The 144,179-nt window shown below is 40.9% G+C and overlaps 2 protein-coding genes and 1 pseudogene across 5 annotated transcripts; 1 reads left to right on the top strand and 2 right to left on the bottom strand.

The window, feature by feature from the left end:
- The first annotated feature begins 14,200 nt into the window (after window positions 1–14,200).
- Window positions 14,201–25,896, top strand: LOC132482988 (ubiquitin-like modifier-activating enzyme 1; annotated as a pseudogene).
- Window positions 25,897–36,011: 10,115 nt separating this feature from the next.
- On the bottom strand, window positions 36,012–109,488 carry LOC132482932 (probable helicase senataxin). Of its 3 annotated transcripts, none has more exons than XM_060088193.1 (26): window positions 109,383–109,488; window positions 108,464–108,580; window positions 99,778–99,961; window positions 98,317–98,527; window positions 96,242–96,351; window positions 92,497–92,716; window positions 91,605–91,724; window positions 88,767–88,938; window positions 88,546–88,633; window positions 84,890–88,048; window positions 75,081–75,180; window positions 68,179–68,352; window positions 65,628–65,860; window positions 64,400–64,567; window positions 63,570–63,720; window positions 58,305–58,406; window positions 57,999–58,114; window positions 56,726–56,797; window positions 54,890–55,039; window positions 53,610–53,717; window positions 50,174–50,361; window positions 49,463–49,555; window positions 47,615–47,779; window positions 44,080–44,178; window positions 43,389–43,476; window positions 36,012–39,389 (listed from the first exon to the last, which is right to left on the bottom strand). In XM_060088193.1, the coding sequence occupies exons 3-26, from the start codon at window positions 99,952–99,954 to the stop codon at window positions 38,637–38,639; spliced, it is 7,017 nt and encodes a 2,338-aa protein (XP_059944176.1). In that variant the 5' UTR covers window positions 99,955–99,961; window positions 108,464–108,580; window positions 109,383–109,488; the 3' UTR covers window positions 36,012–38,636. The 3 variants fall into 3 exon arrangements, with proteins under 3 accessions (XP_059944176.1, XP_059944177.1, XP_059944178.1); XM_060088194.1 differs by having other exon boundaries at window positions 109,418–109,452; XM_060088195.1 differs by lacking the exon at window positions 53,610–53,717.
- Window positions 109,489–115,795: 6,307 nt separating this feature from the next.
- Window positions 115,796–142,587, bottom strand: LOC132482949 (transcription termination factor 1-like). Of its 2 annotated transcripts, XM_060088206.1 has the most exons (10): window positions 142,544–142,587; window positions 137,932–138,950; window positions 136,376–136,602; window positions 134,831–135,016; window positions 133,817–133,895; window positions 130,190–130,320; window positions 126,887–127,121; window positions 124,102–124,191; window positions 122,449–122,514; window positions 115,796–118,279 (listed from the first exon to the last, which is right to left on the bottom strand). In XM_060088206.1, the coding sequence occupies exons 2-10, from the start codon at window positions 138,480–138,482 to the stop codon at window positions 118,165–118,167; spliced, it is 1,680 nt and encodes a 559-aa protein (XP_059944189.1). In that variant the 5' UTR covers window positions 138,483–138,950; window positions 142,544–142,587; the 3' UTR covers window positions 115,796–118,164. The 2 variants fall into 2 exon arrangements, with proteins under 2 accessions (XP_059944189.1, XP_059944190.1); XM_060088207.1 differs by lacking the exon at window positions 137,932–138,950 and having other exon boundaries at window positions 142,544–142,563.
- Window positions 142,588–144,179: the final 1,592 nt, after the last annotated feature.

Below are 144,179 nucleotides of genomic sequence, written 5' to 3'. Positions count from 1 at the left end.
CTGTTTTTATGCTGGTCTCACACTGTTTTGATTTCCGTAACTTTGTATTATGGTTTGAAACCACGAAGTGCATTTCATCCAGCTTTGTTTATCTTGCTTAAAATTGCTTTGTCTATTTTTAGGGTCCTTTCTTGTTTTGTACAATTTTTAGGATTGTTCTATTTCTAGGAAAATTGCCATTGAAAAGTTGATTGGGATTCCATTGAAACTATAGACAGCTTGAGGTAACATGAACATTTTAACAGTATTCATTCTTTCAATTTAGAAATATGGGATAGCTTTCTATTTACATGCTTCTTCAGTTTTTGAAAATGTCATATTTTTAGGTGAACAAATGTTTTCGTCTTCTTGCTTAAATGTATTCCTAAGATTTTATTGTTTTTGGTGCTGCTGTAAAAGGAAGTGTTTTCTTTATTTTTCTGTCAGCTATTTTCTAGTTAGTGTATAGAAATGCAGCTAATTTTGTATTTTTATTTCATATCCAACAATATTACTGAATTCATTTATTAGTTTTAACAGTTTCATGGGGTTTTTGGTGGAGTCTTTAGGATTTCCTGCATACAGAATATGTGATCTTCAAACAGAGACATTTCTAATTCTTCCATTCCAGTTTTGATCCCTTTTATTTGTTTTTCTTGCCAAATGGTTCTGGCTAGTGTTTCTAGTATTCTGTTGAATAGGGGTGGTGATAGTGGGCATTTTTTATTTGTTCCTGTCTTAGAGGAAAGGTTTTCAGCTTTTCACATGAATATGATGTTAGCTGGGGCCTTGATAATATATGAACTTTATTACATTTAAAATGTTTCTTCTCTCCCCAGGTAGTTGAAAGCTTTAATCACGAAAATTTAGAAAATTCTTTCAAACATTTCTTCTGCATGCTATTCGTGTCATAAATTAAAATTGTTGATTTAAAAATGTTAACTGCCTTTGCATCACCAGGAATTATCCGACCTTATCATGTTGAACATTTTAGTGTGCTATTGAATTTGGTTTGCTAGAATTGTGTTGAGAATTTTTGCCTCTATATGTAAAAGGATATTAGCCTGAAAGTTTTCTCATTTTCCTTTGTTTGTTTGTATGTTTGTTTTGTTTTGTTTTGTTTTGTGTTTCCCTTGTTATTTCCTTATCTGGCTTTGTTAATCAGGAAAATGCTGGTTTTATAAATTGAGTTTGGAAATGTTTCCTCTTTTGTAGTTATTTGGGAGAGTTTGGGAAGGACTGGCAATAAATCTTCATTAAATGTTCAGTAGAATTCACCAGTGAAACTAACTGATCCTGGGCTTCTCTTTATTGGGTGAGTTTTCAATACTGCTTCAATTTCCTAAGTCATTATTTGTATGATCATGATAATTTTTGTTTGTTTGTTTTTTGCTTCTTCGTGATTGTCTTGCTTCATTTTATATATGAGTTGTTGGAGATTTATCCATTTTTGTGACCCGGTTTTTTATCATTCTTTATAATGATTTGTGTGCTATGATGTCAGTTGCAATTTCTCCACTTTCAGTTAAAGTTTTATTTATTAAGCTCTTTTTTCTCTTTGTTAGTCTAGCTAAAGTTTGTCAATTTTATTATCCTTTCCAAATGCCATCACTTGGATTCAGTTTTTCCTAATTATCTGATATTCGTTTTATGCATTTCCATTTGAATCTTTCTTACTTTTTCCTTTTATTCCTGGTGCTTAATTTGTTCATTTTTCCTAGTCTTTCAGGCATAAGGTTAAGTCCCTTATTTTAAATCATTCCTTTCTCTTAATATAAGAATTTATGATTGCTAAAAATAATTCATTCTTTAGACTGATTTTTGTACATTCCTAAAGTTTGGGTATATTGTCATTTTTGTTTATCTGAAGGTAGTTTCAGAATTCCCTTTTGGGTTCTTTCTTGACCCTTAGATATCTCCAGTGTGTGCTGTATAATTCTACGTATTAGGTTTTTTGCACTTTTTCTATTGTTATTGATTTCTAGCTTCATAACATTATGATCAAAAAGGTTGCTTAATGTGGTTTTGATCTTCTTAAATTTGTTAACGCTTGCTTTATATTCCACGACAGGTTCTATCCTAGGGAATGCTCTGTCTGCAGTTAAGAATAATGTGGATTCTGGTTCTGTTGGATGGAACTTCTATATAATTTTATTGGGTACATTCAGTGTCTTTATCAATTTTCTAAGGTATACAGTCGGATAATATAGTCCCTTACCATTATTAGTTTTACTGTTGATATCTCCTATCAGATCTGTTAATGGGTGATTTATATATTTGTTTAATCCTACAACGTTCAGTACATATATATTTACAATTATTATAACCTCTTGATAAATTGATCTATTATCATTGTATACTGACCTTCTATATCAATTGTGAACTATTTTGACTGAAAGTCCGTATTACCTGAGATTGGGGGAGCCAGTCCTGCTCTTGTTTGGAAACTGTTTGGACTATCAGTTTCTATTCCCTCATCTTCAGCTTATGTGTGTCCTTAAAGTTAAAATTGCTCTTGTAGACAACATATTGTTTTTTTTATCATTCATATGGTAATATAAATGTTTTACAATGTTGTGTTAGTTTCTGCTGTATAACAAAATGAATCAGCTATAGGTATACATATATTCCCATATCCACTGCCTCTTGCATCTCCCTCCCACCCTCCCTATCCCACCAAGCTAGGTGGTCACAAAGCACTGAACGTATCTCCCTGTGCTATGCAGTTGCTTTCCACTAGCTATCCATTTTACATTTCATAGTGTATATATGTACATATGACTCTCTCACTTCGTGCCAGCTTACCCTTTCCACTCCCCATGTTCTTAAGTCGATACTCTACATCTGAATATTTTGTCCTGTGCTGCTCCTACCTTCATCAGAACCCTTTTTTTAGGTTCCATATATATGTGTTAGCAAAGTGTTTTTCTTTTTATCTTTCTGACTTCACACAGTACGACGGACTCTAAGTCTATCCACCTAACTGCAAATAGCTCAATTTAATTTCTATTTATCTCTGAGTAATATTCCATTGTATATATATGCCACACCTTCTTTATTAATTCATGTGTCGATTGACACTTAGCTTATTCCCTATCCTGGTGTTTGGAATTACACCTGTAATGAACTGTGTGGTCCATGACTCTTTTTGAATTGTGGCTTTCTCAGGGTATATGCAATGTTGTGGGATTGCGGGGTCATATATTAGTTCTAGTTTTAGTTCCTTAATGACCACCATACTGTTCTCTATAGTGGCTGTAACAATTTACATTCCCATTAACAGTGCCGGAGGGTTTCGTATTCCCTACACTCTCTCCAGAATGTATAGTATATTGATTTTTTGATGACGGCTCCTCTGACTAGTGTGAGGTGATACCTCATCATAGATTTGATTTATATTTCTATAATGATTCATGCTCAACATGAAACGTTGAGCAAACTTTCATGTGTTTTATTACAATCTGTGTATCATCTTTGGAGAAATGTCTATTTAGGTCTTCTGCCCATTTTTGGATTGTTGGTGTTTTTTGGTTTACAGCTGCATGAGCTGTTGGTAAATTTTGGAGATTAATCCTTTTTCAGTTGCTTCATTTGCAAATATTTTCTCCCATTCTGAGGGGTGTCTTTTGGTGTTGTTTATGGTTTCCTTTCCTGTGAAAAAATTTTAAGTTTCACTACATCCCATTACTTTAATTTTGTTTTTATTTCCATTTTTCTAGGAAGTGGGTCAAAAAGAATCTTGCTGTTATTTATGTCATAGAGTGTTCTGCCTATGTTTTCCTCTAAGTGTTTGATAGTGTCTCACCGTACATTTAGTCCTTTAATCGATTTGTGTTCATTTTTGTGTATGGGGTTAGGGAATGTTCTAATTTCATTCTTGTACATGTAGCCTTTCACTTTTCCCAGTACCTCTTGTTGAAGAGGATGTCTCATCTCCATTGTATATTCTTCCTTCCTTTATCAAAAATAAGGTGACCATATATCTGTGGGTTTACCCCTGGGCTTTCTACCGTGTTCCATTGATCTATATTTCTGTTTTTGTGCCAGTACCATACTGTCTTGATTACTGTTGTTTTAGTATAGTCTGAAGTCCAAGAGCCTGATTCATCCAACTCTGTTTTTCTTTCTCAAGCTTGCTTTGGCTATTCGGCGTGTTTTTTGTTTCCATACACACTGTGAATTTTTTTCTTCTAGTTCCCTCGCAAATGCCATCGGTACTTTGATAGGGATTGCATTGACTCTGTAGATTGTGTTTTGTCATACAGTCATTTTCACTATGTTGATTCTTCAAACCCAAGAACATGGTATATATCTCCATCTCTTTGTATCCTCCTTCATTTCTTTCATCAGCATCTTATAGGTTTCTGCATACAGGTCTTTTGTCTACCTGGGTATGTTTGTTCCTATTCTATTTGTTGCAATTGTAAATGAGAGTGTTTCCTTAATTTCTCTTTCAGGTTTTCCATCATTAGCCTATTGGAATCCCAGAGATTTCTGTGCATTAATTTTGTATTGTGCTACTTTACCAAATTCATTGGTTAGCTCTATTCATCTTCTGGTAGCATCCTTAGGATACTCTATGTGTAGTATCAAGTTATCTGCAAAGAGTGACAGCTTTACTTCTTCTTTTCTGATTTGGATTCCTTTTATTTCCTTTTCTTCTGTGATTGCTGTGGCTGAAACGCCCAAATCCATGTTGAAAAAGAGCTGTGAGTGTGGATAACCTTGTCTTGTTCCTGATCTTAATGAAAATACTTTCCGTTTTTCACCATTGAGGATGATGTTTGCTGTGGGTTTGTCATATATGGCCTTTATTATGTTGAGGAAACTCACCTCTATGCCTACTATGTGGAGGGTTTTTATCATATATTGGTGTTGAATTTTTTCGAAAGTTTCCTAGCATCTATTGAGATGATCATATTGTTTTTCTCCTTCAATTTGTTAATATGAAGTATCATGTTGATTGATTTGCATATATTGAAGAATCCTTGTATTCCTGGAATAAACTCCACTTGATCATGGTGTATTATCCTTTTAATGAGCTGTTGGATTCGGTTTCATATTATTTTGTTGAGGATTTTTGCATCTATATTCATCAGTAATATTGGCCTGAAGTTTTCTTTTTTTAATTATATCTTTGCCTGGTTTGGGTATCAGGGTGATGGTGGTGCCGTAGAATTAGTTTTGGAGTGTTCTTCCCTCTGCTGTATTTTGGAAGTGATTGTGAAGGACAGTTGTTAAACTCTCCAAGCGAGAAGGGACTGGCAGGATATATTTAAAGTAATGAAGGAGAAAAACCTGCAGCGAAGATTAATTTACTTTTCCTATAAGTGAGATTACACCATGTTTGTTTTTATATGTCTGACTTACTTCTTAAGTACTTCTTACTTCTTATTTCATCATACTTCTTCTCAACATCTCTTACTATTAGAGATGTTGACTTAACATAGTGCCCTTAAGGTGCACCCATTTTGTTACAAATGGCACCATTTTACTTCTACTATGCCTGAGTATATTTTTATTGTGACACTTCTTTTTCCTGCCACACAAAATAATTTACTGGGGCACATTTCCTTTATCCATCTCTTCAGGCTAAGTGTGTAGCTATACTGGTATGGCATTTGAGAATGATGGTGAATACCATGGTACATGGTATTCAGGTATTTTTTAGAGACAGCATTCTTCCTTCCATTTCATAAATAACCAAATATTTTTTTCTGGATGATTTGGTTGTTCTAATTTTTGGCTTTTTGAGGAACCTCCAAACTCTTTTCTAGAGTGGCTACACCAATCAGCATTCTCAACAAGAGTGTAAGGTGGTTCCCTTTTGTCATGCCTGCTGTCTCCTCTTTTTTGATAATAGCAAAGCTAATAGATATGAGGTGATATCCCACTACTGAGGTTATGCACTTTCCTAATGTATGTTGGATATTAACCATTTCTAAGGTACGTGTTTGTAAATATTTTATACTATTCTGTAGATTGCCTGTTAATTCTGTTGATTGTTTCCTTTATTATGTAGGAATGTTTCAGTTCAATTTCACTTCACTTAACTATTGATTTTGTAGCCTTCTCTACTGCTGTCATAGTCAAGAAATTATTGCCAAGACCTATCTTGAGAAGTTTGTTCCTTATCTTTTCTCAAGGGCTTTGAAACATTTCGGTCCTATCTTTAATACATTTTCCCCAGCATTATTGAGATATAATTGACATATAACCTTGGTAATTATAAGGTACACAGCATAATGATTAGACTTACATCTATGTTGTGACATAATGTGATAATGATGTTAGTTAATACTTCTATCACCTCACAAAGTTACCATATTTGTGTGTGTGCTGTAAGAACATTAAAGATCTACTTTCCTAGTAACCTTGAAATATGCAATAAACTGTTGGTAACTAAGTCACTATGCTGTAACATAGATCCCAAGAATTTACACATTTTATACCAGGAAATTTGTACTCTTTGACTATCATCTCCTTATTTCTCCCAACCCCACACCTATTAAATACATATCCACTCTCTGTTTTGATGAGCTCTGCCGTTGAGATTTAATAAATAAGTGGGACCACACAGTTTGTCTTTATGTCTCTGATTTTTTCATTAAGCATAATGCCCACAAGTTGATTTCATGTGGTCACAAATTGCAGAATTTTCTTTATATGGCTGTATAATATCCATTGTGTTAATATATACAGTTCTTAATCCGTTTATTCATTGATAAACAGTTAGTGTCTACGCCTTGCATATTTTGGTAAATATTAATACAGTGAACATGGGAGTTCAAATATCTCAGTAAAGTAACTGATTTCATTTCCTTGAAGTATGTATATTCAGAAATGGAATTGCTAGGTTCTATGGTGGTATTATTTTTAGTACTTTGAGGAACATCCTAATTATTTTATGTAGTGGTTGTACTAAGGTATATTCCCACCAACAGTCTGTAAGTTTTCCCTGTTTTCTACATGCTTGACTACACTTTTTTGTCTTTTCTTTTTCATAATAACCACTATGAAATGTGTGAGTTGACATCTCTTTGTGGTTTTATTTTGCATTTCTCTTACTATTACAGATGTTGACCAAATATTTGTGTGTCTCCTGGTCATTTGTAGGTCTCCTATGAAGGTAGTATATCTGATATGTTGTTCAGTCCACGTTTTAATTAGATTATTCAACTTTTTTTTAATTGAATCATTTAATGTTTGGACATTAGTCCCGTAGCTGGCATGTTGTTGGCAAATCTTTTCTCCCATTCCATAGGAGAATTCCTATACCTCCTGTTCAGTGCCTCTTCACTCTGTTCAAGTTTCTTTTTGTGCAGAGGCTTTTTAATTTGATGTTATCACACATGTTGAATTTTCTTTTTCTTCCTTCTACTTCTGGTATCATATCCAAAAGAATCATTGCTGAGACAAATGCTTTGGAGATTTTTTTTCTGTTTAATTCTAGGGATTTTGTGATTTCTGTTCGTGTTGTGTTAATTTTTGAATCGTCTAAGATGGGTGTTCAATTTTGTTCTTTTCCGTGTGGATATCCTGTTTTTCCAGCACCACTCAGGGTAAAGTCTATTTTTACTCCATTGTTTATTCTTGTCATCCTTGTCAAATGTTAGTTGACTGGACATGGCTGAGTTTATTTCTGGGCTCTCAGTCCTATTCTATTGGTCTATTGTCTGTTTTTATGCTAATTTCACACTATTTTGATTACCGTAACTTTGTATAATAGTTTGAAACCAGGAAGTGAGTTGCATCCAGCTTTGTTTAATTTGCTGAAAATTGCTTTGTCTATTTTCAGGGTCCTTTCTTGTTTTGTACAATTCTTTGGATTGATATTCTATTTCTAGGAAAATTACCATTGAAAATTTATTGGGTTTTAATTGAAACTATAGATGGCTTTAGGTAGCGTGAACATTTGAACAGTATTCATTCTTTCAATTCAGAAACATGGGATAGGTTTCTATTTACATGTGTCTTCTTCAGTTTTTGAAAATGCCATATTTTTAGGTGTAGAGATGTTTTTGTCTCCTTGCTTAAATGTAGTCCTAACATTTTATTGTTTTTGGTAATGCCGTAAATGGACGTGTTTTCTTTATTTTTCTGGCAGCTATTTTCTTGTTAGTGTATAGACATGCAACTAATTTTGTATTTTTGTTTCACATCCAACAACATTAGTGAATTTGTTTAACAGTTCTATCAATTTCATTTATGTCTGAGTAATATTCCACTGTATATATATGCCACACATTCTTTATCCATTCATCTGTCCATGGACAGTTAAGTTGCTTGCATGTCCTGGCTATTGTAAATAGACCTGTAATGAACTTTGTGTTCCATGACTCCTTTTGAATTATGGTTTTCTCAGGGTATAAGCACAGTAGTGGGATTGCTGGGTCATATGCCAGTTCTAGTAGTAGTTTCTTATGACCTCCATACTGTTCTCCATAGTGACTGTAACAATTTACATTCCAAACAACAGTGCCAGAAGTTTCCCTTTTCTTCACACCCTCTACAGAATTTATTGTTTGTACGGTTTTTGTTGATGGCCATTCTGACTAATGTGAGGTGATACCTCATTGTAGATTTGATTTACATTTCTTTAATGATTCATGATATTGAGCAACGTTTCATGTGTTTTATGGCAATCTGTATATCAAACTTGGAGAACTGTATAGTTAGATCTTCTGCCCATTTTTGGATTGTTGTTTGTGTTTTTGGTTTGGAGCTGCATGATCTGTTGGTAAAATTTGGAGATTAATCCTTTTTCAGTTGCATCATTTTCAAATATGTTCTCCTATTCTCAGGGTTGTCTTTTGGTCTTCTTTATGGTTTCCTTTGCTGTGCAAAAGCTTTTAAATTTCACTAGGTCCCATTTGTTTATGTTTGTTTTTACTTCCATTTCTCTAAGAGGTGGGTCAAAAAGAATCTTGCTGTGATTTATGTCATAGAGTGTTCCGCCTAAGTTTTCCTCTAATTGTTTGGTCATGTCTGACTTTACATTTAGGACTTTAATCCATTTGTGTTTATTTTTGTGTATGGTGTTAGTGAGTGTTTTAATTTCATTCTTGGACATGTATCCGTCCAGTTTTCCCAGCACCACTTGTTGAAAAGGATGTCTTATCTCCATTGTATATGCTTGCCTGCTTTGTCAAAATTAAGATGACTATATGTGAGTGGGTTTATCTCCTGGCTTTCTATACTGTTACATTGATGTATATTTCTGTTTTTGTGTCAGTGCCATACTGTGTTGAGGACTGTAGCTTTGTAGTATAGTCTGAAGTGCAGGAGCCTGATTCATCCAGCACCGTTTTTCTTTCTCAAGTTTGCTTTCGTTATTCGGTGTCTTTTTATTTCCATACACATTGTGCAATATTTTCTTCTGATTCCCTGGAAAATGCGATTGGTAGCTTGATAGGCATTGCATTGAATCTGTAGATTGATTTGGGTAATATAGTCATTTTTACAATGTTGATTCTTCCAACCCAAGGATATGTCATATCTCTCCATCTGTATCGTCTTTCATTTCTTTCATCAGCGTCTTATAGTGTTCTGCATACAACTCTTTTCTCTCCCTGGGTAGGTTTATTCCTATTCTTTTTGTTGCAATGGTAAATAAGAGTTTTTCCTGCTGACAGGGTGACACCATTAGCTACTGCTCAACTGCTCTGTCTTATCACCAACAGAAAGTTCACCTTCTGCTCTGTTCAACGAGTCAAGAGGAGTCCAAGGTGTCTAAAAGACTACACGTCATTTGTAGAAGGATCTAAACTTCAGGTATCCCCTGAGGTATGTCTTTGCATCTATGGCCCATGGTGCCATTTAGGGGATGTCTATTCTGGAGGGGACCTATAGGAGGTGGTGTTTAGGGACTGAGGGGAGGGATTTGGATGCCTCTTTGGGGGCATATCATTTTGCAACAGGGCTTAGGAATATTTGTCGGATGGTCATTGGTGGCCATGTTTCGATAGCACATGGTATTTGCAATGTTCTCCAAAGGGAGGTGGATTTGGGTAAAATTGGAGATTGCTAATCAAGGCAGGATTTGAGGAATATTGTTTAAGTAAGGGTCCTAGTACAAATGTTGGGATCTTGCCAGAATGGCCTTTGTGACCCAAGTTCCATTATAGGGTCCTCCAAGCATTTGGAGATCTGTGTCAATAAGATTCAATTCATCGGGGATCACTTTTTTCATAAAGATAGTCTTCAACTCAGGCTAAGAAAGGATACTGGAGCCTAGTCAACTAGGATCTGGGGAGGAACACGGTACCATTAGGACTTCATTTTCTATAGTTTTACTACCATTCATGAACATATGGCATCCTTCTTGTCAGGAATGGAGAAAGAACAGTTGTGCTGCTGGGACACAGATATTATCATGCAAAATTACATGAATTGGTTATTCATGAGGGAGAGTATAGCCCCATTTTAAAGAGGCTCTATTTAGGACAGTTGTACATCTATCATGAAGAGTATGGTCTTTGCTCATTCATGTACATAAACCATGTATAATTTTCCCTAATGGATTACAGAGTTGTGAGCCTTACGTCTAGCGAAGAAGTAGATACTTCTGTATATGAGGAAGGGAAAGCCTTCTGGTCCAGTATGTCAGATACCTGCAAAGTTTCTAAATGAATAATCCAGCATTGTTCTTTCCCAGCTGTGTGATCACAGGCAATTTTTTTTCAGCATCCATTGGTGGTATGAAGATGATGATAAGAAGAAGAGCAAATACTTACATGATCTTTACAGTGTGGGGAATGTAAGTCTTTATCAGGTGTCATAATACACCAGGTAATTTAATAGTACTCCAGCTACTAATAGTAATTAGGTAGTACTTACTGTGTGTCACACTCTTTTTAAAGCCCTTTATTCATATTTAGTCATTTAAACTCTACTAATGGCGTAAGTTACAATCATTATCCTCATTTTATAGATGGCCCAGAGAAGTGAGGTCCCTGTCTTCAGGTCACACAGCTGGTAATCATGGAAAGAATTACTGTGAGGGTCCAACACTTCTCTTGTGTCAACTGTGAGCTGAAACATGAAAGGATCATTGTTTCTTCCTCAGAAAGGACAGCTAATGAGTTATGTCAGAAGATGATAGAGTAAGGCCCTCCAAAAATTCTCTACATTACAAACCTACAAAGTTTTCAGACTCAACTTTTTCAGAATTCTGGAAATTGACAAAATTACACAGGAACTAGGGAAGTATTTACGTGTTTAAAAATGACTGAATCTTAGTAAGATCAGCAAGCTCTAGAGACTTTAATTGGTCAAACTCACACCCTCCTTTTTTCCAGCTTAATAATAGTACATATTGAAAGAGTATGCATTCCTTTTGCATCCGAGTAGCCACCAGAAGGAGAAGAACAAAGTGAGAATTCTTTCAGAACCTCATCTCCAAAGATTTATCATTATCTGATGTGACTGAGATGTTCCTTGGAAGACTGCATTTGCAAGACTGTCTATATTTGACATAATTTGGAGCTCACAAAGTGCAAATATACTTTAACCTGGGGAGTTGTCAAAATAATTATGGGGGCAGAAAGAAAGTTTTAAGAATTAATGCCAAGAAACATCCCAAATTTGATGCAAAACATCATTATACAGATTCGCCCAGCTAAACAAACTCAAAGCAGGGTAAACTCAAAGAGATCCATAGCAACACATATCATAATCAAACTACTGAAAGCCAAAAACCAAGAGAGAATTGTGAAAGCCCTGTGTAGCAACCCATGGCATGTAAGAGATTCTCAATTAAGCCAAAAACAAAGACTGCACATCAAAAAACATGCAGGGCAGAAGACACTTGGATACATTCACAGTGTTAAAAGAAAAAAAAAACAAATACTTTCAACCAAGAATTTTATATGCAGCAAAACCATCTTTTGAAACTGAGGACAAGATTAGGAAAATTCCAGATAAGCACAAAACGGAGAGGATTTATTGCTAACTATCTGCCCTACAAGATGAGATAATTCCTGGAGAGAGTCCAAACAAAAATAAAAGTCACTTTGATGATAACTCAAATCCAGAGAAAGAAAGAACATCAGTAAAAGTAATTATATAGGTAAATACAGAGGATAATTTAAACGAATTTTTTGTGTGTATGTTTGTAGTCTGAATAATAGTCCCCCAATGTGCCCACATTTTAATTCCCAGGGCATGTATGTTATTTTATGCAGAAAACTTTGCATATATAATTATATTAGAGTCTTCAGATGCGAAACTTTCTTGGGTTACCTTAGGTGCATCTAATCAAAATGTTTCTTATAAGAGGAATGAAGGAGATTTCAGTGACAGAGGATAAGTTAATGTGATGACAGAAGTAGAAAATGAACTGATGTATTTGAAGGTAGTAGAAGGGGTAACTAGCCTAGGAATACTGGCAACCACTAAGCAAAAAAAGGACAAGGAAATACATTCTCCCAGCAGAACCTCCAGATGGAACCAATCCTGCCAACATATTGACTTTAGCCCAGTAAAATGGATTTGGGGCTTGTAACATGTAGTATTTTGAAAGAACAATTTGTAAAGTTTTAAAAAATTGAATTCCTGAAAATGTGTTACAGCAACAATAGTAAACTAATGCAGTTACTTGTTTCTCTTACCCGATTTATAACATTACTCCATAGGAAAAAAAAAATTAATTGGTGCTGATGTATAAAGTGTATAAAGATGTAAGTTATGATAAGAACAGCACAAGAAAAAGGATAAACTAGATAAAAGCAAAAATTCATATTTTGAAATTAAGTTGGTATTAATGTGAACTAGGTTGTTAGAAACTGTCAGTTTACTTTATAACAACCTAACTCCAGAGCAACCACTAATAAAATGGCTCTAAAATGTATATAGTAAAAGAAATAACAAATAACCATAAAAGTGGTTCACTAGAAGATGTCCAATTAGAAAGCAGATTGTAAGTATGGATTTTTTAAAAATGTGACCACCTATATGTTGTTAAAGAGACAAATCTTAGAGTGAAACAAATAGATTTTAAGTAAAATGTTGCAAAGATAAGTTTCATGCCAACAAAAATCGAAAGAGAGCTATAGTGACTATACTAACAACAGACAAAACAAATTTTAAATAAAAAAAATTATGAGGCAAAGGACAGTATATATTACTATATTATTATATTAGATTAATAATATATTATTGATAAAAGGGTAAATCTGTTGAAATACACAAGAATTATAAACAAATGCTCACCTAACAAAAAAGTTCCAGATACCTGAATCAAAAACTTACAAAATTTGAGAGAGAGATAAATAGGTTCAACAGCATATCCAAATAAATGACAAAACATATGATCACCAAGGGAAGAGAAGACCTAAACAAAACTATGATATAAACCGAGTGCACTTAACAGACATGTACACAACATTCCTCCCAAGAACAGAAGAATACAATCTCCTTTCACTTGAACTAGGAATGTTCTCCAGGATAGACTTCACGTTAGGCCATAAAACAAGTGTCAATAATTTAAATCACACCGAATTGTTCTCTGACCACAAAGGAAAGAATAATGGGCATCAATAATAGGAGGAACTTGTGAAAACTTGTAAATATGTGGAAATTAAAGAACACATTCCAAAGTAATAAAAGAGTCAAACAGTGTCCAAGGCATATTAGAAAATACTCTGAAGTGAATGAAAATGAAAACACAACATACCAAAATATGGGATTCGGCAAAAGCAGAACCCAGAGGAATATAGACATACATATATATATATAATACATTATATACACTTGTATAGTTTTCTCCATGTCTATTTTGCAGTTTATTGAATATATATTAAATTTGGGTTTATAGTTTTATCAAATTGGGAAAATTTCTGCGCACATATTTTTTGAAAATATTACTTTCAGAGCTCACTGCCACCCCATTATCTCTTTCCAGAACTCCAAGTACATGTATATTAAGGCACTAGATTTGATTGACTTTCCCCCAACTTGTTGTATTTTGCATAGTTTCTTCTACTTTGTTAAATTTCCTAATTTTTTCTTGTGTGTTAATTTGTTAATCACATCTGTTATGTAAAATCACAGGTCAAGAACATTAAAACATCTATTATAAATATATTTCACATTTCAAAGAAATTCCCAAGAAAGGGGTGGGCCAAAAGAGTTTTTGAAGAAATAATTGCCAAATAATTACAAATTTAATGAAAACTAAAGCCACAGATGTTGCTGGTAAGTTTCTGGTAAGTGTTGATGGATGGAAGGTAATTGTGAATGTTAGCGTTTTGGAGTTGCGTTTTGTGTTCCTTTAATATTTTTGAGTCTGTTCTAGAGAAATTATGTAGTTGCCATCTGATCCTTTCAGGGCTTACTTCTTTTTCTCTAGAGTGGCATTTAGACATAGAATACCTGTGCTGTCTGAAGAAATCAGCATTGTGTTTTTGTTTTTGTTTTTGTTTTATGATGTATGATACATTATTTTCATTTCTTAATTGAAGGATAGTTGATTCAATATTTAGTTACTTTTTGCTTTACAGCAAAGTGACTCAGTTATCTATATATACATTCTTTTTCATATTCTATTCCATGATGGTTTATCTCAGGATACTGAATAGAGTTCTGTGTGCTCTACAGTAGGACCCTGTTGTTTACCTATTCTATATATAATAGCTTATATTTGTTAACTCCAAACTCCCACTGTATGGGGGAGGGTGTTAGGTGAGGAAGAAGGTGGGAGGTTTTCATATTCCTGTTTTGATAGTGCTGTTGATCTTGGGAGGGAATGAATTGACAGATAACCCTTCATTCTTTTCATCCCCCAGGTCCCTACACCTTTAGTATCTGTGATACCTCCAATTTCTCTGACTACATCTGTGGAGGCATTGTCAGTCAAGTGAAAGTAACTAAAAGGATAAGCTTTGTGAGTATGAGCAGGAGGGTGTGTTGTAGGGTTCCAGGCATCTCTGCGTTTTTTACTTTTTTGGTTCTGATATCTTGCTCTCCACAGAACACTTGCCGTCTTCACAGGCAGAGCCGGACTTTGTAATAACAGATTTTCCCAAGTATTCTCACTCTCCTCAGCTACACATTGGCTTCCAGGCCCTGCACCAGTTCTGTGCCCAGCATGACCAGACCCATCAGCCCCACAATGAGGTAGATGGGTGGGCAAGCAAGCCAGGACCATGAACCAAAGCTCCTCTATGCCTTTTCATCTATTTAGTTTTTCTACCTCTCCCTTTCCCCACAGTTGTGTGATTGTTCTTTTTCTCTTTCCAGGAGGATGCAACAGAACTGGTGACCCTAGCACAGGCTTGAATTCTCAAGCTCTGCCAGCAGTGCAGCAAAACAGTCTGGATGAAGACCTCGTCCGGAAGCCAGCTTATATGGCCCCTGGGGATCTGGCACCCATCAATTCCTTTACTGGTTGCGTAGCTGCCCAGGAGTTTATGAAGGTCAGCCCGAGTGGAGACGGACAGTGCTGGGCGTGAGCCAGTTTCCTTTCCGGCCCTGCTGCTTGCTGTCCAGCTCTGATTAACCAGTGATCACATCCTCTTTCTAACCGCCTCCTCAGGGCTGCTCTGGAAAGTTTATGCCTTTTATACAGTAGCTGTACTTTGATGCCATTGAGTGACTCCCTGAGGACAAAGAGGCCTTTACAGAGGACACGTGTCTTCCAGTATGTGATTTGGGCCCATGGAGAAGACATTATCGTGGATCTTTTTAAGGTGGCATTTCCCTAACCCTCTCTTCCCTTCACATGACTCAGTGCCAGAACCCTTAAGATGAGCAGGTGGCTGTATTTGGCTCTGGCCTGCAAAAGAAGCTGGGCAAGCAGAGATACTTCTTGGTGAGAGAACCCTGTGGTCAAAAGCTACCTTTAGGTCCCCTAGGCTCTGGCCACCTCTTCTGGAGTCTCCTCTTGGTGTACAAGGGATGGTGTTTGCTTGTACCCTCATCTCATCCCTCTTCCATTTTCTTCACACCAGGTCCTTTATATCCTGGTCTTGTGCCTCTTTCCTTAGAGAACCATGGATTTTTATGACACTGTGACTTAAATATGCAGTCGTAGATCCTCTTACCCTCTCTTGCCATCTCCAAGGGGAGAGAGGACTGAGGAGTGGGTTTGTTACCCAGTGACCCTAACCATCTTCTGTCTCTCTTCTTGGCCACCTCCCAGGTGGGTGCAGGGGCTGTTGGCTGTGAGCTGCTCAAGACCTTTGCCATGACTGGACTAGGCTGTGTGGAGAGTGGGGCAATCACCATTACAGACATGGACACCATAATAAAATCCAATCTGAATTGACAGTTTCTGTTCCGGCCTTTGGATATCAAGGTGAGTGGAATGGATATGGTAAGTAGTTGAGCTTTGTTTTTCACTTTTCTCCTGTCTTTTTCTGGTTATTTGTCTTATTGCCTTTGGACTTATTATTTTTTTTTTTGGTACATGGGCCTCTCACTGTTGTGGCCTCTGCCATAGAAGAGCTCAGGATCTGGAACTTCAGGTCCAGCGGCCATGGATCATGGGCACAGACGCTCCACGGCATGTGGGATCTTCCTGGACTGGGACAAAACCCATGTCCCCGAAAAACCAGGTGGACTCTCAACCACTGCGCCACCAGTGAAGCCCACCATAGGACTTTTTTGTTTGTCTCTTTCCTTCAGTTCTTACCTTATTTCTTTTTCTCTACCACTCAGTCTTTCTTCCAGCAGATATTTATTGAAAACTTGTTACATCTTTCCTTTGTGAGTTTAAACCTGTCCCCAGCCATCTTTTTTTTTCTTTGGTTTTTGGTTACGGCTAATGTGGAACTCTGGAAGCTAGATTATAGAAGGATCTATCTGGGGAGTCTCTGTAAAGTTCAGTGTTATTTTGCCTGCCCAGTGTTTATCTTTCCTTTCATTTTATCATGCAAATACTAGGTACTACATAAGTAGTTAGAATATATAAGATAGCAAATAAAAGGTTTCTGCTTTTGTCTAGTGAGAAGACATAGTAAACGAGAGATTCTCTAATGCAGTGGAGGTTGGCAGCACTCTTTCCTCAAGTCCAAAAGATCACAACTCTTTTAAGAATACTAAGACATTATGTCCTTTTTATCCTCATTTTATCAGGTGAAAGGGTAATTTTCCACTCTGTTCTAGGAGGCTGTCCGTAACCCAAAAACACAGTATTTTCCAAATGACCAGACCAATTCATGATGATACAGAACTGTGCATTAACTAAAGAGCCATTCAAAATACAGAGAAAGACAGTGGGTATTGATGTGGATCATCGTTTCACCTTCCAACTAAACTTTAAAGAAATATCACTTGTCAAATATTGATATATTTAAAAAAAATCAACAGTCATCTGAAAATGTTATTGAAATATTTTTTCTGTGAGGCTGGATATCACTTACATCTTTCAAGCAAAACATGTATAACATTAAAGTCAGTAGATAATGAAAATTCAGCTATCTTCTAAGACATTATATAAGTAAAATTTGCAAAACTATAAATACAGATTGATTCCTGTCATTAATGCTTTGTATTGGAGATTCTTTCATACTGTTTGTACTATATAATGGAATTATTCCATATTAATTAATTAATTTATTTATTTATTTTTGGCTGCGTTGGGCTTCCTTTCTGTGTGAGGTCTTTCTCTAGTTGTGGTAAGCGGGGACCATGCTTCATCGCGGTGCGTGGGCCTCTCACTAGTGCAGCCACTCTTGTTGTGGAGAACAGGCTCCAGATGCGCAGGCTCAGTAGTTGTGGCTCTGGCCTAGGTGTTCCTTTGCATGTGGGATCTCCGGAGACCAGGGCTCGAACCCATTTCCCCCGCATTAGCAGGGAGATTCTCAACCACTGCACCACCAGGGAAGCCCCTCCAATTTTAAATGGAGTAATAATGTTTTTAAATGTTCTCAGATTAAATGTCTAATGTAGGAAATCTTGATAGCTGTGCATCACATAAAAAAAACCCCACAAACTTTGTTTTAACATCATTTTGGACAACTGCTAGAGCAAATAATAAATACAATAGCACCGTATGTGGTTAGAACATAACAAGGTGAAAAATACTGTGTAGGGGCAAGAATGAAAATCAAGATATAGAACTGGAAGTGCTATGAGAGGGCGGTTTGCAGTGTGGTAAAGGAAATCCTCATTGGAAAGGTGGTATATCCACAGAGAATTAAAGATGATATACGAGAACAGGAAGAAATCTCAGGGAAGAGTATGGCAGGTGAAGTTAACAGTGTGAGAAAAACCCCGAGGTTGGAATATGACTGCTATGTTTAAGGAGTAGAGACAGAGACAGATCATGGTAAGAGAGAAGGTTGTCAAAGGAATAGGGACCAGCTCATTTCACCCTTAGTGAAAGTGGGAATCAATAGAGGGCTTTGAGGAGAGGAATGTGATCTGACTTGGACTTTCAGAGGATCCTTTTTGTTTTTGTAAGTTCAGAGGACCTTGGTTTTCTTTGCGTGAATGCACTCCAACTCGGGGTGCTAGTAACGAAAAACAGTGGATGTTCGGTAGACAAAAGAACAGATACTCAACCCATTGTCTCCTATTGTATCAATGTTCTCCTTTTTTATTCACCTCATTCCTCATTTGTCCCAGCCCAAGCTGTGTGGCATTTGTCATAGACCACAGAGCCTCCTGACCTCAGAGCCTAGGTCTTGTGCATCATTACTTAAATCAGTTTTCAGAACAGCTCTTTAAAGTTTTGTTGGGTGATTATGTGAATGACAGTTCTGTTTCTACATCACTACACAGAAATTGAAGTCTGATACAGACTGTAGCTGTGAACCAGATAAATGCACACATCCCTGTGATGAGCCATCAGAACTGTGTGGGCCCTCACACAGAGCATGTGTATGAATAATAAATTCCTCCAAAACCTGGATGGTGTGGACAATGCCTCGGACAATGTGGATGCCCATGAGTTTTGGGGGTGGGTGAGGACGAGGTGAGAGTAATGTGTGTGTTTTGGGGAGTGTGTGTCACCGTGTCTTATCCTGAGTTTATTTTCCCCACCCTCACCTGCTGCAACTTTCTCACAGGCACATATATGGACTGCTGCTGTGTGTTGTACCATAAGCCCCTTCAGGAGTCAGGCACACTGTGTACCAAGGGTAATGTGTAAGGGTTTATCCCCTTCCTGACAGAGTCATACAGCTCCAGCCAGGACCCTCCTGACAAGTCCATCCCCAGGTGCACACTGAAGAACTTCCCGAATGTCATCGAGCACACTTTGCAGGTGATCAGCCTTGCAGGGAGAAAGAGGTGGAACAGATATGTACTGGGACAGTGTCTCAGTTGCCAAACTCTTGTTATTCCGATGATGAAGCCTCAGTGTATGTAATATCTGCCCTTTCCTTAACTCTCCTTCACTCACTTTAAACCTAGGAGCCTAATGCTTTGCAAAATGATTGTTTTTAACTTGAAATTTTTATTTTGGAAACATACAGGGAAGTATTATTTATACCATGTGAAAAACTTTATGTAAGAAGTGTATATCTAAATGGTGAGGATATGTTTCTTTGTGTACAGGATACTATTTTGTTGTTGAACAAAATTAACTTAATATCATCCCTGCTAGTTATTTAAATATCTCCAATATTAAGTCCATATTTAGGAATAATTTTCTAATTGTTTCCCAAAATATGTTTAATAGCTTGTCAGCATAGTTCTGTTTATATAGTACACGTACATACAAAACAGCATACCTCTCATGTAGATTGACAAAGTAAAAGCTCCCCATTAACTGGCCCTCAGAACTTGGACCTAATTACAGTCCCCTTTCAAACCACAAATAACCATCCTTTTATCAAAATGATTCTTAACCCAGTCTTTGAGGCTATGTTTAGGAAGTATGGGAACAGGAAGAAAATGAGCAGTAACAGTTCAGTCTGTCACTTTTCCTTCCAGAAGGGATGAGTTTATACTTGTGGACTCAGTTCAGTATGTGTCTTTCTCCCTGTCCATGCATCCCATGTTGGTGTGTGTGTGTGTGTGTGTGTCTGTGTGTGTGTCTGTGTGAATGTGTAGATACAGAGAGACGGTGATGTGTTTGTGTGTGTGTGTTCATTTCTATACATATAAAACCTCTACTAGGTTATGGATCTATTATTGTGTTTCTCTCTACCCAGTACGCAGAACGCCCAATAAAAAGGATTTTAAAACTAATATACTATGAGCCCTTGGACTTAACCTCTTCATGCTTCAGATTCCTTATCTGTAAAATTGGAATGACAGTAGTAACTCTCACAGGAATTCTGAAAAGCATGTATACTTAATATGCCCTTGTGACTTTCAAACTAAGCTTTAAATGTGTACATGTTTGCTTATTTCTTATTAACTCCATGAGGTGTAGTTTTACTGTTCCAGTGTTTGTCTTTAAAATGAGGAAACACAAGTAAAGATATACCTGATTGTCACAAGACTGTGGCACAGCTGGCCTTTGAACCTGGATTTCGAGCATCAAGGTGCTCCAGGTCACTTCACCAGTGACTATTTATCGACCTCCGAATTCACAGGGGTCAAACCTCTATCTTACTTTCTTCCCAGTCCCCAGAACCTGCATAGAGATCGTTCACGTTTTATTCTTGGTGTGAACTTTTTCTTGAATTGATGCATGACATACGTAGGGTAATGTGTACATCATAATAAATTCTGCATGAATGTACACTTGTGTGTAAACCTCTTCCCAGATTAAGATCATTGTTTTTTACATTGAAGTGGTGAGGGCTTGACAAGTTTGAGGAGATACATTGGGAGGGTTTCCTTCCTCTGTTCTCCCATAACAGCCATGCTCTTCCTATTTGCTGTATTTCCTGATGGTGGTCCTAAGGCCTACAGAAACTTATTTGTTTCCCATAACCCACGTAGTGTTGATTTGCTCTGTCTGCAGTGGGCTCTGGATGAGTTTGAAGGTCTCTTCAAGCAGCCAGCAGAAAACGTCAACCAGTACCTAATGTGAGTAATTCTATCCATTCCTCGTTCACCATGTCCGCTGCGTGTCAGTCAAAGCATTCTGTAACCAGTGTAACACTTAGGACCCGGCCTACTTTTCAAATAATCTAATGATTCCTTGGGCCTTATACATTTGGGAGTCAGCACTGACTTTTCATGCTGTTAAGCTCCCTCTGGGATCACTGTGTAACTCTGAGTTTGTGTCCCCTCTAATTCTTGATAGGGATTCAAAGTTTGTGGAGCAAAAACTGCACCTGGCAGGCACCCAAACCCTAGAGGTGCTGGAGGCTGTGCAGCTCAGCCTGGTGCTTCAGCGGCCACATACATGGGCTGACTGTGTGACGTGGGCTTACTAGCACTGGCACACCCAGTGCTCCAACAGCATCAGACAGCTGCTGCACAGCTTTCCTCCGAAACAGGTATTACACTCTTGTGGGGTCCATTTGTCAGAATAGGCTTACTGGAAGCAGTTTGCTACACGCTTTTGACATGAATCATTGCAGTTAGTCCAGTTGTGGAAAGACCACCAAGTCCCAGAGATCTCATTAAATGATTAAGCAAGTGATTTTTGAAGTCAAACACCTGTTCCTCCTGACCTCTCTCCTCTACCTGCCCAGCCCTGTTCTCTCAAGCAAGATACTTGGTACCTATTTCCCTTAGATATGACATGAGTCATTCCAGATTCCCTGTCAGGGCTATAGAGATTGTAGAAGAGAAATTTTGGTGTTAAGAGCACAGGACCTATGTGGCTTCAAGACTCAACTGCATTTGATATTGGGACTAATCATGTATTTCCTCTCTGTGCCTTAGTAGCCTCATGTAGGAAGTTGGAATAATGGTGACCTAATTTCATGAGAGTTCTATGAGGGTTAATTTATATTTACTAAGTTAATAAATTAAGTATGTTAGTACACGACTGGCAATCCATAAAAGTTTCATAAATAGCTCTGTGTCTGGCACAAAGTGAATGCTCAGCGATATACCAATTTGGGACGTCCGGGCTTGTAAATGAGGAGTTACAATTATGAGAAACACCTCTCCTCTCAGGTCTCACTCTCCCACATCTTTCTGTTTTCCTAGCTTACAATCTCAGGAGCCCCTTTCTTGTCTGTGCACAGCCACTCATCTCTGATGTCAGCAATGAAGTCTCCTCCCTCACGTCTCCTACAGTTGGGTCAAATGTGGGTACGTGGATGGGAAGGAGGCTGCAGCTCCTTAGGTGAGTACTGATATGCTTACCCCTCCATACCTAGCCTTCTCTTAGCCCCTGTATCTGGACTACGTGATAATGGCTGCCACCCTATTTGTCCAGGCCTATGGGCTGAGGGGTTCTCAGGACCGAGCTTCTGTGACCATACTCATTCAGTCTGTGCAGGTCCTTGAGTTCACCCTGAAGTCTGGTGTCAAGATCCATGTTTCTGACCAGGAGCTGCAGACCACTACGTGTGTTGGTGAGGATGTTTATCTAGTTGGCCTAAGGTAGCATCCTACTTATCACCTACCTATGCAAGCCTCCCTTGTACTTGTGTTTTGCCACTGGCTCTGCTCTGAGATCTCAGGCCTGAGATTAATCCACACTGTCCTTTGGTCCTTGCTTCTTCCAATTTAAAATAAGGTTAGTTGGTTGAGGCAAGTTCTCTGATGTGCTACTACTTTGTTCTTCCCACTGTTTCTCCCTCAGCTGCACCAGTTGTCCATCTCTTTACTGTGTGTATGTTTGCTTTGTTTTGTTCTTTCTCTGTTTCTTTTTGTGTCCATTACAGGGACAAATGGATATGATCTTTACCAGTAGTCTCTCTGCCTTGATTTCTTCCCTGTTTCATTTCATTATAGATCTCCTCATCCACCTCCCCACCTTCTTTGGTATGCCTGTTTACCCTATTTTTATTTATTTATTCACTGATTTATTTATTTATTTAGGCTGTGTTGGTTCTTTGTTTCCGTGTGAGGGCTTCCTCTATTTGCGGTGAGTGGGTGCCTATCTTCTTCACGGTGCACAGGCCTCTCACTGTTGTGGCCTCTCTTGTTGCACAGCACAGGCCCCAGACACGCTGGCTCAGTAGTTGTGACTCATGGGCCTAGTTGCTCTGCGGCATGTAGGATCTTCCCAGACCAGGGCTCAAACCCGTGTCCCCTGCCCTGGCAGGCATATTATCACCCACTGGGCCACCAGGGAAGCCTCACCTATTTTTAACCTCCATATATCTTCCTCATCTCCCTCTCTAGACAGCCCTCCTCATCTCTCCATCTCTAACTACCCCCCAACTCAAATTTCCCTCCCTCTACCGTATTCTGTCTCATGCTCTGTAAGTCTTCCTCTACATTTCATTTTCTTTGTATATATCCTTCAGTTTCTTCGTCTGTATATCTCTCCCCTCCTGATGTATCTCCTGCATTTCCTTTCCGAAATAACTACTCTTTCATGTTCCTCTTTGTATATTTTCTTTATTTATCTCTCTACGTGTCTCCATTTCAGGTGTTTTGTACTTTCTCATTCTCTGAACATTCTCTTAATCTTCACATTTATTCTCCTTGGTCTCCCTCTTCAAAGTTTTTCAGGTCTATCCCATTTCATATTACTCTCTTCTTTGCTGTCTGTATACTTTCCCCCTATGCCCCTTTCTGTATCTCTTATCCCTCTGTCTTTTGTTTTCCCTCGTATCTTCCTTCATGTCTCCCCATCTCTCTCTATGTCTTTCTCTTGCAGTATTTTCTCATTGACTTCCTTTTTTTTTAATTGTGGTAAGAAACCAAAGGAGTTACCATCTTTAAATATAGTAGACTTCCAGTTTGGAAGTCTTAATATTTAATTGAATGGATTTTAAGGCTTAATATTTCATTGGATGGATAGATCACATTTTTCTGTCCACTCATTCAGCAGTGAACAACTTCTGTGCTTTCACCTCTTACCTGTGATGATTAGTGCTGCTGTCTATATCCTTTCTTAGTGGCTTTACCTGTTGCCCTCAGTGTCTCTACATATCTCCATGTCCCACACACCTATCTTTTACTTTTCTGACGTGTTTTCTGCCCTATCTTTCCCCCTTCTTTTCTCTTTCCCACGATGTCTCTCCTTTTCAAATCCTTTATCTGCCTGAACATCTCTGCCCCACCCTGGACTCCTGCTTGCACCTCAGACCGTGAACTGGGATTTAACATGTATCTAAGGACTAACGTGTACTTCCTCCCTTTCTGCAGTTGATAATTACCTGCAGGAGCTCAAGGACATGCTGCCCAACCAGAGAGCTTCCCTGGGTTCAAGATCTACCCCATCAGCTTTGAGAAGGTGCTGTGATGGGGACCTCAACCGTGTATGAGAAATGGTTGAGCCACCCTAAGCTTTTTTGGGGATTACAGGCCTGACTGTAATTATGTTATTTTTTATTTTTTTTAATTTTTTTTGTGGTACGTGGCTTTCTCTCTCTTGTGGGATCTCCCATTTTGGAGCACAGGCTCCTAATGTGAAGGCTCAGCAAACATGGCTCCTGTGCCCAGATGCTCCCTGGCAGGTGGGATCTTCCACGACCTGTGCACGGACCCGTTTCTCCTGCATGGAATGGCCCAAGTATCTTTTGTGGTCTGGGCTAGTATTTGGCTGGTCTCGCAGGTAATTGAGGTGAATATACCTCAGTTCCCAGTATCCAAGAAAACTTTTTCTCCTTAATTCTGTCTCTTCTGTTCTTCCTCTGTCTCCACTCACAATAGGATGATGACAGCAACTTTCATGTGCATTTCATTGTGGCTGTATTGAGTCTCCGGGCAGATAACTATAACATTCCCCCCACTGACGGGCATAAGGTAACAATAGTCTAAACCTAACCTTGCAACCTTTTCCAAGTTTGAGTCTGCCACGTTTGGCCTCTTCTGTACACCTTGAATGTCTCTAACCACTACATCTATGCCTCACCTTCTGTGTTACACAGCAAGTTGATTTCAGGGAAGATCATTCCAGCCATTGCCACAACCACAGCAGCTACATTTGGCCTTGCATGTCTGGAGCTTTACAAGGTAGTGCAGGGACACCAATAGCTTGAGTCCTATAAAAACAGATTCATCAACTTGGCCCTGCCTTTTTCAGCTTCTCTGAGCCCCTTGCCCCACACCGTCACCAGGTAAAGGCTTGCTGGTATAGAAATATTTTGTGTTGCCCATCAGTGAGTGATGCTTTGTGTATGTGTGTGTGCGTAGAGGTTGTGTGTATCTTATCTCTGTAGAACTGGCTCTGGTTTTCATCATACCAGGTGAGAGGCTTTGTTTAATTTTGCGTATCCTATGTTCATTGTTTGAACCTGTGCAAAGTAGGAATGGAACTGGCATGTTTGTGAAATAAAGAGGAGCATATGATTAGGGTTTGCTCCCGTTTTTCTCTTGGTGCTTTACTCTGTGCTTTGTCCCACAGTACTATAACCAGCAGTGGACATTGTGGGATTGCTTTGAGGTACAGGGGCTGCAGCCTAATGGTGAAGAGATGGCCCTCAAGCAATTCCTTGACTACTTTAAGGTAAGGGCCTTTCACTCACTGCACTTGTGGTGGTGGTTGCCCAGGTTACTGGTACTGTCCATCCCAGTGACCCTGTTGCCCCTCCTCTTTTCCACCCTCTTCAGCCAGAGCACAAGTTAGAGATCACCATGCTGTTCCAGGGTGTATCCATGCTCTACTCCTTTTGCATGACAGCAAGCAAGATCAAAGATCAACTCAAGCTTGAGTTGGGTCAGTGTGCAAACAGAAACAGGTCCTGCCTGAGGTGGGAAGCATCAGCTAGCTATGCAACACACCTTCACTGTTCCCCTAACATTGTCTCTGTAAGTCCTTTCCTCTCTTTCTTCTTCACAGACCCTCTTTTTCCTCACCCCAGGATAACAGCAATAGTGAGACGAGTATCAAAGCAAAAGCTGGGACACCTCATTCAAGCACTGTTTCTTGAGCCGTGCTGCAAAAACAAGAGCGGCAATGATTTGGATGTACCCTATGTACGATACACCATTCGCTGATCCCTCTACACCCATCTACCTCATTCTCAGTCAAGTCAATCTATTTCCATTTCTCTTATAGTCGTTGCAAATGTTGAGCCTTAAATTCTTCTGAGGACTTTTTGTTGTTGTTGCTGCTTTCTACTGTTTGGAGTTGGAATTCTTAATAAAGAGTTATTAATCCAAGTGTGTCATATCCTTCTTTTGTCAAAGGCCCGTACCTTGTTGTCTGTGGGAAAGACAAGCCTTTCTTTAGCTCTGTAGGTACAGGTGATAGTGCAAAAGGCTCAGCCCCTCCCACCAGCATGGAATTTGCCTTACATCCAAGCTTATGAGAAGAGATTAAATCCACCTCTTCTGGTAAATCATTGGTTTGCTATTTTTTCCTTTGTCCTCTCTGTTTAAAAAGAAATAGAGGGGGAGTTCAGGAAGATGGCAGAAGAGTATGTCACGGAGATCATCTTCCTCCTCACAGATACATCAGAAATACATCTACACATGGAGCAACTCCTACAGAAAACCACCTGAAAACTGGCATAAGGCCTCAGACCTCTCAAAAGGCAAGAAATTCCCCACGTACCTGTGTAGGGCAAAAGAAAAAAAAAAGAAAAATACAGAGACAAAAGAATAGGGATGGGACCTGCACCAGTGGGAGGGAGCTCTGAAGGAGGAAAGACTTCCACACACTAGGAGCCCCTTCGTGGGAGGAGACTGCTGGTGGTGGAGGGGTGTAGCTTTGCAACCACATAGGAGAGCACAGCAACGGGTGCAGAGGGCAAAGCAGAGAGGTTCCCACACAGAGTATCGGTGCCGACTGGCACTCACCAGACCAAGAGGCTGGTCTGCTCAACGGCTGGGGCATGAAGGGGCTGGGAGCTGAGACTCAGGCTTGGGTCAAAGCGCAAGGAGAGGACTGGAGTTGGCAGTGTGAACACAGCCTGAATGGGTTAGTGCAGCACGGCTAGCTGGGAGGGAGTCCGGGAAAAAGTCTGGAGCTTCCAGAGAGGCAAGAGACTTTTTCTTCCCTCTTTGATTCCTGGTGCAGGAGGAGAGGGAATTAGGAGTGCTACTTAAAGGAGCTCCAGAGAAGGGCACGAGCTGTGGCTATCAGCCTGACCCCAGAGACGGGCATGAGATGCTAAGACTGCTGCTGCCACCACCTAGAATCCTGTGTAGAAGCACAGGTCACTCCTCATACCTCCGTGACCAGGAAGCAGTGCAGTCCGCAAGTGTCAGGGTCCCAAGATTCAGGGACAACTTCCCCAGGAGAACTAATTGCGCACCTCAGGCTGCTGCAACATCACGTCAGCTTTGGACGCCGCAGACCAGACCTGCATCTATACCCCTCCATCCCCCCGGCCAGAGAGAGGCAGAGCCACTGAATTAGCGGCTCCTTTAACCCTGTCCTGTCTGAGCGAAGAACAGACACCCTCAGGCAAGCTACATGCAGAGGCAGGGCCAAATTCATAGCAGAAATAGAGGAGCTGTGCGAGCAAAGAAGAGAAAGGGGGCTTCTCTGGTGGCACAATCATTGAGAATCCGCCTGCTAATGCAGGTAACACGGGTTCGAACCCTGGTCTGGGAAGATCCCACATGTCGCATGGAGCAATAGGCCCATGAGCCACAACTACTGAGCCTGCACGTCTGGAGCCTATGCTCCACAACAAGAGAGGCCACGACAGTGAGAGGCTCGCACACTGTAATGAAGAGTGTCCCCAGCTTGCCAAAACTAGATAAAGCCCTCACACAGAAATGAAACCCAACACAGTTAAAAATAAACAAACAAACAAATAAATAAATGAAAGTACACTTAATTAAAAAAATATTTTTTAAAAGTATTTCACACCAGGGTCAAAAATTAAAACAAACAACAAAACACAGAAAACAAAAGCAAAAAAAAAAGATAAAGGGAGATCTCTCCCAGCAGCCTCAGGAGCAGCGGACTAATTCTCCACAATCAACTTGATGTACCCTGCATCAGTGGAATACCAGAATAGACAATGGTTCATCCCATATTGAGGGGTGGACTTTGTGAGGAAGATATATTATTTTTTTCCTCTTTTCCTCTTTTTATGAGTGTGTATGTGTATGCTTCTGTGTGAGATTTTGTTTGTATAGCTTTGCTTTCACAATTTGTCCTATGGTTCTGTCTGTCATTTTTTTTTTACTTATAAAATATTTCTTTCCTTAATAATTATTTTTTTATTTTTGTTTTAATAACATTTTAAATTTTATCTATCTTTTCTTTTTTCTTTATTTCTTTCCTTCCTTCCTTCTTTCTTTCCTTCTTTCTACTTTATCTCCCTTTTATTCTGAGCCATGTGGATGAAAGGCTATTGGTGCTCCAGCCAGGAGTCAGTGCTGTGCCTCTGAGGTGGGGGAGCCAAATTCAGGACACTAGCCCACAACAGACCTCCCAGCTGCACATAATATCAAATGGCGAAAATCTCCCAGAGATCTCCATCTCAATGTCAAGACCCAGCTTCACTCAACAACCAACAAGCTATGGTGCTGGACACCATATGCCAAACAACTAGCAAGACAGGAACCCACCCCACCCATTAGCAGAGAGGCTGCCTGAAATCATAATAAGGCCACAGACACCCCAAAACACACCACTAGACCTGGACCTTTTCACCAGAAAGACAAGATCCAAGCTCATCCACCAGAACATAGGCACTAGTCCCCTCCACCAGGAAGCCTACACAACACATTGAATGAACTTTAGCCACTGGAGACAGACACCAAAAACAACGGGAACTATGGACCTGCAACCTGCAAAAAGGAGACCCTAAACACAGAAAGATGAGCAAAATGAGAAGACAGAAAAACACACAGCAGATGAAGGAGCAAGGTAAAAACCCACCAGACCTAATAAATGAAGAGGAAATAGGCAGTCTACCTGAAAAAGAATTCAGAATAATGATAGAAAAGATGATCCAAAATCTGTGAAATAGAATAGAGAAAATGCAAGAAACATTTGACAAGACCTAGAACAAGTAAAGAACAAACAAGCAATGATGAACAGCACAATAAATGAAATTAAAAATACTGTAGAAGGGATCAGTAGCAGAATAACTGAGGCAGAAAAATGGATAAGTGACCTGGAAGTAAAATAATGGAAATAAAACTGCAGAGCAGAATAAAGAGAAAAGCATGAAAAGAACTGCAGACAGTCTCACAGACCTCTTGGACAATATTAAATGCACCACATTCGAATTATAGGGGTCCCAGAAAAAGAAGAGAAAATGAAAGGGACTGAGAAAATATTTGAAGAGATTATAGTTCAAAACTTCCGTAATATGGGAAAGGAAAAAGTTAATCAAATCCAGGAAGCACAGAGAGTCCCATGCAGGATAAATCCAAGGAGAAACATGCAAAGACACATATTATTCAAACTACCAAAAATTAAATACAAAGAAAACATATTAAAAGCAGCAGGGGAAAACAAACAAACAAACAACACAAAAGAGATTCCCCATAAGGTTAACAGTGGATCTTTCAGCAGAAATCCTGCAAGCCAGAAGGGAGTGGCAGGACATATTTAAAGTGATGAAGGAGAAAAATCTACAACCCAGATTACTCTACCCAACAAGGATCTCATTCACATTTGATGGGGAAATTAAAAACATAAATGACAAGCAAAAGCTGAGAGACTTCAGCACCACCAAACTAACTTTACAACAAATGCTAAAGGAACTTTTCTAGGCAAGAAACACAAGAGAAGAAAAAGATCTACAAAAACAAATACAAAATAATTAAGAAGTGGGAAGGGGAACATACATATTGATAATTACTTTAAAGGTAAATGGGTTAAATGCTCCGACCAAAAGACACAGACAAGCTGAAGGATACAAAACTAAGACCCATATAAATGCTGTCTACAAGAGACCCACTTCAGACCTAGGGACACATACAGAATGAAAGTGAGGGGATGGAAAATGATATTCCATGCAAATGGAATTCAAAAGAAAGCTGGGGTAGCAATTCTCATATCAGAAAAAAATAGAATTTAAAATAAAGACTAGTACAAGAGACAAAGAAGGACACTACATAATGATCAAGGGGTCTATCCAAGAGGAAGATATGACAATTGTAAATATTTATGCACCCAACATAGGGGCACCTCAGTACATAAAACAAATACAGCCATAAAAGGGGAAATCGACAATAACATATTCATAGTCGGGGACTTTAACACCCCACTTTCACCAATGGACAGATCATCCAAAATGAAAATAAATAAGGAAACACAAGCTTTATGTGATACATTAAAAAAGGTGGACCTAATTGATATTTATAGGGCATTCCATCCAAAAACAACAGAATACACATTTTTCTCAAATGCACATGGAACGTTCTCCAAGATAGATCATATCTTGGGTCACAAATCAAGCCTTGGTAAATTTAAGAAAATTGAAACTCTATCAAGTATCTTTTCCGACCACAATGCTATGAGACTAGATAGCAATTTCAGGAAAAGATCTGTAAAAAATACAAACGCATGGAGGCTAAACAATACACTACTTAATAACGAAGTGATCACTGAAGAAATCAAAGAGGAAATCAAAAAATACCTAGCAACACATGACAATGGAGATATGACGACCAAAAACCTATGGTATGTAGCAAAAGCAGTTCTAAGAGGGAAGTTTATAGCAATACAATCCTACCTTAAGGAACAGGAAACATCTCAAATAAACAACCTAACCTTGCACCTAAAGCAATGAGAAAGAAGAACAAAAAACCCCCAAGGTTCGCAGAAGGAAAGAAATCAAAAACATCAGATGAGTAATAAATGAAAAAGAAATGAAGGAAACAACAGCAAATATCAAGAAAACCAAAAGCTGGTTCTTTGGGAAGATAAACAAAATTGATAAACCATTAGCCAGATTCATCAAGAAAAAAAGGGAGAAGACTCAAATCAATAGAATTAGAAATGAAAAAGGAGAAGTAACAACTGACACTGCAGAAATACAAAAAAGATCATGAGAGATTGCTACAAGCAACTCTATGCCAACTCTAAAATGGACAATCTGGAAGAAATGGAAAAATTCTTAGAAATGCACAACCTGCCAAGACTGAATCAGGAAGAAATAGAAAATATGAACAGACCAATCACAAGCACTGAAATCGAAACTGTGATTAAACATCTTCCAACAAACAAAGCCCAAGACGAGATGGCTTCACAGGCGAACTCTATCAAACAATTAGTGAAGAGCTAACACCTATTCTTTTCAAAGTCTTCCAAAATATAGCAGAGGGAGGAACACTCCCAAACACATTTTAGGAGGCCAACATCACCGTGATACCAAAACCAGACAAGGATGTGACAAAGAAAGAAAACTACAGGCCAATGTCACTGATGAACATAGATGCAAAAATCCTCCACAAAATACTAGCAAAGAGAATGCAACAGCACATTAAAAGGATTCATTTAACCATTGATAAACAATGACATAGTTAATGACTATGCCTTGCATATTTTAGGTAAATATTAATACAGTGAACAAGAGAGTGCAAATATCTCAGTAAAGTAACTAATTTCATTTCCTTCAAATATGTATATTCAGAAATGGAATTGCTAGGTTATATGGTGGTACTGTTTTTAGTATTTTGAGGAACATCCGAATTAGTTTCCATAGTGGTTGTACTAAGTTACATTCCCACCAACAGTCTGTAAGTGTTCCCTTTTTTCTACATGCTTGACTACACTTTTATGTCTTGTCTTTTGCATAATAACCACTATGAAATGTGTGAGTTGGTATCTTTTTGTGGTTTTATGTTGCATTTCTCTTACTAGTACAGAACTTGAGCAAATTTTCATGTGTCTGTTGGTCATTTGTAGGTCTCCTATGAGAGGAATATATCTGCTAAAGTGTTCAGCCCACTTTTTAAATAGATTATTCAACTTTTGTTTTAATTGTGTCCTTTTATGTTTGGACATTAGTCCCTTAGCTGTCGTGTAGTTGGCAAATCTTTTCTCCCATTCCATAGGAGAATTCCTATGCTTACTGTTCCATTGCCTCTTCACTCTGTTCAAATATATGCACACACACACACACACACACACACACACACATACAAGTATACAGAATAAAACTATAACCCCCACCTAACCATAACATTGTGGACAGTTCCCAGCTACCGGGATCTATTTACATCTGGCGCTGACACTCTGCCCCAGAGAGGTGGGTGTAAGTCCAACATCGCTAGTACCACAGGATGTGTCTCTAGACCACTAACTACCTTAGATTGCTAGGTAAGGAGTACTCCAATCAAGGCACTTATGTTACAAAGAATGGAAACCACAAAGTCTGGCTCCTGTGACCAAGGGGTTTACTGGTGCGATAAGGGGATTATGATACAAAGGGCAGGGCTCCAATCAGTCCCCACCTGGCATGCTGTCCTCCTGGCTTGCTTCCATGGGAAGGGAGCATCTGACCGTGCTGCTGTCTGGAGCTCTGATGTCACAGCCTCAAGCCCAGAAACATCCACGTCCGGGTGCTCTGGAGTGCCTTCCTGTCCTGTGTCCCTACATGACAAAGGTCTGAACACTGCCTGGGAAAACTCTTCTACGTGGGTACCAGAGGAATGCGACAGGAAAAGCAGTAACAACACCAAAGTCCATCAGAGTAGAACGGGCTAACTGGGGCGTGTTCCTAAAATGGAATACTACCCTCCACCCAAAAAGAGTGGATAACGGCTAGTCATCTCAGAAATGTAAGGATGAGGGGGAGAAAAGTCAGCCCCAGAATACCCATTGTATATAACACATAAACTTCAAAATTAAGTAAATATAATTTGGGGGTGTGCAGTGAAACTTTATACAAACTACAGAATTCAGAATTCGGGTTACAACTAGGTGGAAGGGTGTGGTGGGGCGGAGTGTCTGGAAGAAACATGGAGTGACCTTTCCAGGCATCAGCAGTGACATTTCTTACGATGGGGTGGGGGGTACACGAGTGTCTATTTTATTACGTCTTTCCTTTTACATCACTCTTATATACACTCTGATGTGTATGATTTATTTCACAAAAGTTTTAAGAGCCAGGTCTGTGCCAATCAGTGGTCTGAGAATCACTGTGGACATACACCATTCCCAGGTCACATATTTGTTTTTTAACTTGCTTGGGATGCCAACCTTAATTCACACAGGAAGATAAAAACTTCCCTTAGTGGCTGCTTTCTAACTTTGTAAAGACTGAAAATTAAACCTGAGATGATGTAGTAAATTAAAACGATAGTGATGTTTTTAGATCAAATTGTATGTGTTAAAGTGTATTTGATGGCTCGTTTTTAACATTTAAGAGAATTTGGCATATTCATCTCAGATTAGTTTTGTTATTTCAATTAGAAACCTACTAAATAACTCAGTTTAGGATTAAATGGAAAATTCAAGAACATTGTATTAAATGGTATTTATTTGTTTTATTATTATTATTTTTTGATGTGAGGAAAAGAATCCTCAGGTTTTCTGGTTTCTTTTTTTTTAATATTTTGAATTTTATTTTACTTTTTTATACAACAGGTTCTTATTAGTTATCCATTTTATACATATTAGTGTACGTATGTAAATGGTATTTTTAAAAGAACTAGAGATTCACCGTGTTTATGAGTTTATTAGATGCAGTAGATCAGGTTAAATACTAGAAGAGGTGGCAATTAAAGGGCTTAAAAAGAAAATTAGGGAACAGTTCTCAGAGCTTTCTGAGATGCTCTTCCTGGGTTATAATCCTCAAATTCGGCTCAAATAAAATTTTCCAATTTTTTCTTTACAAAATTTAATTTAAAAAAAGAATAGATTTAATTTATAAATGCACTTTGAAAAAAAAACAGTGATGCCCTTATGCCTTTTTATGGCAGTAGACTATAAAAATAGATCAGAATTAACTATTTCAGATACTTGCAATGACCAGGGGGGTATTTGGTAAAGGAAGCAGCAGCAATGTTTTGTAGTTTTCTGGAGGACCAGGAAAAGAGGCCCCTGTGAGCGGGGACTGTGGGAAAATCCTCATAGAAAACCCATCCCTCTGACCAGAGGAACCCCAATAAGATGTCCCTGTGACCTGAATGGTGGCAGTGTGGTTTTTGTTTTGTGTTTTTTAAATAATTTTTATGGGAGTATAGTTGATTTTAAATGTTGTGTTAGTTTTTGCTGTACAGCAAAACAAATCAGTTATATATACACATATATCCATTCTTTTTTAGATTCTTTTCCCATAGAGGCCGTTACAGACTAATGAGAAGCGTTCCCTGTGCTATACAGTAGGTCCTTATTAGTTACCTATTTTATACATAGTAGTGTGTACATGTCAATCCCAATCTCCCAATTTATCCCTCACCCTCCCCTTCCCACCAGTAACCATGTTTGTTTTCTACATCTATGACTCTATTTCTGTTTTGTAAATAAGTTCATTTGTACCATTTTTTTAGATTCCACATATAAGCGACATCATATGATATTTGTCTCTGACTTACTTCACTCAGTATGACCATCTCTAGGTCCACGCATGTTGCTGCAAATGGCATTATTTCGTTCTTTTTTATGGCCGAGTAATATCCCATTGTATATATGTACCACATCTTCTTTATCCATTCCTCTGGGGATGGACATTTAGGTTGCTTGGCTAGTGTAAATAGTGCTGCAATAAACATCAGGGTGCACGTATCTTTTCAAATTATGGTTTTCTCTGGATATATTCCCAGACCTCCTTCCCCAGCCCCACTCTGCAGCCCTTGGGAATCTCCTTCTGAACAAAAGCAGAGATGGCCAGATGGCTTTTGGTGGTGGGCCTCACCCCACTCAGGACCCGTGGGGGGACCATTACTGAGGAAGGCAGATGTGACCCCGACGGGCCCCAGGGCTGCTCCCCCTTCCTCCTGAACCCTTAGGAGTCAGGCCGCAAGGCTGGCCACTCGACGGAAACACCTGAGAGTGAGTTTAAGCTTACGTTTAAAAAAGGAAAAGGCGACAAGTACTTGCCCCCAGACCCATGAAATCAGGAATTCTAGAGTAGGGCCCGGGAGTGGGAATTTTTCCGAAGTTCCCCCAGGTGACTCCAAAGTGCACCTCCCAGGCTGAGAACTACTAACAATTTGATTTGCAGCAATGCTCCTTAGACCAAAGGCAACAGTGTCCACCAGCACGGCTGGGCCCAAGCTCTAACGAAGAGAGCACAAAGGCAGCTCCTGTGGTTCCGAGCACCTTCCAACTGCAGACACCATTTACGCCATTTGACTTGGCAAATGCCTTCTGTACAGCAGGACGGGGCGACGATAACTCAGGTCCTTTCAGAGTTATGGAGGGATCCCCTGTGTACAGAACCGGCCTTCACGGTGCTGCAGAACATTGGAAATTCTATTTAAGCTGAAGCTAAATTTTAGTTTCCTCCCTGAATTATTTATTCCTCAAAAAATAAATGGTGAACCCCAGGAGATGGTGGTGACAGTGCGTGTTGGTCAGGAGGGACTTTAAAAATCACTGCTCCAGCTGCTGCAGTAACAAATTCCACAAATAAAATGGCCATCGCAGAGCGCTCACCTCCCATCAGGTCACTTGGCAAGCTTATCTCACCCCAGAACATGTATGTCACTTTACGCTCGTGGGTGGTTGGTGCCTCCATCCGGAATGAGTGGGAGGCGCAGCAAAGCTGATGGTGCCCATGTCCTGGCAGAGCACAGCACATCTGACTGTGCCCCCTGAAGCCACTGCTTTTATAAAACGAGTTGTACTTTTGTAACCAGCAGTGGTGACCCCCAACTTGGCCATCTATTCCCTGCGCCCCCATTGGCGCCCCGGGAGCTCCTTTCGTGGGTCACTGTTCATCCATCCCTCCTCTCTCACCCGCTCCCCAATCTTAGCCTGGAGGTGAGCGTGCGTTTCTGGACCAAACGCCAACGTGTAACTGACACCACAACTAGCCACAGTGCACCCTGCAACCTTACGGGTAAGATTCCAAGAACAGCTGAGAAGCAAGGAGAGCTGGGATTGTGGACTGGATGAGAAACCTGAATAAAACAAATCCCCACCAGATAATTTTGGCATAAAATACATCTAATGGCAGACTAAATGGAGTATCTGGGAAGTACCTTGAACCTTCATTCAAAAACACATAACTCCTAAACCACGTCAGTTTTCTTCTTTCCACTTTTAATTCTGCCATTTTCCCTTAATGTTCAGGTTTTAACAAAGACAACAGGGCTATTGCTTGCCAAATCCCAGCTAGGAATTCAGAGCATAGAACGAATCAAAACTACAGCAAAAAAATTATCAATCTGCACAACTAACTTTAGAAAATAGTTTAGTACAATTTTGTTGTAAAACTCATTTATGGGAGATTAATCACATGTACTTATCAAATTTCCTCCTGATAATACATGAAAACAAAGAACTAAATAAACTGTGCATAGTAAATCCAAGGCAAGTTATATACAAAGAAGCAAAACACATTTTTAAGTAGAATATATGCATGTTCAAAGAACTAAGACTGAAAGAAGGCCACTTTCTTATAATGCCAGGGCAAGGACGAAACTAACAGCCATATTTTTCACCTGCAGTAAGGTTAACCACCAATCAACAACAGTGCTATGACAGCCACATCAAGGACACACTGTACATATGAAATGCTTCATGCAAATACATACATCAACAGGAACCACAACTCGATTCCAATGCAATGTCAGGTTTGACTGTTTCCTGCTGGGAGAGGCTGTCAGGACACAGGCTTGCTCAATACCAGGGATGATGCACTAATTCTCACGTTGCCAGACCAGGTGGAAGGTGGACCAAAAGTGAACACAACGTGGGAGAACAGGCACCAAACTTAACTGGAAATAACATCGTTTGGGTGGGGCAGCAAAGTACGTATGATGGGGAGCAATTACTTCACGTGTTGTGTGAGCGGAGTGGGAGAAGTTCCTGACCCCAGCTCTTTCCAGCATGCCTCTTCTCTAAGCTTACAGGTTTTAGATTCTCTACATTGTCACAACAAGTGTCTGCTAAATGAAGCATTTTACCAAGATAGCAGGAAAGTAAACTTAAAGAAACAATGAGCTTTCTTGCCAAAGGCCAGGCAGGAAGCTTACGAAGCCCCTACCCAGAGTGGGGCTCAGCCCGCCTCTGTCAACGGGGAGCAGGGGTTAACTGTGGGGACAGAGCACGTGCTCCCTGAGTGACAGGAGTGTTCAATCCCATCATCAGAGGTCTGGAAACCAGAGGGAGGGACAAGGGTAACAAAGAAGTAGCATGCTTAAACCTTTGGCAACCAAACGTTTTTTTTTTTTTTTTTGAAAGCTCTTAATAACCTGCTTCAGTAGAATTCCTGATGAACACAAAGCCCTTTTTGCTTAAAAAGAAGATGACTGAAGAAGTTTCAAATGGTGCACATTCATCTTCAGGAATGCATGCTTTCTCCCCCAAATTAACTAGGGCTGCAAAACATTCACTACAAACCGCTAGTTCAAACAATGGTCAACTGTTACTAACACAGATTCTCAGTCTGTGATACCTCAACATCAGTGTGTGTGCGCTTGGAAAACTGGACTTTGACATTAGGCAGCCCTGCTCTCCATCAAGTCTCTCAAATCGCCACCCACCGTGGCCACTTCCTTTCACAGAAGCACAACCCCTCTAACCAGATCTTCCACCACAGCGGTGTATTTGCGTCACTTACGATGGTTTCCAAAGATGACAGGCAATCTGTCAACTCTCTCCCTGTTCTCAACTCCCAAGTATTTGCACTCCTCTCCCATCCTTCACTTTTTAGAGGATGTTTCTCTCCTGCCTAAAATATTTTATCTGCTCTGCCCTACCTGGTTCCCAAGCTGCCTGGTGACCAGTATCCCTTGGGAAGATGTTAAACATCCAGCTTTTCATGAGTTGGATTCTCTTGGCGATCCACAGGCTTCCACAAGCCACCCCAGCACTGCTCCAATACTTGGCAACCACTGGATTTGTAACCCACCAGTTGCAGGAAATTCACAATATGCTGGGGGCATCTGAATGACATTTCAAGAATTATTCTTTCATTTCACATTCTTCTATCTCATGAAGAATGAGAATTTTAGCTAGAGAACTACGTGCTGACTACAATGGGCAGATGAACTCGTCACAGAAATGTAACATCCTGTGCCAAGGTGCCTCGTCTAAAAAGGTGCAGGAGTGGAACTTCACCTAACAGAGCTCTGCTTCCCAGGGTCTTGCCCAGGACACTCCAGTTGGTTTAACAGGACTCTGACCCAACGCATTGACTCACTTCTCTCAGGCCACCTGGGCTGTTAAAGACGTCTGTTTGCTACAACAATCTCTGAAAGGACCTGCCCTCCTCCCATCTTTTTTTTTAAAATATAAGGTTTGTTCCGTTGAAAATGATTAACATTTTAAGCAGGGGAAAGAAAAGCTGTCTACCAAATTTTAAGAGGATTCTGTTATTTGCTATACAAATATACATTCCAACTTTTACAGCATCCTCTTAAAATCCTCCAGTCTGACCTTTCCTACAGAAGAACAAGAGATCAACATTTTAAGTCTTCGACTTCGAGGACATTATTACTGATACACAAATGCCTTCTGAAAGCTTTTGAAACTGACAAAATGTACTGAAGATGACCAAGAGGCCCATGTGTTAGGATACATTTTCTGTTTTCCAACAGCACACAAACTCCTTTAAGGAAAAAAGTAATCTTATCTGGACAGTCCTACTAGCTGGTCATCTGAAGTTTGCAGTAATGCTTGTGACTGACAGTCTCATTTGGCTCCACTATAAAAGCTTCCTCTTCTTCAATCTACTGTCCTCCTCCTCCAGTCCCCTCTCGTCCCAGCCTGAGTTCCTCTTTGTGTGGTGGCTCAGAGAGCCACGCCTCTCCTGATTCCCCTTGGTGAAGGCACTGGTCTCCCTCCTGTGGCTGAGTGCCTCCCCTTCCTGGGCACATCTTCTCTCACTCGTGGAAGTACTGGTACTAGCAGCTGGAGGATCACACTGCATGTGAGGTCTCTGGTTGTTCACAGCAGCTCCCTTGGTGGGGGCCTGCTGCCCAATACTGGTCGGATCCTGGTGACTTCCGGGGGAGCCTTGCTCTCCAGAGGGAGGCGTTGCTCCAGGATACCAGGGGCTCAAGGGCTGCAGCTCAAAGAGGCTCTTCCCTTTGGCTTCACAGCCCAAGCCCATCCTCCTAAGCAGTCGTGGGTCCCGAGGCCAGTCCTGAAGGGGTGGCCTTTCAGGGTCCTTTGCAGTAACAGTGACAGTGGCTTCTTTGGACTCAGAGGGTGAGGGGTACAGGGAAGAAGCAAGAGACATCTCGGCAAATTCACTGTCTAGCTTGTTGCTGGGCACTCTGCCCTGGGGTCTGGAAACCTCTGGCGTGATAGCAGGAGGGTGAGTCAGACTTCTCTGCAGTATGGGCCTGTGTTTCAGAATCTTCATTGCATCGTATCTATAGTATTTGTTGCAAGTCTTAATAATGGCACCACGCTTCTGCGCATCCTGAATCAGGTGGTTCCAATGCTGGTTTTCCTTGAAACAAAGAGAAGGAAGTAAATTACATCCCAAAGAAACACTCATATGCATGGGAAGCAGAGGTTCCAGCTTTCACTTCTGAACAAATAGTAAGTATACTTTCGTGAACAGATTCTCAAGAATCCATTACTTGTTAGACAAGGCTGAAAGGAAAAATAAGGTGGAATACAGAACTATAAAGCCATGCTGCTAGAAAAGAACACTGGGAACCACCTCTAAGAAAGTACTTCCATCATTTTACCACTGATACTCAGGCCACGTGGTGAATTAGCTGTCATGCAAATCTGTACCAACTGCCGGTAGCCTCATGTAGCTCTTTCATCTTCAATTAAATAAAATTAAAAATTCATTTCCTCAGTTGCACCAGCCACATTTCAAGTGCTCAGCAGACACATGTGACTAGGGTTAGTATCCTGGACAACACAGACACAGAAGGGCTCCGTCATCCCACCAAGTTCCCTTTGACACTGCTGACCCTAGAGTCTTGCCTGTCTCTGGCCAAGGCTAACATTCTGGAAGAGGAAGGCTTGGTTTCAGAAAGCTCCAACTCTTGAGTGCATGCTGACTGTTCTAGAAAGAGGACCACAGCTTGCATCAAATTCCCAAAGGCTTCCCAAACTCCCAAGGGCTAAAACATCTTAATCTGCTGAGATAACTATTCCAAAGATGTTGTCTCACTTGTGTCTCTTTTCTAGAAGAGCTTAAATTATGAAAAGCACATCTAAACGGAAAAACAAAACAAAAACCCAACTCACGCATCTCTCCTCTCTTCCTTTTAGTTTCCTCAACAATAAATTGCTTCTTTACAACCATCAGAACTTGGGCCTCTTTAGACAGAAGAAAGAGAGAGTATGAGGGAGGAAAAAAGACAGAGACTGAAGGAAAGAGAAGGAAAGGATAGCTCCCCTCATGGGGGCTCCTGCACTATTCATGAAGGTGGGTAAGGGTATAGCAGTGAAGCTGCATACATAGTACTGACCTGCTGTGTGACCTTGGTCAAGTCACTTGACCTCTCTGAGCCTGTTTCCTCACTGTAAGGTATGAATAGTATTTTATTTAAATGACTCTAAAATGTGCGTTGAAATAAAATAAAATAAATAAAATGCGCTTTATTTTCACATTTTACCATTTCTGACTTTAGGGTGCCTCTAGGCCAGACAGCAGTTTCCATGTATGTAATCCTGGAGGAATTCATGGCTGGGCAGCTACAACCTCTTGACTTTTAGTCAACAAACCACTTCTAAAAAGAATGAGTCCTGGCTCTTGCCTGAAAAATCTTTCCACAGACATCTTCTGATAAGACAAGAAAGTACCAGCACTACAACTTGGAGAATGGAGATCAGAAGTTGGAAAAAAACCCGGGACCACAGTGGGGCCCTCTCATGACACACCTCTGACTGCACAGGGAATGGTTCGAGCATCAGTAAGGGTACATGGGATGGTGAATGGGGACGCCCAGAGTGTTAGTCTGAGAGTGAGATGCTTTCAGGGGTATCTTAGTCTACCTATTTTGCTGTTTTTCCTAGGTATGAACAAGAGTGGTATGACACTGGGTTGGCCAAAATGTTCATTCAGATGTTACAGAAAAAAACAAATGAACCTTCTGGCCAACCCAATAAAAATCTGTCTAAAGTCTAAAAGAGTTCTTTCAGTCACTATAAGACAAAAATTCTAAGTGAAAATAAAGTGTCACAGTTCAATAGTAGAGCATAAAATAATGACGCACATTATATAACTATTGGCTTCTTGGATTTGATAAATTATGGTGGCAATGCAGACCTCACAGGGCCTTTTAAAGTAAGTCGCATAAATCAAGTGCACGGTACGGTGACCGCATGCACCAGGAGGTGCATGTAAGAGGTACCAGTCTCAGATCTCCCTGACTCAGGAGAGCTCTTGAGAGTCCTACCCTGTGGCTGGAAAGCAGATGTAAAGCAGATGGCCTTGCTGCTATTTCTGCCAATTCTACTGCACCTAAACTTGCTGTTTAATCCAATCCCTAGATCACAAAAACAGTTCTGAGAAGGGGCTATTAGTCTTGATTTCTCAGAGGAAACCAAGTGCCTTAATCACTGATTCTATCTCCATAAGGGAAACTGGGCTGAAGAACTAAAAAAAAAAAAAAAAAAAAAAGAGGCTCGGGAAGGGGGAAGCCCAAGGATAAATACGCAAGTTGGATTGCAAAGTCCAAATGATAAACTGGAAGTTTTTCTATTCTGTTCTGCCGGTCTCTTTTTGTCACACTGGCTTCCCAGAGTGAAGATAATAACGTCTATACTGCACCTAGACGTCAGTGGTCTTCAAATCTGCGTGACGGTGACTCTGGGGCTCACAGAGACTTCCTCAGGGGGATGTGAGCACGTTTTCTGGGAATCAATTTCCAAACCTCAGCTTCCAAACCCCAGTTCCCTATGTCCTCCTGGGGCTTTTCTGCCCTTCCACTCCACCTTCACAACCACAAGTCTCACCTGTCCCAAATCTGACCACAGGACACACAGCTAGGGGAGGTAAACATGCCTGGGTGTCAAATAGAGGGGCTGGTAAACAGAGGGCTGCCCATGAAGGCTCCTGCAATCAGGTCATCTAAGAGACACAGCTCTATAAACATTTTACTTTTCGGGTTTGAACATTATCAAAATTCAACTGTGTGAAAAGAGTAATTGTTAATACGTTACTCAACTGACAAGATATCGTTCGTTAATACTCAGATCCTTATGGTCACAGGAAAAATAATTTTTTTAAAAAAAACTCTTTGAGGTAACTATAGAATCATAGGAAGTTACCAAAACAGTTCAGAGGTTCCACACACCCTTCACACAGTTTCCCCAAATCGTTATGAAAACCAATTCTTTAAATTTTCAAATTTACATGTAAAGTTTTTGTGGCAGAAAAGCCTAATAGTCATATTAACAGAAAGGCTTTTAATTATGAAAATATATAAACTACCCCCACTGAATTTTATCCTAAACAGTATAAATGGCAATTCAATTTTAAAGAGCAGAAAGAATAACACTGCTCTCTATTCCACTGGATATATTTAAGAGTGGCAAAATGGATTTATTTTTAATAGCTTTCTTTTAAAATGTCAAATATTTACAATATATTAGAAACAAAATCTTTATCAACACTTAACGATGAAACATTTTCAATATAATCTTAAAAGCGGAGGATACACAGCTTTTAAACATTCTTTCAAGGGGGTACACAAACAACAAAGGTTGAAGACCACAAATCTAGATAAGAGCTGAATGAGAAAGACTGTATTTGGGCGCCCTCTGGTGGAACTAACCAAAACGGAGGAAAATCCTACTGAGTTGGCACCTCTCCTGAGATAAAACAATGACTCTGTTAAATACAGAAATTAGAGAAACTGAGTTATTACACCTAATGAGGCAGGCAGCAAATACATGTTTTATCTAGCTGTGGTTCACCAAATTAAGCTGTACTATTACTATCTGTCGACTACAGATGTAAACTTGCCCCTCCTTCTACAGGAGTATCTGTACGGATGGATGAGCTCTGATGCCACTCACCCCTCAAGGGAAACAGCAAGCAGTGCTGCTCTAAGTGCCAAGACAGAAATGAAGATCCAAGCACTTTCCTGCAAATTCCCCCTCTCTGGCATTAAGCTAGGCTAATAGCCACATTTACTGAGTGTTTACTAAGTGCTAACCAATCTTCTAGCACTTTACATATATGGGTTTACATGTCTTCTTAACAATTCTACGATGTAGATACAATTTTTTTAAAGCTCATCTTGAGAGTACACTACGGATACCTGGGTCTTGGGCTAAGAAAGGGTGAGCAGTTTAGGCATTATAAAAGCTCCCAGGAAGAAGCTGCTGGAGGACAAAACAACCAGTGGGAAGAGGCTCATTATTGTTTGTAGCTTCGAAATCATTTCCACTTTGATGAAAAATAAAAATAAAACCTCAACCCGGTATCAGTCATCATGAGCAAACTCTGGAGTTCCCCGGTCCTTGAGAATGTACCTACCATCAGGGTCCTCAAATGTCCCAGGATGAAGAGGCTATACTTGGCTCGTGTGATGGTGACATTCAATCTCTGCAAACTTGCCAGAAACCTAAGCAATAGAAGGAAAAAAAAGAGTTACTTCCTTCTTCAGAAAGACTCGGCATGTCAGCGTAGGTGAGACACAGGCATTTCAGACAGCTTTTCTTGGGCTCCTGCTTTAAGCTCGTGGTGCAGGACCCGGCACAGAAGCAATTCCCATTAAGGACAGCAAACAAACAAGAGGCCCAGTGCTTTCCTTCAAAGTGATGCATCTGTCTGTCAATTTCCTATTTTGACTTGGATGAGATATTGGAAAGTTTAATGGTATGATTTTTAAGCCTTCAAAGATCCTAAAAATATGATAGGAGATCAATTATGACACATACCATGGAGAGGAGCATGCCCCTGCAAAATATACTGGATTCGATAATCTGTTTCACTCTTATCAGGTGAAACAACAGATTCACACTGTGACATGGGTTAATAAACAAGGTACCAAGAGAAGCAGACCTAACAGTGGATCACCTTCACAACTTAAAAAAGAAACCTTCATGATATTACTCAATTTTTTATATAAGAAAATAGAGCAAATGATGGTATTCTCTAACAGTGATTAAAAAGATCTAACTCTGGATCATAAACAAGCAAAGAATCAATGATGACAGTTACCCACCCAATTGAGCCTTGCATGGCATTTGCTCTGACACATGTAACAATAATACAGTCTTTCTCACGACCCTGGAAGGCATCCACGGTATCTACTTCTGCTGGCCTATTTACGAAGAGAGAAACATATTTGCTGAAAAAAGATAATTATTAAATATACATATTTACACAGTAGTATTTCTTACTTTTTTAGTGCTATCTTTTTAAACTGGAGTAGAATTCACATAACACAGAATTCACCATTTTAAAGCACACTATTTGGTGGTGTTGAGTCCATTCACTACAGTGTGCAGTCATCACCGCTATCTAATTTCATAGCATGTCCATCATCCAGGAGAGAAGCCCTGTGCCTATCAGCCATCAGTCTCTATCTCCCCCTCCCCAGGCCCTGGCAACCACTAATCTACTGTCTGTCTCTATGGACTTTTCTACATGGGAAATTTCATATAAATGGAATCATAAAATATGGGACCTTTTGTGTTGGGCTTCCTTCACCTAGCATAATGTTTTCAAGGTTCATCCGTGTCGTAGACTGGTAACAGTACTTCATTCCTTCCACGACTGACTATTCGCTTGTACAGATACACAATTTACTTCTTACCTATGTACCATTTTGGAACATTTGGGTTGTTTCCACTTTTTGACTATCATGAATAATGCTGCTATGAACATTCATGTACTAGATTTTGTGTGAACCCTTTCTCAATTCTTTCAGGTATGTACCTAGGAGTGGAATTGCTGGGTCACGTGGTAATTCTATGTTCAACTTTAGGAGGAACTGCCAAACTGTTTTCTGCAGTTTCTCATCAGCAATGTGTAAGTATTCTAATTTCTCCACATCCTTTCAAAAACTTGTTATTGTTTTTTTTTTTTTTTTGTAATGCTAGTCATCTTGGTGGGTGTGAAATGATATCTCCTCATTGTGGTTTTGATCTGCATTTCCCTAATGACAAATGATGTGGAACAGCTTTTCATGTGCCTGTTGGATTTTTGTTTATCTTCTTTTGAGAAATGCTATTCACATCCTTTGCCCGCTTAAAAAGTTAGATTATCATTTTATTAAGTTGTATGAGTTCTTTATATATTCTGGATATGACTTGTCAGATAAATATTTTGCAAGTATTTTCTCCCACTCTGTGTGTTGTCTTTTCACTCTTTTGATAGTGTGTCCTTTGAAACACATAAGTTTTTAATTTTTATGAAGGCCAATTTACTTCTCCTTTGGTTACTGGTGCCTGGGTATCATATCTAAGAATCTGTTGCCTAATCTGAGGTCATATAAATTTACCTTTGTTTCCTTGTAAGTTTTATAGTTTTGTCTCTTAGACTCAGAGCACTCATTCATTTTGAGTTAATTACTCTATACAGTGTGAGACAGGGGTCTAAATTCATTCTTTTGCAGGTGGATATCCAGTTATTCCAGCACCGTATGTTGAAAAACTATTATTTCCCCAATGAGTAGGCTTGGCACCCTTGTTGAAAATCAACTGGCCATGAATGTATGGATTGATTTCTGGAATCTCAGTTCTATTCTATTGGTCTATATATGTCTACCCTTATGACAGTACCAGTGTTGATAGCTTTGTAGTAAATTTTGAAAGAGGGAAGTGTGAGCCCTCCAACATTGTTCTCTGTCAAGCTATTTAGGGTCTCTTGCACTTCCATGTGAATTTTAGAATAAGCTTGTCCATTTCTGTAAAAAAAAAGGTAGCTGGAATTTTGACAGAGATAACAATGAATCTGTAGATCAACCTGGGGAATGGTGCCATCTTAACAATATTAAGTCTTCCGATCCATGGACATGAAATGTCTTTACATTTATCTAGTACTTTAAATTCTTTCAACAACGTTTTGTCCTTCTGTGTATGAGCTCACACTTCTTTGGTTACATTTACTCCGAAGTACTTTGTTCTTTATGATGCTACTGTAAATGGAATTTTAAGAAATTTTCCTTTTCAGACTTCTCTAGAGTGTACAGAAATACAACTGATTTTTGTATACTGATCTTGTACCTTACAACTCTGCTGAACTTGTTTATAAGGACCAGTAGTTTGCAAAGATTTTTTTAGGTTTTTCTAGATGTAAGAGTATGCCATTTGTTTTTTTTTTGTTGTTGTTGTTAGTTTTGGGGTTTTTTTTGGTTTTTGGATTTTTTTGTGGCCACACGGCATGCAGGATCTTAGTTCCCTGACCAGGGACCAAACCCATGCCCCCTGCGGTGGAAGCATGGTGTCTTAACCACTGGACCACCAGGCAAGTCCCAGATTATGCCATTTGTGAAGAGACACTTTTACTTCTTCTTTTCCAATATGGATGCCATTTATTTCCTTTTCTTGCTTAATTGCTCTGCATAGAACTTCTAATACAGTGCTGCACACAAGTAGTGCAAGTAGAGAGAGTAGAGAGAGGCATCCTTCCTCATCATAGGGGGAAAGCTTTCAATCTTAGCATCAAGTATGATGTGTTAGCTGTGGGTTTTTCATAGATGCTCTTTATTAGGTTGAGGAAGTTCCCTTCTCTTCCTAGTTTGTTGAGTATCTTTATCATGAAAGGTTGCTGCATTCAGTCACATGTCTTTTCCACATTTATTCAGATGATCACCGTCATGTGGGGTTTCCCCCTTTAATATGGTATATCACACTGACTGATTTTCATATGTTGAACCAACCTTGCATTCCTGAGATAAATTCCACTTGACTGTGGTAAATAATCCTTTTAATATGCTGTTGAGTTCAGTTGCCATTATTTTGTTGAGAATTTCTGCATCCATATCCATAAAGGATATTGGTCCATAGTTTTCTTTTCTGGTGATGTCTCCATGGCTTTGCTATCAGGGTAATAATGGCCCCATAAAATGAGTTAGAAAGTCTTCCCTTCTATTTTTTGGAAGCATTTGCAAAGGACTGGTGTTAATTCTTAATGTTGGACAGAATTCACCTGTGAAGCCTGATCCTCTGTTTTTCTCTGTTGGAAAGTGATTACTAACTCACTCTTTTTCATTTAATAGGTCTATCCAAAGTTTCTGTTTTTTCCTAGAGTCAATTTTGGTACTTTGTGGGTTTCTAGGTGCAGAAACATTTGAGTTAATGGATTTCCAATATTTAATTTTTTATTTTACTGTTGAGGTATAAAGGAGACAAAAACATGACCCTATACATGAAGGCACTAAAAGGGTTAAATAATTTATTGTAAGTGAAAATGTGAATACATGATTCTCAGTAGAGTTAGAATTCAGATAACAAGTCATCCAACTAAAGGTAAAGGCCTGAAGAATTTCTCAGTCACTTCCATTGTCAAGTGTAACGGTGATGACATTTGAACTGACAGGAGGTACTCCATCTGCAGGGGCTACACGTGTAACCACACTCCCTCCCAGCACAAGTCTATGGAGCCAGGGTCCTAGTCTCCTTGTTCTATACTACCAGGGTCTAAGACCACTCCCTAGAGTTAAGTTTCATTTTCTTCTTTCCTTCTATCCCCTCTTTCTTCTTTTTAATTCAACAGAAAAACTCAAAATATCTGTAAAAATAGAGATGCCTCACCCTTTTCTATCAAACTCTTTGTCCAAATCCTTCTGAATCATCATCTTCTGAGCCTTGTAATGGGTTATTATGCCAACGTTTCGGAAAGTAACATCCCTTCTTCTGTCTTTCATAAGTTTAATTATTTCCATTACCAGTTTTATTTCTTGAACATTTACATATGAGCTAAATAAGATGAAAACAAAAAATACAACACATCAAAACTAATAGCAGTCCAATTGCTAAGTTAAGTTCCACTTTGTTTTCCACTACAGTAAAGAGTACATAGGTAGGTTTCATCTTTATTCAGTCAGCAGTGATTCAAAGAGGCTGTTATAATGACCATTAATATTGTACATATGAATAAATATAAAAATAACTGCCCAGTGAAACACAAAGTTGTAGGAGAGAAAAGTGGTTCGAGTTACGTGATGTTAAGGCACCAGTTTCTTCACTTATTAAAACAGGGATAGCCACAGTGAGAACGAAAGTATTCATAATAATAATGAAGATATGACTAATGAATAGCTAACGTAAGGATTGACTATCTTCCCAACACTGAGAAAAGTGCTTCAGATGTACTACCTTCCTGCATTCCCCACCACAGGCCATGCAGATCATGCACCACATGACCGAGAGGATGGCAGCCACACAGACTAAATGTGACCCGGCTCCCAGAGATGAACAAACACGGGGCCCTACAGCAGGATCACGTCCTCTGTCCTTGCTGGCCTCATCCTGCACTCCCAACTCATCTCCTGAACTACAATGCGATCCCTCATCACCATACCAAATGCAACATGTGTGCACACTGGGGGATGCCCTGCACGCACAACTTTATTCCCGAGGCTACCTTATCTGTCTCACTTTAAAGCCTTAAATATTCACTATTCTAATTTCAAGACTTACTATACAGACAAGCCAGTCAGCTAGCTTTCTTTTCCATACCTGAAAGCTTTATTTGGTCACCTCTCAGGCCAACACTCTTCCCGTGACCATCCATCTCCATAATACTTATGCGGTAAACTCTCAATCCTCTGCTCCATTCCAACAGACCCCACTACAACCTCCACAATCCCTCTGGAATAGCAACCCCCCAGCCAACTGCTCCGTATTTCTAACTTCTTCACTGAAGGGCCCCTCCTTCCACCACTATTAACTAATATCTTATTCTCATGGAGGACACCACTTGCTCTGCAGCTCTCTCTTGACACAGAGGTGGAATTTCTATTTCTTCATACGTCATGATGCAGGGGTGGCATTTCTATCTGTGCTAACAAATACAGCCTCCGGGCTCCTCCTCCTTTATTCTCACACAAGAAGCCCCGGCTCCTCTGAGGTGCTTCCTAATTAGCAACCACTGCTCCTTTTGTGCTGTCATTCACAAACCACCTGATTCACAATCCAACATGCTGAAAGTATTGTCCACCCTCTGCCTCACACCTTGATTCAACTGTATCTGTACTTATCCGTCACAATACTTAACCCAACTGGAACCATTAATCACCACGGTGATGGCCTGGTTAATGTCTGTCTCGCCTGTTAGACCACAGCAGCCTTACACTGGGGCCACGTCTGTTTTACTCACAGCTGGGATCTCAGCATGGATCTACTGAAGTGCTGACCGCATGTTAGGTAACATAACCCCCATTACCCAGTTAAGAAAAAAATTCAAGACTGAAATATATAAAGACATCAGTAATTTATGATTGAAAAGGTGAAGTTATCAACCCAGCTAAAAGAAAATGATTGTGCACTGGCACTAGGCAGAGAGATTTATATGGAAAGTATTTTGAATTTAAATATGAACAGAAACAATACAAAAATTCTGGGACCATCAGTGCGGACTGAAGAAAAAGGAGAACTTACTCATTATCCCGCTTTTCTGAACCATCTTCAACATCAAACACGAGGTAGGGTTGAAATGGCCAGTCAGATGAACACCGAATGGTCTCTGTCATTCTACAAAAGAGCAGCCACCATTTAGAATGCAAGTCAAATTACAAGAGAAAATGTTTTAGAATTATTATTACTATTTGTTCTTTCTGTGGAAGAGAGCAAGGGAAAGTTAAGAGGACAAGAGGACCTTCTTTTTAAATAAAATTAAATACTTTTAAATAACATATTTTAGTGAAAGGTAGCAAGTTAATTTCATTTCTATTCTAGTACTAGGGAGAATGACCCATGTAAATTAAAATATAACAATCATGATTGGAAAATTACTCATAATACAGTAAGTGAAAAAAGCATGCTACAGTATACTATGTAGAGCATGGTGTGCTTTCCCACCCCCCCAAAAAAGGAGAAAAAGTAAAAAAAGATGTGCATAGTACAAGGACTGGAAGTAGATATAACAAAATGTTACCAGCGATTACTTCTGGGTAGTATCAATAGGGGTTGGGTTTATCCCTTTCTTTTCATTTATCTGCATTTGCTACAATCAATAGGACTTTTGTAATTAAAATTATTAAACCTTTGTGTTTTTAATAACAAGACCTAAAAGCACAACAAAAGAGCTATTCTTCCTAAGCAGCCAAACCTACAAATAAAACAGGTGAACATGAAATGAACAGAGCTCACCTATTTGTTTTCAAGTTCCTGTTATAAATGTAATTAGAAGGGAAGAGACATATGTCTGGGTGCATCCTGTACTGAATGGTGAGCTGTAAGACAGGCAGCCTGCCAATCACATTGTGCTCCACGTTCTCTTCCAGAAGGTTGTAGAAGCGGGCCATCATCGACTGGTCATAGCCATACTCCTGGGCCTTCTGAAAGGAGGAAAACAAAGCAATAATCTGCAAGAATTCATGTGTACTTTTCCCACTATTAAAAAAAAAACAATCACTGAGCTCTAAAATGTACAAGGTATTACCAACAACCAAAGATTCAGAGAGAGAAGATGTTTCCGACTCCAGCCCTAGAAAAGCCATGTAGCTTGACTACAAAAGTTAAGGTATTTTCCCCTTATTTAGAAAACCCACATACTGCTTATGAACGAGATGTGATCTTGTGAATGACCACAGCTGTCGCTATTTTGGTGCTAACAGAGGTCACCTGAAAGAACCGATGATAAAAGCAGCAAAGAACTGTAACACAGATTTTAACAATTATTTCTGGGCTATGCTCTCACAACTAGAAATAATGAATGCCATTGTAAATAAGCCTCTGAAAGACCAATTTCTTTATCCATCCATCATATACCGAGCAGCTAAAATTTGGGGTGCTGACAGTCTACAGTGAAGATCAAATGTCACAGAGCTTACATTCTAGTAGAGGACACAGGCAACTAAGTTGATTTCATAAATCCAAGAAAGGGTTACAAACCTGTGATCTGAAACACAGTGACTTAATTGACAAACGAAGAAAACTGTCTTAATGTTATCACGGTCGTGCCTTGGGATATACTTTTCAATGGTAGCTTCACATCAAGATTCAAAAAGTATTACGTCTTAAATAATCTAGAAGCAAAAAATGTGCTCTGGAAAACCCACTAGGATGATGCAATCTTTATGAGTGACGTTGACAATATGAGCGTTGAAGATGTATGTGCACAGTTTTAATAAACTTGTTTCACAAACTATCAGAGTGGAGAAAACAGGTGTTACTTCTTATTTATATTAGTTATATATGTGATTATTTACATATGTGATATTAAATAAGTTTGTATAATTAAAGAGAATATTTTTAGTAGACATTTGGCAATTTCATCTATACCCCCCAAAGTTTATCTATTCAAGTTAGCTAAAAAACCTCATTTATTTCACTCTGGGGAAAAAGAAAATGGTTTATATGAGGTAACACATCTACTTCCAGAAAAAAAAACTGAGTCCATCCTACAAAATGATGGAGATTTTTATGTTTTGACATGAACATATATCCCTGATCTATTTACTGACTGGAAAAAAGGGTAATTTGGTACAGACTGATTCTTCCACCTTTAAACAAGGTCAAAACCTACATACAGGGCTTCCTTGGTGGCGCAGTGGTTGAGAGTCCTCCTGCCAATGCAGGACCCAAGGGCTCGAGCCCTGGTCTTGGAAGATCCCACATGCCATGGAGCAGCTGGCCCCGTGAGCCACAATTACTGAGCCTGTGCGTCTGGAGCCTGTGCTCCGCAACAAGAGAGGCCGCGACAGTGAGAGGCCCGCGCACTGCGATGAGGAGTGGCCCCCAATTGCCACAACTAGAGAAATCCCTAACACAGAAACAAAGATCCAACACAGCCATAAATTTAAAAAAACCCTACATACATATACACAAATTTATACGTTCCCTATAGCCATCTGACATTCTGAATCTAGTAACTTATTTACTGTCTGTTACCCACTAGGAATGTCAGCTTCATGAGGGCAAGGATTTTTTTTTTCTTTGTGGTATGCGGGCCTCTCACTGTTGTGGCCTCTCCCGCTGCAGAGCACAGGCTCCGGACGCACAGGCTCATCAGTCATGGCTCAGCCGCTCCGTGGCTTGTGGGATCTTCCCGGACTGGGACACGAACCCGTGTCCCCTGCATCGGCAGGTGGACTCTCAACCACTGTGCCACCAGGGAAGCCCAAGGGCAGGGATTTTCGTCTATTTTCATCACTGTCATGACGCCAAAACTTAAAAACAGTGCCTGAATTAGCCTGGCACTCAATGAACACAGACTGAAAAAAGTCAACACACACATGCCCACAAACTGTTCAAATACTCACTAAACTGTTCATAGTACTTATCCCTAGGGTTAGAAAAGCATGCTGAGAAAATTAACTTTGTAATTATTTTCTGAATCTTCTCAATAAGCCTCTATTATTTTTGCAACAATAAGAAAAGCCTAAATGGATTTTTCTCATTTCTGCTGTTTTTAATCAATCACCAAAGGAGACAGTCAAGTTGAGGCCTATCGACAACCCTTTTCACTAACCACATGCTAAGGCCCTTCAGGAAGTTAAATCAGTAGGTTTCTGAAATACTGCAACTAGTCAAAGAATGCAGGGCAGAGCTGGCTCCTCCTAGGTCTCCACAAGCAGAACCCCCCACAGCAGCTCTGTCCTATGGACAAGGTTTTCACTCAGGGACACGGGCGCTCCTAGGCTACTCCCTTGAACAGTCACGCACGAGTGTTCAGACGTCAAAGAACTGCACTATCCTTTTGATGATTCCAAAGTCAAAAACAATACTAACCAAAAAAACCTGCTTTGTTTCCATAACGTAACAGAAATGCTGTGAAAATGGTCTGTTCTCTGGGACAGTTTATGCAGCCACTACTCTATATTTGTACAAATAATCTATGTATCAGTAAAATGCTGAAATTTCATTAAACTTCAAAACCGTCATCTAGACCTATGAAGATTACCCAAAACATCTGAATCCTGATTCTGCTGTGCATTTCTAGGAGCCACCTTTAGTGAGATTTAAGAAACGAAGTGAACGGAACCACAACTTTGGTGCTCATCTTCCCACAAGCACAGCCCACAACCTCTTTCCTTTCCCACCTTCCCTTTCAGAGGATATGAGGGACACCGGCATTTTCCTGTGCTATAGGATACAGAGTTCTAAAATTGAAAACGTTACTGTAAGAATAATTTCTCTTTATACTGTTTTCCTCAAATTTTCACATATTGAAAGATAAATCAGGAGGTTGGATTCTATTCCCTGCTTTTAAAGGTTTTCTTTTATTATTGTTTTGGTGTTTATGTTACTAAAATAAATCAGACACAGCCCTTAGAACAGCTGCACACTGCCTTTCTCAAAGGAACAGCCCACTGCACATGGGACATCCTCCTCCTAAACTTCTGGTCTGTGACACTCACACTGCTCCTGTCACACACACATAAGCACATTATGAACAAAGGAACATTTCGGGAGACTTTCACTATGAAGGCTCTCAACAGTGGTTCTCTTTTCTCAGCCATTCCCTATTTATCCTTGCAAATAAGAGATGATGATCCAAGAAAGACCGCCGCACCGCCCAAAACAAAAAAACCCAAACAAGCCCCTTCCACTTTAAAGCAACACGAATGTGAAAAAAACGTACCATGGAAATGACTGTGGGAGGGAGCTGCTTAGGATCTCCTACAAGGATGAGCTTGTTGCAACGATGTATGAGGGGAGTAAGAGTTTCAACTTCACAAGACTGTCCAGCCTTGGTAAGAGAGTACAGAATGGAGACATAATCAGAATTATATCTATTATTTATTTATCCATATACAGTCTATCCAATTCATAAGAGTCCTAACCATTCAGAAACATACACTTTCTCCTTCTGCACCAAAGATCAAAAATAAGAACTTTCTTTGGTTAGAAAACAAAACAACAAAAACATTCTAAACACCGAAGTGGGGGAAAAAAGCCCACACACGTTTTGAAGTCAGCCACCACTCAGGTGCCACTACCACCTGGGAAGCAGCCCATAAGCTAGAAGGGCCATGTCATGCCCCCGGTTTGTCTTCTTTGTCCCTGCTGGGCACATGCCTGGGGGGACTGTGTGTCTGTGTGTCCCACCCCCTCTCACTCTCTTCCTTGCTCCTCAGTAGGCCGCTTCAGACGCAAGAGTCAAGCTTCTTTTCAAGTCAATGGCATTTCCTTCAATTATTTCATCACTTCCATCTTTTCTATTCCTTCGTTTTGATGAATACTGGATCTTGGATCTCCTGGATGGGTTCTCTGTACCTCATTTTCCATCTCTTTTGTCTTCTGGCTCTACATTCTGGCAAACAGTAGGTACCCAATAAATGTTTGCTCAATGAATGAAGTAGAAATAAAGATGTTAGCTGAAAATACAGTGGCTCAGAGCTGCCCAGAGTTATATTAAAAATGCTTCAAAAGGTCACCAGAGGGCTTCCCTGGTGGCGCAGTGGTTGAGAGTCTGCCTGCCCATGCAGGGGACACGGGTTCATGCCCCGGTCCAGGAAGATCCCACATGCCACGGAGTGGCTGGGCCCATGTGCCATGGCCGCTGAGCCTGTGCGTCCGGAGCCTGTGCACCACAACGGGAGAGGCCACAACAGTGAGAGGTCCACGTACCACAAAAAAAATAAAGGTAACCAGAGATATCCAAAGCAGGAGCTAGAATAATCCTTGGGAGGGATTTTATGAAGAACAATCAGGAATCTCTAAGACTACAGTCCCGATACTGAAAAAGCAATTTTCATTGTGGTGGGTCATTAGCAGCATATTTCAACATAAGAGAATACACATGTAATGGCAGGTCAAAATCAGATGCAAAGACCACTCTGTCAACATCTCGGCAGCCACTCTTCATCTAAGACTTACGCCTTACTCCTAGCAAAGCTGTATGGCCGACTGCTTACTGACCTCATCAACAATGACACAACTAAAGGGGACAGCCCCTTGCCCACGGAAAGCAGCCTCGAGCAGCAAACCACCACTCGTGCTCAGTGTGCAGCAGATGATGTGGGACTCTAAGATGATGATGTTCTGTGTCTTTTGTGGGCATCCTTGAACCTAAGAGAATAAAACTTCATCAACATTCAGTTGTATATAAATTCTTAACTACACTTATTATGTGGCAAAATAATGTCTAGTAAATGTTAGGTAGGAACCTCAAACCTAGAAAACAGCAGAAACATTCAAGATAATCAGAAGCCACCAGAAAGAACACTTTGCAGTGGAGTCTAATCTCAGAACATGAGTTAATAATAAGCACATTAAGAAAAATTTATTCAGGTTTAATTTGGTCGAAGTGGATTACAATTCTTACAGCCTGACGTATGAGGGAAGCTATCAGAATAAGCAAAGATTAAGTAATTCTACTGAGTTGTGAAGCAATTATCTGAGTAAAACCAGGATCAGAACTAAGCCTGAACATACACTTTGCTGTTAGTTTTTAAGTATGTAATATTGTTCTTTTATAAGGGATAGTACCAACAAAAACGCCTGTGAAACTGACAAGCATTCTAGTTCCACAGTGGAATCCAACAACCTTGGTCCAGACTATAATGGAATAAGCTGTGATGGAGACTAACAGTATGAATGACACCTCACAACGCATATCATTCAGTGTTCAAATTAATAAACTGGTACTCTCATCATAGATTCAGGTAGCCTATCTCCCCTCCTGAAAAAGCTGTCGTGAATCATCCCTGAACATGTGATAGATTCAACCATGGTTGCCAAGGCATGTATGTGAAGAGAGGGCGGCAACTGTGGCCTTCTGGTGCTCACATGTTAACTGTCACATACCTCTCCTCTCAGCCATCTAATGAGTAAAACTGCCAAGTACAATTGTTTTAATGGCCCACAGAACAATGTGATCAGCGGCAAAAACCATAGTACTGGTAAACATGGACTTCATCCTTAAATGTGGGAAGATTAATTTTGGGCTCAGCTTAAAGTTTTAATAAAAAGCTTTCCACATAACAAACTGCTAGTGGAAATACACATTAAGTTCAATTATATTTATTTAGCCACACAGAGAAGGTCAATAATACATTCAAGAGGAAAACCTCAGCTCAAAAATACAAATACCATTACCGGTTGAGTATTACCCTCTCTTTCCCTGACCGCCAATTCATTTCATTAAGGGCTGCATTCTGGTGATGGGGTACACACCTGGCTCATCCTAGCTTTGACCAATATAAATGTTAGTTGATATTTTTATATCCAAAGAAAACTGGGAAAAGTTATACATGTTATAGAAGGATTTTTTGTGATCAAACACAAGTAAAAGGAGTATATGCTTTCAGCCAAAAACTGAGAAAAAAGGTGCTTATATTTCTTGGGCCACATCCCAGCCACTGTCACTCTACCTGAATTCAGACGTGTAATTTTTTTCCTGTATCTTCAAATAGTTATTTATTTATTTATTTATTTATTTATTTGGCTACGCTGGGTCTTAGTTGTGGCATGTGGGATCTTCCCTGCAGCGTGTGGGATCTTTTAGTTGCAGCATGAGGGATCTTTTAGTTGTAGCATGCAGGCTCTTAGTTGCAGCACATGGGATCTAGTTCCCTGACCAGGAATCACACCTACACCCCCTGCAATGGAAGCAGAGTCCTAACCACTGGACAGCCAGGGAATTCCCCCCAATTTTTAAATGTAATTGAGAAAAGACCACAGGTTGTCTGAACTATTTCATAATTAAAAAAAGAAAAAGTAATACCAGTAAAGTGCTACAGGTGAACTACTTACCTCTTTAATTTTAGAAGAAAGCTCCTGCCTTTCTTGTGAAACTTTGGCCATTTTTTCATCTAATTCTTGCCTCTGGAAAAAAATCAGAATGCCATCATTAAAATTAAATTAAGCATTTTAAAATGCTTTCCAATGGACTGTCTCACATTTCAAAAGGGTGAGCCAGTACTTTACCAATGAAAAACTGATTCACCCAGTGTGTTTTCTCTATATCAGTCTTTCTGTATTGCTGGGGGTCAGAGTTTAGCTAAGCTACTCCATGGTACTGATGCCCTGGCATCCATTTTGTTTGGCCAAGCAGCCTGCAGAGACCCCAAACTAACACTAGGCCCCTTCACACACATGCACGCCCTAGATGGCAGCCCGTGGAGTCACCGGCCCACCAGCCAACATCAGCTCTTGTGATCAACAGTCTCCTCTGCCATCCAGTGCCTTCCCCTTATATGCCCTTTAGATAAGAGACCCTCCAAGCTACTTACCAAAACCCTGCTCTTTTGGTTAAAATTGGCCAATCCAGCCCTAGCCTGGGAAACCCAAAGTACTCCACCCATGGACTCTGATAATGACATGTGCGCCAGGGCCTGCCTCTCTCTGTCTGCACTCTCCCTTGACCTGCCTGTCATGCCCCATGAGACATGCCTTATACCTTCTTCAAGACCTGTGAAAATAAACTTCTCTATTTCGCTTTCTCTTGTGGTCTGTTTTTAAACATCAGCTCATTATCCAGCAACCCAACAACCAGCACCCCATGCTTCAATCAGTAGGTCTTAATTTGATAAATTCTTTTCTTTTTTGGTGGCCACACTGTGCAGCATGAGGGATGCTCATGAGGAACTAGGGTTCCCTGAGCAGGGATCGAACCTGAGCTCCCTTCAGTGTAAGTGCAGATTCTTAACCACTGGACCACCAGGGAAGTCCAATAAATTCTTAATAGTGTGTATGATTCAGTTCTGTTCAGAGTACTGCAGGTACGCTCTTTCTGCTTAAGCAGGCCAACTTGGGGCATCACTTACGTGTTATCTACTCTGCTTTCATGCTATTAACAGTGGCGTTCAGTGGCTAAAACAGACTGCACATGGCCTGCAAAGTCTAAAATATTTACTATCTTGTTCTTTTAAAAAAAAGTTTAACCCCTAATATAAGGCATACCATTTCTCTGTACATTTTTATACACAAATTATGCTATTCCACAATGAAAGAATGGCATCAAATACTCACCAACTAGTTTTTCTATGAGCTATTAAAAAACACTGATCAAGACATGTTTAGATACCTGTAGTTCCCTTCCACCTCGGCATAAAGCACGCTGGCGAGAAAGTTCATCTAGTTGATGACCTAGAAATTCCTTTCTTCTGTGCATCTCATGAATATGAGAAGGTAAGTCTTTTTCTTTAAAAAAAAGATAAAAAGCTGTTAATTCTAACAAATACACACATATGCATACACAATGAGAAGAAAAACTAGCTTTCAAAACTAGACTACTTCTAGGATCTCCAAATTACCTTTAATGCCCATGCCATTTTCTACCATACAAAAAGAAACAGAAATCAATTAATATATACCTTTATTCAGTACTTACTCATTCTGTGGTTAACTTGGCTGTCCAAACTGAATTTTAGGACCTCAGTATTAATAGACTTTTCTGGACCTAGACGTACTAAATTTATATCTCCACAGTTTCCTGTTGATACAAGTCACACTTAGAGGTTAATAAGAATGCTGTCAATTTCTGTACATAATAATTATTTCTAAGCAAATATATTAACAATCAGAGAAAAGAGCTAACATGAACTATTAATCAACCAAATACCTGGAACTGCGCTAGAGGTTCCACACACATTCTTTTAGATTTGCTTCATAAGAATCCTATAAGGCAAGGATTTATTTCCACCTAGTAAAAGCTACTGAGGTGGCACAAGCAGTACACTGCAGAGTTGAGATTCTATTACACTAATGCTTCTCAAACTATGTTCTATACATCACTCCATGGTAAAATGTATTTGGGAAATGGCGAGTGAAAATAAAACAAATTTCTTGACCATAGGATATTTCGAAGATGAAGACTTTTCTCTATTAATGCATGTCTGAATTCCCCAAACAGAATCTTACAGGACCATCAAATGCTTTTCTGCAGAATACTGAGAACCACGGTTTTGAAACTCTGTTCCACATCACAATGCCACTCCAGGATCTAAGGGACACAAGATGCTGGAAATTCTGGAATATGGTAATTCCAAAAACTGTCAGCATCATTTAACTGGTTTATTAACCACATTTTAATTTTAGGTTAGCACATTTCAGATATTATTTAATCGAAAAGTCTCCCACTGCTTCACTGAACTACTAAACTATAGCAATCATGCAGCGTTTATTAGCACTTATCCCAATCTGACACATCACATACTTGTTTGCTATCTCCTTCCACTGAATCCAAGTCCCATAAGAACCAGGTTTTGTTTTGGTCACTGCCTAGAACCGCAGCTGGCACGTAAGTACAATAAACATACACTGAATGAATAAATGAACTCATTATACAGCTGTTTACACATATTTTTGTTCCTAGTTCAGCTCATTCTTCTAAAATTTGAAGCCATCTTCTTGGACCAACATTTACTTGAAGGTGTCAAAATTGCTAACTTGTGTTTCTACCAGAAAGGTGGATGAGATTTATACCCACTATAAGCATCTAAAAATGCTCCAGAAATTAAAACAGACATCCTTTAAATTGCAGGGTGAGCTCAGAAGGATGTAAGAGAAATTCCTAGGGGCCAAAAACAAAGAGAAAGGTGAAAACCAGAGGTGAAAGCCCCTGAGATGCTGTGGCTTCCCTGGAGGGAAAAGGGTGAGGGCTGGTCACTCTCTAGACGCTTAGGTGTTTGTTTTTTCATTTACATACAATCAAATGAAGAGATTTAAAAATCCTTAGTTCTACAGAGTTTGACAAATATCTACATCAGCAAAACTACCATTCCAATCAACATATAGAAATTTTATAATGGGGTCTTGGATTTTAATGTCCACTAGAAAGTAAGAGGGCATGGAAGAGGTGGAGGGATGAAAAAGACATGAATCTATCTTGGCCTGGGCTTAGCTGGGAAAAAAAACTCTCTTCTTGGACTTTCCAACTATAGGCCCATGCCACATGTAGACTTAGAGCCTAAACACATAATACAGAGAATGACAAAGGTGACCCAACCAAAATACGGTTGAGATTTTAAAAATGAGAATACAGTGACCAATGTTATGCCAATATATTTGAAAACCTAAGGTGAAGTGGAAATTTTTCTTGAATAATATGAATTAGCAAAACTCACTCAAATGTAGAAAACTTGAATAAACCAACAATTAAAGACATTCAGCAGACAGAAACTTACCCATCTGTCAAAAAACAGACAAAAAACAAACAAACAAGAAGTCCCCCCAAAAAACAACATTAAAAACAAATTAACCTTCAAGTAACAGGTAATTCTCTGTCATATATGAAACATCCCAAATAAATGTCTGTATAACTTCTTTTTTTGTGTGTGTGTGTGGTATGCGGGCCTCTCACTGCTCTGGCCTCTCCCATTGCGGAGCACAGGCTCCAGACGCACAGGCTCAGTGGCCATGGCTCATGGGCCCAGCCTCTCCGTGGCACGTGGGATCCTCCAGGACCGGGGCACGAACCCATGTCCTCTGCATCGGCAGGCAGACTCTCAACCACTACGGCACCAGGGAAGCCCTGTATAACTTCATTTTTAAAGTCTGTATAACGTCAATACTAAAACCAAAGATATGACAAAGAAAAATTATAGGCTGCCCTCATTTAAAAAAATCAATAGCAATCCAGCAATGTGGTAAAAAATAATAGTACACAACCAAGCAGACCTTATTCTAGGAATCAAAGATATTTTCACATTAGAAAAGCATTGTAGGGAATTCCCTGGCAGTCCAGTGGTTAGGACTCGGCACTTTCACTGCCATGGGCCTGGTTTCAAACCCTGGTAGGGGAACTCAGATCCCTTAAGCCTCGGGGTATGGAAAGAAAGAAGAAAAGAAAGAAAAGAAAAGGGGCTTCCCTGTTTGCGCAGTGGTTGAGAGTCCGCCTGCCGATGCAGGGGACACAGGTTCGTGCCCCAGTCCGGGAAGATCCCACATGCCGCGGAGCGGCTAGGCCCGGGAGCCATGGCCACTGAGCCTGTGCTTCCGGACCCTGTGCTCCGCAACGGGAGAGGCCACAACAGTGAGAGGCCAGCGTACCGCACAAAAAAAAAAAAAAAAAAAAGGAAAGGAAAAGAAAGGAAAGAAAAGAAAGAATGAAAGAAAGAAAGAAAAGCAGAATTCCCTGGTTAGGACTCTGTGCTTGCACTGCCATACGGTGAGGGGGAGGGGTATATGAATGAAAAAAAAAAACTGCATGCAGTAAAATTCAACACCCATTCATTAAAAAACTCTAATTAGACGGGGACTTTTTTAACCTGATAAAAGCGTATATACCAAACCCCAGGAACAAACATCACACATAATGGTGAGATGTCCAAGGTATTTCCGTAAAGGACACCCAGGACCACTGGACATAGTGAAAAGAAGCAAAAATGAAAGTACTGAATAAGAAGAAAAAAGCTGTCTTTACTGACAAGAGATGTCATTTTCTCTCTAACAAAAATATTAAAAATCCAACCTAGACACTACACTTGTGCCACCTTCATCCCAGCCTTCTCGTGTTGTCAGCCCACACCTGAAAAGGGGCTTATTACCCTCCCTCAGGGAAAGGAAAGTGAAAACCACGTGGGAACTGTTCTCGGTTGTATAATTTGATACAACCACTTTGGAGCAGAACCGGGCACTATCTAGAATCTTCACAAATCCTTCAACCCAGCATTTTCATTTCTAGGTATATATACACTAGACCAGTGTTTTTATAAACTCTTTTGACCGTGATCTATAGTATGAGGTACACTTCACATTGAAAGCCAGTACACTCATACCTCACCAATAAAACAGGTTTCACAAAACAATACTTTACCCCTCACTACCTACACTCTAATCTTTTCTGTTCTCTTCTGTTCTATCTTATCTTGTCTAAGTATGCTGGGTCTGATCTCCCTAAACTGATTTCACAATCCACTAACTGGTCACAAGCCACAGTGTGAAAGCACTGCCCTAGCAGCCTGTATGAATACTCAGGAGACGTGAGTAAGAACACAGTACTCCAGTGTACTCCCTTCAGCTGCTGTACAGTACAACACAATACAACTCAGTCACTGCAGTAAACGTTTTCATCCTGCACTGGAGAAACAGGCACAAGTACAGGAATAAAGTTTGAAATAACAAAAAAAAAAAGGGAAAGAACTTACATTTCTATCAATGGATAACGAATGAACTGTGCACTCACAGATGAAACACCCTATAGCAGTTAACATGAATGACCGTATCCATATACAGCGATACATAAAGTCATAGTTCTCACAAACATAATGGTGAGTAGAAAAGTTTCCGTTGACAATGCATTTTCAGTTTTAAAAGCAAATGACCTCTACATGTAGCTAATACATGTGCAATAAAAGGGGAAATGTGCGTGATCCCTGCGAAGACAGACGACACATCCTGGCTGCTCCTGCAGCTGGTGTGGCCACGGGACTAAGTTCTGGCCAAAAGGAAATAAGCAGAGGTGCTACTGGCAGCGTCTCACAACTTTCCTTAAAGCACAGCTAGTATATCTGTCCCTTTTTCCTTGCACTTGCTAGATGGGACTACTGGTGCTGGAGCAGCCGTTTCTGACCATGAGGTGCACTAAGGAGTGGGGGGTCCCATGTAGTGCAGCAACAAGGTAGAAAGACCCTAGGTCTCTGAAGACTCGGAAGCAGAGTCATCACGCCAGTATCATCCCTCAGCTGCCCATCTCTGGGCTTCTGAGTAAGAAGGAAATAAACTTCTATCATAGTTAAGCCACTGTATTTGGAGTGTCTATTATTTGCAGCCCAATTGAATCTTAACTGATTTAGGTCACTGCCAGGTAACCTCAAGGAAAATAAAATTTGCTTAGGGAAGACGAGATACATGTGCTTAGAAGAACAGCCCAACCCAGAGCCATAACCACGCCACTCAGGATGGCTGGTGTGAGAGGAGGTGTTAAGGTTAAGTGCACAGAAATGACTTTACACATTCGCTCAAGCATCCCGAATCCTCGGTGGCAATGCTCTTCAATCTGTCAACTGTAAAGACTTATCCCTGTGGTATACTTTACATCTCAACTCCTCAGCTTCTCCGCCTATAAAATGTAGATAGGTTATTTATTGCATGGTTCAGAGGATTACTCTGAGTGCTAACACATAGTGAGCACTCGGTAACCATAAGTGATGACTGCTCTAGCTTTTGTGTCACTAAACATCTACTAAGTCCCAACTGAGTGCCAGGCACTGTTCCAGGCACGGGGGTTACTACAATGAACATATTTTTAAAACCCCTTGCCTTGGTGGAGCTCGTTATATTCTAGCTAGACTGAACCATCCACGGTTCTCTGGCTTCTGGTCCTTTTTATGTACAGTAAGTTCCACCAGAGTCCTCTCCCCACTTCACTTCCTCATTGCTCTTCCAAGTTTCATCTTAGATATCATTTCCTCTAAAAGTCTTCCGTAACCCCTACACAACTGAATCAAGGGCTGCTCTAAGGTGTTTCAAACAGCACAGGGCCTGGCACAGAATAAATGCTCCAAAATATTCAGTAAACAAAGCAGTAAGTACACATGGGCCACAGCCTCAAGTAGAAAAAATGACCAGAACTGGCTTGCTCTTTGTCATTCAAAGTTACCCACACTAAACACTGAAAACAAAAACAAATGAAAAGCCCACATAAGTATCATACCTAAAGGATTCTTCTTGTCTTTACACTTCTCGTTGAATTCAAGCATAATTTTTTTTGTAAGTTCATCAACAGCTGTATTGGAAGGTGCACACACAAGGACACGGTTTTGTTTGATTTTGGCATTGGAGTTCTCATCTGAATGCCCCCTCCTCTGGTTCGACAATTTGCACCAAACAAACAAACCAAAAAACAAACAAACAATACTGATAAGCTCTATTATGCAGTGTTATAGTTCTTCTCTACTGTCACATATATTTGAAAGTTCCCCTAATAAATAGTTAAAAGTAAATAAAAGCACCTACATCTTACACTGATGTTAAAAAATTACTCTGGCTGGGAATTCCCTGGCAAACGAGTGGTTAGGACGCAGTGCTCTTACTGCCAAGGGCCCAGGTTCGATCCCCGGTCGGGGAACTAAGATCCCACATGCCGCATGGTGTGCCCAAAAAATAAAAATTAATCTGGCATAAAATTTTATCTAACTTCTCTGAGCCTTACCTTACTATCCACTTATTTTATTCAATGTTCAATCCAAAATGTAACCCAGGAATACATTCAAGATTGTCTCCTGGGATTAGCCGTGACCTATAATAAAGCCCGAAGAACACTCTTCTAGCCCTTAGTTTCACACAAGATAACATTTTCTGTTCCTTTTATTTCTTATAACCTTCTCTACCTCTGCTACCGCTTTATCTGATATAGTTCCACACAGTATCAAAAAGATACACAGAAGTGAAGGGAAAAAACGCACTTTAGTACTTATTTACACGTTAGTTAAAGTAAAACAACATACTCAATTAAGGGCACAGATGCCCTTGTGCACACTCTACCTCTGTCAGTAGGTGGTACAGGAGGCCCACAATGGTTTTTGATTTTCCTGTCCCGGGTGGTCCATGAATCAGACAGATCTTGGCAACTGCTGGGGAGTGTTTCACCATGGCATATGCAGTTTCTATCGCTTTCTTTTGGTCTTCATTGAAATCTTTTAGGTAGGCAATCTATACAAAAGACACTAGTGAGAACGAGTGGTTCTTCCTGGGATGGCACAAGAGAGCGAGAGAGTGGAAGACATCTGTTTGAACTGCTGCTGACCTTTGTCAGACAGATGCTTTGGTGATGATCAGGCAAAACCCCAAAATGACCCTTAATCTAAGAACCACTTTCACTACTGGAAAGAGCTACTGATGAGTCTACAGGCCTCAGTCCACCTACAACCACAACAACTATATTTTTATTTGTGATTCTTATAAAGATGATCACAATAAACTGTTTTGTACTTTTCTTCTTTTTATTCCGTGGTTCTTCCCATTTTAGTCAATTCTCTCTTTAGACAGTAAAAACATTCCAAGACTTCCTTTCCTAACACAAGTGATACAGTCAAAACAACATGGATTTGGGGTCAGATCTGAGTCTACAACTCAGTTTCACTCAAAAGCTAGGTCTCTAAACTCCTAACCTCTCTGGGCTTCAGGCTTTGACAATCATTAAATCTGGGATTCCTTAGAGGGTGAGAACTCACTGAGAAAATGCATATGAAAGTCCTAACACAAGACAGGGGTTCAAATAGCATTCCTTTCCCTCCGCCTGTCTCTGTGTTAATTTCCTGGAACTTACACACAACTCTTACAACAATGAGAAATATGTGTTCACACAAAAATCACAACTTCGTCGTCACACTGACAACAGTACCAGTCAATGCTCCACTGATCATTCAAATGCAAAAGTCATTCCATTAAACCTCCTCTTACTCCTGTATTTAATTACCTAACAAACCGTTAAGTACGATGTTCACCTCACATTTTAATGCTGCTCTGCAAGCATATTTTCAATTCCTTTTTGGACTCTACCTTTTTTCCTGAGGTAAGCTGACTAACTTAACACAAAGAACTACTTTGTAATATTAAAGAAAACTAAGCACTAAAAACGTCACTGGGCACACATGGTGACTATGTCTTTGTTGTAGACAACAGGGAATGTGTGACAGATAAAAATAACATGCTTTAACATCTTGACATGAAATGTTCTGACTTCCCCTGTTATCAAATGACTGTCACTCACAATTCTCTCAGATGCTGTAGTTAGTAAATCTTTTGTACAGAAGTCCATGGGGTTTGGATTCAGAATGGCTCTGGCCAGTTGGTTCCGACCACTCAGCAAAGACATGGCTTTCAACTTCCTCTGTGTAGTCACCAGAGAGCTGATTACAAGACATTTCACGAATTCATTTAAATTGACTGGTAAATTATGTTGAGTCTGGATGGAAAGGGAACACTCAGATTTCCCATTACGCACTATTATCAAGAAGGAGAAAAAGCAATTTCAGTTACCAGTGAATATCAGTGTCCAGTTAAAAAGGTTATTCAGAACAAGGTGTTTTGTTAACTTTTTTTTTTGTGGTATGCAGCCCTCTCTCAATGTTGTGGCCTCTCCCGTTGCAGAGCACAGGCTCCAGACACGCAGGCTCAGTGGCCATGGCTCACGGGCCTAGCCGCTCTGTGGCACATGGGGTCTTCCCAGACCGGGGCATGAACCCATGTCCCCTGCATCGGCAGGCGGACTCTCAACCACTGTGCCACCAGGGAAGCCCTGTAACATGTTTTTTATGCATCATTTAAATAATTTTCTCAGTAAGTATCTACTGACTGCCTCCTAAGAACCAGGCAACGTTCTTGTCCTCTGGAGGCTTATTTTTTAGAAGAAGGGGGCAGAAAAGCAAATAAACATGTCAGGTGATGGTAAGTGCTAGGAAGAAAGCCGAGAAGGGGGATGAGGAAGTGATGAGGGTTGTGAGGGAGTGTTGTTGTAGACAGGAGAGTCAGGGGAGGTTTTCCTGATATGATATTTGAGCAGAGCCATGGCATTAAGTGAGTGAGCCATGCCCGTAACCGGGGAAAGTGGGTTACAGGCAGAGAATCAGCAACTGCAAAGACAATGGGGCAGCGAGGTGCCTGGATTATTTTCACAACAGGGAGAAGGCCAGAATGGCTAGAAGGAAAAGCAGGGAGAAGCAAGCTAGAAGACCAAGACAGTAAATGCAGCTACACTTCAGAGGGCTCTGCAGTTAACCACTCTGAACATGACTCTGAGTCAGGTCAAGAGCACAGGACAGCTCCGTGCAGGTAAGTGACACGCGCTAAGTCACACATTAAAAGAATCACTTATCATGAAAGAAGAATAAACTGCAATGGAAAAAGCACAAGAAGACAACTTAAGAGGCTAAAATCTAGGTAAAAGTGAATGGTCACGTGGGCCAGGAGGCAGCAGGAGAGGTGGTGCTTGGATGTAGAATATATGGCCAAGGAAGATCCGACAGGACTTCCTGATGCATTAGATGGAGCGTGCGAGGGAAAGCAGGACTCAAGGATGACTCTGAGGTTTTCGGCTGAGCAACTGGAAGAATGCGATGGAGGTCCCACATGCTGAGTTGGGAAAAACCGGAGCAACAGCAGATGTCAGGCAGTAAATCAAGTGCTTCCTTTTGGAGTAGGTTTGAAATGTCTAATAATCTCCAAATGGAGACGTCAGGTAGTTGGATGCATGAGGAGTTCCGGGAAGGAGACAGAAACCATTGCTAAATCTTAGAAACAGAACTTTGGCAAATGTAACCACTTGTAAGAGTTGAAAGCACAGATGAAGCTAGATATCCCTGGTGCTCAACGCATCTTGCACAAAGAACTGAGCTCCGATCACACAATAGTGGACATGGCACACCAGTTATGATGCGGCACAATGTTAAACTCTAAGAGCTTTGTTGCTATTTTTAAGATATGATACAAAAAGGTGAAGGAATAATGATCACATATTCTCTTCCCATAACAGAGACTAAGAGAGCAGCAATGTCAAAAAGGCAGCTTGGCATATATCAAGCATGTGGACTTCGTAGTCAAACAAAATTATGTTTCAATTCTGGACCGAGTGTTTAATACTAAGGATGTCTTTGGATATGTTACTTAACATCCCTGAACTCTGATTTCCCAATGAGCAGGGAACAAACCATTCTGTTTTGCAGGGCTCTGGGAAAAGATGATAAATGTGTACAGGAAGGACAGGGCACACTGGCTGGCACACAGTCAGTAGTCCTTAAATTCAAGCTAACATTATTTTTGTTATGCTACCTTAGGGAGAGAAGTCCCTACACCACAATGGATGGGAGTGATGAAACAGTAAACCCCTCCAGTTGCCTTACAATTAGTTCTGTGTTTGGTCTGCTCATCAATAATTAGCCCCCAAACCAAGGCTGGAATGTGATTTAACAAACAGATGGTTTGCAAACTGTCTGTTTTATAACAAACACACTGACAGATGAAGGAATTTACTAGAAGGAGAAGACATTACAAAAGAAAGCTTTAAAATCCTAAGTCTAAAGCAATACATGCTGGGCCTTTTCCAGCTGAGTCTAGAAAAACTAAAAGAGGACTCTGAATGGTAAGTAATCAACCTAGCAAATACAGTCTGGTAAACATAGAGCAAATATACATCTGGTAAATGTACAGCAAATAGAGGGCTGGTAAATGTATAGCAAATACATGGCTAGTAAAGCCTAATTTAGAGGGAGATTAAAAGATGAGCTGCTGACAGATTTCTCTTCCATGTCTCATTAGGTACTTACTGACTGAAGTGCGGCGGAACGTATGAACATAGCCACAGTAATGTTCACGGGGTACTTGCAGGCGATTTCTCTCTATATCCTTCTTCTCTCCATTTAGTCTTTCAGGGACCAAAAACACCAAATCACTTTCCTTTGGATGAAGCTGTTTAGCTAGTTCACATTCCTCAAGATAAACTATAACACAAGAAGAAGCCAGCATTTATTCTAACAGAATTATTTTACATGAGATTAAAGGATATTAAACGCTTGTACCAAGTTCAAGCAAGTATACAGCACTAGCGGACTTTGTACATACTTCAAAATGATAGTCTAAGCTAGTCAGCATTGACAAATATTGATCACACAGCATTATAAAAGTCTTCTTAAAACCTGCTACAAAGCCAAAATAGATGAAGTCATAATATTCAAAAGTAGCTAATAAATTTCTTTTCCTTGAAGTTTACCTTAGTTTTTAATCAAGGAATTTTCACTTTTGTGCCCTACTTTCAAAATCCCAAGAGAAAATCTGGAAACAGATCCATGTACACGTAAGAATTTTGAGCCTACTAGTGGCATTTCAAACAAGGGGGAAAGGACAGTCGTAAAATAAATGGGGCTGGGAAAACAGAGCAAGCTCTAAAATTAAAAAGTTCAGTACCAACTGCCAAATCCAGCAACAACATACTGAACCAAAGCACGAAGTACTAGGATTAAGTAGACTGAACTACTAAGTCAAAAAAGAATTTAAAAAATGCATCATGTAAGAAATGTCTATTTGAAGGCATCAGAGAGCAAATACAACAATGAAGAATCACTCTGTTGAGATCCAGAACAAGGTGGAGATCCGCAAGGGCCAGCCCAGTATTTTCCCTAGAAACATCTGAACTCTTCAGGGAGTGGCAGCCAGGAATTTGAGCAGTACCTGGGATAGCCTTGTACAAAAAATGAGACAAAAACTGGAGTCCAGGGCCTGCATAGATAAAGTAGGCATACTGGTAGCCCTCAAGCTTCAGGTAGGGACCATGAAGGACTACACCCAACAATGAAGGCAGCTTCAATTCACCCGAGTACTTCAGGAAAGCTCAATCCTTTAAACCGGATTAAGATGATCCCACATTGCTAGTACTCCCAGAATCCTGGCAGAAGCAAAGAAAAATCCTCTCTGGAAGAGGACATCGTATCATCCTAGGCCCCTGATTATTTTTTAAATAACTTTCCAAAGACAATGACCAACATATTAGAAATAAGCAAAGCACCAGGAGAGAATACATGAACTAGTAGAATCAACAAACAAACAAAAAAGGGCTGCACAAGGCACTACACAGAGTACAGTCCTTGAATTGGTTCTAGGACTCCCGCAGGCACCAAAATCCTCAGATGCTCATGTCCCTTATGTAAAATGGCGTAGTATTTGCATATAACCCACGCACATCCTCCAGTACACTTTAAATCATCTCTAGATTACTTATACTACCTAATACAATGCAAACGCTATGGACATAGTTGTAAATCCAACATAAATGGTATGTAAATAGGTGCTGGTGCATAGCAAACATGTTTTTCTGGAATTTTTTTCCATGAATATTTTCAATCCACGCTTGAATCTGATGATGCAAATCCCGCAAATACAGAGGACCAACTGTATGTCTTACACAGTTTAAAATATAGAGTTAAAATACGTAACAATAATAATATACAAAGTGGAACACATAAACAGGGTTAAAGTTTTTAAGATTTTGCCTTATCTATGGAGACACTTAAAGTATCGATGAAATCTGTAAAGTTTGAATCATGTACACTCTAAGTTTTCACCTGAACTACTAAATGGCAAAAGAGGTAAAAGTTGATGTATAATTTCCAAACTAAAAGAAAAGAAAAAAATGAATGGTTCAAAGGTCTCACATATATGTAAAGAGTACACTCTAGTTCTATCAGTTTTTTCTTTATATATTTTATTAGGTATTCAAAATGGTCCTATCTTCTGTTCACTGAACTTGCTATCATTGTGAAATACTCGCTTTTAATCTCAAATAATGCTCTTCTGCCGTAAAGTCTATTTAGTCTGGTATTAACAGAGCAAAACAAGTTTCTTTTAGTTGGGTTTGCATGAGTAGCTTTCTCCAATCTTCCTCTTCTAACCTTTCTGTATCCTTATGTTTACATGTATTACTTGTAAACAGCATATAACATGCCAATACTGATCTTGAAATAACTTTTTCTACCCAAAGATACTAAGGCTACTTAGAAAATTGAAAGCTCACATACAGGATAAAACATATAGATGGTATCGGTTGTATCAGGTAGCAAGAAAGCTCTCAAAGACTAGTAGGGTCCTGTCTAAAGGGCTCAGGAGCCAACTTGAAGAAACCAATTACAAAGACTTGAAACAAGTGTATTTAAGTCCATGTGTTCATAACGAAAAAACATTTTTTTTAAAGTTCACTGGTCAACCCAGCACTTGCAGAGAATTAAGTCATTATTTTGAAAACTGGTCAGGAGTCAAGTATCAATACTTATTCTACCCTTCTTTATAAAGTATACTACTGAGTAATCAAATAAAATGGAGCACTTTTTCTTTATAGAACTACAATAGCAAATACATGAAGAAATGATCAAATAAAAATATCACCATTTTGTATCCTTTAGTAAGATAATTAATCAAGGCATTAAGGATCAATGGTTATAAGTATTACAAAAAGAGAAATTAGAGATCAAGCACCTCCTGATAAAGGAACACACCAACCTCAGCTATGAACTAGTTTTGCCAAAAATATTAGGTCAAATGAAACTGATCAAGCCTCTAGATCCAACTATCAATTTACAAAAAGTACAAAGGACTGAAAAACATACTAAACACCACCAGGGGGATGCTATCAGCAAGACACAGACACAGACCCTGTAATTCTACAGTGTCAACAACACAATTTCTTCAACAAATAAATTACAAAGGAGGGGGGAAATCCATGAAGGAGACAATTATAATTGAAGAAGACATATTAACAATGTCAATGAGTGGACCTAACTTGGATCTTAATTCAAGCAGGCTGAAATAAATTGTTCTTTATGAGGAAACTGAAAACTTGAACACTGTCTAGCTATCTAATATTAAGAAATCATGGTTAATACTTTAGCAACAAAATAATGTTTTACTATGAATTTTTAGGTCCATCTCTATTAGAGATAGTCACTTAAATAATTACAAATGACACCAAAAGAAAAAAATCTAACCAATGATGATCTGCAAAACCTCTCCCTAGAAAACTGTAAAACATTACTGAAAGTAAACCTAAATAACTGACAGTATGTATTGTATTCAAATCAGTATTAGAAAGATGCCAATTCCTAACAAATGTCCACATCTTTTTTTCTCTAAAACTTACATGGTAATGCAAAGGGACAAGAATAGCCAACGTACTCTTAAGGCCAAACAAGGTAAGCAGACTTGCTCATTAATGTTTATAATAAAGCTTAATTAAGTAAAATTAAGCAACGTGATATGGGCAGAAAGGTAGGCAAATGATCCAACAAAGAAGAAAGGAGCCCAGAAAAAGGTCAGTGCATTAAATGGACATTAGATTTGTAACAAATATGACACTGCAGACCATGGAGAAAGGATAATCTTTTCAATAAATACTACTGCGGTAATTACATCTCCATTAGGGAAAAAAATGAAACATGGCCCCTACATCTTACTCGTGTACAAAATCCATTCCTGGTCGGCAAAACAGCGAAGCCTCTAGAAAAGGGATTGGCAAACTTTCTGTAAAGAGCCAGATTTTTCTTTGCCGGCTACACATGATGTCTGTTGCATATTCATCATCATCTTTTTTTCAAAACCTTAAAAAAATGTAAGAACCTTACTCTTGGGCAGTATAAAAACAGGATACAGGGTAGATCTGCAAGCTGTGGTTTGCTGACACCTGTTCTAGATGTTAAGATAATATATTTATGACCTGCAGCAGGGAAAGGTTTCTTAAATGAGGCACAGACCATTAACCATAAAAAAATACACAGATGCATTTGTTATGTTAAAAAATAAAGTCTAAACAAGAATAAAATAAGAATTTTAAAGACATCACTAAGAGAGTCATAATGCATGCCAAAGTGGGAGAATGGTTTATATCCAGATTACATAAAGAACTTGCTACAAATCAGTAAGGAAAAGACAACTAACAGAAAATGAACAAGAGTCTTTAATTTAATAGGTGCTTCCCCAGAGAGGTTACTTGAGCATCTACTAAATATATGAGAAGGTGCTCAATCTCACTGATAGCCAGGATATTACAAAATAAAACCACAAATGGCCATCAGTACACGCACACTACAACGGCTAAAATGAACAGCACAATCAACACAAATGTGTTGGCAGAGACATGGAGCAACGTGACTTCCATACGCTGGTGGGGCATGTCATTCTGCATGACTAGCTTGGCATTATCTACTCATGTTAAGCTCACGTATAATACCCTGAGACTCTGAGACCCACTTCAGGAGACAGACTCCACAAAAATGCCCTCACATAACACGAAGGGACACATGAATGATCATAGTAGCATTATTCATAAAATGTTGTGTGTAGAAGAAGGCCTGAGGCTGCTATCATTAGAAAGGCCTGCTTACAAGGTTGGCCCCCCTTGGAATCTGGGAACTTGGTTTTCCAGACAGCTCTCATCATTTGCTGATGACAATGGCTCACTGTACCTTACCTGTTTGCCAAATTTTTTCTCTACAGCTTATGTCAAACACCCACTTTACTTGTGAAAATCATGAATGTGGGCTAGGCAGAGGGTGTTTTAGGCACTGGGTCTCTAAGCTTCCCCGGCAGATAATGTGTCACATGGGTTGTTGCAGCCCACTACTGGGAAAATTAAGTGTGTCCTGTGTGACTTCGCTGGGAAATGACTCTTGGAATCTTGCTCCTGGTTTCCTTTTTCCCTTTGCTGATTTTGCTTTGTATCCTCTTGCCATAGTAAGTCACAGCCATGAGCATGAATATAATTCCTGTGAGTCCTCCTAGTGAATCACTGAACGTGGGCATGGGCTTGGGGAGCCCTGACACACAGGCCTAAACTGCTGAAAAAAATGTCCATTAACGGGAGTTCTCTGGCGATCCAGTGGTTAGGACTCGGCGCTTTCACTGCTGTGGCCCGGGTTCAATCCCTGGTCGGGGAACTAAGATCCCACAAGCCGCATGGCACTGCCAAAAATACTTCTTTAAAATAATAATAATAAAAATGTCCATCAACAGTAAAATGGTGACACAGTCACATATTGAAATACCACCACAGCAATGAAAAAATACCAAAGATGCACACAAAATTGATGAATTACGAAGACATGTTACATGAAAGAAGTCAGACACAAGAGTAAATGCTATGTGATTCTATCATACCATCAAGATAAATGGCTGATAAATCAGTGATTTAAATATTAGAAAGAAATATAAAACTACTACAAGAAAATATGGAAGTATTTATCTGATTTCTAAAACCAACTGAACAGTAAAGAAATAAATACGGTATTTTTGAACATGTGAAGATAAAAATTGTCTGCCTCAAAAACTGCATGTGAAACTGAACAGCAAATAATGAAATTGAAAAAAAAATAACAATGCATACAAGTAAGAAAATAACCTCCTTAAGAGAAAAAAAAGGACAAAAGGCATGAACAGACAATTATCCATCCACCCCGCAAGAATACAAAAGACCAATAAAGATTTGAGGACAAAAACTACAACTTCAAATGAGATACATGTTCCATATAAAACTGGGGGATAAGTTTAAACTAGCAAATGAGAAGAGATGCATTCTTACATTCTTATGTCAGAAGTGAAAATGGTATTCTTTTTGGTAGACAGAGGCAATATGAACCGAAAGTCTTAAAATGCACACACTGTTTGATCTAGCAAAGGGATTTTTTCAGTGTAACAGTAAAAAACCGTAAGTAATGTACATGTCTAACTAGAAATTACTGGTTAAATAGAACTATGGAATACGCTTACAATGGAATAACTACAAACACTGAACATGCTATTATTATTTATCTCTGAAAAGACATTTATAATAGACTAAATGAAAATAAGTCAAATGTAAGCTTCACGAAGGTGGAATTTTATGTTTTCATCACAGCTACATACCTAGCATCTAGAATCATACACTATCAGGTAGTATAAAGTCAGTAAATATTTGCTGAATAAATACATGAAAGAAGTCACTTAGGTAAAATAACCCTACCCACCCCGCCTTCACTCAGATGAATAGGAAGTCTAGCAGTAAGATATACACTACTATGTTCATAAGATGATCTCTGAATGATGGGAACTGTGAGTGATGTTTATTTTACTATTGGCTAATGTTATCTGAATATTCTACAGTGAACATATAATACCTTTCCCCCCAAATATATGTACACGCTTTTTTTCTTATGTGAATTTATGGAGTGGGATGGACTGCAAGGGGGAAGGAGGCAGATGGATAATTTATATTTTTTATTTTAAAGGGTTCTAAATGCTTGGTTTATTTATAACTAAGATATAACTGTGACACATGCTCCAGACAACTCATGAAGTGAGAGCAGAGACGGCAGAGAGATTTACTCAGAATCTGTACGCACGATCATGTCAACATCCCCTCCACCCCCGCCAGTCAAACTCCCTCACTCACCTTCTCTCTCCCTTGCCCAGCATCTAGGGACACTTTGGCCTGTGGTATTCTGCTAGCACAATGGTTAAAACCATGAATTTTATAACTGTCCCAGTAATTATCCTCATTAAGTAAAGACTTTAAACATATTCTTTGTAAGAGCTTACAAATTTACCTTAGGAAACCTATATCCCAGAAACTTCAAGCAATTATTATGTTCCCTCAAATAGCAATCTCCAATTATTATATGATAGAGCCCAAGTTACGTAAGGAAGAACTTACCCACAAACTCCCAGTATTTTTTATAATCAGCAGGAAATTTTCGTAAATGCAACTGATGGAATTTCTCTTTGTTTGGAGAGCTGATCCATTCCTGTGCCACCTACGCAAAGCAAAAAAAAGCAACTTAAGAAAGCAAAAACATCTGAAAAGCCAATGTTAAACAGCAAAATTTTCCAAAGTAAGCAACCATAAAATCCAGAACCTAGAACTCCTGTGTGACACAAACATTAAAAATTAATTTGGGACTTCTGGTTTCCAGCTTGGCATGTAAGGAACTTAGAAGTCACCACTCCATCCTAACAAGTAAAAAGAGACAAAAAGGTGGATACAGACAATCACAACTTGCCAGCGCAGAAAACTCTTAAGTAGAAACCTCCATGCCAGGAGGAAATCCTGAACTGGATGCGACAAACTGTTGGAGGCTCAGCATGACCTCTCTTAAAAACTCTAGGGGGACCCAGTCATAAGTGGGACTCCACACTTTGGTGAGTCTTACCTCTAGGAGCTCGAACAGGCCCTCACAGTGAACACTGGAGAAAATTCCCTGTGTGCTTCCAGCGGGGGTGGGGGGTTGGTGGGGACTGGGGTAAAGGAACCATTGTGAAATACACCAGAACATTCTTGACCTTCTTAACAAGGCCTGATCTATGAGAAGCTATTTTACCGGAGTCAAACTTGCTGGGATTTCATCAGAGCTTAACCTACTTGAGGGAAGAAAACCAGCTCCAGCCCATTCTAACCATCCTGTCTCACCCAAGGAGGTGGGGGGAAACTAAGAAGCATGTGGTGTAAAGTTCTTAGTCCAGAGGCAAAGGCTCACTAAAAGAGTGACACCTTATCACAGGACTATGGAATGGTCTTCCTTCCCCCATACCTCATTTCTATATCACTAAAAGCCTATTTACTGCTGTTCCTTTTATTTAGTAGATTACGTCTGCCTTGCAACAAAGAATTACAAGGCATACTCAAAGGCAAAAAAAAAAAAACACAGTTTGCACAGAATAAAGAAGCACTAAAACCCGTCAGATATGGCAGGAATACTGGAATTATCAGACCAGGATTTTTTTTAAACTATAGTTAATATACTAAGAGTTTAATGAAAAAAGGAGGCCATGAAATAATAGATGGGTAATGTAATGAATGAGATGTAAAGTAGAAAGAATCAAAAGGTAATGCCAGAGATCAAAAACACTGTAACAGAAATGAAGGATGCCTCTGATGGCCTCATTAGTACACTGGACATTGCTGAGGAAACAATCTCTGAGCTTGAGGCTACAGCAATAGAAGCTACCAAAGCTGAAAAGCAAGGAGAAAAAAAATGGGTTAAAAAAAACACACCCCAGGGGCCTCCCTGGTGGCGCAGTGGTTGAGAGTCCGCCTGCCGATGCAGGGGACACGGGTTCGTGCCCCGATCCCGGAGGATCCCACATGCCGCGGAGCGGCTGGGCCCGCGAGCCATGGCCGCGGAGCCTGTGTGTCCGGAGCCTGTGCTCCGCAACGGGAGAGGCCACAGCAGTGAGAGGCCCGCGTACAGCAAAAAAACACACCCCAGAATATCCAAGACTGTGAGATAATGACAAAAGATGCAGCATACACATAATGGAGATACAAGAAGAAGAGAGAGAGAAAAAGAAGCAGTATTTGAGGTATAATGACTCAGTTTTCGAAAATTAACATCAGACACCAAACCACAGATCCAGGAAGCTCCAAGACCAAGCAGAATAAATGCCAGAAACTACACCTAGGCATATCATATTCAACCTTCAGGAATATGAAATATCAAAGATAAAGGAAAAAATCATGAAAGAAGCGTGTGGGAAAAAACACCTTATCTATAGAGGAGGAAGGATAAGAATTACATCTAACTTCTCCTCAGAAACCATGCAAGCAAGGAGAGAGTAGTGAAATATTTAGACTGCTGAGAGAAAAAATCCTACCAACCTAGAATTCGGAATCCTGAAAAATTATCCTTTAAAAGTGAAGGAGAAGGGCTTCCCTAGTGGCACAGTGGTTAAGAATCTGCCTGCCAACACAAGGGACACAGGTTTGATCCCTGGTCCAGGAAGATCTCACATGCCACGGAGCAACTAAGCCCGTGAGACACAACTACTGAGCCCGCATGCCACAACTACTGAAGCCCACATGCCTAGAGCCCGTGCTCCATAACAAGAGAAGCCACTGCAATGAGAAGCCCGCACACCGCAAAGAGTAGCCCCTGCTTGCTGCAACTAGAGGAAGCCTGTGCAAAGCAATGAAGACCCAATGCAGCCAAAAATAAATAAACTAAATTTATTTAAAAAAGAAAAAAATAACTCAACAGTAAGAAAACAGACAACCTGATGAAAAAGATGTGCAAAGGCCTGGACAGACACCTCACCAAAGTAGATATACAGACCGTAAATTAGTATATGAAAAAATGCTCCGTATCTTATGTCATCAAAGGAATGAAAATTAAAACAACAAGAAACTATTACACACGTATTAGAATGGCCAAAATCTGGGGCACTGACAGGACCAAATGCTGACGGGGATGTGGAACAGTAGGAACTCTCATTTATTGCTCCTGGGAATGTAAAATGGAACCATCACCTTTTTTTTTCTTTTTTTTTTGCTGAGCCACGTGGCTTGTGGGATTTAGTTCCCTGATCAGGGATCGAACCTGTGCCCCCTGCAAGTGGAAGTGCAGAGTCCTAACCACTGGACCACCAGGAAATTCCCAAGATGGTACCACCACTTTGGAAGACTGTTCGGTGGTTTCCTATGAAACTAAACATATTCTTACTGTAGGATCCAGCAATAGTGCCCTCACTATTTATCCAAATGAACTGAAAACTTATATTTACATTAAAAACCTGCACATGGATATTTATAGCAGCTTTATTCATAACTGCCTAAACTTGGAAGCAACCAAGATGCCCTTCAGTGGGTGAACGGATAAACCAACTATGGTACAACCAGACAGTGGAATATTATTTAGTGCTAAAAAGAAATGAGCTATGAAGCCATGGAAAGACACAGAAGGACCTGAAATGCACATTACTAAGTGAAAGAAGCCAATCTGGAAAGGCTACATACTGTGTGATTCCAACTATTTGACATGCTTGGGAAAGCAAACTATGGAGACAGTAAAAGGATGAGTGATTGCCAGGGTTGAGACTGTGAAGGGGTGAACAGGCAGAGCAGAGAGGATTTTTAGGGCAGTGAAAGTACTCTGATATTAAAGGACTGATACATGTCATTATACGTTTGTCCGAACCCTTAGAATATACAAATCAAGAGTGAACCCTAATGAAAACTATGGACTCTGGGTGGTAATGACGTGTCAATGTACGTTCATCAGTTGTACAAATGTACTACACTGGTAGGGGATGTTGACAATGGGGGATGCTATGCAGAGTTTCTCTAGCTCGCTGCAACTAGAGAAAGCCTGTGTGCATCAACCAAGACCCAACCCAGCCAAAAATGAATAACATAAATTTCTATATATATTAAAAAAAGATAAGTACTGAGTACTATCTCCAAAATTTACGCCCAATGAATTCACTTCTCTTTATTTCCATAGCTACCACCTAGATCAAGCTACCATCATCTTTCTCCTGGGCTATTATAATAGCCCCCGACAGGTCTACTGCATCTATGCTTACCTTTCTACAGTTATTCTCTAATGAGCAACTAAGAATGTTTTCTTTAAAACAAAAAAGTAAACTACTACATATTGCTACTCCCCCAGCCTAAACACCAACCAACTAAAAATCCTCCAACATCTTCTCACTGTACTGAGAATGAAACCCCGACCTGCACTTACAGGGTTGTATACCATCCAGCTCTTGACTGATTTCTGCAATCTTACTTCATTTCCCTTTACCTCTAAGTTACCTCACTCCAGTCACATCAGTCTAATCTCTTTGCTCACATATGCTCAGTTAGGCCTACCTCAAAGCATTATAGTCTTGACCCTCCCCCCTCCTCTGCACAAAACCCTCCTCTCCTGGCTCTCAGCCCGATCTCAAAAGCAGCCTCCCAATGTCGCTCATCATATCAACCTGTTTTGTTTCCTTCACAGAACAAAGTATAACTGGAAATTAGCTAAAAAACGGTGCACTCTCCCTATAAGGGGTGTGGGCACTAAGAATCACAGCTGGTACTCCAGAAGGGCCCCCTTTCTGCCTGCTCCTTGTCTACACAACCTAAAAAGCTCCTGCCAATTACACTCTGCATATACGTGCATGCACACACAGGTAACCGAAGGGGACTGCAGACAGAGCCAGCAAACCAAAACTTTAAGACAATAAAGTATTTGCCAAAACTGACCAAAAAAATTGGTCCCTGTCAAAATAGTGCACATTATCTAATACTTTTGTGTGTTAAACGTAAGGATTAAAAACTAATATATCCTCTATCAGTCACATCAGTACACAAAAGACTCATATTTCTTTTTTTTCCCCACACACACTGTATTTTGTTTTTACAAGAGATAAACTGACACCAAGCATTGCAAATGGATGACCACAACAACAGCAACAACGATTGCAACTACCAAACACGAAACAGACTCATACTATGTCATAATATTGACATTCAGTCCAGGAATCCTCCACTGTAACAGCTCCTTTACTTTGCTGTGAAAATTGATTTGTATACTTTTTGCCTCTGAATCCTGTGGGATTTTTTTTTTATTCAAGAGACTCATATTTCTAAAAGTTGAATTTGCTCGTTTGCCCTTTGGGGCAAGGGATAATTCTACGCAATGTCATTGCATTCCACCTGCAATAAGACATAAGAACTGGATAACCAAACACTGTGTTTCATGTCCTAAATAGGATACCAACCACATTTCTGTCAAAGGACTCTAAACACACTTCAGCATTCCATTAACAAACAATATTATGAAGTCAAATTACATCCAAATAAGGATAAGAAGCCTTGGACCAAGACTGTGGTTGATGCCACAGTCTCTGGCTTATAAGAAAGAATAAACATTAAAAGTAATCAAGGTATCTGAGAATTATCTGGCAGTTCAGTTGTTAGTGCTTTCACTGCTGAGGGCCCAGGTTCAATCCCTGGTCAGGGAACTAAGATCCCACAAGCCACACGTTACAGTGGGGAAAAAAAAAAGGAATCAAGGTATATTAATAATACCATTAATAAATGTTGGACTATATAAACTAGAAATGCTAAAACAATGCTGTTTCACTACATGGTTAAAGAAAAAGAACAAGATTGCAAAAATAAGAAAAAAAGAACAAGATAAAACTTCATGGTAAAGATGACAGATTGAACACAGGCATTTCCTTTCATTCCCCTGAAACCCCACTAAAACACCCAAGGGATTTTTCACAACAGGATTAGTTCATTAGGATGAAGAGAACAGAAGACGAGGCAAGAGTATCAAAATCTGGGAAGCTGGTAAGCAGATGGATGAATGGTTAACTAACTCAGCAAGTCCAAGAAGCTGAACTCTAAGAAGGAAGCATCTGACATACACCTCTAGAAGGAGGAGGGCTGAAGGGAGACTGCCCATCCCTGTTCCTAGCAAAAAGCTAGAGTGGTTTCACTTCTATGAAGTGTGACCGTCTCTGCCTGTGGGGCAGCAGAGAGAGAGGGGATGCTGTACTTAAAAAAAAAGGTGGGGGGGCGTCCCTGGTGGTACAGTGTTTAGGCATCTGCCTGCCAATGCAGGGGACACGGGTTTGATCCCTGGTCCGGGAAGATCCCACGTGCCACGGAGCAACTAAACCCGTGCGCTAAAACCACTGAGCCTGCGCTCTGGAGTCTGTGAGCCACAACTACTGAAGCCCTCGCCACAACTAGAGAAAAGCCCACGTGCAGCAACGAAGACCCAACGCAGCCAAAAATAAATAAAATAATTTAAAAAATAAAATAAAATAATTTTTAAACAGGGAATTAAGCAAATGTTTAGATTCTGAATGCCTGGACCTTTCCCTCTGCCCCCACCCTCACCCCACAGTCAGCTCCCCATCAAGCCTATGCTTTCCAGGCAATCGATCTGAAGATTCTTCTTGGGGACATCTGACCTCACTAAGAAGGGGAAAAAAAAGACTAAAAACAGTGACATGAGGGTGGGGATGAGGCTTCCCAATAAAATGCCAAATGGTCAACAAGCCTATCCCTTTCACTCAGAGCTTCTAATCTGTTTTAAAATCTTACATGTAACAAAATATAGATTATAACTATACCTAAGCATATTATCTTAATATAAAGAATGAAACTAATTTGGATTTCACCATGTGATGGTGTCCTTCAGATCACATTTGACTTCCACAGTGCAAATAATAAAGGACCATTTTAGTAAAAGTATCTCTTTTCCTAAGCATCTCTTTTGACCTGTCATTATTTAAATGCATCCTCTTTTCTTATAGCATTAAAAAGTTGAGATATATTTCACAATATAAAATTCACCACTTTAAAGTGTGCACACTACAGTGTGTTTTTAGTACATTCACTATTTTGTGTAACCATCACCATTATCTAATTCCAGAACATTCCCACCATCCCAAAACAAGCCTTATACCTATTAGCAGTCAGTCCTAATTCCCACACCCCTCCCTCACCCATCCCCTGGCGACTACTAATCCACTTTCTGTCTCTACGGATGTGCCTATTCTGGAAAATTCATATAAATGGAATTACACAATGTGTGGCCTTCTGTACCTGGCTTCTTTCACTTAGCATACTATTTTCCAGGTTCATCAAAGAACAGGTAAAAGTACATGTAACGGGTCATTCCTTTTAATAGTAGACTAATATTCCATTGTAGGCATATACCATGTTTTGTTTACCCATTCATCTCCTGATGGACATCTCGGCTGTTTACAACTTTTGGCTATTATGAACAATGCTCCAATCTGCTTGTTAGTATCCTGTTCTTAAATGTGAGTAAACCACCAAAAATCATTAGACGTGTGAAGAAAGGAGTTAACATGAAAGGTCTGTAGACAGTAAAATGAATAGGAAAAAAGCAACTGGGAAAACAGGGACAATGAAAAGAGAAGAAAACTCTCAACTAACTTTAAACTTATCATTAATTAACTTCAGGTAGTAAAAAATACTGTGCACATGAAGAAAGCACACAATCCTATATAAAGGAATAATGAGAGGACAAGAGTACTGTGAAACTAAAAATATGCTCAAAAAATTTTTCAATAGACTTGGACGCTGAGAAAGTCTCGAAGGAAGGAGAATGACGATGACAACAACAAAGACAGAGATGGCAAAATAGAAAGAAATTTTAAGACATGCAAAGTTTCAAAATTTATCTCCTACACATTCTTTTCTCAGGAAGCTTGAAGGATGTGCCTTACTAAAATGAGAGGGTGACAAAAACAGACAACCCTGGGTACAGGAGACAAAGATCCAACACAGGAAAGAAGGAAATGCAAGCCCTAGGATGAGGATGGTGAGCATTTCAGGTTAACCATCCTAAACCAAGAAGACGAAATTTATCAACTATCTGATGTGCCTGATCATACTGAGAGACCTAAACATCCAAGAGACAGCCTGAAGCTAAATCAGTAATAAGTACATAGAAAATTAAGTAAACAATAAATCCAAAGAAAGAGAAAGCAAAGCGTCGGAAATGAAAAGTAGTTACAGCTACCACATGACTTAGTCATGGAAACTTTTTTTTTCAATTCAAAGACCTTATTCTCTTTTGTTTAAATTATTTTTGCTGTGTTGGGTCTTCGTTTCTGTGCGAGGGCTTTCTCTAGTTGTAGCAAGTGGGGGCTACTCTTCATCGCAGTGTGCAGGCCTCTCACTATCGCATCCTCTGTTGTTGGGGAGCTCAGGTTCCAGACATGCAGGCTCAGTACTTGTGGCTCACGGGCATAGCTGCTCCACGGCACGTGGGATCCTCCCAGACCAGGGCTCGAACCTGTGACCCCTGCATTAGCAGGCAGATTCTCAACCACTGAGCCACCAGGGAAGCCCAGTGGACACCTTTTATATCGTCAAATTAATAACCAATACTGACCTAAAAATTACAAAACTACTCCATAGTGAGGATGGGGAAACAGGAGAGGTGTGTGTGAACACAGGGCTGGGAAGAGAGGGTACTTCCTGTAGTGGGTAATTACAGAAAATGTCTAGTACTGAAAAATTAACAAGTCAAAATAGTGGCATGTTACTTAGAAATATGGAAGTAAATAACAAAAGGATCCCTCAAGGATCAAAAATAATTACTTGGGGAGGTGAGAGTGGCTGATGTTTTTTTTATAATGGGCCTTCCACAAGTATTTGACTATCTTAAACTTTGTGTATGTACAAATGGAACTTGCACTCATTCTGTTTTGAAAAGGTTCTGGCTACAGAAATGTCCTGAAGGAAGAAATCTTAAAGATAAACATATAAATACTTCTGAACTAAGGGAAAAATAAAATCACAATTGTGTCCTAAATTTAAGGGCTATGAATGGCCTCTAAGCAATTTAGTGTTTTCTGGAAAGGATAAACGTTCAAGAAAAAAATAAGCTCCAAGATGAAGAAAATCTCTGTATATTCTGCAGGTTATTTAACTGTATACACTGTTCACTGAACTAACAATTTTGTAAGGTAAGAAAATCATTCTTGTAATACTATTTCACATTGTTCTTAAGGAGAGAGACTGAAGAGCCTTTATCAGTTAGTTGTTTCTAATGGTTCTGAAACACTAGTAAAATAATTCTTACGACAATGGCTGAAATTTAGGGCATAAATTGACACCAACTTGCCTCTTTGTGCAGTACATCTCCTTTGACTTTAACAATTCTAACCTGGATCTTTGCAGTCTCTCTGCCTGTGAATACTTCCTATGGCCAACTCCTTCTGCTCACCCTGGTCTCGGTGTGAATACCATCGCTCACAGAGGCCGTCTCACCTTTCAGTCTAAAGTGCCGACTCCCTTTTGCTCTAGATCATTCTAGAGCACTCTAGAGCCTTTTGTCCTGATCTGAAATGATCATTCCCAGAAGGCAGAGGCCTTGTCTGTCGTGTTAACCACTTTACCCCCGCCAGGTCTGTGATAGTACTGGGCAAGTATCAGGCACCCAAGGATCTGCTGACTGAATACGAGGGTATTCACCTCAGTGCTCTTTGTTTTGAAGCACCTTATTGCACACTCACGTTTTGGGTTTTTGTTTTTTCATCAATTTGAAAAAAAGTAAAAATCGACCTGCTGTGAGAACACCAAAAACATCCTTCAAAGTGCAGGTGGATGTTTACACTAAAGAATTACTAGCTGTTTTTCTGAGGTTCAAATTTAACTGGGAATCCTATATTTTACTTGGCAATCCCAGTCAGGCAGTAAGAAAGAGAAAAGAACCAGAATGGGATGTGTTGGGGTAGGGGGGCAGCTAAAGGCTGCTATGAGGCATAAGAAGTTGGGAAGACAGATGAGAAATTTGGGATTTACTGCTTTGTGCTGACCAGTGTAACTTGCCCTTTGCTACCTCCTCAAGAAAACTTCAGTAAAGGTTTACTCTACTTTTCAAAAAAATAAACGCAGATGAGAGACTATGTCCTCTGAGAAGTCTTCCCTTATTTTACACCGAAAAACATTTCCTCCTCCTGTGCCACCTCTGGACTTGGTAAACTAGCACTCTGAATTGTGTCTGTAAGCTCCAGAAGGGCAGAGTTTAAGTGTTTCCTCTGTATCACCAGCATCTAGAACAGTGTCGGGCACAATGTCTGTTCAACATGAAATCTACAAGCTACATCTAAATCAAAATGCGATCAGTTATTTTAGCCCTACACAACATGGTAAAGAAAGGTAATTTCAAAGTCTGAACGTATACGATTAGAACATATACTTACTGTTTCAAAAGTATTCAGGATCATCAAAGGGAAAAACACATTAAAATAATCTCTACCATCTTGAAATCTCACAGGCACAGGTCTTGTGATGGACTGACAAAGAGTTGAAGGGGGTCCGCACTGATCAAAGTCCACAAACATTGCGTATTTCCATTTTAAGACCTCTTTAACGAAGGTGTCAGAGATGGACTGTGCTGACAAGAAAATGTTTACCGGAGAGGAAGGCAAAAAAGATCTGTTTTCACAAAATGGAACTTCGTAGCCTTGCCTGTTGGAATTATTTGGAGTATGAGACTGGAGAACGTTGCACAAACCCTTCATTTCAGCCACTGGCTTCTGAGACACCAGAGAGACTGGCTGTGGTACTTTCAAAGCAGATTGTACCCCACTTGACTTATTTTGCAGAGTTGGTAAGAGCGCTGACGTATTTACCAAAGACTTGTAAAGACCAGCAATTCGTGAAGTACTACTGGAGGTAAATATCTTAACAGTGGGAGGTCTTGAAGGTTTAGATGCAGAGAGAGGCAAGCCAGGTCTATGAAATATATCTTCATCTACTGCTTTAGCTTCAGAGTGTTTGGAACAGTATTCACCCTGGTTTTTCAGTGTTTCCACACAATCTTTGTATTTACATTTTGTGCTACTCAAAGGTTCCAACTGAGGCCGAATCACAGAATCTTCTACCTGAACTGTATCTTTTCCATGAACTACTTCAATGAGTTCATCATTCTCTTTCTCCATTTGTGAACATAAATCCATATCTTCTGGATCACATTGTGTTAAAAATATATTATCTTCCTCTATGTCACTGTTGGATTCAGGTTCTGCTTCTTTCAAAGCTGCCTCTGCTGCACTTTTAATGACCTCTTCAGGTACATAATCTGTACCATAACCCCAATCATTTGTGATATCACCTACATGAGTCAAGCACGAATTCTCTTCATTCTCTTGAACTGAATTCTTGTTGTCTGGTTTCTGATCTTGCCAAACTGAAAACACTTCACATGGACTTTCAAACTCAAAAAAATGAGAATCCGATTCCTCAAACCACAAAAGGGACCTTGTATTTTCTTCCTTTATTACATTCTGTTCCACATTTGTGTTAGCTATTGAAGTATGATGCTCTGGACATTCTTTCTCAATGCATGTCTTACCCTGTTTAATGTGTTTCTTAAAACCCACAATTCTTTCATCATCATCATCTTCTTCATCAGAATCTGAAATAATAATGATGTGTCCACAGCAGGTTTCCCTGACACTATTTTGGTTGGCTGTCAAACATCTTCTATCATCTTTAACTTTTCTTTGTAGCTGGGATAAACTTCTTTGGGTTGAACCTGATGGGAACTTAATAACACTGGCTTGAGCTATTAAAGATATGTGGAGGTCTCTGTCTATCTGAGAATCTGTTAAGGGGTCAGACTTAGGACTGATGCTAAGGACCTGTTCTCTTAAATCAAAAGAAAACTCAACAGTACTCTTGCTAATTCCCATATCTCTTGATTCAAGTCCAGTCACAGGATCTTTAAAGGGAGGTGTTTTCTCCACAAAAATATTGGTCATTTCTGTGAATGAGACCAAATCTTTATTACCAACATGACATTCTAGTATTTGACAACTGATATCAGGGGTGGAGAAAATGCCCAACTCTTCTTCCTTTACTTGTTTCTTTTTCAGCAATAAACTGTTTTCAGGTTTTTGTTGTCCATTTTTATCATCCAGAACACCACTAGGGCCTAAAGAGAGATTGTGTATGAAGCCATCTCCTTTCTGACCTCCTGCATCTTTCTTTGAACAGAAACTTTCAATGCTAGATACAGTCAGGTTTTCCTCTAAAGTGGTACTTTTCCTGTCTTGCTTTTTCATTACATGCGATAATTTAGCACAGATTTCATCTTTATGTGCCTTAGTTTTTGCTTTTGAGGTTTTGCCAAGAGCATCATCCTTTAAAGAGAAATCCTCATCTGATGTGGACACCTTTTCCAGAGAGTCATTGCTAGAATCAGTCAACAAACCTGTCGATGTGATTATTCCTCTGTCAAATACCTTTTCTGGACCATTTCTTGAAGTACAATTCTGTGGGGTATATGAGGAATTCTCTTTTACAGACTTATGCTTCCCTGTACTTATTTTAACTTGGCCTCGAGCTCTTTCATTAACAAGCCTTTTACTACTGGGCTTCAAGCACAACTCAGCTGAGAGATGGTCTCTGAGTTTCAAATCTTTTATATAAGTTTGCTCATTATCCTCTTCTATGGCATTATGTGCCTTGCTGAAAATACTCTCTTTCACTTGACAGGCATCAGCTTTCATCGGTTCTTTAGAGAATGTTGGGCTGGAGTTTTCCAGACAGTGCCTGTGTTTTTTAGACTTCATCCCTGTTTGTTCACTTTCGTCTTTATTGTAAGATGCAGGAGGCATTTTACATGGAGGAGTCAGATCCACAGAAGTGCTACACTGAGGCACTTTGAATTTTATGTTTCTAATAATTTGCTTTAAACAAGTTTGTAACTCATGGGTTTCCTGACTAGTCAACTGCCAACCTAAAGATATATTTCCTCGTAGGAATAAGTTGAGCTTATCCCAGAATCGCTTACAAAGAGTCTGCTGCCCAAGCTGATAGCCTTCTTTAAGGAGACTTCTGATCAGCTGCAGACAAGCAAGTTGTACAGAGTTAGATGGCACTGAATGCAGTGACAGAGATATCATTGTTGTGCCTTTGGAGCAGTTTCCAGATGACTTCTCAGAACTCCGAGCAAACGCGGTGGTGGGAAGCTTGGCACATTTTACGATGGCTTCCACCCAGTGCTGGGAACTAACCCACAGCAAATGCAAACACTTTTTATTTCTATGCAGTTCAATCACTGACACCAAAATCAGAAGGAAAAACTCAGTGACTGTGTCACACACGGCGTCCGTCTGGTTGAGGACGTCTTTGACTTCAGAATGCAGATGATGAATAACCTCCACTATATAAGCTACACCCAGATCCTTAAGATCCATGAGGGACTGCACAAAGGGAATGAACCACAGAAACGTGCTGTTATGAACACGCATGTCTTGACCGATATCTGACTGAAGCACATTAGCTAATGTTTCCATTTCTTCATACATGTTAGGACAATAATCTGGGCAAATGGCTGATCTCCACCCTGAATCCTAAAATGAAAGAGATACTGACATTCAGATAAACAAGCACCATTCATGACAGGTTTAACACAAAAGTTGCCAACAAGAAAATACACTGCTCAACTTTCCTGTGTTGATGTACATATACGGACCCCCAAGAAATTGAAAACAGTCCAATTTTGAGGTGAAGCTTTCATGAAAAGGTTAAATTTACAAAACCTCCATGTACTCTGGACCTCTTTCCTTCAGTTGGTTTTGATTTCTAGTCATGTGATTTATCTCCCTCAAGCCATAAATGTTCTACCCTTCCAAAATGTACTTAAAAATTAATCTCTCAAAGTGTGCATGCTCTCATTACAGCCCATTTTTCCTCATGAGCTACTGTTCAATCAGAAACTGTTTTATGCAACAGTTGATTCAGAATAGCTACATATCATAAAATCAGCAATGCAACTAACCACATAAAACACTGGCTATACAATATAAAGGCAATACAATATCATCTGAATTCTCAAAATGTTTGATACCTTTTTGGTCTTTTCAGGGTTATAATTGTATACCATCTGGCTGCAAGTCACCATATCATCTAAATATGACTCGGATTCTGACTTGGTCCTTAAATATTAAGAACAAATAGAAATTACTGAAAGGAAGGGTAAAAAGAAGAGAAAAATCCTACTGTTAAGTCAATTATAGTAGACTTCCTCATACAGATTGTTGGAAATCCTGACACAGGAACTGAACGAACCTCACAGAGCTGCTCCGTATGTTCTGGATCTCTTTCCTGTAGCTCACGTTGTTGATAATGGTTTGAAATGCCTCAATAGGATCAATCAGTTGACCCCAGACCTTAGATCCAAGACGATCCAGAATCACCATGAAACAGTGTAACGCTGGCCAGAAAGGATCCACACTATCATCTGAAACACAATGGAGTAATTTGCCAAATTACAACACAACTAGAGAAAGGTACTAAAATATATTGAGAATTAAGCATTCTTTACCTGGGTAGCAACAAAACTGAAAGCAAAGCAGGAAATAATTTAAAGTAAAGCATTGTCAACTACAGGTTTTAGAAAGCTGGGAAACTTTTAAATAGTGTCTGCATTTTTTTTAAAGCAATACACCTCTGTTAAGAAATCTTGTTGTGTGGAACAAACTGAGATAGTCCAGATAAACTCAACTTTCTCACCCTATTTGCCAACCTGAAAGAATCGTTCCTCCTCTGCTTCTTCCAGACCTTTATACTCCCATCCTTCAATAAATAACAGAGGTAAAGTAGAAAAAAAAGGGAGAGAAAGAAAAACTTGGTATTTTCAGATCTAAACAAAGTCCATGATATGAGAAATCCTGAATTGTGTGTGTCATTCGGTTGGAATAAAGGACTGAACCCCTCATCCACTGGATAAGCAGAGATACATAATCTTCATCCACCCATGTCTCAACATGGCTTTGTTGTTATCTCCATTCCATCCAACTGGCAGGAATTCCCATTACTCAACACACTCTTATGCCTGGTCCTTCCCCTCTTCTCTACATGCAGGGGCAAAACACTGCCCTGCTCAAAGACCTTCACTTTCTCCTTAATGTCTTCTAAGGAAATTAGAAGCCCTCAGTCAAGCATCTGTAAGATCTTACTCTATTCTTTCTTTCCAGAATTATTTTTGACACTCACATAAAGATACACCACCTACAGAATAAAACAGATAGCTGGCTTTTTCCAAGAAAGAACCAGAATGGCTTCACTGTTAGTACCACCTGTCATCTTCCGCAGTATTCTTAGGAGGCAAGTGCTCTAACTCACCCAATTACTGTCAACTTTAGAACTTTCTGCTTTATTTCCCTCAGGGCTCTTAGAGTCTACTTTTTTTTTTTTATCATAGTCGTTCGTGTAGAACTGCTCATATACTTTTTTATCTTCTACTGAAGCTGTCTTATGTCTAGGAAGCTCTCAAATAAGGAAGAAAGTCATTAGTTAAGTGAAGACAATTATGGAATGTTTCTTAAAGAGGGGACTTCCCTGGTGGTGAAGTGGTAAAGAATCTGCCTGCCAAAACATTGGCAGAACACTCTATGACATAAAAGACCATTTTTGACCCACCGCCTAGAGACATGGAAATAAAACCAAACAAATGGGACCTAATGAAACTTCAAAGCTTTTGCACAGCAATGGAAAACATAAACAAGATGAAAAGACAACACTCAGAATGGGAGAAAATATTTGCAAATGAAGCAACAGACAAATGATTAGTCTCCAAAATTTACAAGCAGCTCACGCAGCTCAATATCAAAAAAACAAACAACCCCATCCAAAAATGGGCAGAAGCCCTAAATAGACATTTCTCCAAAGAAGATATACAGCTTGCCAACAAACACCTGAAAGGATGCTCAACACCACTAATCATTAGAGCAGTGCAAATCAAAACTACAGTGAGGTGTCACCTCACACCAGTCAGAATGGCCATCATCAAAAAATCTACAAACAACAAATGCTGGTGACGGTGTGGAGAAAAGGGAGCCCTCTTGCACTATTGGTAGGAATATAAATTGATACAGCCACTATGGAGAACAGTATGGAGGTTCCTGAAAAAACTAAAAATAGAACTACCATATGACCCAGAAATTCCACTCCTGGGAATATACCCTGAGAAAACCATAATCCAAAAACAGCCATGTACCACAATGTTCACTGCAGCTTTATTTACAAGAGCCAGGACATGGAAGCAACCCAAGTGTCCATCGACAGATGAATAGATAAAGATGTGGCTATACATACAATGGAATATGACTCAGCCATAAAAAAGAAACGAAATCGAGTTATTTGTAGTGAGGTGGATGGACCTAGAGTCTGTGGTACAGAGTGAAGTAAGTCAGAAAGAGAAAAACAAATACTGTATGCTAACACTTACATATGGAATCTAAAAAAAAAAAAGGTTCTGAAGAACCTAGGGGCAGGACAGGAATAAAGACGCAGACATAGAGAATGGACGTGAGGACACGGGGAGAGGGAAGGGTAAGCTGGGATGAAGTGAGAGAGTGGCATGGACTACCACATGTAAAATAGCTAGTGGGAAGAAGCCACAGAGCACAGGGAGATCCGCTTGGTGCTCTGTGACCACCTAGATGGGTGGGATGGGGGTGTGGAAGGGAGACGCAAGAGGGAGGGGACATGGGGATATATGTATATGTGTAGCTGATTCACTTTGTTATACAGCAGAAACTAGCACACCATTGTAAAGCAATTATACTCCAATAAAGATGTTAAAGAAAGAATCTGTAGCCCCCGCTCGCTGCAACTAGAGAAAGCCCATGCACAGCAACAAAGACACAACACAGCCAAAAATAAATTAATTATTTTTTTCAAAAGTAAGTTAACTTCCTTGGGCTTCAGTTTCTTCTTTTATGAAAGTAACGTGCTGAGTTAAACTCTGAAGGTCCTTTCCAATTAAAAATTCTGACTCTATGACCAAAACCATAAAATGTTCATTCTTTCTTTCCTCCACATCATACACCCAAATTCTTACAGTGACACTAGTATTTTCAAAGTGCACCATCATAACAATAGTCAGCAAATAAAGTTTATTACCATCTGATTGTCTCTCCATGGCGTGAAGTATTGATTGCATAAAATCATTCTGTTTGTTTGAGCCCAACAACAGTGAATCCATGGTTTGCTCCTCAAGAATGGTCAGCAACATGCAAATACCTGTAAGATCACGTATAGTTTTCTTGAATTGATTAAATGAAACTGTTCTAATGTCTTCTCCAGTTTAGTTGGCAAAAGAATAACAAGGCAGTAAGATGAAACCAAACAGTATCCAGTGCCTCAGACATTGAAGTCTGAGATATTCATATACAACTCCTCCTCCTAAGAACAGAACTTTAGACTGAATAAAAAGGGAAAATGGCACGAACCTGGTTAGAAAACCATTTCCAAAATGCCTACCACACAATTTGCATCTCATAATATCAAAGACCCCTTAAATTTTAAGATCACTATATTTCAAGTACCAATCACTGCCAAATATACACATGACTGTAAGACTCTGAATCAATGAAGTAGGACAGAACTACTTTAAGTCAATATACAACTTGATGAAAACCAAAGTTAGTATCGCTTTCTCCCAGGAAATATTTTACAGATGGGAAAAGAGGTATTAAACCTCTGTTTCAAGAGATCAAAACCCTATTAAGTTCAGCTGCTGTGCTAATACGGTAACATCTAATACTGCCTCAAATAAAAGATCTATTTGCCATACTTGAAAATGTACCTCTTACACAGATGATTTCCAGGATAAGAAATGTTTAAAGACAAGATGTTGTAATAGTCAATTTAATGACAGAACAAGAATTGTGAACTATGAAATCCTTTATTTAGCAATTTTCATCAGATTACCAGAAGAGATCCCTTCCCTTGCAGGATAATCATAAGAAATATTGGAAAATACTAATTATATGTGTGTAGGAACAATACTCACCTAACCAATAGTTTTTGTAGTTGGCAGTATCATACATGTGTGAAAGCAGAAGAATCAGTTTACCCTTCTCAAGGACAGAAGAAGTATCAATGTCTGGACTTTCTAAAAGCCCCAACTCAGTAACTTTAAAAAGGCAAGTCAAAACCTCCTGTAAGTCATAATAATCATCTCTGTCCACTTTCCCCAAGTTTCTTGCTGTCAGGATAGCCCAACGCGAAACCTAAAAGTGTAACACATTCATTACTTCATTTAACACACTATTGTCTACAGAAAGAATACAGTTAAAATAAGATTCTCTACAGACTACAGAGGACACAAGATACATCAAATACTTTAAAAAGATCATTACACCGTATATCTTAAACTTATACAGTGCTGTATGTCAATTATACCTCAATAAAACTGGAAGACAGAAACTATCATATAGAATAAAGTACTTTAGGAAAAATACATGATTTTCAGACATTTAAAGGAAATAAACCAAAAGGTCCATGATGACAGAAAAAAAAAATACGGAAGATATTAATTACAATTGAACTTTGAACAACACACAAGGGTTAGGGGCACCTACCCTCTGCGTAGTTGAATACACTAATATAATTTGAATATAACATAGTTGGCAGCCCTCCATATCCTGGTTCTGCATCATGGACTCAACTAACCTCGAACTGTGTAGTACTATACTACATGCTATTAAAAAGAATCTGTTTATAAGGGGACCCATGCAGTTCAAACCCATGTTGATCAAGGGTCAACTGGAATGCGACGTGTGAACCTTACTTGATCCTGATTTGATCTAACCCTAATAAAGCATTTTTGAGATAATAACTTCCACTCAAACACTGACTAGAAATATATTATTATTATTCTAAGTGTGTTGATGTAATTGTTCTTTTTAAAGAGCACTTAACTTTTTGATACATGTACTAAAGTATTTTATGGATGAAATGCTCTGATGTCTAAGATTTGCGTTAACTAAACTGAACAGGAGTAGAATATTGACCACATATTGATAACAGATGAAGCACAGTGATGGATATATGGGGGTTCACTACACCAATCTATTTTTGTATGTTTGTAAAGTTAAAAAAGGAAAGAAAAATGAAAAGAGAAAACTCAGAAGAAATCAAAGGTCACCTCTACATGGCGATATAGCATAGGGAAGTGATTTTAAATTTATTCTGCGCTACAAACTGAATTTAGTGATCACAACCAACCTTAAATACTAAATAAAATTTTTAAAAAAATCAGTGGGCTTCCTTCATAGTAACAGTAAGTATTGTTTTGTGAAATGTTTAGGTCGCACATGTCTATATATGTGTGTGAACTCGATAAAGAATATTTTTACTATTTTACTATTTATATTTTAGGTTATGGGCAGAAAAGTTTGCAACACATAGAACTAGTGGACAAAACAATGGGCTCTATGCCAACATAATTAAGTAATGGATTTTAAGCTATCGAAAAAAAAATACAAAGGAATCAATGAGTCTATAACTTATGATAAACAGATGAATAAATGAAGAGCAGGGAAAATGGCTCTTGATTATAGTATAATCAATGTCAAGTGCTGACTGGTAAACGTGTAAAGTGCTGGGGTTGAAACTATTTTGCAATCTTAGAAAAACTGGCTCAGGGAAGAACCATTAGGTAATGCTAAATTTAGGAGAACATTTTGGTGAGGAGTAAGGTATTTATGTGATCTTACAGTACTTAAGAAATAGACATTGTACAATGAAGAAACTGGACAACACCTCAACTAGATGATCAAAATTAACATCACCATGAGAGGCCGAATGATATGGCATGCCTGTATATCTGACACCCTGAGAAGGACATAACATCCTTCACTTATGTAGTATTCCAGTTGGAACGTATAACCGAAGCCTAACCATGCGCAAGCATCAGGCAAACCCAAAATGATAAGCATTCTATTTTTTGTAAATGGGAGGGAGGCAGAAATGACTATTCTTCAGAAATGTAATTGTCATAAAAGACAAAGATAGGCTGCGGAAATGTTACAGATTAAGGGAGACTAATGTAACACAACTACATGTAAATCCTGATCCTGGTCTGGATACTGGAGTACAGGGGGAAAATGCTACCAAGTACACTGGATCACACGACACAACTGGAAAACAGACCTTACTGTGTCAATGTTGAAGTCACTGAAGTTTGTAATATTGTGAGAATATTCTTATTATTAGGAAATATACACTGAAGTATTTACGGGCAAAAGGCTATGATACATGCAACCTACTCTCAAATGGTTCAGAAAACAAACAGCTTTGTAGTTAACTGAAAGCAAATGACAGAACAAATGGAGTGAAACATTAGTAACTGGTGAATACAGCTAAAGAATATACAGGTGTTTTCTACTTTTTTATTTTTGAGAATTTTCTGAAAATTTTAAAGTATTTTCAAATAAAAACTTTAAAAAAAAGCATTAGGGCTCTGGATCAGGCTGCCTATATACAAATCCCAGTCACCATACTAGCCTGTGAAACTGTGGTTAAGTCTCCTGTCTCAGTTTCCTCACCTAAAAAACACATATATAATGAAGAATACAGTCATTCCTGGCCCTGCAGACCCAGCCACCAAGTCTGCAAGTGCTTGGCCCAGGTCCTGGTTGCTCAGCTGGACCTGCTTCCTCTACTGCTTTGCAGCTTTAAGAAAGCCAGTCCCAGAGAGCAGCTGGCTGTACTTTCTGTCAGTCTTCTTTCACAGGCAGGAAAGCCCCACCCTTATTTTAAGCACAGGCCTCGACTCTGGTTCTACCCTTGCCTGGAGTAGACTTGTAATTCTTATTATCATGCACAAACTCAGTCCCCTGCTACCTACAGCCACCCAGGCCGACATACAGGTTTCCACCATGTATCACTTTGTATTTCTGTTCCATTACTGGTCCAAAGAAACATTTATCCTTTGAAAAGTGTGATTATACGTTTTAGAATTCCACTTTTTGAATTTTTTTCTATCATTGTTTGGGTTTGGCACAAAGGAGACTGAAATTCACCACCATTCTGACTGGAAACCCCATTACCGTGTTCTTTCTTCGCCACTTAAAAAAAAAGCCTCTTTACTATCCTTCTATTGGCAGAGCAACCCTTCATGGCTATTGCCTTAACGTTGTAACTCAGTTCTAGAGGACAACGTGCACAGGTCCTACTGCACACACTGCTTCGCCACATGATGATACGTCCTCAAACTCGAGCAATCAGCTCAAAGTCAGGTTCCAAGCCTCTGGTGTTGCTCTCTGCTTCTGTCTACCTACTGTTCTGATTCTCATGCTCCTCTTCCTGTCTGGCACCTAGGAACTGAATCTCCTTGTCCTCCCCTCTACCCCATCACCTGTTAAAAATCTCATCTATTAGCAAAATAATTATTTCAAGTGTTTTAACTGGTATTTCCATGTGCTTGGAGCGGGGCAGGCAAGCAAGAAAAGCAAGAGAGAACTCTCCTTCTTCGTTAGTTCAGGTCAACACACTGAAAGTTCAGATTATTGCCTCATTTGTCTTTTAAACTGAAGCATCACCTGTCAGAACTGTTTCCCTACTCTTTTAACTCTCTTCTTTGAGCCCCCCCAGCACCCCCTCCTTAACTGCAGTAATGTTACAACAACAAGAGAATAACTTTGGCAAATATTTTAAACAAAGTACACATCAAAAACCTCTATTATAGTTATCTATACTATAGGTGCAAAAATAAAATATCCCCTCTTCCACTGCCTAACACTCACACTCACCATTTCATTGGGATGGACCAAAAACAAATAGATCCCTGGATGTTTGTCAAAAACCTGAAAGGAGCAGTTAGCTTGTTCCATCCGGCAAAGTGCTTCAACGCATAATTCATCTAAATAGAAAAAATAAGGCAGTAAACATAAGACATACATCTTATCAACGTTATCAAGATTCCCTAAATTTGGCTCCTTCAGTTGCTCTGTAAGTAAATGAAAAGTTGCTCCTTTTTTTTTTAAACTGAGGCATAAAAATGCTGTAAATGTAGGAATGATATTTAGCTGCTGAAAGACGGGTAGGTTGATCATAGTGTGTGCCTATGAATTGCTCTTTCCTAGTACAAACATCTTTTTTCACACTGGGCATAATTATCTCCAGAGGGCACCTTCTTAGAAGTATGGCTATAGGTCCAATTCCATTAGCATTTTACATTTTGATCCATGAGGGCTTTATCTTGTACCGCACTGATAAAATCAACTTTGTCCCCCAAATGGCTATTTTGTCCTACTCTCAGTTACTGAGTAATCCATTTTCTCCACTGGTTTGAAATGCTATCATCACCACAGAGTAAATTCCCCAAATATATTCGGTTTACTTCTGGACTCTCTACACTGCTCCATGAGTCTATCTGTACCAGCACTATCCTAATCCCTGTTGCTTTATGGAAATTTCTTCATCACTCTTTCAAAAGTATATTGAATAGACTCCTACATTTACCATATCAGATGAATCAACTTTATTTTGTCAAGCTTCAAAGAATATTGTAGTGACAGTGGTTAGCTTTGGGAAGGAGGAACAATGACTGGAAAAGTAAGAGGAGAGCTTCTGGTGTGTTGATGATGTTTTGTTTCTTGACCTGGGTGCCAGCTACACAAGTATGTTTAGTTTATGAAAAATCAAGCTTATATAGTTTTCTGGATATGGTACTCTTTAATAAATGTTTGAAAAATGACTTGTTCGAATTTAAAAATCTAGTTATTTTGAATTTATTTAGAAAGAACTGATTTATCTAATAAATCTTTAGATATACTTTTCAATTTACTGAAAATACAGAGGATAGAGAAACGAGTCAAATAACATGACAAGGAAGAAATCAGAAAAGTCCAGGAAGCACATTATTCTTTAGGGCAACCATCTGGTCTCAGCAAGTCAAAGTTATGACAAAAAATCTATCTATCTATCTATCCATCTATCTATTTATCTAACTATATCTATACCTGTGAACACATACGTAAAAGTAAACTATTTTGGATTAAAAGAGATGTAAGAAATATGGAACCAAATGGAACCAAATGCACAGTCCCTGATTGGACTCTAATTTAAATAAATCATCCAAAAACACATTTTGCAACTACTGGGAAAATCTGAATGTGGACTAGATACAGTAGTGGGTGCCTTAAAGGTACTGTTATTTCGTTAGATTTGACAGATCAGGAAAATGTCTTCAAGAGATTCATATTAAGAAATGCAAATATAAATGGCCAAAATCTAGGCAGACATAATATGCTATGCCATTGTGATTACTGAAAACTACTACAGAACAGTGGTTCTCAACCTGGCGATTTTGTCCCCCACTGGCCCTGACCCCCAACTCCCAAGGGACATTTGGCAATATCTGGAGACATTTTTGCTTGTCACAACTAGGGTAATAGGGAGAGCAAGTCACTACCAGCATCTAGTGGAGAGAGGCCAGGGATGCTGCTAAACATCCTACAATAAACAGCATGTCCCTCACCCACCAAGAATTATCCAGTCCAAAATGTCAACAGTGCCAAGTTTGAAAAACCTTGCTACAGACAAATTCCAAGAATGAAAATTAATTGAATGGATAGATGAATAAATATGTGATAAAGCAAATACAGCAAGATATCAGCAGCTGTACAATCTATGTGGTGTGTATATGGTATTCACTGTGTAATTCACTTTTCTAGGTTTGGAAATGCTCAAAATAAAACGTTTGGAAAAAAAGAGTATCCTAAGTATATGTTTAAGAAACAGATTTTCAATATAGATCAACCCAAATTTTTACAATTCTTAAAATAAAAAAATGATACAACTGTGAAACACCCAAGATACTCACTAACACGCTCATGTAAAAGCAAATAAGGATATTTCAGTACTTCAAGAAGAGCAACTCGAAGCTTATTTTCAAAGTCTTGGCCTGTAAGGTCAAACATCTGTGCCTCTCCATTGTTGTCTACTATATATAACTCGTCATCGTCTCCAATTTCTCCCTTCATGGCCTTTTCAAAGTGATTTATGAGACGTGAGGTTTCTAATTCCCATAAAACCTACAGGAAAAGAAAAACGGGCAGTGTGCTTTATATCTTATTAGCAACAAAATATACTGGATGTGACGATCCTTCTAGAAAGCCTTTTTCTAAGTATAAAAATTCAGAAGTTTAAAGAAGAACCAGGGCTTCCCTGGTGGCACAGTGGTTGAGAGTCTGCCTGCCGATGCAGGGGACATGGGATCGTGCCCCAGTCCGGGAAGATCCCACATGCCGCAGAGAGGCTGGGCCCGTGAGCCATGGCATCTGACCCTGCACGTCCAGAGCCTGTGCTCCCCAACAGGAGAGGCCACAACAGTGAGAGGCCCACATACCACAAAAAAAAAAAAGGACTAAACCTCATATATTAGATTTAAAGAAAACAGTCACTGAACATAAAAATAAAAGTGGCTTTTATGATACATGAACATGAGTACATAGAGCATGAGATGTTTACAACATTGCTCTTGCAGAGTTTTGCTATCAACAGCACTGTCAACTATACTCTATTGAAAAGGAAATGAGAAGTTGGAGCTTCTTTACCAAGGCACAAGCTGGACCTTCTCTGACTTCCCTTCTACGTTCCAGCCATAGGTAATTACCTTGAAACATCAGCTTTAGCATAAAGGCATTGGTTAGCTTCATCGCTAGGCAACTTTGTAAACGTAAAGGTTTTCCTCAAAAGGTTCGTAACTAATCATCCCCCTCCTCTCTTCTATATTATTATACGTAACTCTATGATCCGTATTCCATTTCTCATCAGATAAATATAATAAACCAATATTCAAAGCCACATATTTAAAATTATATGTTTCACTTTGGTTACTGTGAATGAAAAAATGTTTGTCTTTATTGATTTATAGCACTTAACATTAAAAACTGAAGAGAGGGAAAAAAAAATATTAGCCAATAAAAGAATAACCCAAGCCATTCAGATACCTGGCTGTTAACAATGTCAAACACAACGACATTAAAACATGAACCCACAAAACCCCATACGTCACTTCATTTCATGAAACTGTTTCACATCAAAATGTCTAAAAGTGGAGGATTATAAAATTCTGCTTTAGATTTCAATTCAATTCCATCAATCAATAAGCATTTATTCAGCACCTACTATCTACCAGGCTATGAGTTACATACTACACGTATATTAGCATTCACAGTTTAAATCACATTTTCAGTTCCCTGAATGATTCCAACAGAGTTCAAATTTATTCTTTTACTAGTTATCAAGCTCTGAAAAATACTGCCCAATTAATGTAAAGTACCTTATGTAAGAATGGCAATTCATCCCTTGCTTTGTGGTATTCCGCCACACATTCTAAGCAGTAGCAGAGGTCTTCATCAGCTGTTTGAAATTCACTGGAGTGGGTCTCGGATGCGTAGCGTTGCAGGAAGTCAATGGTGGAAATACCACCTGGTGTACACCAACAACATGTGCTCATTCTGTACCTGTATCCAGAAAAGAAGACATGGAAAGACTAAAGAAAAAAAAACACACAACACTTCAGGCCTATTCTGGTGGAGAATGGGTACATTTCCTACTAATGATCATGTCTTCAACTTACAATGTGCCTCGACCACATCCAGAACATTCTGCTGGCCAGCTTATCAATCACTGGCTAAACTCAATCTGAGCTTACTCGTAAAAACTTTACCTGTGACACGTGAAAAATAATGAAATGAAAGCAGTTAGTAATAAACATCATAAGGCAACATACAGCTGTGTTATAAAGCCGGCTCAAAACTATACAGTACTGATGGGAAATTATATACAGAGACATAGAATTATCAATGTTTTCAAAGTACAGATTTTGGAGTGTTCTAATCATGTACTGGAGTCAAGTGAAAAGCTCAGGAAACCTTTCACATTCCCTGAGGCCCTGGTCCAGAAATCCCTGGAAACCTTAGAAATCTACAAATATTAGTCCATACTAATAACAAAAACTCATATAGAGAATTTTCTCTTGGTTAGGAAGTATATATACACATGAATTTGCACATGTGTGTATGAACAGCTGGCCATAACTCACTGCTCATCAACGCAGTATAAACTGTAATGGCTGCAAATATAATAGCTACAAACCTATTCCTACTAAGTTTGAAACTTACAGTTTTTGACTGTCTCCAATTTGGGGTTTTATACTACCATCAGAGCCAGCCTCCACCATCCAAACTCAAGTAAAAAGGGTTAAATGAAATTAATTTCAGAGATTGGTTCAAGATGGCGGAGTACAGGATGTGCGCTCACTCCCTCTTGAGAGAGCACCAGAACCACAACTAACTGCTGAATAATCATCAACCGGAAGACACTAGAACTCACCAAAAAAGATACCCCACATCCAAAGACAAAGGAGAAGCTGCAATGACGAGGGGCGCAGTCACAATAAAATCAAATCCCATAATTGCTGGGCGGGTGACTCACAAACTGGAGAACACTTATACCACAAAGTCCACCCACTAGAGTGAAGGTTCTGAGCCCAATGTCAGGCTTCCCAACCTGGGGGTCCGGCAACGGGAGGAAGAATTCCTGAAGAATCAGACTTTGAAGGCTAGCAGGATTTGATTGCAGGAATTTGACAGGACTGGGGGAAACCGACTCCACTCTTGCAGGGCACACACAAAGTAGTGTGAGCACTGGGACCCAGGGGAAGGAGCAGTGACCCCATAGGAGACTGAACCAGACCTGCCTGCTAGTGTTGGAGGGTCTCCTGCAGAGGCAGGGGGGGGAGATGGCTGTGGCTCACCGTGGGGACAAGGACGCTGGCAGCAGAAGTTCTGGGAAGTACTCCTTGGTGGGAACCCTTCCAGAGTCCGCCATTAGCCCCACCAAAGAGCCAGGTAGGCTCCAGTGCTAGGTCGCCTCAGGCCAAACAACCAGCAGGGAGGGAACCCAGCCCCACCCATCAGCAGATAAGCAGATTAAAGTTTGACTGAGCTCTGCCCACCAGAGCAACACCCAGCTCTACCCACCACCAGTCCCTCCCATCAGGAAGCCTGCACAAGCCTCTTAGGTAGCCTCAGCCACCAGAGGGCAGAGAGCCGAAGCAAGAAGAACTACAATCCTGCAGCCTGTGGAAGGAAAACCCTATTCACAGAAAGAAAGACAAAATGAAAAGGCAGAGAGTACTTTGTACCAGATGAAGGAACAAAATAAAACCCCAGAAAAACAACTAAATGAAGTGCAGATAGGCAACCTTCCAGAAAAAGAATTCAGGAAAATGACAGTGAAGATGACCCAGGACCTTGGAAAAAGAATGGAGGCAAAGATCGAGAAGATGCAAGAAAGGTTTAACAAAGCCCTACAAGAATTAAAGAAAAAACACCTAGAAGAATTAAAGAACAAACAGAGATGAACAATACAATAACTGAAATGAAAAATACACTAGAAGGAATCAACAGCAGAGTAACTGAGTCAGAAGAACGGATAAGTGATCTGGAAGACAGAATGGTAGAATTCACTGCTGCGGAACAGACTAAAGAAAAAAGAATGAAAAGAAATGATGACAGCCTAAGAGACCTCTGCGACAACATTAAACACAACAACATTCGCATTACAGGGGTCCCAGAAGGAGAAGAGAGACAGAAAGGACCCAAGAAAATATTTGAAGAGATGATAGTCAAAAACTTCCCTAACATGGGAAAGGAAATAGCCACCCAAGTCCAGGAAGCGCAGAGAATCCCAGGCAGGATAAACCCAAGGACAAACACGCCAAGACACATAGTAATCAAATTGACAAAAATTAAAAACAAAGAAACATTACTGAAAACAACAATGGAAAAATGACACATAACATACAAGGGAAGTCCCATAAGGTTAACAGCTGATTTCTCAGCAGAAACTCTACAAGCCAGAAGGGAGTGGCACGATATATTTAAAGTGATGAAAGGGAAGAACCTACAACCAAGATTACTCTACCTGGCAAGGAGCTCATTCACATTCAACGGAGAAATCAAAAGCTTTACGTACAACCAAAAGCAAAGAGAATTCAGCACCACCAAACCAGCTCTACAACAAATGCTAAAGAAACTTCTCTAAGTGGGAAACACAAAAGAAAACGGCCTACAAAAACAAACCCATACCCATTAAGAAAATGGTAATAGGAACATACATATCAATAATTACCTTGAACATGAATGGATTAAATGCTCCAACCAAAAGACACAGGCTCGCTGAATGCATACAAAAACAAGACCCATATATATGCTGCCTACAAGAGACCCACCTCAGACCTAGGAACAGTTACAGACTGAAAGTGAGGGGATGGAAAAAGATATTCCAGGCAAATGGAAATCAAAAGAAAGCTGGAGTACCAATACTCATATCAGATAAAATAGACTTTAAAATAAAGAATGTTACAAGAGACAAGAAAGGATGCTACACAATGATCAAGGGATCAACCCAAGAAGAAGATATAACAATCATAAATATATATGCACCCAAAATAGGAGCATCTCAATATGTAGGGCAACTGCTAACAGCTATAAAAGTGGAAATCAACAGTAACACAATAATAGTGGGGGACTTTTTAAATTTTAATTTATTTATTTTTAGCTGCGTTGGGTCTTCGTTGCTGCGTGCTGGCTTTCTCCAGCTGCAGCAAGCAGAGGCCACTCTTTGTTGTGGCGCGTGGGCTTCTCATTGCGGTGGCCAATCTCGTGGAGTACGGGCTCCAGGCACGTGGGCCTCAGTAGTTGTGGCATGTGGTCTCAGTAGTTGTGGCTCTCAGGCTCTAGAGCACAGGCTCAGTAGTTGTGGCCTGCAGGCTCTGTAGCGCAGGCTCAGTAGTTGTGGCGCACAGGCCCAGTTGCTCCACAGCATGTGGGATCTTCCAGGACCAGGGCTCGAACCCGTGTCCCCTGCACTGGCAGGCGGACTCTCAACCACTGAGCCACCAGGGAAGCCCGGAACAGAAACAAAGTGCACAAAACACAAAAGGATGGGGGCATGTCAAAGGGACATATTAGACACCAACCTGAAGAGCTCCCAGCGGCCAAAGCTGAAACAATCTGAGTAACAAAATAATGTAATATTGGATTATCACCCACAGTATAAATATACATGAATCCATACTGATACAAATGAAGGAATAAACAAATGTAGGGGAAGGAACAAACTTTCCTTATAGAAGAATTGCAAATAATATATACAGTTACTCCCCATTCCAGGAAGTGGAGCTTAATCCCACCCTATCTTGAGTGAGGGCTGGACTTGGTGAAACACTTCCAAATAAGAAAGTATGCAAAGTGAAAATCACACTTATGGTGGAGACACCTGGCAAACACAACCTCAAACCAAGTGATCAAGGTTAACATCACCAGTGGTTAAGTCGTGTTGGTAACCCCTGACACAATGTGATGAGGCAGGAACTTCAACTCTGCAGTATGCTTCCCCAAACCCACAACCCCAGTCTATTCATGCGAAAAACATCAAACTCAATGTATTAGCCAAACAGCTATTAGCCAGTCTTTGACAAAAATGAAGAAAACCACACCCAAGGGAAATCGAACCAAGTGTTCTATCATATGGAAACATTTTATTGGGAATTGGGCCAGGAAATTACCCAACAAAACCGATCTTGAAAACTTGACCTTCATTATCTAATGAATGTATATCAGCCTGATGGGAAAAAAGTTACAAACCCAACTGTAAACCCAATGAAGTTCATTTCCTAACTGGATGATCCTAATCCATGCATTCTCATCAGGAGTGGCATCATCCTCAAGGAGATGAAAACTGGTTAGTGGAACACATCCTACTCTTTTTACATATAAAGCACAGGTATATGGACATTACATAAAGAAGTATATAATATATTGCTGGTATTAAAATTCATGGGAAATTCATAGGAAAGAAATGTCTTAAACGTTTCCTTTCAGAGAGGGAGAAGGGACAATAAAAGGTTAAGAAACATGACCCAAGTCATTGAATACTTGGGTACAGAAACTTGACAATGTTACATTTTTGAATGCATTATCACCCAAAAATTCAGAGTGCATAATAAGCTCTGCTAATGGGAAACTGATCACATCTTGACAGTATTTATAGTTTCTGTACAATCAAAAACATGTATTTGTCTTGTGAACTGATTTTTAAAATTTATTAAATATTAACTGTATACTTTCTTCATGCTTCTGAAAAGAATTCAGGGCAGCTTTCAACATTAAAGTATAAAGAAAAAGACATTTTAGAAGGCAATTTAAAAAGGGAGAGAAATCAAAACTTATTTAGAAGAAATTTAATTTCAATAAGGCCTAATTTAGGAGCTTCCTGAAAAGTAGAGCAGAAAGATAACATGAGTTACACAGCCCTTGTGTGAAAAATTAAAAAAGTAATATGCTAGTTCAGCTGGAGAGTCCTGCCCTTTCCTAACACTAATTCTAATTCAATTACATTTTTTAAGGGTGCTGCAAACTAGGGAATATGAAGTAACAGAATAGACACTATGTTTCTGCAGAATATAAATCTCACTCAAAAAACTTCTCATACTTGAAAAACCAGTAATATAATACCAGGAAGTTAAAAGTCTGCAGAAGCTGTGTTTTTCCAGTGATGTAATCTAATTCAACAAGTTTCACCCTTCTAGACAATGCAAGGACAGAAAATGAAACTCAGGGAAGATTTCTCAAACATCAGTTGTTTCAAGCTTGACTTGAGCAGGAAACAAGACTGCAGTCAACTGCAACTTTGAAAAAATCAAGGTACTGAAGTACAAATAAAATGTTGTATACTTTTTTTTTTTTTTTTGCGGTACGCAGCCCTCTCACTGCTGTGGCCTCTCTCATCCCAGAGCACAGGCTCGGGACGCGCAGGCTCAGCGGCCATGGCTCACGGGCCTAGCTGCTCCATGCGGCATGTGGGATCTTCCCGGACCGGGGCACGAACCCGTGTCCCCTGCATCGGCAGGCGGACTCTCAACCACTGCGCCACCGGGGAAGCCCAAAATGTTGTATACTTTAAAATAATTATTAACAGAGAAGTTAGTTAGCAAAATAAACCTTCTAGTAAAAAAAAATTATGGAGGCTGCTTTTTATTTCACTCACTCAGAGAGCTGGCCTACTTCCACATTCCAGAAAGCAAACTAAATGTTCTCAAAGTAGATAGGAGTTACTGCCATATAACAGATAAATGCCATGGAATTTAGAAAACAGAGAGAACAGTGCTACAGCACATCAAAAATAGAAACATGTTTCCATAGTTCCTCTCAAAGGCCATAAGTGGGTGTGGTTATGTTCCTAAAAGTAAAATCATCATTGGCCTGATAGCTAAGCCCCAAAAAAATCTGAACAGGGTATACTGAAATTTTTCTTTTAAGGGAAAACTGCTGGTAGATGACTATGAATCTTGCAAATTTTTGTACAATTCAGTTCTTCTGGAGGACAGTTTTGTTAATTTCATCAGTGTTTTTACTGCTTGGAATCATTACTGAACCACAAATTGGGGAGTCCAGGGAATCCTCAAGCTGCATGACAGAAGTAAGAGCGGCTCCTGTGCATCGGAGACACAGTTTTTTTTGCCAATAACATAGGATGCTTCACCAGAGGTATAACTGTAATTTTCTATTGACTTATCCAGGGGATATCATTTATCAGTAATAGCTGGCCAGAAACTTCAAATAACAATCACTTTCTTCTATCCTTCCTAGCTAAACTTTTTAAAAATTTATTTATTTAAACTTCTTCGCAATTGCTTTTATTTATTTATTTTTTTCCTCGGCCACGCTGAGCGGCTCGAGGGATCTTAGTTTAGATCCCTGACAAGGGATTGAACCCGGGACACGGCTGTGAAAGCGCCGAGTCCTAACCACTGGACCACCAGGGAACTCCCCTTGAAAAAATAATTTAGATTCACTTCTTTAGCTCCTTTGCACTCTGGCTTCTATCTTATGTTTCACTGAATGTTTTCACAAGAGTCCCTAATAATCTCTTTAATACCAAATCCAGTAGGTTCTTTAATGGACTCCTCTAAAGCATATGAAACTGCTAAGCATGTATTCCTTATCTACGACAACACAACATTCTTCTCTCACTTCCTCTATCCAGCCCCCATAATCATCTGTTCCTTTTCCCCCTGCTTCATATCAACATTTCCAAAGGTTTGTCCTCAGGACTCTAACCCTTCATTCAATATCCTCTTTGTGGGTGACAATTCAACCTATTTCTTCAACTACTATTTATAATGAAGCTTCCCAAAGACTGAGAACGTAGGTAAAACTCAATGCCATGTTTGTGTTTCAGCTACTCAATAAATGATAGCCTAGCCTAGAATTCCACAAAGATATACAGCTGCCCTTCAGTTTCTGCAGGGGATTGGTTCCAGGAGTACCCCCCATGCATACCAAAATCTGCAGATGCTCAAGTCCCTTCCATAAAATAGTGGAGTACAGGGAACACAGTTGGCCCTCTATATCCACAGATGGGAAACCCAAAGATATGGAAGGCTGACCATACTCAATATCCAACTGTACAGTGAATCTATACTCACTTGACAGTTGCCTCCAAGTAAACAGGACCAGAACAGAACAAAGTCCTTCCCATCAATGTGTTATCTGTCCTGTATTCTCTGTATCCATGGTATTACCATGACTTCACTTTTCAAACCAGTAACCTGTGAATTCTCCTATACTATCCTCCCTTAGCCCCCATCTCTACAAGTTCTATAGAGTCTACCACCTTGATTACCTCTGTACTTTACTCTCAGTGAGACTGCCATTTCCTTAGTTCAATACATTTTCATTATTTGTCTGGATTACAGAAGAAACCTAAATGATCTGCCTCTTGTTTGATCCACCATCAATTCTTCCTCCAAAGTGCTGCCAAAGGCCAAAGCAAAAACCAGACTCTAAAAGCACAAATGACTCCTCTACCTTTGGCCGATAAAATTAAAATTTCTGACCTCACCACACAAGGCTCTCCATGACCTGGCTTCAGCATCATCTCTTGCCATTCCCCCTCACTTGCACTTCCTAAAATGCTTCCTGGTGTTTGGCATTACCTGCCTTTATGGAAGCTCTTCCATCTGCCTTGGACACCTACTCTTCATACCTTTGCCTGCTTCTTAACCCTGGATGTGCATCAGACTCACCAAAGGAACTTGGCCAAAAAAATTAGCAAAGCACATGGTGAGATACCACTGAGAAAATTCAGATGTGTTCTAAAAAACACTCCACCAGTAAGTCTGATAAAAAGCCAGATTTGGGGGACATCCCTGGTGGTCCAGGGGGTAAGACTCTGCACTCCCAATGCAGGGGGCCGGGGTTCGAGCCCTGGTCTGGGAACTAGATCCCACATGCATGCTGCCACTGAGAGTTCGCAAGCCACAACTAAGACCCAGCGCAGCCAGAATAAATAAATAAGTAAATATTGCGGGGGCAGGGGCAGAGGCGGAGGCGGGGGCGGGGGCAGCCAGATTTGAGAACTACCTCTGAGCATCATCATGCCTGGAGGCTTGTCTGACTCATTCCCTCCCTTCCAATCTGTCTTTGATGACTTTTTTCTCTATCCCCTCAGGACTTTGTACATGGTCTCTATCACTGCATTTACCATGTTAGGCTGAGCTGTTTACTTATCTGTCTCCCACCTACAAGCTCCATCCTCAGCAATTCTGAGTCTGATAGGAGGCAAGGATCCATTCTGTATTTTTTTTTTCCTTTGTCTTACTTCTCAGGGCTTGGCACATATTAAGTGCCTGAAAAAAATGTCTTAAATGTCTATTTAACAAATAACTGCTGACACTTCCCTGGTGGCACACTGGTTAAGACTCCACGCTGCCAATGCAGGGGGCCCAGGTTCGATCCCTGGGTCTGGGAACTAGATCCCACATGCATGCCGCAACTAAGAGTTTGCATGCCACAACTAAGGAGCCCGCCTGCCGCAACTAAGACCCAATGCAACCAAGTAAATAATAAAACATGTAAACATTTAAAATTAAAAAAAAAAAAACAAATAATTACCTGGGGTAATGGCCTACAGCGAAGTGATCCTCTCAGTCGAGATTCCTGGGTTTATTTGAGAATGGGTGAGGATCTGCATTCATATATACCCAGACTCTGGCCCCCAAAAGAACATTTCTGAAAAAGCAAAGCAAAACAAAACTGAGGAAGTGGTTTTTAGACTCGCTCTCTCACCTGGGCTTCACATCAATCCTTATAAAGAACCACCAAATATTACCATTTGATGACAGGGCTCAAGCTCCCAGAGGTTAGACAACATGCCGGTGGATCTAACAAGGAATGAAGAAACAGTGCAACTGCCATTCTGACTCCACAGGGGGAGTGGCTCCACGGGGGACCTCGTCCCCACGCTGGGTAGAGCGAGGCACTTTGTCATTAAGTCCCGCAATTAGCAGGTGAGTTCAGCCCCACAATCGTCAGTAGCTAACATCTCTGCCACTTTGACTGACCAGCCGTGGGTTCTTCTTCCTTCGAGCCTCGGGCCCGATTCCTTCTGGGCCACACGGGTCTTGGCACATCGTCGCTCCTGGAAGGTGGGGAGGATGGCAAAGGCCCCTCTGGCTGGCTGTCAGCGCTCCATCGCCTTCAGGTGGGGCAGGGAGGGGTCAGGTGGCCACTCGGGAGGGGCACACTCTCCAAAGGCACGAACCCCAGCAGGAGAAAGCAGGGGGCGTCGAGCGGACAGAGACTTTCTGTAGCAAGACACCCCACTCACTCCCACCGAAACTACGCAGCGCCCAGACTCAGAAGAGCTCACACGGGACGGCACTGCAGACGACGCGAAGGGAGAGGACCGGAGGGCGCCCCAATGGGCGCCGCAACTGTCCTGAGGGACGCGGCCGAGCTCACGCCGCCCCTACCCCACCCGCCCGGGCCTCACACACTGCGACGGTTACACCGTGCGCGCTCCCACGCTCACCGGGCCAGCAGCCATGAGTCCACCGCTCTCCTCACCCGTCTCGGCCTCCCCCCGGCCGCTAACCAGCCTCCGCCTCCGTGCCTCGACTCAACAGTCGGCCGAGAACGGAAGTGCGGGCGTGCGATCAGTCGCCAACATCCGTAACCGACCACCCAACCAAAGAAGCCCCGAGCGCAGGCCCCGCCCTCTGCGCGGAGTCGGCCGTCCGCAGGCCCCACCCCGGCCGCCGCTTTCTTGTTTTGGTGCCCCGAGGGGCGGGGCGTGGGAAGAGACACGCCCGGGCTCCGCCTGGAGGCAGGGAAGCCTGGCGTGGCGTCACTTCCGGCCTCCCGGGCTCGCCCAATCAGGAGCGTCCGTGAGGGGCGGGGGCGGGGGGAAAGCTTGAGGCCGAGGTTTCACCGCGGCCTTGCCCCGGATTTCTCCGGGTAGTAGCCGCCCGCCGATGCGCCCACCCCAGGCCACCTGGACGCCTACCATGCTGTCTTTTCCGCCCAGTACTTTTTCTTCCCTTTTAGATGCCTCAGGAGTTTCAGCAGGGGTGTTACGGGTTGCGAAGGAATTGTTTTTCTCTTTAGATTTCCTTTAAAGACCTAAAATATAATATGTAATCAACACGTACTTTGGGGGAAGTATATACTTTGTATCATAGAAAAGGGATACATTAAGTATTGGAAAGAGAAAAAACAGTACAGAATATAACAGTAAAACCCCCTGGGAAGACTACCCATTTTTTTTTCTTTTAACGCTTACTGCTGACTTCAACGACGAGGCGTCACCACTAGCTTATACTCTAATAGAGGAGACAGAAAAACAAATAATTACTAGTTCTGATCAAGGCTCTAAAGGAAAGCAGAGGCTGAGTTAGGCCCGATCCCGACCGGTCAGCCAGCGACGATCTTACTGAGCAGAAAACCCTAACCAAAGAATGAGAAGGGGCGAGCCAGGGAAGAAGTGGGTGAGCCAGGGAAGAAGTGGGCAGGGTCCTGCTGAAGAACATTCCAGAAAGAGGGCGTGGCTTATCGGAAAGCCCCGATGCCTGTTATGGAAATTTAACAATCCCAGCAGGAGGCAAAGACTGTTATTCTCGTTTCTAGATTTTTCTCTGTCAGGTGGACTGTGTTGGCCAAATTCAAATCCAGTGTTTTAATACGAAAGTTACAAAACTGTGCGGAACTATATTGCACTATAAATTGTGTAGGTATCCTTTTTAAAATAATATTAAAACTTTTGTAAAATAGGGAGCTGGCTGGCTATTAAAAAAAAAAAACTTTTCTAAAAGAGAAGATGGAAAAAAAATCACCGGAATCTCTATTTCCCTGAGATAACCATTTTAATGTGTATCCTTGAAGAATGTATTACATACGTTTTTATTAAAGTAGCCATGAAAGGATATTTATAAAATGCTAAGCTACTCACCACAGTGTAAGAAACGGAATATTACCGAGAATCCTGAACAGAGGGGCTCCTCCATTTTACAGGGTAGCTTGGGCTAGGGACACACAGAAATGTCTTAACTTCTTATAAAATCAGAAAAACAAGTGGAATATTACGTTGAAGAAAATCTTTTAATATTTACCATTTATTTGTCTTTATACCAATACAGTCATAAAATATAAATTTTGGTATTTTTAAGGAGGAGAGTGCCCCTGAAGGCAAAATGTGCCTAGGGCCACTGAAGCCATAATTTCATCCTGCTTCGGAGCCTGCAGTGGGTCTTTCCTTATAATATTACCACGTTTGTCTTTAATCTGTAAATATATGAAGCTTAGCGTGTTTTTGAACTTTATCAAATTAGACTGAATGCATTTTTCCGTGAATTGCTTTTTACACTCATAGATTCATTGACCCAAGGTATGCTCAGGAGTTGTAGAGCCCAAAGTTTACACAACTTGAGGGGTGTCTTTAATATTTATTTGAAATGAATAGCACAAATTACAAATTTTTTAAATGGACAAACCCCACAAATACTAAAAATTCAGAAAAAAATATTTAAGCTGCAAACACAACTCTATAAAAGTTATATATTTGGGCTTCATACACTTTTATCTCATCAATGAGGTTGAAGATCATTTTCTATACAAGGAACACAAATGTAGTTCAGTCTCTTTTCTAGTAAGATTGATGAAATTTTATTGTGTCTATGAACATTTCAAATTAATACTTCGTTTGATAATATGCAGATTTTAGGATTGTCAAGTTTAAAAAATTTGGATCAAGCCTTTTTTCACAGATAAGCTGTAAGAATTCAGAACACATAAAGTTTCTGGTGTAATGATTGAACCTAAGTACTTGGAATTGATAACACATTACTACTAGGTTGTCACAGATTTTCTCATTTTTAGATACAGATTGTGAGTTTTATATGTCAGTATTTTATGTCAAAATTTCAGTACTTTTTCCAGTTTGATCATTTGACTCATTACTCATCATTATTTGGATCATCAACAATCCAAGAACATGTTACACATTATTTCTACTTGAAATGGATCTGTTCTTAATGAATTACTAAAATATTTGTTATATTATAATTTCTATTGATTTCATCATCATTAACCTTCATTGTAGCCTCTTAGTCCATTATTCTGTCAACTTTATATAATTTATATACAATTATACACAATAAGTACACATTTTAGGTGTATGGTTGAGCAATTTTAACAACTCCATAATTTCATGTAACCATCTCTAATCATGATATAAAACATTTTCTTCCTGCCAGAAAAGTGCCCTTGGGACACTTGGCAGAAAATCTTCTCCCCATTCACCCAATGGAAACATTGATTTGACTTCTATCAACATATCTATCATCATAGATTCATTTAGACTATTCTAGAACTCTATCAATGGAATTATACACTATGTATTCTTTTGACCATCTGCTTTTGTTCAACAGGAAGTGTATGAAGTCCACAGATGTTACAGTATGTATCAGCAATTCATTTTTATTGAAGAGAAGGGTATCATTCAATGAATACACCACAATTGGGTTTTTTTCTTTTAGTCATCTACTGATGAATATTGAGTGGTTTCAAGTTTTCCACTGTTAACAGATAAAGCTGGGCCTCCCTGGTGGCGCAAGTGGTTGAGAGTCCGCCTGCCGATGCAGGGGATACGGGTTCGTGCCCCGGTCTGGGAGGATCCCATATGCCGCGGAGCGGCTTGGCCCGTGAGCCATGGCCGCTGAGCCTGCGGGTCCGGAGCCTGCGGGTCCGGAGCCTGCGCGTCCGGAGCCTGTGCTCCGCAACGGGGGAGGCCACAACAGTGAGAGGCCCGCATACCGAAAAAAAAAAAAAAAAACAAAAACAAAAAACAGAAAAAGCTTTTATGAACATTACTGTACAAGTCTTTTTATGCTCATATGTTTTAACATGGATAAATATGCAGGAGTGGAATTGCTGGATTACAGGGTAGGTGTGTCTTTAACATTACAAGAATTTACAAGCCATTTCCAAAGTGATTTTACCATCTTCAATTACCATAAACAAAGTATATGACTGCCATTTGCTCCACATCCTTGTCAATACTATCCCTATTGTAAGTATTTTAAATTTCAGTCATCCCAATGGGTTAAAATGGTGCCTCATTTGCATTTCCCTAATGAATAATAATGTAGAACATCTTTTCTTTTCTTTTCTTTTGTGGAATGCGGGCCTCTCACTGTTGCGGCCTCTCCTGTTGCGGAGCACAGGCTCCAGACGCACAGGCTCAGCGGCCATGGCTCACGGGCCCAGCCGCTCCGCGGCATGTGGGATCTTCCCAGACTGGGTCACGAACCTGTGTCCCCTGAATCGGCAGAAGGACTCTCAACCACTGTGCCACCGGGGAAAACCTAGAACATCTTTTCATGTGCCGATTGAGAATTAGTGTATCTTCTTTGTGAACTGACTGAGCTTTCAGGCAGAGCACAGAAGATTTTTAGGGCAGTGAAAGTACTCGGATATTAAAGGACTGATACATGTCAGTATACATTTGTCCAAATCCATAGAATGTACATATCAAGAGTGAACCCTAATGAAAACTATGGACTCTGGGTGATAATGACGTGTCACTGCAGGTTCATCAGTTGTAACAAATGTACTACACTGGTAGGGAATGTTGATAATGGGGGATACTATGCATATGGCAGGGGGCAGCAGCAGGTGTTTCAGTAATCTCTGTAGCTTCCTCTGAATTTTGCTGTGAACCTAAAACTGCTCTGAGAAACTAAAGTCCTTTTTAACCTTATGGTCAAACGGCTCAGACGTTTGAATGGAAATGGCAGGTAGGCAGATTAATATTTTAGCCTGGATTTTGGGGGAGAATCTGACCTGTAACTACACATTTCGGAGCCATTAGCACATAGATGTTATTTTGAGGCATCGGGAGAATGTGAAGAGTCCAAAAAGTCTCGAGGAACATGAGCATTTAGAAGTTGGGGGCAGTGGGGGGAGTGTAGCAGAAAGTGGTAATTCATTCTACCTGTATAGAATCAAAGATAGCTAATACTGGGCTCCCTGGTGGCGCAGTGGTTGGGGGTCCACTTGCCAGTGCAGGGGGTGTGGGTTCGTGCCCCGGTCCGGGAGGATCCCGCATGCCGCGGAGCAGCTGGGCCCGTGAGCCATGGCCGCTGGGCCTGCGTGTCCGCAGCCTGTGCTCTGCGGAAGGAGGGCCTGCAGCATTGAGGGGCCCACGTACCACAAAAAAAAAGATAGCTAACACCATGGCTTGTTTGTATAGTGATAACAATGCAGAATATAGATGACAATTGGGAACAATTGTCCACAGGGGTATTTACCCTTTCAGCCATTTAAGGCAGGTTGAGCTACATCCCAGCTCCAGACATGAGCCCAGATGGGTTGAAGACCATCCTATTTTTTGTGGCTACAGTGATGGCTCAGAGTTGGGCACAAGCTCTAATTTGGGCACTGGGAACAAAACCCAGGACTTAAGCAAGAGCTATTGTTCTCTTCTCTGAATGGCATCCTCTATTTAAGTAATAATAAGGATGCTATAACATGGGGCTCTATGAAGGCACCCCTCAGGACCAAGGGGCCCCTTGTGTGGATTGAAGATGAAGTGGACTCTGGAGAAGGGAGAGCTGAGAATCAGCAAGAAAACACATTTTGAGGACTCCGAGTAGCTGGATCCATCCTCTCCCTCTGGATTTTCAGTCTGAGAGTCCCCAGATTCCTTTGAGCTATCTGAGTCTCATTTTCTGGCACTTGCAAGTCAAGACTTCTAACCTATAAACTCACAATCCCACTCCCCGGAGAGAACCACTGTCAACACTTTGGGTTTAATTCCTCCCTTACACTGTAATGCATCTCTATTTACACAATTTTTTTTTTCTTTTTAGGCTGCACCACGTGGCATGAGGGATCTTAGTTCCCCTAACAGGGATCGAACCTGTGCCCCCTGAATTGGAAGCGAGGTGTCTTAACCACTGGACCACCAGGAAGTCCCTATTTTTTTTTACTGTTACAAAATTAAGAAGATAATATGTACACTTCTGAATGAAAAACGGTATATATTTTAGTTGATACTGTTTACCTTGTATGTTAACCAAATCTATCACTATCATTAATTTTTTTTTTAATTTATCTATTTATTCATGGTTGTGTTGGGTCTTTGTTGTCATGCGTGGGCTTTCTCTAGCTGCTGCGAGCAGAGGCTGCTCTTCGTTGTGGTGCGTGGGCTTCTCATTGCAGTGGCTTCTCTTGTTGTGGAGCATGGGCTCTAGGAGCGTGGGCTTCGGTAGTTGTGACACACAGGCTCGGTAGTTGTGGCCTGCGGGCTCTAGAGCACAGGCTCAGTAGTTGCGGTGCATGGGCTTAGTTGCTCTGTGGCATGTGGGATCTTCCCAGACCGGGGATCGAACCCATGTCCCCTGCATTGGCAGGCAGATTCTTAACCACTGCATCACCCGGGAAGTCCCTCATTATCATTCTTTAATTACTGCCTAATATTCCATTCTAGGAATACACCATCATATATAGTAAATTTCCTATGAAAGAACATTCATTTTTCTAGTTTCCATATTATAAATGTCACATTCTTTTACACTAGTTCTATTATTTCTTTAGGTCCTAGAAGTGAAATTGCTGGATCTCAGAATATGTACATTCTTAAGGCTTTGATGTATTCTACCGGATTGTCCTCCAAAAGGAACATGTAATTTATATTCCCATCAGCCTGAAGATTGGTATGTTTGACAGATAGAAGGAGGTGACTAAAGGCAAAATGCTTATTAAAAAGAAAATATTAATTTGTTATGGGACTTCCCTGGTGGCACAGTGGTTAAGAGTCCGCCTGCCAATGCAGGGGACACGGGTTCACCTCCTGGTCCAGGAAGATCCCACATGCTGCGGAGCAGCTAAGCCTGTGCACCACAACTAATGAGCCCATGGGCCACAACTACTGAAGCCCGCATACCTATAGCCCGTGCTCCACAACAAGAGAAGCAACCGGAGTGAGAAGCCCGTGCACTGCAATGAAGAGTAGCCCCTGCTCTCCACAACCAGAGAAAGCCTCTGTGCAGCAACGGAGACCCAACACAGCCAAAAACAAATTAGTTATTTAATTTTTAAAAAGAAAATACTCATTTGTGCCCTGAATATTTATCGAGTGTCTATTATTTGCACAACACCATGATAGGTGCTGTGGATATACTGGTGAATGAGGACTCCTAAACTTGTTTCTCTGTATTCTTCCTTCTCTGATGACGGCAAGCTTGGAAACATGTCTAGCTTTCTGGATGAATTAACCAACATCGCACATCATGATGCTACACTCAGGAGACAAGGGTGCTGCACCTTGGCCCAGAGGGTGGCCTCACTGTATGGGATATTGCTCACCCACACCTTCCTTTCTATGTTCTCCCCTGTACAGATGAGGCTAGAAGCCTGGGCACTTTATTCCCCTTGCCAGCAAGGGAAGTCTAACAGAGGCAGTTTTTCCAGAAGCAATGGAAGAGACTGCTGGTTTCTTTGTTTTTTCCAGTTAAACACCAGAAGAATTCTGTGACTGGCTTTGAGAGGGCATCTTGTATGAAAAATACTTATCTTTAAACACTAGAATCACACTCGGGAAGATGAGATACACACACCATGACAGGCACATGGGAACCAAAACCAGCTTCCGGGAACACAAACGTCCCTGTACCACTTACCTAATATGCACACACACTAAAATATACATCTAAACAATTGAAACACAGAAAAAAATGGCATGCATTATTAAAATTGTTAACATTCTCTTTTTTGCTGAATGCACATATAGTTGAATCCACACCACGAAAATGTTCATTGGGGGAATTCCCTGGCGGTCCAGGGCTTAGGACTCTGCGCTTTCACTGCCGAGGGTCTGGGTTCAATCCCCGGTGGGGAACTAAGATCCCATAAGCTATGTGGCACAGCCAAAAAAAAAAACAAAAAGAAAATGTTCCTTGGACATGACTACCCTCTGCTGCCATTAGAGGCACTTGGGATCCTGTTGTGGTATGAAAACCATTAGTTGTAAGTATTTTCAATATGATAATTTTCAATATAATAGCACAGAAAATATTAAATCAACTCATGTACTCGCCTTTCTTTTCACATTCAGACAAACTTGAATATGAAATGTGAATCAATTTTTAATGTTCCACAGTATGTTATTATTTTCATACCCTTCCTTTGGCTGTTGCACCTTCTTCAGTAAAATCAATAGTGGAAATAGCATTATTGACACGTACATAAACACAACCAGACCTAGAAAAATGGACAAGAGAGTAGCAGCCGCTTAACATTGTTCATCTCCGTCTTCTCCCTCACTGTCATCGTCACAACAAAAGATGTCTCAAAACAGGAAGACTGGCTTGGGGGTTGCCAGAGTCTGGATCTCAGTCCCGTTTTTCTCCATCTTCTTCTCTAGTTTTTCTCTAAGCAACGGTAGACTAGTCTCATGAAGGTAGTCTATAATCTCTAAAGAAACTGAATCTTGAGATGATCTGACAAAGCCTCTTCCCAAGGTCAAAGGACGAATGGCGTGGACGATGACAATGCATTGTTTCTGGCACTGTAGCAAGACCTGGCTCTACTGCTTTATTCATAGTCACTCATTCAATCCTCTCAAAAATGCTATGAGGTAGGCACTATTGTTCACCTGTGTTTCAAATGAGGCATAAAGACATGAAACTCATCCAAAGTCATAGAGTCAGGAGGGCGAAGCCAGGATTCAAACCCAGGCAGTGCTGTCTGCTGAACGCAAGGAGCATTTTGTCACACACTGCAGGGTGGAGTGTTACCCGAACCAGTGGGTTCCAAACAATGATGCTGGGCAGGCCACTGGCGACTCATCTGTGAGCTTGTTAGAGAAAAATCTAGCCTCTGGACACAGACTAGAGACTAGGATCAACTGGGTCTGGGATGAGACCCAGGTATGTATCTTTTTTCCCAAGTTCCCCACCTGACTCCGATAGTCCAGGTTTGGGAATTACATATGTAAACCACCTACAAATGGCTGCAGAGAAGAAACTGTACCTCCAGTTTTTTGTGGATCAGTGTGTGTGCAGGCATGTGGTGTGAGCATGTGTGCTGTGCAATCCAGAAGCACTCGCAGCTCCTCACCCAGTGCTTGCTAAACGCCCGGCGGCCTGGTGACCACACTTCTCAAGCTCATTATCTCATTTAGTACTTTTGAAAGTCCTGTCAGGTAGGGGTTATAATTTGCCAATTTTTACCATTTTCCATTTGAAGAATCTGAGGTTCCCAGAAGTCACTACGCAAGGTCACACTACCAGTGTGTATCCCCATATGCTGCGTTTTTAACTATTCAGATATCGAAAATACTGACCTGGAAAAGTCTTCTTCTGCCAAAACGGAACACAGGAAGCTTTCAGCTTATAAAATTTACTTTGGACATAAGATGGAGGAACACCCCTTTAGAAAGGAAAAGGTGTCAAAAAGTTAGTGGCAGTTTAAAAATTAATCATTTCAGTCCTGTGTACTAAGTGCATTGATTGAGGGGTGGTCTACAGACCTAAGCAGCTTTCTTAATCCTCATGTCTACACATGTGAGAAAAATAAGACACATATGAAAAGCTATTGTTCATCTGGTTAAACACACACACACACAGAAGGAAGAAAAACAGCAGTACAACAACACAGATTCTGTCTAAACTAGAATAATCTAAACTACCAGTTGAGAAGACAAGGTGTAACACTAGCTCACAGGGGCTGATGCTAACATTGTCTTCAGCCCCACGCTGAGGGTTCTCTGCAGAGCAACAAATAACCCTCACGACCACTCTGCGTGGGGCCTCCTATGCTTATCCCTCGTTTTGGAGATGGGGAACCCGAGAGAAGATGCCCAAGATCTTACAGTGAATAGGGGGGAAGGGCTGGGACTTCAATTGGGTCCACTCCAAATTCTACTTTTTTCTTTCTTTTTTTGGATATCAGTGTTTTTTAATGGAACTATCGTTAATTTATGATGTTGTGTTAGTTTCAAGGGTACAGCAGATTCAGTTGTACATATATATTTTTTTTTTCAGATTTTTTTTTCATTATAGATTATTACAAGATATTGAGTATAGTTCCCTGTGCTATACAGTAGGTCCTTATTGTTTATGTATTTTACATACTGTAGTGTGTATATGTTAATCCAAGCCTCCTAAGTTATCCCCCTACCTCCCTCCCACTAACCCTTTGGTAACCATAAGTCTGTTCTCTATGTCTGTGAGTCTATTTGTGTTTTGTAAGTAAGTTCATTTGTATCAGTTTTTTTAAGATTCCACATATAATTGATATCCTATGATATTTGTCTTTCTCTGTGTGGCTTATTTCACTTAGTATGATCATGTCTAGGTCCATCTGTGTTGCTGCCAATGGCAACATTTCACAAATCCTACACTCTTAACCACTACCTTCAGGCTAACTATATATTTGTCACAATGCAAAGGCAGGGGTCTGGATTTTTTACTTTACAAAGCTAAATAAAGTGGATGCTTACGATATTCTGGTGAGTCAAATCCACTTTTCATTTACAATAAGTAGGACAGGAACAACCACATCTTAAATATTTTTTTAAAGTGAAAATCACTAACTTCACTTCCTGGGCACTCACTTCCTAAGCCACAAAAGCGTGGCATATTTGTTTCAGTAATTAATTAATCTAGTTGTTATATGATTAGTGGGAATAACTGGATCTGCTAGGTATGTGGAAGTACAAGATGGCTGGGCTCTCTCTGCCTCTTCATGGCAGCAGCTGCCCGCCGCGTGTGCACAGCGTGACACGCACTGTCTCCTTGCTGTCGTCCTCATCACGGTCCTGTTACACCGCTGCACAAATGAGGAAACCGCGACGCAGAGGCAAGTGAGGGAATGACCTGCCCAAGGCTGGCTAAATTATGAGCAGAGTCCCAGGACTTGACGCCCGGTCCACCTGACTGCAAAGCCCAAGTTCTAGGGCATCTATGCCTTCCCTCTTCCCACAGCACCCCACACCCAGGTTGTTCTGCAGATCAAAGCTCAGGCTTCAAGACGTAACAATAACTGATCTGGACATTTTCAAACGAAGTAGGTGTTACATCTCATTAGGTGGACATGCTTTCTTTAAAATCCTGCCTAAACAATTCACAAGGGAGGCTTAAAGAACCTGAAGAGACCGAACTATTAATTTAATTATTTTCACTGTTTTAATTCGTTATTAAAACTTTGAGGATGTACTATTCCCAATGGTATTTGACTGGATGCCATGACATCTGCTTTACAGCTTTGAGATTTCTAAACCTTAACCAGAACAATCAATATTTAAGTATATAATTCTACTTAAAATCATTAAAAATCCATGTTAATTTAAGAAATGTGATTTGAGGCAATGTCACAAGATACACAAACATTTATTGGAAAAGTCAGATTTTTCAAAAGCAGTTTGATATTACAAAGGGAGGGACCGGTCGACATGAATACTTCTTAGGATGGCAGTTGGTGGGGTACACAGCAGAACAGCCTTCCTTCAAAGCCCCTAACACCCTCCCCTCTCAGGGACCCACACCCAAGAGCTGGTGCCCCACCCCTGAGATGAGCTAGAAGAGAAAAGGGTTTGGAACCATGGGCATGTGTCTGTGACTCCCAACAGGGCCTGCCACGAAAAGATTCCAATTCTCCAAGTTAAAAAAAGGACTGATTGTTCTTTGTCCATAATCCCAAGGTGTAAATAACTAACCAGCAGAACCAGTTTACACCCTTCCTAATGGATCAGTGACAACCTCACGCCAGCAGCCAAGTTTCTGGAAGGCAGCCAGGTTGTGGCAGCCCTGTTCCCCTCAGCACCCTTCCCGAACTAAAGGCCAGACAGTCCCTCAACATCCCCACCTCCCAAAGCCCACCAACCCCTGAGCCCTGTGATGCTCAACAGTTTGCATTGCTTAGAGGGACTGTGCTTTGCCAGCCAGCTCTCTGTTGCTTGGCCAGCAGTGAACTCAGGTCTTCAGAGTGGTGGCCTCTCCTCCAGTGACAGGAACTGATTGAAAATGCAAGGACCATAGCGATGAAGACAGACAGTGACAACCGATGAAATCTCACTCCTCGGATGAGAAATGCAAAGGAACAGCACACCGAAAACACTGAGGCAAATCCGAAGAGGAACAGGAGCTTGATGTGGTCTCAAAATATCTCCCCATGGCCGTTTCTTTTCACCAAAAGAAAAACTTACTTTTCTACAGTGGGGCAGTGTGGCAGAGGCTGCCAGAGCCAGGGGATCAAAATCAGAACCACATGCCTCATGATGGGATGTGACCTGGTGACAGAAACACAGGCTCCCCCATGACTGATTCCCGTGTAAAATACAAAACCCGAATCTAACAGTGAGTAAGCGTCTGACAAACTCCCCAGCTGAGGCAAGTTCTCTACGATGACTAGCCTGTATTTTCCCACAATTTCAACATTGTAGAAGACAAAGGCATTAACAGATACACACTACTGTATATATAATAGATAAACAACAAGGACCTAGTGTATAGCACAGGGGACTATATTCAATATCTTGTAATAACCTATAACGGAGGGACTTCCCTGGTGGTGCAGTGGCTAAGAATCTGCCTGCCACTGCAGGGGACATGGGTTCGAGCCCTGGTCCGGGAAGATCTCACATGCTGCAGAGCAACTGAGCCTGTGCTCTAGAGCCCACGAGCCACAACTACTGAGCCCACACGCCTAGAGCCCGTGCTCCTCAACAAGAGAAGCCACCACCATGAAAAGCGCGCGAGCCACAATGAAGAGTAGCCCCGGCTCGCCCCAACTAGAGAAAGCCCACGCGCAGCAATGAAGACCCATCTCAGCCAAAATTAAATAAATAAGATAATAAATAAATTTTAAAAAATCTATAACAGAAATCATTTTGCTGTACACCTGAAACATTGTAAATTAACTATACACCAATAATTAAAAAATGAAAAGAAAAGGCAGAACAACTCTGCTGTTTAGAAGACTCTAAGGAGACAGATCCTGGACTGGATCTTAAATCAGGGGGAAAGTGTTATAAAGGACAGGACTGGGACGCTGGGTGAAATTTGCATGGGGACTGTGTTTTAGACAATAGTAGTGCATCAGTGTCAGGTGCCCTCAGTAAGATCACTGTGTTGATGCAGAATAACAGCCTTGCTGAGGACATGGCGTCCACCACTAACACTGAAACTGTTAAGGGAAAGAATTCTATTCCCTTGTAGAAGGGAGCGGGAGAGGGAGGGATGATAAAGTCAATGTGGCAAATGGTAAAAGGCTAATTATGGGCAAAGGGACCATGGGTTCTTCGTCCCAGTCATAGCTGGTGTGCTCCATGAAGCTTTTAAGAGACTCTTCACACATTTCATTCACTCTTCTCAGGTGTCTTGGGGTGGAGGTGGTGCTTGGAGCGGAGGGAGGGCTGGTCTGATTTACCTGGTCTGGTTCTTAGACAGGGCGTTCCCAATACATATATACACAAATAAAATTTATAGATGAGTTCCATAAGCAGCAGGAATTTCAGTCCTGTTCTTCAAATCTGAGAGGCATTTATTAGAACTCCTCTCTGTTTTTTCATTAGATTAATATTAAACAAATGGCCTTACCCTATGGTGCTAGCAAGATCTTCCCAGTCTATTCCATTAACATCTTCCACATTTATTTCATTCAACCTATGAGAAAAAATAAAAATTAAGTTTTCAAGCCAAAAATCAACATGATCCACATCTTCATGGGCTCACAGAATATTAAGAGCTGGAAGGCCTCAGCGTGTTCACCCCTGTTCCAGCTCCCTTGTTATACAGGCCCAGTGTCACTGGCATGCTAACCCAAGGTCAGCCCAAGGTCTTGGGGTGAGCTACAGACCAAAAAATCACCCTTCCTCCTCCTGAGCCCTTTGCATCTCCCACCAAGCCTAGTAAAAATCACAACTTCACAAGGAACTATATTAAATATGCTGTGATAAACCATAATAGGAAAGAATGAAATATGAAAAAATATATATATGTATAACTGAGTCACTTTGCTGTATAGCAAAGGTTAAACACAACATTGTAAATCAACTATACTTCAATTAAAAAAAAACACAGGGACTTCCCTAGTGGCACAGTGGTTAAGACTCCACACTCCCAATGCAGGGTGCACGGGTTCGATCCCTGGTCAGGGAACTAGATCCCACATGTATGCCACAACTAAGAGTCTGCATGCCACAACTAAGGAGCCTGCCTGCTGCAACTAAGACACGGCACAACCAAATAAATAAATACAATATTAAAAACCAACCAACCAAACAAACAAAAACACAACTTCACCATTCAATGTAGACACACAAGAGTAGTATACATGTGTACTCAGCACTTACTAAGTGACAGACACTGGGTTAAGACCTTGATACCCACTAATCCCTTTACCCTCAACACCACCTGATGAAGCTAGGGGATTATGTCCTTTCAACAAGCCAGGAATCAGGGTTCAGAGCTCGGGTCATTGGTTCAAGGTTTCATGACTCATAGGCGCTACCCACATTGGAACCCAGGCCTGCCTGACGTGAGATGCCCTCCTTGGCTCTGCTAGTCTCTGCTATCTCTCTGGTAGAGGAGAAAAACCCCAGCCAGGCCAGCGTGGAGAACGAGGAAGCCCACCAATGAAGGAGAAGAAGGCTTCCTGAGAGAGCGCAAGAATAATGAAGCTGGACAGGGCGGCCAGAATCCAAAGGTTTCTTCTGCTCTTTGCTGTTCCTCATTGGACATGAGGCCAGGTCCACTAGACTCGCAGACTTTGTAAAACAGGTCCGTGTCTCCCTGTCGATCAGGGGAGGGAGGACTCTGCACGGACCAGGAACTCAAAGACAAAATTAAGACCAAGCAGCAGTGACACCAACTAATGCGTGCTAGAGAGCAGTAGGGCTCGGCCTGAAGTATTTACCTCCATTTTCCAGTGGACAGAAGTAAGCAGTGTCTATGTGAAAGCCTTAAAGACTCAAAGAGCTATGTTTATTGAGTGCACGCTACGTTTTGCATGCATTATTTCATTTCTTCAGCCAATAACACTAAGAGGCAGGTACTGTTATTATCATCCTCATTTAAGATGAACAAACCAAGACCTAGAAAGGCAGGAAACACATCCAAGGTCATGCATGTAGAAAGTGCTGGAACAGGAATATGAACCGTGGTAATCTTACTGCAGATTCTGCTCTTTAACAACTACTCTTTGGCTAGAGAGGAAAACGGGTAAAATATCATCACATTCTATTTCTGTACCTTTCAATGAGGTTGATCTTGGCCTGTAGGTCATTAAGTCCCCGGTATAGGTCCCGACCATTTGTCATCCTCTTGGTTAGAATTTCCGTCCTACATTGAAAGAAAGAAAAACAGTTTATTTTCAGGGTAAAGTTTCCATTAAAATGTCCTTTGTTTTCCTCATTTAAATTGTCCTTATTCAGAACCACTTTATAACTTTTGCAACTCATCACTGCTAAGATTTACCACCATCAAGAATATACCTTTTTAAAAGTTTTTTTAAAGTGGGAAAGGGTAAATAAAGAGATAGAAAGTTGATGGTTATTGAAAATGACTGATGGATACAAGGAGTTCTAAGTTGGTGTGTGTTACACAATTTCCATAATAAACAGTTTAATAAAAGGGAGGAAAAAAAAAGAATAAGCCTGCTTGCAGGTGCTAAAGGGTGCTGTGTAGACTCAATTTTTTTTGCTTGTTTATCAAACAGAGAGATATTGCTCTTATTACCATTATAGCTGCTGAAACACCAAACTGCACAGATTTACTAAAGTGATCAATGACTCAATGATTCCTCTAAGGCCCCAAGTTCATGGCTGAGGGAAAGGATTCCCTGAAGCTCCTAATGAGAGCAGCAGCCCAATTAAAAATATTTAAAAAGTGCTTCTCTTGAAGAGTGAAATCTGTCACAATCTGATGGACAGATCATGAGCTGTGACATTTACTTTCTTGAGCAGGGAGGTACATGAGGCACACACACAGAAACTGACAGTTTTTACTAATAGCCGCCCATGTTCACTGGTTTGAAATGTACCCGCTGATGCCATTTCAATGTTTCATGAAGTAAACCTATGCTCAGCATTCAAGTTTCCTACTTTTTTCTTCAAATTAAAAAAGAACCCTTGCGTGTTATTTAATTATGCTGGTTCTGAAGCATGGCTCCCCTTCATCATTCCCCTTTTAAGACACTGACATATCATCTTCCAACCGAGGCTTTATAACCCACTCCTTTTTTAAAAGTAATTAATTAATTTATTTATTTATTATTTTTGGCTGTATTGGGTCTTCATTGCTGCACGCGGGCTTTCTTTTGTTGTGGCGAGCGGGGGCTACTCTTCGTTGTGGTGCATGGGCTTCTCATTGCAGTGGCCTCTCTTGTTGCAGAGCACGGGCTCTAGGCAGGTGAGCTTCAGTAGTTGTGGCATGCAGGCTCAGTAGTTGTGGCACATGGGCTTAGTTGCTCCACAGCATGTGGGATCTTCCCAGGCCAGGGATCGAACCCGTGTCCCCTCCATTGGCAGGCGGATTCTTAACCACTGCACCACCAGGGAAGCCCCTAATCTTTTTTTTTGTTTTTTTTTTCGGTACGCAGGCCTCTCACTGTTGTGGCTTCTCCCGTTGCAGAGCACAGGTTCTGGACGCACAGGCTCAGCAGCCATGGCTCACAGGCCTAGCTGCTCCGCGGCATGTGGGATCTTCCTGGACCAGGGCACGAACCCATGTCCCCTGCCATCGGCAGGCAAACTCTCAACCACTGCACCACCAGAGAAGTCCCCACTCCTTTTTTTAAGCCTAAGATATAGGGGTAGAAAGGGCTCTGGTTCCTCCATATTACACACTTCACCCCCCCCAAACATTATCTGACCTTATTTCCTGAGGGTAGTCTTCTAGTAAGATAAATATTCTACAACAGAACTGTAAGGTATATAAACAATACACAGTATAATGTAGCAGATTGCTTTTAACATACAACATGCCCACTCTGGATTTCATTCTTCTTTAATGGTCAAGATGATGGAGCCCCCTTTATGCAGGATGATGGAGCCCCGTTTATGCAGGAGACCTGGGTCGTGGGCTGTAGAACCACTGCTTCAAGCTGTCATGTTGCAGCTGAAAGTTAGTTCGGAATCCCTCCAGGGCTGGGAAAAGCTACATTGGGCAAAGAACGTGCAGCAACATCTGGACTGAAACTACTTCTTCGTGATGGATGTACCTAAAGATGTTCTAGGATGAAAGACTATGACTGTCCTGCTTTGGATGAAGACAGAGGAACTGCTGAATTAGAAAGCAAAAGTAAAAAGGTGGAGGTATTACTGATCACTACACTTGTGATTTCCCTCCTAAATATTCAGACGTTAATTTTGTATTTCTTTCATGCTATAAATAGGTAACAATCTTGTTTTATGAAGAAAGGGACAGAGTGAAGAAACCAGAAGTCAATATTCAATATTAAAAAGATTCAAGTTCTGTTTACAAAACAGAAACACACTCACAGATACAGAAAACAAACTTATGGTTACCAAAGGGGAAAGGGGGCAGGAATAAATTTGAAATTGCAGATTAGCAGATACAAACTACTATATATAAAATAGATAAACAACAAGGTCCTACTATACAGCACAGGAAACTGTATTCAATATCTTGTAATAAGTTACATTGGAAAAGAATAAAAAAAATAATATATATGCACAACTGAATCACTTAGTACACCAGAAACTAACACAACATTGTAAATCAACTATACTTCAAATAAATAAATAAATAAATAGAATAAAAAGGTCTAAGTTCTTTATGAAGAAGCCACACAATGAATCAGGGGTGGTTAAATGCTAACTTAAATTAGCTTTCGATATGGAAGTGGTTGGAGCAGCGGATTAGAGAGGATCATTCTTGACCTACTGTAAGGCTTTCCACGTGGTAGTTACAGATATTCTTAGTAACCTCAGCAGTCCACCCCTCTCCGGAAGTTGCTGAGAGAGGAGCAGGGAATGCTTCTTGTTGAAATTTATGTAAGAAGCCTCAAACTTACCACTTACTTTTACACTGCATCCACTTCTTGGTTTCCACTTTCGCCTCCACTTCTACCCAGGATATGCCTTTGTACAGTTTTTCCCGAACAACTGACAGGTGGCCTTCAGGATTCTCTTGGAGTTTAGAATCCATCTCGTTTATCTCCTGGGGAGACATTTCCTTTAGAATCACTTCTTCAACAGCCTTGATTAGTTTCTGGGTGTCCGTCTTGCTCCAAGCACCATGATTTCTTTCTGTTGACATAAAAGGATGGTCTTGAAGTTGCTCATCTATTTGCTTTCAAACACAATATTAACAACAAAATGATGATGAAGGGTATCTGTCATTTGACATCTCTCCAAACCCACAGAAGCTACAACACCAAGAGTGAACCCTAATGTGGACTGTGGACTCTGGGGGGTTAAGATGTGTCAAGGTAGCTTCACGGATTGTAACAAATGGACCACTCTGCTGGGGGGTGTTGAGAATGGGGGTGTGCCATGCATGTGTAGGGCAGGGGATAAGTAGGAAGTCTTTGTACCTTCCTCTCACTTGAACTGTGAACCCAAAACTGCTCTAGAAAAATAGTCTTTTTTTCCCTTAATTTATTTATTTTCTTTATTGTTTTGGCTGTGTTGGGTCTTAGTTGCGGCACATGAGATCTTTGTTGAAGCACGTGGGATCTTTTGTTGCAGCGCAGGCTCTTTGTTGTGGTGCACGGACTTCTCTCTAGTTGTGGCGTGTGAGTTTTCTCCCTCTAGTTGTGGTGCATGGCCCCTGTATTTTGTGGCACATGGGCTACAGGGTGCATGAGCTCAGCAGCTGTGGAGCATGGGCTTAGCTGCCCCGCGGTATGTGGGATCTTAGTTCCCCGACCAGCGTCCCCTGCATCTGAAGGAGGATTCTTTACCACTGGACCACCAGGGAAGTCCCAAAATAAAGCCTTTATAAACAAAAAGGTAAATCAGACACTTTTCAGAAGACAATGGGCAACATCTCAATTACACAAACATAAAACTATCAGTTATGCACTTCCCTGGTGGTGCAGTGGTTAAGAATCCGCCTGCCAGTTCAGGGGACACAGGTTCAAGCCCTGGTCCAGGAGGTTCCCACATGCCGGGGAGCAACTAAGCCCACACGCCGCAACTATTAAGTCTGTGCTCTAGAGTCCGCGTGTCAGAACTACTGAGCCCTTATGCCACAACTACTGAAGCCTGCACACCTAGAGCCCGTGCTCTGCAACAAGAGAAGCCACGGCAATGAGAAGTCCGTACGCCACAACAAAGAGTAACTCCTGCTCGCCACAACTAGAGCAAGCTCGCGCGCAGCAATGAAGCCCGAACGCAGCCAAACAAAACAAAACAAAACAAAACGAAACAAAACTACCAGTTACATGCAAATCAAAACGAAACTACGAAAGTGGCCATAGATTCCTTTTAAGGACCAATCACACTCTCTCTCTCTCTCTCTCACACACACACACACACACACAACCAACTGAAAAGAAAAAAATCCTTTCTTAATGCAATCTTTTTTTATCTTCGAGAAAGCTGTTCTTCCTATTTCTAAGAGTAATACCTACTGCAAGAAATTGTGAGGTTCCCAAACATTTAGTGGAAAGAGAATAACCGAACGACTTTCATGTTATATAAGTAACTCTCCCCAACAGTTTCTGGAGTGAAATTAACAGCTGCAATGGCATCACCACAGTACTTGATGAAGAAGGCACCTGTGAATTTCTCTTTTTCTTTCTTTTTTTTAATATTTTGCACTCATTAAGATATTTTTTCATTAAAAAAAATATTTGGCTGTGTTCGGCCTTAGCTGCAGCATGTAGGACCTTCGTTGTGGCACACAGGTTTCTCTCTAGATGCAGAGCGTGGGCTTAGCTGCTTTGCAGCATGTGGGATCCTAGTTCCCTGACCAGGGATTGAACTCACGTCCTCTGAAGTGGAAGTGTGGATTCTTAACCACTGCACCACCAGGGAAGTCCCAGCACCTGTAAATTCCTAAAGCCAGTCCTTGGTGCAGGGCATCAAAAGCTTCTATGATTTGCTCTTCTTGTCTACATGCTCACAGTCATGCTAAGGAAGAGGCCGCAAGCTGGAAGGCTACAGATATCTTCGATCTGGCCTACAGAGTGTTATTGTTACTATTTCCCCAATAACAATTTGGATGAATATTTAAAAATCAAGAGAATCCCAAGAGGGTTTTCCCTGGTAGGGCAGTGGTTAAGAATCCGCCTGCCAACACAGGGGACATGGGCTCAATCCCTGGTCTGGGAAGTTCCCACATGCCATGGAGCAACTAAGCCCATGCACCACAAATACTGAGCCTGCGCTCTAGAGCCCACGAGCCACAACTACTGAGCCCGTGTGCCACATCTACTGAGCTTGCGCTCTAGAGTCCGTGCACCACAACTACTGAAGCCAGTGCGCCTAGAGCCCATGCTCCACAGCAAGAGAAGCCACCACACTGAGAAGCCCGCATGCTGCAACAAAGAGTATCCCCTGCTCACCGCAACTACAGAAAGCCCGTGCGCAGCAACAAAGACCCAACACAGCCATAAATAAATAAATAAATAAATAAATAAATAATTTTATTTTAAAAAAGAGAGTCCCAAGAAAAAAAGATCTTGATTTCACACACATGTGCAAATCCAGATGTTTGCTTTACTTCTTGGAAACTGGCAGAATTGGCTGTGCTGAGTCTTCATGTGGCACCGGTGGCCAGAGTTGGTGGCACAAAAGGCGTGGTCTCCACCACCTCAGAGTTTACCACGTGCGGACACGCGGACGCCTGGCTGGGACCCGCTGCACGGCTCTGCCTGCAGGGCCAGAGCACGTGAGCCTCTAGGCTGAAGCTAACACCCACTAAGGACTGTCTTCTGAAAGCAACTGGGGACTTTTTAAGGTGAAGAATATAACCAAGGAAGCTTTTTATGAAAGAAGAGAACAGACAAGAGACGACTGACACTGGCTTTGGGAAACGTCCCTGACTAACAGGCCCTCCCTTTGATGGTTTCCCTGGTCTCCTGGGGGAAGGGACCTTGGTGGCCCAGGTTCTCCTGCCCACCGGCTGAGTGGGTTTCAGTTTACCTGGCAGTTGGAGTCACACTGAAAGCTACTGACATAAGGTGTGGCAGAAATCAGTCTGGTGAATAAAGGCTGCATCAATATGCATGAAGAAATAAATGAATCAGTAAGAGAATGGCTGAAAGAGTGAGGACTCTCTCAGAAGACAGGCCTGCAGTGATGCCTGGGCCCTGGGCCACTGTGGGCTGATTTGTTCACCAAATTGGGCTCTAGAGACCACGACTTACGACTGCTGATCTGGGAGAACTTCAGGGCCACAGAGAGGCTACTTCGAGACACCATCTCACCAATCTTTCTCCAGTCGTTTCCATGGAGGGACTGGTATACCTTTAGCTTCTCAGTATCTCCTTTGCTATACCTTAGAGGAAGGGAAAACAGATCACAGCTAAGCGTTAACCACAAGCTTAAAACCACTATTCTCACTGCAGCATGCTGCAACGCTGGGAGAAGCCGTATAGGGCGGGCTGTCAGGAAACCTGCTCAGCGCAGTCCTACCAAGGACCTGAGCCCAGATACTTCCTGTCTCGGCATCTCAAGCATGAGCACCCTGTAAGTCAGTCACTGCAGTCCCTGGCTCACTTACACAGAGGCCAGGGCAAATAATCCAATCATGCTATTCCCCAGCCAAACCCATAAAGGCTTCACACAATAAAACCCAAACTTCTGACTGTGCCTGCAAAGCTCGGTGCTCCCTATTGGCCTTATCGGCCTTTCTCACCTCGAAGCCTCTGGACCTGTGGTGGGAATGGCCTCCCTCCACCGCTGGAAAGCTCCTGCAAGCTCTTCAGAAGCAGCTTAAATGGTGCATCTTCAGAGAGGGCTTCCCTGACCACCTGGTTGGAGGTGTCCTGCTGTCCTCTCCCACAGGACACTCTGCTGCTCTCTCACTGCCCCCGTCACCACTGGCAACTGTACGCTCGTGGCTTCCCTGGTTTATCTGACCCTTCGTCTAGGCCACCACTGGCCAATGGAAATATGAGCCACAGATGTCATTTAGAATTTTCTAGTGGTCAGGTGAAAATTAATTTTATTAATTGTTTTTTTTTTTTTTTTTTTTTTTGCTGTACGCGGGCCTCTCACTGCTGTGGCCTCTCCCGTTGCGGAGCACAGGCTCCGGACACACAGGCCCCGCGGCCATGGCTCGTGGGCCCAGCCGCTCCGCGGCATGTGGGATTCTCCGGGATCGGGGCACGAACCCGTGTCCCCTGCATCGGCAGGCGGACTCTCAACCACTGCGCCACCAGGGAGGCCCTATTAATTGTTTTAAAGATAATTTATTGGCTCAGGCAATTGAAAAGTCCAGATACAAGTGGGCCCTAGGGTTAGCTTAATCCAGGAGCTCAGTCAAATCACCAAGGACCACTTTCCACCATTCCACTCTGCCTTCCATGTTTTGGGGGGTTTTATTTAGCGGCAGCATGCGGCATGTGGGATCTTAGTTCCCCAACCAAGGATCAAACCCACACTCCCTGCAGTGGAAGCATGGAGTCTTAACCACTGGACAACCAAGGAAGTCCCTAATTTTATTTAGTTTTAGTGAATTAATAACATATCTTGTTTAACTCAATATATTAAAAATGCAGCCATTTCAACATGTAATCAGAACCTAAAAGTATGAATGAGATACTTTACATTCTCTTCTCCACACCAAGCCTTCTAAGTCCACTGTATACTTCACTCTTCAGCGCATCTCAGCTTGGACTAACCATAGTTCAAGTGCTCCATGGCCACATGAGGCTGGTGGTCACATGGATGGACAGCACAGCTCTGGAGGGGAAGTCCTCGGAGGGTGGGGACATTTGTCAGTTTTCTACACTTTGGTACCCGGTAACGCTTGACAGACAACAGATGCTCAATAAAGATGAGACAGGGACTTCCCTGGTGGCACGGTGGTTAAGAACCTGCCTGCAAATGCAGGGGACATGGGTTCGATCCCTGGTCTGGGAAAATCCCACATGCTGTGGAGCAACTAAGCCTGTGCACCACAACTACTGAGCCTGAGAGCCACAACTACTGAAGCCCGTGCGCCTAGAGCCCATGCTCTGCAACAAGAGAAGCCACCGCAATGACAAGCCCACAAACTGCAATGAAGAGTAGACCCTGCTCGCCACCACTAGAGAAAGCCCGTGCGCAACAACAAAGACCGAACGCAGCCAAAAATAAAAGGTGTGACAGATGCCTTAGCACAAAGCTGTCACAGTTTAAGGAAGTTAAGAGGCAGCAATCCCACATAAAAGCAAATACATTAAAAGAAAAGAACTAAAGTGCACTATAATACATGCAGATTTTGAGATTAAACATCTTAAATGTTTAAGGGAAAAAAAGCCATCATTATGACATTTTATAACTCCTTTTTGGTGGGGAGGAAGAGGGGTCAGAAGTGGTAGTTTATGTTGTTACTAATGCAACACAAAAGCAGCCCTAGTAAAATACTAACCATTTCTAATGAGGATGATCCACAACTACCGGGGGACAGTAAGATCCTAGCATTCTCAGAAATGGATCTAAAATGCAGAGCATGGTGAACAGAGATGCGAAATCCTTCACCATTAAGAATCAAGCTTTTTAGCAGTTTCCTTTATAAGGCAAGCAGGGTCTTCCTGAGATTTAAAACAAGACTTAAAAGTACCCTTGAAGCAACAAAAAAGAGGACATGAGAGAAAAACAGAGTGTACGAAAATGAGGAAACAGGTGTACTGACCTCCATGGCCCCTTGGAGCCTTACAATTCTTTGATTTTTGACTTTCTATGGTTTTTTCACTTAAGAGTTCCTTAAGTTGGAAACATACTTTAAGGGTAAATGGCCAGCACAACACAAATAATATGGTACCAGTGAATGAACTTTATTATCAGAATGACAGACCTTCATTATTTGAAAAATGCCATTTCCCACAGTGATGTAACAGGTAGAAAAACATGTTACCTCATTCATTTACCAAAAGCATCTTTTTGGTCCCACTTAAAACGTCACCCTTAGTGAATTTCTTTAAAGTACACGGCGGGGGCTTGGGAAAAAGGGAAGGCAGGTTTCAGTCTGTGTGGAGGCGCCTTTCCTCTACTTCCGGTTTATTTCTTTTGGTAAAAATTTTTAAAAAGAAGCCGAGGTCATATCAATGTTAAGTTCTGATAGTACCTATGTCCTGATTCAAAATCACGGCGCTCAGTAGGACCCAACTGGCCCTGACAGATTCACTCCATCTGCCTCCTGGAAGTGAGATCAGTAGTTCAGCCCTAGGTGGCTGTCTGGGCCCTCAAGGGTAGGAGCTGATGCTTTCTCCCTCATCCCTTTGTCCTTAAGCAGAGTGCTTACCCACCACTGACGCTCAGTCTACATTTGATTTATTTGGAATGTTGGGAACAGAACATAATTGGGTATTTTATTTAGGAAAAAAGGGAGGACAGAAAGGCTACCGCCACATGAAGCTCTGCATTGATGTTACCGAATCACACTTAAATGACCTCACACAAGTGCTCACCCCCACCTTCAAATATTTACTGAAAACCCAAAGCACTGGGCTCAGTGCTGAAGGGCACACATCACACTGAGAAGGAACGTCTGGGTTCGCAAGGAGCTTACAACTTAGGAGACTGCCAAGAAAACTGCACGGGTGACGCTAAGAGGCAGCGCATGGAGAATGCTACAATTGACAGCATAAAGTAAAAGCCAGGGATTTAGAAAGGGGAAGATGACAGAAGATTTATTCAAGAGGTGGAAACTGAAAGGGTCTTTGGAGACATACACCTGACGGCACATCTGGTTTCACACACGAAACTCTTCACAATTTTGTTGTGTACATGTTGATTTACAGTATCAGCAAAGACTAGAGAAATGTTCTGCTCAAGTTTTTTCTTACCTGCCTTTGTAATTGTTGACATCAAACAACTTCTTTGCTCGACAGTATACGAGTTTCCAGGGCCAGGCAATGCCCTTACCTAAAGTCGGAAGAGAGGTGGTCAGAGGGACAACCGGAGCGTGGCATGAAACGCAGTTGCAATTATAAAAGAAACCCAGAAGGGCCCCTTTTTACAACACAGGCTATCCTAGACCCCAGGTGGAGGGTGCGGTTTCCTATGTCCTGCAGAAAGCCGTCTTGGGGAGCAGATATACAAAATCCCCAGTTTCCTTGGCCATCTCTGGAAACTAGATGCTTAGTATGTAGAGGCTCTAGCTTCTGTTCTGCTAAATTCATGGAAAAGACCCTTATTAGGCAAAGAGCTTTTAACATAATCTGGAGGTGGAGGACACACTCCAGCAGCTCCCCATAAGATAAACAAAAAACCTTTGCAATTGAATAAGCTTTTTCCTGCTTTGCCACTCTAAAGATGAAAGGATCCCCAAGCAGGGGCTCACTGTTTGTTTTCCTTTGTGCATTCCACCTAAGAAATTATCCTCTTTAAATTCAAGAGAGATTTTTTTTCCAGTCCAAACCTACATTGCTTCATGACCTTCTAACTTCCCCAGGATACCTCCAAGAGGAGTGTTCCAGCTCAAAGCGCAAAAATGGCTCTACTTAAAAAAACGACTGAGACTCTGGTGTATACCAGAGTACTTTGTGCAGTGTATGCAAAAAATACACAATAGAGGACAAGAAGAGAAACCAAAACCGTAATTGTTACCAAGTAGGAAAGCTGGAAGCTGATCATCTAATTTGTTAGAAAATCTGTAAAAGCACTATTCTTGGGAGACGTGAACACATTCCAAATCCCTGAACGTATAGGCTGGCAATAAAAATACTATTAACGTAGCAGCGGCTAACATGCACTGCATGTACTGGACGGGCCAGGCACTGTGCTCAATACTCACCGCGGTTATCTGTGCAAGGCTGGAAGGCTGCAGGTGGTCAAAGAGGCCACAGTTCTAAACTTACCAATGTGCAATCTAAACGAGTATTTTCTTTTTAAGTCGGTGATTAGAGATTTCTCCTCTGGGTATCTGTCTGTGTACAGCAGCTTGTCTGCATTCTCGATTCCTGTCAGAGACAGAAATTCTCGCAGGTTTTTCTCTAACTGCTTATTTTTCTTCATGGAAAACTTGCCAAATTTAATAGCGACACCTAGGATTTGGGGCAGGAGAAAAAGGTACACAACTGTCAACAATCAATGAAAGCGAACCACCGTTTGGTCTTTAGCAATCACAACAGCACCCATCAGCTCCTCCCCACCTATCGTGGAGCAGCCCCTGCTTGTGCCCTTGACATTCGCTCTCCTGCAGAGTTCGGCCTAAGCCACACTGTCCTCCCAAAGTCTTCCCTGGCCATCCTACTCCAATGTGACCTTTCTTGTGTCATCAATTCCTTTTTACACAATTATTTAAGAAATAAATTAACAGTAATAGATATTCATTAAAAATTCAAACAGTGTTGAAATAAAAGTTTAAAAGAAGTGCCCCCCCCCCCCCGGGCCTCCCTGGTGGCGCAAGTGGTTGAGAGTCCGCCTGCCGATGCAGGGGATACGGGTTCGTGCCCCGGTCTGGGAGGATCCCATATGCCGCGGAGCGGCTGGGCCCGTGAGCCATGGCCGCTGAGCCTGCGCGTCCGGAGCCTGCGCGTCTGGAGCCTGTGCTCCGCAACGGGGGAGGCCACAACAGTGAGAGGCCCGCATACCGCAAAAAAAAAAAAAAAAAAAAAAAAGAAGTGCCCCCCCATTTCACTATCCTCTCCCCTCCTCCCCCCAAGGCAGTGCTGGGAACTGGGTGGCACAAACATGAACATGTATATTCTCTACGTATATATGTTGGGGGGAGGTGGGGACAATGTCACTGCAATTTACGTTCTATTCCTCGTCATAACTCAAAGCACTCAAGTCTCATTATTATTGACTGCATTACACAGTACATTTTCCTAATCTTAAACTTATTTAAAAAATCTTTTATCACTTGCAGTACACAACCTTACATTTGTAGTTCATTCTGAAACCCAATAAGCTTTCTGGGAGGTTCTTGTAACACAGTGAAATCAAGAAGGAGACCAAGCTGGGTGTTGCCTGAAGCCATGCCCACTACAACCAGCTCACCCTCAAATTAATATCCTTGAAATTACACCTCACCAAAGCTGATGATGTTGATATGCGTGTTTTAATTTGATTTCACTTGTGTCCCCCTCCCAGTGTCTCAACCACTTAACCTCCTCCCCCTCTTCTTCCGGGCTTGATCTTCTAGTCTGTGGATCACCTGGATCCATTAGTCCCGGTTTTCCTCGCCTCCCCTACCAGAAGTTGGGCACAGAGGAGGAAAACGAGTGCACTTCATTTTGGTAATTTTACAGTGCAGATAATGATTCTGGAAGGAGATAAAGCTGAAAGTAGCTAAGGGATGCTGTTTGTGAATCTATAAATCTGAACCACTCACAAAAGAAAGTCAGGGCTAGTTACGCATATAGAGAAGTTCAACAAATATTCAAGTCCCACAAGCTTACCCTGGGCTTTAAATTCTTTAAAGTGTCCCAAGTCATCCCGATACATTCGCTTAATTGTAGTGGCAGCCCTCTCCTTGATATCAGGGAGGAACTCCTGGAGCCCCCTCACAGCGGAATCCAAATCCACATCTGAATTATCTGAATCTCTCGAATCTTCAGATAAATATTTGGTTTCAGGATCTTTAGCCCACTCCAAATTGCTATCTTCTTCATTTGTGGGTTCTAATCTAAGAAGAAAAACTGGATTGATTAACATTGACAGGTCACGTCCCCTAATGGTTTTCAGATTCTTTCCTTACAGTGACTCTCCCTTTGACTACGACAGCATTAAAGCTGGAAGGGATCTTGGAGTTGATTCAGTCTGTGATGTCTGAACTCTGTAATATAGCTTTACTAACTTGGATACACCTCAGAGGCTGCCTGGAAGGTAAACATGTCGCCCTAAGACCTATTTCCACCAGGCATTGCTTATGTTACTATTTCCCAACTGTATTGTTTCAGATATTGACTTCCTCATAAGCTCAGCCCTCTTCTACACCCATGCATACTCAAGACACCTCCCCGCCACCAATGAGTTGTTTTATAATAATGGTTACTAATTAGTTAAATCAATATTCAGGGTTTACATCGTTACAATTGCTTCCTTGCAGTTAACAATGGCCACATATTTTCCCCTTGGCAGTATAAAGAAAACATAGTCTTCTATGTATCTATCACTAATTCATTCCCACAGACTTTCTGCCACATGTGCAAAGGTGTTCTTAGCCAAGGGCATCAGCTAACCACCCAGACAGGAAACTGAAACAAAACAAAAACAAAAACAAAACTGTACGCATTTGTCTGAGCAAAGGGTCAACAGCTTTCACAGGTCCACAGCCCCATACAAGTTAAGAACCACAGGCCGAGAACATTCCTGCATCGTTATCAGTGATCTAAAAATGTCCCCAAAGAGAGGGCACAGAGGATGATGTGAGTTGGGCCCTCTGCCATTTAACTTCTATGTGAAACTATTTTAAGCCAGGACAATCTAGCAAATGTAAGAACGTCACAGAGTAGAAATGGGGAGAAAACCTGTCCCAACTCCCAGGAACTGAAATAAAGTGCTTCAAAGAAATTCCTGCATCTATTCATCAGCCAGTATACTTAAATGATAATTATATAAAGAATGATATCTAAATTTCTTTTATTAGGGAGAACCCTAAGTCAAGTTTTTTTCCTGTTCTGTAACATCCTAAGTTCTCTGATCCTTTCTCCTCTCTCTGTACATATAGACAAGGTAATTGTGGGGTCTTACAATTCTTTTTAAACTTATACATAGAATTTCAGGGCTGGAATAATTCTTAGTGAAAACAGACTGTAACTGCCTTATTTTATACATGAAGAACGCAAGGTACCTGCCAAGTTACTCAGTTAAATGTGCACGACATCCTATACATTCGATGGTCTATCTCTTTATGATTTCTGCCACTTCCTATGGCCATGCTGAACAAAGAGGTAACGGGCAGACTTCACACCCAAGACGTACACCATCAGAAGGCTCTACACCCACATGTTACCTCTGCACCTCTTCCGAACAGCCCTGGGGTTTCTCCTCTTGTGGCCTGGGTTTCGCAATTTCTTTAATCAAGGTACCAGTACCTTCCACTGAATCAAAGAGCGTGTCCTCAGAGCTCGTCCTGAGCACTGAAAAATAACCACCAGGTGCCACGGCAATATCAACAGAAGATCTTCTCTTCCTTTTCTTAGACTTTTTCTTGAGGCCACTGGACTCCTGATTGCCCCCTGCAGTCCCGACCTCACCAATCACTTGGGATCCCTCTGAGTATATGTTCTCAGCGCTCTCAGGCGCAGGCAAGGCCTCGAATTCCTGGTCACTTGGACGCTTCCTTTTTCTTGTCTTAGAATTGCTTTGATCTGCAGACACTGGTAGTTGTGCAATTTCACCTTCTTGGCCCATGGGAGGCTGGGGTTCCTGCTCTTGGGATTCTGATCCGGGCAGGGTGATGCTTGCACCCAGACTCTCCTGGACAGCATCACAGGACGCGACTTCCCTCCGATGTTTTTTATGCTTTTTCCCCCCGAACTTTATCATGCAGTTCTGACTCATTTTCACGTGACTTAGTAACTAAATGCGGTTCATCTGCTTCAGGCCCTTTTGTTGACTTTTGCCGCTTGCTTACATCAATGTAAATGACATCGACATGCTTTCTAAAATTCTTGGGTGTGTTCTCAATGTTTTCTTTATCCACCAGGATGTACACCATACCTGTTTCCTTATAGACTCCCAAAGCACCTTTTCTTCTCTTTTTATTCTTTTTGGGTATAGAAGTGGTCTTTTCAGGCTCATCGCACATTTTTGATTGTTTCAAAGGAGAAGAAACAAGATGCTGGGCATGCTTTCTCTTTTTTTTTACCCTTAGTTATGTCAGCCTGTTCCTTTGCCAGGGAGGAGTCTCTGAAACTTTCATGGGGATGTCTCCCATGTCTCTCCTTATGTACAGAATGCTTGGTCTTTTTCTAGACGAAAACTGGAGTGTGGGTTTCCAATCTGCTTGATCCTCCTTCCATTTTACTCCTATAGGGAAACAGAACCACGTGGTTTCTTTTTGCAGAGCATTTTAAACATTAGCCTCAGGAGGAAAAAAAATCACACAAAAACGAAACTGCAGGACAAATGGCAAGCCTGGAGTCATGATTATAAGTTTTCCATTATTCTAAATGTGTAGCAAGCTCACTGTAATTCACTTGTCTGGTTCCATTGCCTTTATGATATGGAAAAAATATAGTTAATTGAGAACAGTGCTCTGCCATGATCGGGCCCTTGTTCCCCCATGGCCTCATCTTCTACCTCTCCTCTCAAACTCTGTGCTCCAGCTACACGGGCCTTTTTTTTTTTCGGTTCCCCAAACATGCTCCAATCCTTTCCCTGGCTTGAGGTCTTATAAATCACGACTCCCTCACTCTGGGCTGCTCTCCGCTGTCTCCTACCCCTCCCTGCCTTCTTTCATCCTTCAGAGCTTGGCTTGAGCATCGCTTCTTCCAGAAAGCTTTAAAAGAATATAAACATTATGATAACATGCATCCTGAGTTAAGACAATATAAATGTTATGATGCCGTGTATATTGAGTTAAGAGAATATATACATTATGATGCCACGTATATTACATTCAAAACACAAAATCGTTTCATGTATCTTTTCTGAATGGAAACATATGTAGTAAAACTATGAATAGAGCATGGGGATTATAACTGGTAAATTCAGGGATTAGGGACAAGTAGAGAGCCAGTTTCTCTTATATCTGCAATCTTTTATTTCTTAACTGGAGTAATGAGTACAGGGGTATTTGTTATATTTTTGTCTACTCTTATTTGTCTACTCTTTTAAAGTGAACTGAAATAGTTCACTTTCTAAAAAGCAAGGGGCAGAACAAGAATACAGACTCCTTTCACTGAAAAACAAGCATTAAGAACTTCCCTGGTGGCGCAGTGGTTAAGAATCCACCTGCCAGTGCAGGGGACACTGTTTCGAGCCCTAGTCCAGGAAGATCCCACATGCCACAGAGCAACTAAGCCCTTGCACTACAACTACTGAGCCTGTGCTTTAGAGCCCATGCTCCACAACAAAGAGTAACCCCCTGCTCGCTGCAACTAGAGAAAGCCTGCGTGCAGCAACGAAGACCCAACACAGCCATAAATGAATCAATAAATTTATTTTAAAACATACAAGCATTAAAACAAGCAACTGAAGGATGTAAACATACTGTTTCAAGTATTTACCAAAAGAGAGAGAGAGAGAGAGAAAAGAAAGAAGCCTTTCCTGACCCCTTGAGCTTGGTCCATTCCCCAAATGATATACTTTCATAGCAAACTATTTCTCTTTTGTAGCATTTAGCCCAGCTGTGGTTCAGAGCGGGAACATCAAGTATCCACTGACCTCAAACTAGAAGATCGCCTCTTTGAGAAAGAGGCTGAATGGGCCTTGTTAGTGTCCAACAAAATGTCCAAGTTCTGCAATAAGTCGGAATGAAGTTTAATAAGGCTCCAATGTCAATTCTTATACAGAGCACATGCATCCTGGAGTTTAAGTACAGGAATAGAAATGTACTTCACAAAAGACATGGTTAAAAATATAATTTTACAAACACATCTTACAACTCTCCTTGCTCCGTATTGCTTCTGGGTTTCAATTTTTAAGATTTTATTTCTCTGCAACTAAAAGTAATACTAAAGGTAATACGTTTAACATGGTTCGAACATCAAAATAATCTGTCCTTATTTTCCCTCCTTTCTCACAGAGAAGGTAGCATCTGTATATTCTGATCTGCATTTTGCTATTTTCACTTAACAACAGATCCTGGAGACCTCTCTGTGTCAGTGGTCTTTCAAGTCTGAATGCTTAAGCACCTTTTCTACCAGAAGGTACCTACTTTCTCCTAGGTAGTCAAGAAGCTGTAAGAATTGTCTAGCTGGAAGGATGGGGAATAACAAACATATGGACTGATACCTATAAGCCAAAACTACCAGCCTCAGGATCTCACCTCCAACGGAGGCACCAGGAGCTTTGGTTAAGGCCTTACTCCCTGGTGTCACCCAGAGATGCACAGAAACCCCTTCTTAACCCACTTCTATGCAGCTTCCACCTCCAAGACACACCCCCGAGACTGCTCCAGTTAGAGTGCCTATGACCTTCGAGCCACTAAATTCAAGAGATACTTTACTGGCCCATCTTTCAGGATCTCTCTCTCTCTCTCTCTCTCTCTCTCTCTCTCTCTCTCTCTCTCTCTCTCTCTCTCTCTCTCTCCCTCTCTCTCTCTCTTTGGCTGCACCACGTGGCTTGGCGGAATCTTAGTTCCCTGACCAGGGATCGAATCCGAGCCCCCTGCAGTGGAAGCACGGAGTCCTAACCAATGGACCACCAGGGAATTCCCTCAGGATCTCTCAATAACAATGAACAGAGCAGATAATTCCTTTTAGTATTTTTACCTTCCATTAGTTTCTTTCTTTCTTTTTGTAAATACCTTGTATGCTTCTCCTTCTGGTCTCTTGAACTCAGCACCACATTTTAAATATATAGTCATGTCCCACTAAAACCTTCTTATGGCTTCTCAATTATTCTTTGTAAGTTTATTTATTTTATTTTATTTATTTTTGGCTGTGCTGGGGCTTCGTTGCTGTGCGTGGGCTTTCTCTAGTTGCCGCGAGCGGGGGCTACTCTTCGTTGTGGTGCACAGGCTTCTCATTGCCGTGGCTTCTCCTGTTGCAGAGCACGGGCTCTAGGAGCGCAGGCTTCAGTAGTTGTGGTGCACAGGCTTAGCTGTTCTGAGGCATGTGGGATCTTCCTGGGCCAGGGCTCGGACCCGTGTCCCCTACACCGGCAGGTGGATTCTTAACCACTGCACCACCAGGGAAGACCCTCCATTATTCTTAAGATAAAGTTCCAAATCCTTACAGACCTACCATGCGCTTCATGAGCTAGTCTAGTCCATGCCTACCCCTCCACCGCTCATTTCTCCCTGGGTTTCAGACATCCTGTCTTCTTTCCGTTCCCAGAATACACCATGATCCTTCTCGTTATCAGGGACTTTACAAAAGCATCTCATTTCCCCAGGAATGCCTTTCCTCCATTACCTTTCTGCGCTATAACTGGTCTAAGTTTGAAACTCACTTTCTCTAATCACTTCTGGGTCCCGCCTTCTCGTTACAATGTTTCTCAACAATCCAGCTGCTTGCCTACTGCACTTCGCTCCGTTGCGACAGAACCGGCCTCCTAAGGGCTGGGATCTTCTCGAACGGCTGGTTCCCAAATGGTTCCCTGGCATTCGACATGTATGGATATATATTTATTCACACTCATTCGGAACATACCACTTCCCGCCATGCAGGGACATGCCAAAGCCTGGTCCCGATCCCCTCCCCACTTTGGGGTGCCCTGGAGACACTGCTCTGCCCCGGGGTGGGCGTTCCGGGGCTGAGAGAGAGGAACGAACGAGAGGTTCCCGAGTGGAGGGGCTTGGAGCGGCTGCGGAGAAAACAGGCGCCACCCTCATCGCTGGGGACCTGGGCCAAAGGCGGGCCTCCGGGGAGGTGAAGACAGCAGCCACACACCTCTCGGCTCAGACACGCCAACTGGGAAAAAAGGCAGAGCAACTATAAGGCGCTTTCACTTACCTTCCGAACGCGTGGCCACCTGCCTTCCAATCCGGAAGTGCTGGTGTGGCGAAAGCGGAAGTGGGTGTGTCACTTCCGGCCCGCCCCCTCCGGCATCGCGCTGCCGTAGCAGCTCACTGGCTGTGGGGCTGTGACTCGCGTCGTTTTCTGCCCAATTTGCTCCCGGGCTTGTTGCGAGTCGGGTGGGACAGGGTAGAGCGTGATCCTAAAACTAAGAAAGTGGGACAGAGCCCTTCCGCTGACTTGCTTGTTCATGCACGCATGCCATTTATTCAACGGTTTTTTTTGCTGAGGTCCGTCTGCAGTCTAGGAGTGAACAGGATGCTGAGGGCTAACCTGAGGAACACAGAAAACAAACTAATCAACCAAGATAATTTCAGATTATCCTTTAAGGAAAATAGATCAGAGTAATGTGATAGGGAGCGACTAGGGACAGTGAGAGCTAGGTTAGATAGTAAGGAAGGCTCTTGGACGAGTGACAGCTGAGTTCTAAATGAAAAGGGTGAAGAAAAATCGATGGAAGAGTGTTCCAGGCTGGGAGCAAATCCAGAGGCCCTGAACTTGGTTGCTGCAGGAACTGAAAGAAGGCCAGGATAGCGGGAGCACCGTGAGTGACGGGGACAGAGGTAAGGGGTGAAGTCAGGGGGTGGCAGGGGCTCAGTGGTGTGGAGTCTAATGCACATTGAACTTAGGTGGAGGTTAGAGGTAGAAGAAGCCTTGAAGATCTATTCCGATTCTCCCATTTCCACTGAGTCGTGAAGAAACTTAGCTTATGATTAAAAGTAAAGCTTTAAGCAGGCCATCAAGTCGAGGCCAGTATACATGCCACCCAAACTTTTAGTCTTACTGCATAGTGAAGACAATCACACCAGCAAAGAGATTTCTCATGGAATCCTGTAACAACTCCCTGTTTTAGGAAATCTTTATTAGGTAATATTAGCCTTACTTTGTGGATGAGAACACTAGGGCTTCATGTAACTTGTCACAGGGGAAGTTATGTGGCCCCAGCTAGGATTCAAACCTGTGATCTTCCTACTACTGCAGTATCCTGCGCCTTGCTGCACCACCTGACTTCCCCTGTGTGAGCTGCCAAGCAGCTTTGATTAAAAAGTGCACAACGCGCACTTAGGTGAAAGTCTGAAAGTGAAGCAGACTAGAGACACCATAAAGCGTACATCATACACCTGTCACCACCCAAGGGCCTCTTCAGGCCTTGGATGGACAGTCGGAAGTCTGTCTGATTTGCTCTGAAAAGGCAGTGCTGGTGTTGTCCACTGTTGCTGTGCAAGGCCGTGAAGTGCAGGTTTGTTGTCTGTGCAACTTCTCTGTGGTGAACCCTTTACCCAGAGCCTTGTGGATATTTGCACATTTAATGAAGATGCTAATGATGGGTGAATGACGCCACTAAAGGCTGGAACTAGAAGGCAGACTAGGGATCATCCAGGCTAGTGGTTCCCAAAACACTGCCCCAATCACTCGGGAAGCTCTTAAAAAGTGCAGATTTCCCACTTTGCATACAGACTGCATACCAGGCACCATTATTGTGACAATTAAAATCCATAGACATAATAGCATTGTAGTTCTGTGTGAGACTGTCCTTGTTCTTGGCAGGTACATGTATTTAGGGTCAGATATG

Source organism: Mesoplodon densirostris (assembly GCF_025265405.1).
Source record: "Mesoplodon densirostris isolate mMesDen1 chromosome Y unlocalized genomic scaffold, mMesDen1 primary haplotype SUPER_Y_unloc_1, whole genome shotgun sequence".
NCBI lineage: Eukaryota > Metazoa > Chordata > Mammalia > Artiodactyla > Ziphiidae > Mesoplodon > Mesoplodon densirostris.
The sequence above is the reverse complement of the archived record's forward strand: the minus strand, read 5'-3'. Positions and strand labels throughout refer to the sequence as shown.

Coding starts and splice junctions, on each gene's coding strand:
- LOC132482932 (XM_060088193.1), bottom strand. CDS start 99,954: ATGAGCACATGTTGTTGGTGTACACCAGGTGGTATTTCCACCATTGAC. Junction 75,181..84,889: donor TCCTGAATACTTTTGAAACA/GTAAGTATATGT, acceptor TGCTTTGCGTAG/GTGGCACAGGAATGGATCAG. Junction 47,780..49,462: donor TCAGAAAAGCGGGATAATGA/GTAAGTTCTCCT, acceptor CATCTTATTTAG/CTCATATGTAAATGTTCAAG.
- LOC132482949 (XM_060088206.1), bottom strand. CDS start 138,482: ATGAGTCAGAACTGCATGATAAAGTTCGGGGGGAAAAAGCATAAAAAA. Junction 135,017..136,375: donor TAAAGAATTTAAAGCCCAGG/GTAAGCTTGTGG, acceptor CCCAAATCCTAG/GTGTCGCTATTAAATTTGGC. Junction 133,896..134,830: donor CTCGTTTAGATTGCACATTG/GTAAGTTTAGAA, acceptor TTCCGACTTTAG/GTAAGGGCATTGCCTGGCCC.